Source organism: Equus caballus, chromosome 7, assembly GCF_041296265.1.
Source record: "Equus caballus isolate H_3958 breed thoroughbred chromosome 7, TB-T2T, whole genome shotgun sequence".
Lineage (NCBI taxonomy): Eukaryota > Metazoa > Chordata > Mammalia > Perissodactyla > Equidae > Equus > Equus caballus.
In genome coordinates this window covers 5,260,163-5,372,353 of record NC_091690.1, presented here as the reverse complement: position 1 = coordinate 5,372,353, position 112,191 = coordinate 5,260,163, and the positions used below count along the sequence as shown (strand labels likewise).

General features: G+C 53.9%; 3 protein-coding genes and 1 pseudogene across 12 annotated transcripts; 1 reads left to right on the top strand and 3 right to left on the bottom strand.

The window, feature by feature from the left end:
• Window positions 1-877: 877 nt before the first annotated feature.
• On the bottom strand, window positions 878-6,517 carry SAXO5 (stabilizer of axonemal microtubules 5). Of its 2 annotated transcripts, none has more exons than XM_001496690.4 (9): window positions 6,379-6,517; window positions 4,516-5,107; window positions 3,477-3,583; window positions 3,291-3,391; window positions 2,940-3,052; window positions 2,749-2,858; window positions 2,215-2,416; window positions 1,610-1,695; window positions 878-1,122 (listed from the first exon to the last, which is right to left on the bottom strand). In XM_001496690.4, the coding sequence occupies exons 1-9, from the start codon at window positions 6,391-6,393 to the stop codon at window positions 895-897; spliced, it is 1,554 nt and encodes a 517-aa protein (XP_001496740.3). In that variant the 5' UTR covers window positions 6,394-6,517; the 3' UTR covers window positions 878-894. The 2 variants fall into 2 exon arrangements, with proteins under 2 accessions (XP_001496740.3, XP_070128699.1); XM_070272598.1 differs by having other exon boundaries at window positions 2,749-2,832; window positions 6,379-6,493.
• Window positions 6,518-7,362: 845 nt separating this feature from the next.
• Window positions 7,363-7,460, bottom strand: LOC111774501 (U6 spliceosomal RNA; annotated as a pseudogene).
• Window positions 7,461-9,037: 1,577 nt separating this feature from the next.
• PEX11G (peroxisomal biogenesis factor 11 gamma) lies at window positions 9,038-19,830 on the top strand. 2 transcript variants are annotated; one of them, XM_070272597.1, is made up of 8 exons: window positions 9,038-9,135; window positions 11,080-11,299; window positions 11,427-11,508; window positions 11,716-11,964; window positions 13,612-13,781; window positions 14,418-15,826; window positions 18,578-18,640; window positions 19,180-19,830. In XM_070272597.1, the coding sequence occupies exons 6-8, from the start codon at window positions 15,375-15,377 to the stop codon at window positions 19,409-19,411; spliced, it is 747 nt and encodes a 248-aa protein (XP_070128698.1). In that variant the 5' UTR covers window positions 9,038-9,135; window positions 11,080-11,299; window positions 11,427-11,508; window positions 11,716-11,964; window positions 13,612-13,781; window positions 14,418-15,374; the 3' UTR covers window positions 19,412-19,830. The 2 variants fall into 2 exon arrangements, with proteins under 2 accessions (XP_070128698.1, XP_001497087.1); XM_001497037.5 differs by having other exon boundaries at window positions 9,054-9,135; window positions 13,612-13,800; window positions 15,648-15,826.
• A 2,208-nt stretch (window positions 19,831-22,038) lies between these two features.
• On the bottom strand, window positions 22,039-111,810 carry ARHGEF18 (Rho/Rac guanine nucleotide exchange factor 18). 8 transcript variants are annotated; one of them, XM_070272594.1, is made up of 29 exons: window positions 111,753-111,810; window positions 96,245-96,369; window positions 89,102-89,361; window positions 88,170-88,320; window positions 87,344-87,458; window positions 86,599-86,656; window positions 86,266-86,310; window positions 85,446-85,523; window positions 84,329-84,431; window positions 84,066-84,207; window positions 44,372-44,510; window positions 43,401-43,513; window positions 43,101-43,241; window positions 41,008-41,258; window positions 39,884-40,009; window positions 38,262-38,379; window positions 37,109-37,357; window positions 35,220-35,296; window positions 33,606-33,784; window positions 32,649-32,740; window positions 29,654-29,833; window positions 28,361-28,498; window positions 27,830-27,954; window positions 27,172-27,228; window positions 27,033-27,080; window positions 26,449-26,919; window positions 25,417-25,747; window positions 24,229-24,351; window positions 22,039-24,147 (listed from the first exon to the last, which is right to left on the bottom strand). In XM_070272594.1, the coding sequence occupies exons 2-29, from the start codon at window positions 96,257-96,259 to the stop codon at window positions 23,987-23,989; spliced, it is 4,086 nt and encodes a 1,361-aa protein (XP_070128695.1). In that variant the 5' UTR covers window positions 96,260-96,369; window positions 111,753-111,810; the 3' UTR covers window positions 22,039-23,986. The 8 variants fall into 8 exon arrangements, with proteins under 8 accessions (XP_070128695.1, XP_023500382.1, XP_070128694.1 ...); XM_023644614.2 differs by lacking the exon at window positions 111,753-111,810 and adding an exon at window positions 109,499-109,865 and having other exon boundaries at window positions 88,170-88,323; XM_070272593.1 differs by lacking the exon at window positions 111,753-111,810 and adding an exon at window positions 109,499-109,865.
• Between the last annotated feature and the right edge of the window lie 381 nt (window positions 111,811-112,191).

Sequence of the window (112,191 nt, the reverse complement as noted above, 5' to 3'; positions counted from 1 at the left end):
CCAGAGCCGCAAGGTGGGGGCGCTGTCCAAGGTCCTGGTCCTTGACACGCCTGCTAAGCCCTGTCACCCACGGGTTTCAGGGTCCCACTCAATCTTCCTCCCTTTCCACTCTTTCTATTTTGTCCCCGGCTGGACACCTACCCCGTTGGACCTGATCATATCCTCATGGCTTTTATTGACTTGCCCGAGGACCCCGCTCTGACCTGCGGGCCAATTGCCCAGCCAGCCAGCGCACAGTTCAGCTTCCCGTGTCTGCCCACAAAGGAGGACATTGCTGGGCCATTCTCAGCAACCCCCCCCCCCCGCCCCCCTGCAAGCCCCACCCAGTCTCTCAATGATTGAAAGCTCCTTCCTACACCGTCGTCTTCCTCTCCCTTCCTCACCTTCATCCTCAGAAGAGAAGCTCTCTCCCCTCGTGACCTCCAGTCACACACGCTCACAAGTGTGCACATTTCCCATTTATAACATTCTAACGAGAGAGCTGCTATTTATCTCCATTTTACAGATGAGCAAGCTGAGGCTCAGAGAGGTTGAATGACTTGCCCAGGCTGACTATCCAGGACAGGGAGGAGCCAGGATTTGAACTCTGTCCATTCAGCCCCGGGAGCCTGTGCTCTCCACCTCTCGGCATGCTGCCTCTGTTCAACACGACGACTCCACCCTCTCCTCGTCGTTCACAGCTTGTGCCTGCACCTGGACATCTGACCCTGAGTCCGACCACCGGGCATTTGCACGAGCTGGGATGGCCTCCCTGCCCAGAGAAGGGTGACACACAGAAGTGTCTGTCCAGAGTCTTCTCGATGGAGTCATTGTCTCCTGTACAGCCCCACCGCCCCAAGCTTCCTCTTTTACGGCTGACTGATGGAGAGGTGTGGGATGTTGCCAAAATGCTGTTTATTGCTGGCTAGGGCACGGGTACATAGGAATCTGGGGGGCCTGAGGGTCTACCTTCTCACCCCAACAGCCCCATTGGCGAGGGGAGCCCAGTGGCACGTGACTCTCCTGGAAGTTGCCCCATCTCAGCACCGCGGGGCCCTGGTACTTGAAGGTAAACTCGTCTCCGTGTTGGGTTGAGAAGAAGCGCTGTCTACCCAGCGGGGGCTCCATGTGGCTATATTTGCACTGTGGAGTCACGCGGGCAGCCTGCACGTTGGCTGACCCCCTCGTGGTCCCCACCACCCACCCTGGGAGCATCAAAGGCTGGGGATTGGGCCCTGGGGAGGTGAGCAAAAGGAGCCCCTGTTTGGGATGACCCGGAAGCTGGATGAGAAGCAGGAGAGAAATGGGGTGGGGGTGAAGGTGGGGGCGCCTGGAATGACCTCAGGGCTGGGGTGACCATAGGCAACTCTGAGCTAACCCTCAGCTTGGGGTATAACCGTGGCTGCTGATACGGAGATGCCCCTGACATGACCCTGGGGGTGAGATAGGAATGACCTTGACGCTGAGATGACTTTAAGATGACCCTGAGCCTGGGGTGACCCTAGAGTGACCCCGAGCGGACTTGACACTAATTCTGAATCTGAGGTGACGGTATAATCATCCCGAGATAACTCGACACTGACCTGGGGGGGTTACCTAGTCAAGGAGGTGCCCCCTCCCTCTCTCTCACCCGCTGGAACATCTCCTCAGTCGGGGAGGCCGGAGCTGTCCGGTGCGGCTTCAGCATCTTCTGGTTCATGGTTAAAAAATCTAGTTCTGGAGAATTGGGTGGGGGTGGCCGAGCTGAGGGGCCGGGGGAGGAGAGGCGGGGCCAGGGGGTGGGGCCGGGCGAGACTTTGGGTGGGGTAAGGGTTTAGGGCGAAGCCCGGGTCAACGCTGAAGTTGCAGTGAAGGATGCATTAGGAGGCCTGGAGGAGGGTGGAGCTAGGGGGCCACAGGTGGGGCAAGTGCAGACGAGTCTTGGGGCAGGAAGGTAGGCTAGCTGGCCAGGGGGCGGAGCCAGAGCCTGACGTAGGAAGGTGAGGGCGGATATGGAAAGGGGGGGCTGTGGCCATATAGGGGGCGGTGCCATGGCGGAGGTGGGCGGGGGGAGTCATGACCACGAGCGGGCGAGGTCGTCCAGGGGCGGAGTTGGGATCTTGGTCCCTGGGGTTGGATCTGGCCATTCAGTAGGCGGAGCCAGAGTGGGGCAGTGGGCGGGGCGGGACTGACCGGGGGCGGGGCTAGAGCCGGGGCGGGGGCGGGGCTTTCCGGGGTGGGCGGGGCCGCGCTCACCGCCAGTGCCCTGGGGCAGGTTGCTCTGCTTCAAGTGCAGGTTGGGCGCTTTCTGCGGGTGCTGCATCCCAGGAGGGTAATAGTCCCTGCCCATGGAGGTCTGGAAGAACCGTCCCAGCAGCGAAGGCTCCCCTAGGGTCACGTGACTCTGCAATTTCTCGTGAGGCGGGTGGCGGCAGGGTGGCTTGGTGGCGGGAGGCGGCTGCAGGACCATACAGCATTTGGGAAGCTCCCGCGTGTCCAGCATGTCCCGAGGCCCGGTTGGAGGGAAGAGATGGGCGCTGTATGACCTGGGACAGCTCAAACGCCCTCTGGGCCCCATGTGCTGGCGCTAGGATTTGGTACTGTTACAGACAGCCGCGGAGGCTCACAGTGTTGAAACCACATACCCTAGGTCCTGCTAATAGATCCAGGAGATCGCCGCACCCATGTCAAGCTCACTTCCACCCCAGGGCCTTTGCACTTACTATTAGCTCTGCCTGGGAAGCCCTGTTCCCTAATGAGCCCCTCCGCCCTCTCCCTGTTCCTGCTGACCTGGCCGTAGAAGAAATGCATGGAGGTGGTGAGGCTGCCCGGGCCGGGGCACCAGTTTCCTTCCAGGATGTGCGACTCTGGAGTCTGGTTGTGGTGAAGAATGAAAGGCTCTGCCAGTGGCAGAGCAGGTGCTGAGCGACTCTGGGAGGCTGCCGTGGGAGCGAGGGGTAGGGCGGGCCGCAGGCTCTCACCTGGCTCCCGGGCATAGTAGTGTTCAGCCTGGGTGGTCCTGTCGTGGAAGAGGCCGTCTCCAGGACGAATATTCACATAGTGGATGTGGGCTGAGGCCTGGGCTTTGTCATACCTGCAGATAAGGGGGAGTCATGCCATCTGGACCCCTGAACCTCCCAGGAAAAGGGAGAGGGGCAGCTGGCTTCCCAGTGGCCAAGCTGTGGGCTGCTAACGATGAGAGGGCTGCCTTTGCCTGCGGGTGATGGAGACCTCAGAGGCACAGTACCGGCCCTGGAGCTTTAGGGGGCACACCCGTATGTCCCTGAGACCCCTTTGCCCCGTCTTGGTGGAAGGCCACTGTCCCTGTGTACCTATGTGAGGGCAGACCCTGGGGCCCGTAAGCTTGTTTCTGCTCCGAACACACGGGCCCAGAAGCGCTCTTGAAGTTGCCTAGCTCCACGCTGCTGGCCGCCTGTGGGTGGACAGGGGTGGGAAGGGCAAGACCACCCGGCCCCATCGCTGCCCTCCCCGGCAGCATCAGCCTCGCCTGCATTTACCCTCTTACACATCAAGGCAGGTGGGCCTGGCAGGGCCTGGAACTGTCTCTGGTAGGAGGTCCCATCGTTCTGTCTCCCGTGGTCCCACTTGAGGGGGTTGGGGCCCCCTGAGGATGGAGAAGAGGAGAGAATGGAATTCATGGCATGACTCCTTGCAGCCTCAGGACCAGCGGGATTCGATTTCTTCCCTGAGAAGGGGAGGTGGGCGGTCCCGACTAGCCTAGCTGGAGGGCTGTCTCGGAAACACCAAAAAGAATAAAAATCATGATAATATGAATGACTCCCAAATACTGAGCCAGGCAGCTAGGTTAAGCTTTGCATCTCATTTTGGGGCGCTGGTATTATTCGCCCCACTTGACAGCCTCCCTGAGGCTCAGACAGGCTAAACGACTTGCCAGAAATCACAGAAATTCCGAACCAGAACTGAGCCACATCCGGGTCTGAGAAGGCCTGAGCCCAGCTTGGAGGGACTTTGACTAGTGAGGTCCCCCCCAGGAAAGCCCCCTGGAAAATCACGCCAGTGACAGCTACTGTTTGTCCAGCGCTCCCTGGATGCCAGGCACATCGTGGGCTCCGGGATCCTTGGATGTCACTAGCTGCCATGAAGGGGGCTCTGGTATGGCACCCATTTTGCAGATGAGAAAGGCTTGGAGAGGTCCAGTTGCTCAGTCACACAACTGCTAGGTGGCAGGGCTGCGGTGGCGCGGGGGGGCACTCAGAAGATTTGTCTGACCCCCCCCCCCCCCAGCATTCACGACTTCTGCCCACCACACAGCCCCCTGGAGCTGTGCCCGTTATATGGATGCAGCAACTGAGGCTCGTTCCAGGGTTTCTCAGCCTGGATAATTCTTTATTGCGGGGGCTGTCCTGTGCATGGCAGGAAGTTTAGCAGCATCCCCGGCCCCCCTCTCTCCATCTTGACAACCTAAATGACCTCCAGACATTGCCAAATGTCCCCCGGGAGAGGCGCGGAGTCCGCGCCCACTTTGAGAACCACTGGGTTAAGCAAATCTCCCAGGGCGCCGGGGAGCGCGCTCACCGAGGTGGCGGCGGGGTGCGCAGGGCTGCGGGCGGGCGTCGTGAGGCGGGAAGAGCTCCTGGTACGTGGTGGGCGGGATGCGCAGCTTGGCTCGGTCGCCCGGCGGCATCGAGTCCCGGTCGAAGATGAGGCGCGCGCCGCGGATCTGCTCCCGGGCGCGCGCCGGCAGCTCGGGCCAGCGGAAGTCGGCGCGCGCGGTGGAGAGGCCCGTGCGGGCGCGCGCGTCCGCGTGCAAGACCAGGTGGCTGGCCTGCATGGCAAGGGTGCGATCCCGCGCCCGCTCCAGCTCCCTCTCCCCAGACCGCTCGGAGGGCGGCGGGGGCGTGAAGACGCAGTGCGCCTCCGACACGCGCTCCTCGCCAGCCCAGCGCGGGTCCTGCTGGAAGAGGGGCGCGCGGGGCGGCCGCTGGCTCGGCAGCGCGCGGGTGGCGCCCGGGTAGGCCGGGAAGTCCCGGTGCGTCGTGGAGTGCAGGGTGCCCACGTGCAGCCGCGGGTCTGGCCCCAGCGCGAAGTGCGAGGCCCTGAGGAAGTCCCTCAGGGACATCGGGCTTGGCAGCAGGGCGCCCGCGGCCACCGCGGGACGTGGAGCCACCTGCGAGGGGGCAGAGAGACGACTGAGCAAGTGCCCGCCCAGGACAAGGCTGCCTTTTCCTCCTTCCTGTGTGCCAGGCACTGGGCTCGGCTCTGGGGACACGGGAAGAAGCAGGTGCAGCCCCTGTGCCTTCCCCCAGGGAAAGCAGAGATAGAAATACGCACTCAGTTGGCGTTTACTGTGTGCCGGGCACTGTTCCAGGCCCTCAGAGGGGACACACCAGTTAACAGAACACGCCAAGAGCCCTGCCCTTGTGGCGATGATAATGGGATCGGGAGGTGAAAGACAGGGATGAATAAATATAATAACACAAGTTGCAGAGTAAGCGATAAGGTGGTGGATGCTGTGGGAAGTCATACAAGGTGGAAGGATGGGGTTTTGGGGTGGGAGGGTTGCAGTGTTAAATAGGGTTGTCAGAGAAGGTGTCACTGAGATGACAGCTGAGCAAAGACCTGAAAGAGAGGGGAGAGGGGCGTCTGGGTGTCTGAAGGAATGGCATCCCAGGCAGAAAGAACAGCAGGTGCAAAGGCCCTGAGGCTGGTGCAGAGTGATCCGAGGGGAGAGCTGCAGAATAAACAACTGCATTCTACAGTTTGTCTGATATTGAAACGCCTCTCTTCACCCTCAGTTGGTCATCACCGCCATGGCTCTCCTCTTCCTCATGGCTGGGAAATCACTTCCGTCTCTGCCCAATCCTGGCCGCTGTCACATCTTGGCCACACACCTCCTCGCTGATCGCCCTGCCCTCTGCCATTGTCCTGGGTCCTGGCTATTCTCCTGGATCCTTTCCTGTCTTCAGACTCTCTGAGGTTCACACAGCCCCGCCCCCCTCATTTCTCTCACCTTCAGCTCCAGGCTCCCAGCATCCCACTTAGCCGACTGCCACTTTCTGGCCTATGCTCAGAACAGAGGCGTCTCCCCCCTCCTCCCTGCCCCTCAGAGACCAGCCCCGGGTGCCACCAGCACGCCTGGCTGACGCTCACCTCCTGCAGGAAGCCCTCCCAGATCACTTCAGCTCACAACTACTTGCTCCTGTCGACTTCTTTAGAAAACACGCAGCACGGGTTTTGACAAAACCACAGTTTTTCAGTGGTGAAGCGTGCTTTTTTTTTTTGATCATTTTGCCACCAAAATAGTTCAGAGTGGAGAAGACCTCCAAGAGTTACTGGGAGAATCTGACAACTGAAATGACTAGCGGGTCACCTGGGGATAAGTAATTGGGCTTCTGTGAGCGTCAGTCTCTTCATCAAGGATGAGGGCAGGGTACCTACCTCGAGGGGTGACATGGGGGCTCCTTGGCCACCGGCCTGACTCTCGAGACTCGCTGTGTCCCCGGGTCTCCCAGAGGACGCTCACATGTTCCCTCCAAAGCTGCGTTCGCGTGTGGTCCAGCCCTGCCCATTGTGACCTAAAGAGCTTCCTGGACGACGCTGTCACAATGGTCCCCAGCACCTGTGGGGGGCAGCGGGGAGGAGAGTCAGGGGCTGGTACGCGCTTCAGGAAGCAGCAACGAGAATTGGCTGCAATGGGCTGCTGGTGTCCGTTGGCGTTTTCCTGAGTTTTCTTGCTAAAACACTCTCCACACAGGATGGGCCAACCTCTCTGATCTCTGCACCGCTTAATGTCCCTCCAGGACTCCGGGACCTCCAACCCTTTGAAGATGTCAGTCGCCCCCCAGCCCAAAGCCCATCAGGAACACAGCTGTGGTTGAACAAATGGGGGCTTGTTACTGTTGTGGCAAGAGGCAGCACAGTCCACTGGATGCTGTGCGGCATCCCATCTCAGGAGGGTGTCAGAAAGGCCTTCTCAGGGGCCAGCCTGGTGGCATAGGGGTTAAGTGTGGTGTGTTCTGCTTCAGCAGCCCGGGGTTCCCGGGTTCAGATAATGGGGTCTGGACTTACTCCACTCATCAGCCATGCTGTGGCGGCATCCCACATACAAAATAGAAGAAGACTAGCACAGATGTTAGCTCAGGGTGAATCTTCCTCAGCAAAAAAAATAAAATAAAATAAAATAAATAAAAAAAGAAAGGGCTTCTCAGACCCTCTCAGGCTTGTCTTAGGTGTCTCTTGGGAGGTTTAAGGAAGGATGGATCCTTTCACTGGCTGGAAATCTGACTTTCTTTTTTAGTTATTTTATTGAGGTCATATTGCTTTATAAGATTGTGTAAATTTCAGGTGTATGTTATTATGTTTCAGCTTCTGTATAGATTGCATCGTCCTCACCACGAAGAGTCTAGCTTTTATCTGTCACCCAAAAATATGGAATGCTTCTCAAATGTGCATGTCATCCTTGCACAGGGGCACGCTCTGTATTGTTCCAATTTTAGCATGTGTGCTGCCAAGGCGAGCACGTGACTTTCTTTCTTTCTTTTTTTTTTTTGAGGAAGATTGGCTCTGAGCTAACATCCATGCCCATCTTCCTCTACTTTATATGTGAGACGCCTACCACAGCATGGTGTGCCAAGCGGTGCCATGTCCGCACCTGGGATCCGAACCGGTGAACCCCAGGCCGCCGAAGCAGAACGTGCGAACTTAGCCGCTGCAGCCTGTGACTTTCTTTTTTGAGATGACCTGACAAATAAAAATAATATATGAAACATCGGGATGGGGGTAATCAGGAGTCAGTGTTTCATGGGGACAGAGTTTCAGTTTGGGAAGATGAGAAAGTTCTGGAGAGGGATGGTGGGGATGGTTGCACAAGAAGGTGAACATGCTTCATGCCACTGAACTGGACACTTAAAAATAGTTACAATGGTAAATATTGTCATGCACATTTTACCACAATAAAAAATTTTTTTAAAGGAAAAAGCAATTTCTTAAAAAGAAAAATAGATGAAATAAAGACACAAGGATGACGAAGCTGTCCCAGTTCATGATGCCTCCAATCACCTACCGAATGAGTCCCTTCTTTATTTCTTTTTTTTAATTGAGATTTTTTTTTTCTTTCTTTTTTTGGTGAGGAAGATGGGCCCTGAGCTACCATCTGTGCCAATCTCTTCCTCCTTTGTATATGGGACACCGCCACAGCATGGCTTAATGAGTGGTGTGTAGGTCCACGCCTGGCATCTGAACCTGTGAACCCCAAAGCAGAGTGCACGAACTTAACCACTACGCCCCGGGGCCGGTCCCGTAAAATTATGGAGGTATCATTGACATACAACATTGTGTGAGTTGAAGATGTACAACACATTGATTTGATACATTTATATGTTGCAATCTGATTGCCTTGGTGATGTTAGCTAACACCTCCGCTGTGTCACATAATTGTTGGGAGCAATTAAGATACAGTCTCTGAACAAGTCTGACGTTTATAACCCAGTTTCGTTGGCTGGAATCCCCGTACTGTGGGTCAGTCTCCAGGACTTATTGACGAGTGCATTCCTTTTCACTGATTACTAAATTCAAGCTGATCGTTTTGTCCACTGCGTTGAGGTCACCTGCTCCCCAGCCCTGAGCCCCGCAGAGGACTTGGTCCCGCCTGCTTGATGCAAATCCCCATTTCAGCCTAGTCCCCCCACCTCCTGGGAAAAAGAGGCCCCAAGAAGTGGACCGTGGATGCTAGCAGGAAGCAGAGGGGATGGAGGATCTGGATAATTTTTATCAAGAAGTCTCAGGAACGAGGCAAGAATACAGCCGGGATTGGTAAAGAAACAGCAGTGACACAGAGGAGCCAGGAAAAGCGGCTATCTGGCTGCTGTCGTGGTTTGGACAATGCTCATGTTTTGCTTGTGTTCAGACACGATTATGAAGCGGGCTTGTTTTGTCTCGTTGCACCAGGGTCACAGAGCGGCCTTGTCCCGTGTCGGCGTTCTGTGGAATTATTTATGTCCCGTGGGAGAACACCAGGGCCTGGCTGTGACTGCCGGGCCAGCTCCTAGCAACAGCGAGGCCAGCTGTGAACCCAGACCAGCTCCTGTCTCTTTCTCAAAGGTCAAGCTCAGCCCCAAGCGGACGCCGCCGGGGGATGCTGGGAGGCCTGGCCAGCGTCTGCAAAGCCCCCTGCTGTATCTGGGTGCCTGGAACAGAGTAGGTGCTCAGAGAAATGCACTGTGCTGTTACAAGGCTGGCGGGAGCAGCACAGGCTCAAGAGAAGGGATCCGGCTTCTCACGCAGTAGCAGCCTCTGAAGCCAGAGGCCCCCTGCCCTCTGCAGGCTTTCAGCTTCGCTGAGATTTTTTCTGCTGCAGAACAGTGTCCCCAGTTGGGGGGTGGGGGCACACAGACCCCTGCATCCAAGTCTAGAGCAAGAAGGGCTGTGGTCGGATGTGGGGCTTAAAGAGTCTCTTGGGATGCTGTGGGGAGGCAGGCCTGGGGCGGCCGGGGCTGGGGGTCCAGATGAGAGAGAGTGGGGGCTGCCCGTGGAGGGGGCTGGGATGGACTCGAGGGGCGTTTTGGTGACTGTTGGGAAGTGGAAGGGGGTGTGCGTGTGTGCAGGGGGCAAAGAGGTGAGCGCGATGTTCAGGTGTGTGGCTGGGTGGTTCTGTGATGGGCAGGGCAGCCCTGAGATGGAGACACAAGAGAGCCAAACGTTCCGGAATGGTGCCAAGGTCAGTCTGGGACTTCCTGAGTGTGAGGGGGCAGGTGGGACAAACGGGAAGTGTGCGGGGGGGGGGGGGGCGGGGGGCAGGGGGAGCTCGAGACTGGTCAGGATTGGAGAGGGGTGAGGGAGAGGCCAGCAAAGAGGTGGCTAGGGAAGTCGCGGGAGTGGATAAGGTCTCCCAGGACAGTGTGGATGGAGCACGAGCAGACAGCTTTGGACAGGGAGCTGAGGCCCGCAGGCGACGACACTTAGGGAGCGCCTATTCTGGGTCAGGCTGTGTGTATAGAGCTGCGACCAAGACAGATCAGAATTTCTGCCCTGGTGGAGTTCACGTTCGGTTGGGGAGAGACAAATAACCAGACAACTAGATAAAGAAGCAAATATACAGTTGTGTTAGATAGAGTTACAAGCTAAGGAGAAAAATAAGGCAGCAGGAAATGTGAGCAGAAGTGCCCAGGAGGCTGTGACAGGGAGGTCCCATGAGGAGATGCTATTCGAGTCAACATGAGGAAAAGGTGAGGAGGGAGCCACGCTGGTAACCAGAGAGAGAGCATTCGGGGCAGAGGGAACAGCAAGTGCAAAGGTCCTGAGGCAGAAGGTGATGCAACTTCAAGGAACAGGAGCAAGGCAATGGGGCTGGAACAGAGTGAGGCAGGAAGAGTAATAGGAGTCGAAATCAAGAGGAAATATTTTGCAAAACACCATTGGTCAACATCATTAGTCCTTAGGGAAAGGCAAAACAGAACGACAGTGAGATCCCAGTTCACACCCAGTAGGACGGCCACAATTTAAAAAAAAAAAAAAAGGAAAACAGCAAGTGTTGGCCAGAATATGGAGATGCTAGAACTCTTGTGCATTGCTACTAGGAACAAATATAAAATGGTGCAACTGTTGCGGAAAATAGTATGGGAGTTTCTCAAAAAGTCAAAGCAATTCCACTTGTGGGTATTTCCCTGAAAAAATTGAAAGTAGGGATTCCAACAAGTACCTGGACAGCACGGTCCTAGCAGAATTATGCACAATAGCCAAAAGGTGGAAACGACCCAAATGTCCATCAACGGATGAATAAACTAAAAATGTGGTCTGTGCGTGCTGTGGAAGATTCTTCAGGCATGAAAGGAATGAAGTTCTGACGCACGCTGCAACACGGATGACTTCAAAATCACGCTCAGTGAGAGCGCTAGATATAAATGATCCCATATTATACAATTTTACAGGAAATAGCCAGAATAGGTAAAGCCATAGAGACTGAAAGTGGATGGTGGTTGACAGGGGTTGGGGCACGGAGGAATAGAATGAGCGCTTAAAAGGGTGGCAGGTGTCCTTGGAAGGGCATAAAAATGTTTTGAAGCTAGACAGGGGTGATGTTTGTACAAGATGTGAATGTACTAAATGCCACTGAATGGTACATTTTATTTATTTTTTTTTGAGGAAGATTAGCCGAGCTAACATCTGCTGCCAATCCTCCTCTTTTTGCTGAGGAGGACTGGCCCTGAGCTCACATCCGTGCCCACCTTCTTCTACTTTACACGTGGGATGCCTACCACAGCATGGCTTGCCAAGGGGTGCCACGTCCACACCCGGGATCCAAACCGGCGATCCCCGGGCCACCGAGAAGTGGAACGTGCACGCTTAACCGCTGCGCTACCAGGTCGGCCCCTGAACGGTACATTTTAAAACGGTGAATTTTGTGCTGTGTGAATTTTACCTCAATTAAAAAAAAAAAGGAAACGGGTCATGTTAACGTTTTGAAAAATTTTATTTGACTTTTTGACCAGATAGGAAACGCATATTGCACAAAATTCGAAAGCTACGCAATTATATGAGAGGAGTTGATGGATGGCGACTAAACTTATTGAGGTAATCATTTCACAGCGTATGCAAGTCAAACCTTGATGCTGCACACTCGAAACTCATAGTGACGTATGTCAATTATATCTCAATATAACTGGAGAGGGGGGAAGCTACAAGATGGTACAAAGATGAACAATTTAATCTCTTCTTCCCAGCCACCCACTGCCTCTCTCGGGAGCAACTCCGTCACCGGATTTTTCTCTATTCTTCTAGAACGATTCTATCCGTGAGCTCGGAGGGGCATCGTCTGCAAGCCGTGCTCTCTCTGCAACAGACAAAGGGCTGGTTCAGGGACAAAGGGTCGCGGCCGCGCCTGCGCAGAACGGCCCAGAGGGGCGTGGCCTCGCGCCCCGCCCCCCGCGCGGCGCGCCGACGTCGCGGTGACGTCACGACGGAGTTGCCATGGCGGCGCTGAGCGGCCTGGCGTCGGCGCTGGAGTCGTACAGGGGTCGGGACCGCCTGGTGAGGCTGGGGCGGAGCGCGGCTGGAGGTCCGCGTTGGGCCAGAGCTCGGAGACGGGGAAACTGAGGCCCGAGAGGGGGCGGGGACGCTCAGGATCCCCGCCTCGCAGAGGCCGCGTCTGAGCTGGGCCCCAGCCCTGTCCCCTGGCGGTGGACATTCAGGTTATTCCTGCCCGCCCATCGTGGCTGGATGTTTACGTTACCAACCAAATCCTCACGTCTGGACCTTTGGGATCCGACCAGACCACTGCAGCTGGTCCCTGGGTTGTCCCAAACAATGTCATAGGAGGATTTAGGATGTTGCAGGGCTCCCCCCGTGGTTGGCCGTTTAAGTTCCGACCACATCCCCTATAGTTGGGCATTTAGGTTGTTTCGGCCAGTTCAGCCTGGCTGGACATTTACATGCCAACTAAATCCATGTTTGGACATTTAGGATCTGACTAGCCCGCTGCAGCTGGTCCCTGGGTTTTCCTGAACAATCTCATATGGGCATTTAGGATGTCGCAGGGCTTCCCCTATGGCTGGATGTTTAGGTTCTGACCACATCCCCTCTGGCTGGGCATTTAGGTTGTTCCATCCAGGCTTCTGAGGTCGGACTCTCGGCTTATCCCAATTAGTCTCTTATGCAGGCAGGCATTTAGGTTGTACAGAGAATGTACTGGTGGCTGGGCAATGAGGTTCCCACCAAATCCCCTACAACTGGGCACTTAGGTTTTGACAAACCCTCCCCCCCCAAGTTGGACATTTAAATTGCAGCGTTTTCCCATTACAAATGGGCTGAAAAGGAATGACAAGTGAAAGTAATATATAAAACAACAGGAAAAGGCAATTTCTGAAAAGCAGATAAAATAAAGATATAAGGGCGGTGAAGCTGACCCAGGTCACAGTGTCCCATATTACCTATGGAGTGGGTTCCTGGTCACTACAGTAATTCGGGGAAATTTGTCCTTTGTCACTGGGCTGAGGCCCGATCACCTCCCCACCCCTCAGCCCAGGCACGGACTTTGGCCCAGCCAGGTGGATGCAAATATACATTTCCGCCTGGTCCTCTTGCCAGCTGGGAAAAGGAGGATCCAGGAGGTGGGAAATGGTGGTTTCAGTTTCTTTTCTTTTCTTTTTTTTTTTTTGAGGAAGATTAGCCCTGAGCTAACATCTGCTGCCAATCCTCCTCTTTTTGCTCAGGAAGACTGGCCCTGAGCTGACATCAGTGCCCGTCTTCCTCTACTTTATATGTGGGACGCCTGCCCCAGAATGGCTTGCCAAGAGGTGCCATGTCCGCACCCGGGATCCGAACCGGTGAACCCAGGGTCTCTGAAGCCGAGCGTGCACACTTAACCACTGCGCCACCGGGCTGGCCCCTGGTTTCATTTTCTTGTCCCCATCATATCATATCTGCCTCCAAATACTGTGCCCCTCAGTGACATGAGCCAGCACTCCATTAAACCCTCCACAGTGCCTTTTGGATGATGACGTCAGGCTTCTCCGTTTGTCCCACCTCCAAGTTTCTTCTTAAACTCTCAGCTTTTAGTGGAAGTTTCCTGATGGACCGTCTTTGGCCTATTCAGTCCCTCGGGGCCCCCGGCCGGGTCAGGGGTGACCCAGCTCAGTCCAGGAGCGGGCGATGCTCACTGCTTCTGGTTTCCCACAGATCCGAACGCTGGGGTACTGCTGCCAGCTGGTCGGCGGGGTCCTGGTGCAACAATGTCGGGCCAGGTCAGAAGTGGGGACGCGCCTGCTGGCGCTGTCCTCCCAGCTCAGCCACTGCAGGACTGTCCTTCGACTCTTCGATGACGCGGCCATGTTTGTCTACACTAAACAGTACGGCCTGGGGGCAGAGGTAACGGGGTGCGTGGGGCTGTGGGGAGGGGGTGCAGACCCTGGCAAGCTGGCGTCTTGTGGACTTGTCTACAGGCAACTGTGTGGGGCAGTTTATTATTATTTTTTAAATTTTACTTTCTTTTTTTGAGATGATCGGATGTCATTTTAATTTTTTTTTGAAAGATGTGATTTTTCCTTTTTCTCTCGAAAGCCCCCCAGTACATAGTTGTATATTCTTAATTGTGGGTCCTTCTAGTTGTGGCATGTGGGATGCCGCCTCAGCGTGGCCTGATGAGCGGTGCCATGTCCGAGCCCAGGATCGGAACCAGCGAAACCCTGGGCCGCCAAAGCAGAGCGCACGAACTTAACCACTCGGCCACACGGCCAGCCCTCATTTTAATTTAAAATTAAAAAAATAGCTAATATATTTGCACATTCTAAAAGACTATATAATTAAAAGTCTCTCTCCTTCCTGATCCCCAGCCCCCTGTTTCCCTCCTCTGAGGCAGCCACTGTTGTCAGCTTCTTGGGTTTCCGCCTAAGATGTCCTGTACCCGCTCAGGCAAATACACATTGTTTACATAAATAGTTGCGTGCCGTTTACACCTTCGGCCTCTTGCTTTTTTCACTTAACAGTACAGCTTGGAGCTCCTTCCTTCTTTATGGCCACAGAGTTCTCTGCTGTATAGCCGGATGCTGATTTATTTAACTGATCCCCTCTTGGTGGACATGCAGATTATTTATAACGTTCTGCGGTTACAACAGTCCTGCGTTATTCCACGTGAATGCCGGTCGATCTGGAGCAGTGGTCCTCACCTGGGGGCGATCTTGGCCCTCCCCCAGAGGACATTTCCCAGGGGACAGTCTGAGAAGCCGCCCTGGGCCCACCAGGCTGAGTCATGCCCCGCCCTGGGCTGCCCTGCCCTTTCCCCCTGCCCTCCCAGGGGGCTCCTGTCTGAGCCACTCAATGCTCAGATACGCCCCCATTCCGCCCCCAGCACCCATGGCCTGATCATCCCAAATCTTGAGTGTTCCTCTAGTTTGACACCCATCTCGTCACCCTCCCCTTTGATTAGGGCCCACTTCCGCTGCATCTCCAGAAGACTCCCACCGCCAGCTGTCCTCTGCGAAGAATCCCGAGTCCCCAGGCAGGGGTGTGGCCTCTGGGGGGCGGGGCCTCTGGGGGCGGGGCCTCGAGTGGGCGGGGCCTGGAATGCAGCTCCGGGGACGCGGCTTCCGCGGCCTCAGCTGGCTCTGCCTGGCTGGGTGCAGCCGTGGTTCAGGACTCAGGGTTGGAAGGCATGGGTTCTGCAACTTGAGCGCCTGAGGCCCGTCCCTGTGTGAGCCCAGGCGGGTGGCCGCTGACCCCACGCGCCTCGTTTTGCCCGTTTGCGGTGATGGTGACCCACGAGCAGCGCAGCGCCGGCTCGCAGCCCGGTGTTCCTGCCCCACCCCGCTCTGCCTGCCCCGCGCCCCAGAGCCCTGCCTGGAGACCCGTGCACGGGAACTGGAAGCCTGCAGGGGAGGAAGGCTCAGACGCAGGGCGTCCCAAGTTGTCCTAAGCAGGAGTCATCTGGGAACTTAAAATCTGCAATGCAAAGGCCCTGGGGCTGGGGGCTGACCGTGAACCAAGCTCCTCCGGGAGTCCACCGTGCAGTTGAGTTGCGCCTGCTGCTCCACTGGGCAGCGATGCTTACACGGCTGAGAAGCAGAATCAGGCCTTTCTCCTGCCGGGGCCAGCCCTGGGCCAGCCTGCGGGCCTGGACGTTGCCCTGTGACTGCCACCCTGCACGGCCTGGGCCCCTAAGGTGGGCACTGGGTAGGTCTCATCCTAGGCCCATCCCGCTCTCCCTGCTGGTCCTGCAGGAGGAAGACATCTTTGTCCGCTGCGTGTCTGTCCTGGGCAACCTGGCCGACCAGCTCTACTACCCGTGCGAGCACGTCGCCTGGGCCGCCGACGCCAAGATCCTCCGCGTGGACTCTGCCCGGTGGTGGACACTGAGCACAGCCTTCTGGGGCCTCTCCCTGCTCCTGGGGATTGCCAGGTAGGTGGCGTCGCTGTCCGCCAGCAGGCTGGAAGCGGGCACCCGAGATCCCCGGGCGGATGGCAGACAGGCTAGACGAGTGGGCTCTTTGCCTCTTCTGCTTTTCCTCCTCTCGTCGCCACCCCTCTGTTTTTGTCCCTTGGCTGCTATAACAAATTGCCACACATTCGGTGGCTTTAAACAACACAAATGGATTATCTTACAGTTCCGGAGGTCAGAAGTCCAAAACGGGCCTCCCTGGGCTAAAACCAGGGCGTCTGCAGGGCTGTGGTCCTTCTGGAGGCTCTGGGAGAATCCGCTCCTGGCCTTTTCTGGCTTCCAGAGGCCCTGCATGCCTTGGCACGTGGGCCCCTCCTCCGGCTTCGGAGCAAGTCACTCCAGCCTCTACTTCCGTTGTCACATCTTCTATGACTCCGACCCTCCTGCCTCCCTCTTATGGGATGTGATGACATTGGGCCCACCTGAATAATCTCCTCTCTGTAGCTCCTTAACTTAACCCCATCTGCCGAGTCCTTTTTGCCACATAAAGGAACACACTCACAGGTCCTGGGGAAAGGACGTGGACATCTTTGGGGCTATATGGTACACAGCAGACCCCAGCAGAAGAAACTCCGGGGCCTGGACAGAGGTGGCTGGTATGGCTGCCTTTACCTGGGTCCCTGCATGCGCTGTGATGGGCAAACGTCCCCCAGATGAACCAGCCAGGAGTTTCCTGACTGGCTCCATGTTTCCGAAACCAGTAAGGTTTCCATAACTTTAAAATAATGGTTTCCTCCCAAACATTTCCGTCTCTGCACGTTTGCAGAGTGGGTTTGTTCAGAGGCCCTGCTCAGAAAGCACAGGCGTGTCTCCGTTTCACGGCGGCAAAGGTCTTTCGGATCCCTGAACTGATGGCAGGGCGGCCCCTGACCTGGGGAGTGGCGTGGCATGGGCAGTGCTCATGTCTGCTGTCACTTGTTGCCGGACACTGACATTCAGTAGGCCTTGTCCCCTCCCCGTCCCCCATTACAGATGCCCTAATTATACGCTTATGGTAGATGGTCTGGAAAATGAACAAACCCCAAAGTGGAAGATTCAAGTCACCCACAGTCTGACCCAGAGACCCCCACTCTCTAGACCGGCGATTATTCCCGGCCTTTGATGCTCCCTCGTCTCTGATCTTGTCTCACGGATGCAGCTCCTTCTTGATCTAAGCTCCCTCGAGGAGCTTCCCGTGTGCTCGGGGCTCCGGCCGACGCCTGGCTGGGCTGCGGCCTCTCCTCCGAGTGCCTTGTGACCATGGGGCGGCCTTGGTTCCATGAATCTTTTTTCAAATAGACTTTATTTTTTACAGCCATTTTAGGTTCGCAGCAAAATTGAGCTGGAAGTCAAGAGCGTTCCCATAATCCCCCACACAGGCACGGCCCCCGCATGATCAACATGGCACCAGAGTGGGAGCTTTGTTACCATCGATGAGCCAACATGGTCACATCATTGTCACCCCGAGTCCATAGTTGACGTGCGGGTTCACTCTGTGTGGCAGATTCCGTGGGTTTAGACAAATGTGTCATGACCTGGATCCACACTGCAGTGTCATCCACAGCAGTTCCACTGCCCTGGAGATCCTGCGTGCTCTATGCGTCCCTCATTGTTAGAGCAGGTGGCTTTTCCGTCATCTCTATATTTGGTGTGATTGGGGTGTGGGGGCTGGGGAGCGTTTGGTGTGTGCTCCCCATCATTGGGACACATGACCAGGTGTCCCGAAGACCCCAGGGTGCCGAGCATCACCTGGCAGGCTGCTGAAATGCAGGTGCCTGGGCCAGGCACCCAGAGGGTCCAGTTACCAGCGTCTGGGGGGCCAGGCATCATCATTTCGCCCTCATCCCCCAGGTGGCTCTGAGGCAAATCCACTTGCCTCACTCCAGGTGCTGCCCTGTGTCCCATCCTCCCTGGGGACGTGTCACCTGGATGGCTGCATGGTGGCTGCACAGATGTGACCAGGCCCTGGAGCTCCCAGCTGGGACGTCTGGCTGAGCTCAGCCCTCAAACGGGCTGGGCTGGGCACATTCCCACCCCGGCACGCCCCACGGCCGGGGCTGCAGGCTGCAAGGCCAGGTGGCGCAGCCTGGGTGGGCAGCACGCAGGGTTCCCGAGGACCACTAGAAGCTGCTCGCCTGGTGGCCGCTTCCTCAGTCTGCAGACACCAGAGGGTTGTCCAGTTTCACTTCAGGCAGGGCCGGCCAGCGTCCAGGGTGTGTGTGTGTGTTGAGGGGTGGGACAGACAGGGTGCCCATGCGGACCACATTCACCTGGCGAGCCAGCCAAAGCGCAGGTTGGGGAGCAGCTTCCTCAGGCCAGGCCAGCTGTGGGCCAGGCTCAGTGTCCTCATCTACGGAGGGGCGGCCTCCCGGCTAGGTCGTAAACACCCCACGTGGCGGATGTTTCTTTGGACGGTGGCCCTGGGCCAGTAGTTTGCAGAAGCGGGGCCAGAGCGTGGCTGGCCACGCCAGAGGTGCTAGATGCTCGTGAATCTGGTGCAGCCCCCCGGGGCAGGTGGGCATCTGTCATATGGATGAGTCTTCTGGAGCTTCTGAGGCCCGGCCCGGTCTGGAGCTCCGGGGAGCGCTCAGCCAACTTTACAGGGAGCCTGTGGCCGCGGTGGCAGGCGGCAGGGCTTCCCCTGGGGCTGGCGGTGGGGAGCTAAGCGCTGAGCGCCCCCCTGCTTCTCTCGCCCTCCGGCGGGGTGTCCTCCCATCCTCTCTGGTGTTGCAGGTCCCTGTGGATGGTCCTGAAGCTGAGACAGAGGCTGAGGGGCCCCACGGTGCCCTGCGCCAGGTACGACGCCCCTGCTGCAGTCTCGGGCCCCCGCGGTTCCCCAGCTGGGGGGTGCTCAGAGCGGCCACCAGTTATCAGCCCCACCCCGTGCGGGCCCCGTGCTGCCAGGTGGGTGGTGCAGACGGGGACACTGAGGCTTGCTTGAGGCCCTGTGGGCAGGGAGCGGCAGAGCCAGGACTCCAGGGCTGGCCTTCACGGCTGCGCCCCTGCAGGGGATGATGGGCGAGGGAGCCGGCTTCCTGAGGGCCATGGTCACTGTCACTGTCTCACGCTGGGAAAGAAGGCGAGGTGGAGCTGTGCTGGGACCCTGCCCCCGCCCAGCCCCACTCCAGGGTTCCAGACGACCGAGGTGTGGCTGGACACCCTCCACGCTGGTCTGTGCCCTCTGCACGCTGTGGGCTCCCTCTCTGGGGGGGGACAGGGGCTCAGTCCCTGTGAGTGTGCTCCCCACAAGCAGGGTCTGTGGTCACTCCTCACCTCCCGGTGTGGGTGGGTGTGGCACGCACGGGCCCACCCTGAGCGTCTCTTTGTCCCCACAGCCGGCTGCCCCAGAGCAAGCAGAGGGCCCTGGAGGCTCAGGTCCAGTCTGAGGTGCTGACTCTCCTGAGCAACCTGGCCGACCTGGCCAACGCCGTGCACTGGCTGCCCCCGGGCATCCTGTGGGCCGGCCGCTTCCCCCCGTGGCTGGTGGGCCTCCTGGGCACCGTCTCCTCCCTCCTCAGCGTGTACCAGGCAGTCCGGGCCAGTGGCCCGGCTGACACCACCCCCTGACACAGCCCGGGGAGCTCGTGGATGCAGCCGAACCCCGGTGGGGGCCCCTTTCCACAAAGCAGAAATCACCTGGGCAAGGGCTGGCTCTCTAATTGAGCAAATCAGGGCCAGGGGTGGAAGATGCGTCCCGGAGAAGGTACGGAGCAGCCGGGGCGAGGTCCCCCAGGCCCCGGGGGCCAGGCCCTTTTCTCCCAGGCCGGCCTCTGTGAGTGAGGCTTCTCTCAGGGCTGGAGCAGGACAGCCCGGGACTCCCATGCAGAGGAGAGGGCCACCTCGGGCCTCAGCAGAGCCTGGCTCCCGGGTCCATCGGCCGGTGTCCTGCATTCCAGTTAAAGCCGGCAGGGCGGCCAGGATCCCCTGCGCCAAGTGGGGCCTTAGGAAAGTGAGAATCAATTAAATACTGTGGTGCTGGTGCCGGGCCCAGGTGTGAGAAATTATTCCGAAACTCCGCGGCTCCCGGGCCCTCCCATCCATAGGCCCGCTCACGCACACGCCCTCTCCCCTGGCAGCGTCCCTGGGCCTATTTTAGGGAGGGTGTGCAGGTGCCACCTCTGGGCATGGCGGCGTGCCTGGGTTCAGCTTCTCGTGGGACGGAGCTGCAGTGGGACAGCACACCTTCCTGGCGGCCTGCCTTCTGGAACGTCCTTGGCCGAGCGGGTCCTCTGACTCTGCAGGTGCAGCCCGCTTCTGCTACGGGGGCAGCTCTTCCTCCTTTCACTCTTGGGCACAGGGGCCACCATGCTGACTGCCACTAGACCACACCATGTCACGTCCTCCTCCTGGGCACCTTGGGGTGCTTGTCGTGGCTGAACCACCTCACCCTCAGCCACAGCTTGAACCCAGGGCCCCCGTTGTCCATCTAGGGCCAGTCTGAGCATTTCGCCGGCTCCCAGCTGGGCCCGGGCCATGCACACTGGTCCTGAAGATGCTGGTGGCCCCGTCTCCCACCTCAAGGAGAACATGGCGGGATGCGACGTGTTTGTTTCTCAGTCTGATGTTTGAGAGGACGTGTGTGTGTGTGGCCTCGGGGAAGCGTCGGTAGATGGTGGCCGGCCCACGCTCGCCCCTTGCTCTTGATGTGTCCTCAGACCCTCCACCTCTGAGTGCCGGGGGAAGGCGGAGGGAGTCACGCTCTCCGTTCCGTCTCGCAGGCGCTGGGAAAACCGAGCACAGTGGGCGGCTGCAGTCCCTGGAGCCTCATGTGCTATCCGCCGCGTGTTCTTTTACAAGGAACGTCTGCGGCCGGAAGCAGCTGGAATGGAAGGCCGCTCGGGGCAACGCGGCATGCAGAGGAGACCCTGCGTGGCTCCTGGCCGGAGCGCCCTGGCTGGTCCATCTGTGGGGGCTCCCTCTGCCTGGGGCTCATGGGTGGGCCCTCCGGGCTAGGGGAGGGGCCAGGCTGGGTCAATCTCCATTTTCCCTCTTGCAAAGCCGGGGTGAACTTGCCTCAGCCCTTCACAGAGGCCCCAGTCCCAGTGCCCAGGGGCTCCAGCGACATTAGGCTGGGCTCAGCAGCAGCTGTCTGCCTGTCTGTAGCCTCAGTGAGTTAACACCTGGAAAGCACCTGGAGCAGCGCGTTTGTGGGGCAGTCATGTGGACACCTGGATGTGCAACACGTCAGGTCCCTGGTACCCCAACAGGCTGCGTCCCTGTGGGCCTGGGCACAGCCAGCTGCCAGCACTGGGGACACAGCTGCCCAACCCCAGGCCACCAAGGAGTGGGCCCTGCCTGCCGCGCGGCCACACCGCCTACCTGGTGCCCTTCCCTGGGCCGGCAGCTCAGCCTCTTCAGGATGGAGTGAAGCAGGCCAATTCCTGGGGACAGGGCCTAAACGGGTTTTCCAAGCCTTAAGCAGGACGCGCATCTGTGGCAAACCCGGCCGTCAGGGAGCAGGGAGGCTGATGGGTCCTGGGGACAGCCTAGAAGCTGGCAGGGCCTCACGGTGGGGCAACAGCTCCTTGTCGAGGAAGCTGACATCCCAGGACCACAGAGGGGACCCAGCCAGGCCAGGGGGGACTCGGTGGCATTCCCCGAACCTCAGCCTTGTCTGGTGGCTGCTTCTCCTGGGGGCCACTGCAGCCACTGGCACTGCCACTGCCTGGCTTGGAAGGTGACCATCAACTGGGGCTTCCTTAGTGGGAACGAGAGCAGAGTCCTCGGCCCGGGCCCCTCTGTGTGGTCTCCTCAGACCCGATCACTCACCACAGGCCTGGCGTGCAGGCAGCTGGTCCCAGCCAGGGTAGGGTGGGGGAACTGTCACTTGGCCGGGAGGTGTCCCCACCTCCCTGCTTCCCCACCCCAGCCACGGGGCAGGGGGAGCAGTGTGGTCACCCTCCCACAGGCCTGATGCCTGTACCCAGTAGGAGAGATGACAGCAGCTGTGGGGGTCCCTATGGCGACCTGGGCCCACCCTGGACGGACAGGATGGGACAGCCTGGTGTCAGGCAGGCCCTGGTCCCTCCCTGGCTCTCCTGGCTCCAGGCAGGCGCTGTCGAGGGGAGCTGGGGGGCCCTGGGCCTGGGCCTCCCCAAGGTCCCATTCCAGCAGAGGCTCCAAGGGGGCCCCACCAGAACCCACCACTCCAGCACCAAAGTTTGACAAAACCCCAGAGAACGGCCACTCGCAGCTCATCTGAGACACTTTTATTGCTAGAATCGGGTCTTAAGTTCTATCCCGCGGTGAGGAAATGCATCATTGTAAAAATAATTGTCGCGTGGACTAAGATCACGGTCACGATGGACGAAGACGTGCACAGATCCCACAGAGACCAGAACGTCTGCTGACCACCAACTTTACAAGTAAAATCGGGCTCCACCCGGGAGTGACCTCAGCATACTGGTGAGAGATGGACCAACGCCGCCACCCGGCTGAGACAGGCCCGGCCGCATGGCAAGGAGCACCGATCCCCACCGCGTGGGTGGGAACTCCTTGAACGTCTTATGGTCCCAGGAACCACGGCGGCGCAGAGGGTCAGACCAGAGCATGCGCACAGGGGCGCGCGGCGGTGACACCACCCAGTATGAGGGCCCGGGAACGTCGCCTTCACAACAGGACAGGAACCGGAGTCAACTTCTAAAGTGCTCCGCGGCTTCTCAGGACAAAACGCAAAACACTGATTCTAGACATGGCACAGGGGAGCTGAGGGGGTCACAGGACGAGGGAGGTGGCTTCTTGCTCCTCTCTGAGGCTGCAGGCCCCGTGGGCAGTCGACAGGGTGGGGGAGGGGAGCGAGAGGTGCTCGGGAGAGGTTCCCGACGGCTGCTTTCAGTTCCCTGTCACCGACTGGCTGTCACCTCAACCCCGTAGTGCCCCTGCTCCTGGTCAGCACAAGAGCCAGTCCTCCCGCCAACGCTTAGGGAGATGCTGGGTTCGGGCCCCGGGGGGGGCAGCAGAGAAAGGCTGAAATGTTCTCGCTTCCCCACCCCAGCACCCAGGCTTGAGTGGGGCCAGAGCTGGAATGTGGATCTGAAGCAGCTGCCACCTCTGGACTGCTCCTGGACATCCAACCCCACTGCCAACATCTACAGCCACGCGGCCTTCGCCCCCGGCCAGGGGAAGTTGACTATACGCTATGACAGCTCGCTGGACCTGAGGCGCCCGTGAGGTGGCCCTCTGCCCACTCAAGGCCCCCAGGCCATGGAGGACCCCTCCTGCGTTTCACCCTCATCCGCCTGGACATGCGGCCCCACTCCTCTGCTTCATGTCGCACCAGCCTCTGCCCATCAGTGAGGGACACCTGCCCTGGGGGCTTCCTCCCGGCAGCCCCAAGAACGCCAGCCCATCTCTCCGGGGCTGAGGACCCTCTGCTGGGGCCGGGACCCTCGTGATTCGACCTCCTGGACAGGCGGAGCCCTGGAGAACGGCTGGTGCCCTCGAGAAAGCATCGAGTTTGACAACGGCAGGTTTTAAAAACCTGCCAAGTTAAAATGAGTTGTGGTCAGCCCCTTTCAGGAGGCGCTTCCAAACCCACAGAACCCGCCTAGAGTGCGCCATCGGCCATCCTCTCCAGCCGCCCTGCCCCGTGGCCCTGTCCCAGCCTCGAGGTTCCCCGCGCACCCACGCAGTCTCTGCTTTGGAAGTTGATTCTGCCGACAGACACAGCGACACCCCCGGCCCCTTGGGTGCTCTCATGACACGCTCCAGCGTCTCCTCGTGGCCATGGAGCCCAGCCAGCACCTCATCTGACCAGAATCTGGCTTGTCATGAGTCTTCTTGCGGAACCACCACCGTTTGTCACTACCTTGGGAAAACAGCTGGGAGTCGACCTCTCCCTACCCCAATGGGGGGTATGACGTAAAACCGCTCCTGGGCTTAGCTCTGGTCAACCTTCGATTAAAAACTTGCCTTTCTGTATTAAAAAAACAGGTTTAGAAAAGTACCCAGGCACCAGTGCTAAACCTACGGAAAGAGCCTTGAGACCACAGGCTGCCGCTGGCCCTGCCCTGCCCTGCCCCCAGCTGGGCGGGGGGTGGCGGTGGCTTGCTCAGGATCGGGAGGGGGACAGCTGGGTGGTTCCCCAGAGAGCGCGGAGGGTGGGCAGGACAGGGAGGGGCCTGCACCTTGAGCCACAGCCCCCTAGAAGAAGATGACATCTTCCTTGCTGGCTTCTTCCTTGTCGAGTGGTGTGGTGGGCAGTGGCGACGGGGACGGGGGCACGGATGCCCCCCCAGCCTTGAAGGAGAAGCACTCGGTGGGGGCATTCGATGGGGCCGGGCTCGGGGTCGGGAAGCCAGGATCTGCAGAGAGAGGGGGTTGTGGTGGTCAGCAGCTGCTGGGCACTGGGCGCGCGGCCTGCTTCCCCGGGGGGCTGGGCTCACCTGGGGAGGGCACAGGGCTGTGGCTGCTGAGGACGGGACTGAGTGAGCGGCGGCTCCGAGACGCGCTCTCGTCCTTGCCCATGAGCTTGTTGAGAAGCGGCTGCTGCTTGAGATCGAATGAGCCTGAAGAGGGAAAAGGCGCAGTGTGGGGGCGCTCGGCCTCGCTCCAGGCACACAAGTGGCCCCACACCTCAGCCAGGGGCCTCCCCCACTCCTTGGTCCTTCCCACAGGCAGCCAGGAAAGGCCCCCAGCACCCCTTCTCAGGGACAGACCCCACTCGGGTATTGAGCCACAAATGCAAAAACAGAGCAGCTCCTACCCGACCACAGAGGGCTCCAGAGTAATTTGGCCTCTGGACGGGGGCTGAGACCCCAGAGCCCCAGAGGTCCTGGGACACAGGCCCTGCTTCTCAGGAACGCCCCTGGGAGGGCCCCCCGCCGGGGCCTGCAGGCTCGCAGGGCCTGAGGGAGCCCCGGGGTTTTGTGTACTGGGGGCCGCTTGCTGCAGGGGGCTCCGAGGCGAGGATCTCAGTGTCCCCGCCGTGGAACTAAGACATGGGGTAGAGTCCCCGGCACCAGGACCTGCCCCTGGCAGGGGCTCGGTGGGGAGGGTTAGCCTCGGTCACCACACTGTCCCTAACTGACCAGGGCTCTTGGACTTCTTATCTCTCGTGACCACATCCGAAAAGGTCTCCAAGGCCCCTTCTTTCTGAATTGCCAAGACGCTCCCTTGCCTGCGGCCCAGGGTGAGGACCGAGGTGGGTCTGTCATGTCAGTTTCGCTTCTTGCGATGAAAGACCTCTGTTTGTGTGTTGGCGGAGTTGTGGGGGGCGTGGCCTCAGCCACATAGCCAGCCGTGCCTTCTGGTTTCCTCCTGGCCCCCCATAGGAGGATGGCCCTGGGGTCCCATTTTTCTGTGCCCGCAAGGAGCCGCTTTGGTTTCACAAATAGCCCACAGCTGGACTCCCCCAATCTGAGAAGAGGGGTCGGGCAGGCAGCAGAGGTCACCCATCTCCTGTATTATGCGGAGAGGATAGGGGGAAGCCTGGCTCCAACCGGCTCGCCCAGCGAGCCAAGTCCCGGGCCCTGTCCCGCCCCCTCTTGGCCCCACCCTGCCCGCCCTTGGCCCCGCCCCCTCCCGGACCCCGCCCCGCCCCCTCATGGCACCGCCCCGCGCGCCTGGCTCACCTGAGCTCTCCCAGCGCTGGGAGCCCCTGCTCTTGCCGCCCTTGTCCTTGCTGCCCTTGGTGGAGGCGGCCAGCTTGGTGGGGATCTGCTGCTGCACGGCCGTCTGCCTCTGGATCTGGTTGGTGGCGCTGAGCAGCTGGATGGGCACGTCGCTCTTGGCCGGGCGGCTCTCGGTCGGGGCGCTGTCCCGGCGGGCCACCTCCGAGCGCTCGGGGTACTCGGGGCCGCCCGACAGCAGCACGCTCACCCGGGGCCCTGGCGCTTTGGACAGGCCCGCGGGCCCTTCCAGCCCTTCCCCGTCGAAGCTGGCAGAGTGGCTTGGCGGCTGGGCCTGCAAGAGAGACAAAAGACACATCCCAATGCCTTTGTTCCTGCTGCCAGCCCCCCGGGGAGCCTAGACAAGGAGCCGCCCCCTTCAGATTTGCACAGCACCCAGCCAGGCTCGCTGCCCTGCGCCCGGTTCTAGGCCTGCCAGAGCCGCCATTCATCGCCTGGCCCCCAAACACAGACAGACATACGTGCTTGCACAGCCCCACACATGTGCACACCCACGGGCACACTCTCACATGCCCACATTCTCATACATGTTTACACGAATATTGACATTCATATGCACACAACTCACACACACACACGTCCGTGCACATACACACACACCAGCACGCTCACACTCTTACACTAGTATGCTCACACTAGCCCACTCACACGCATACACTAGCAACACACGTTCATGCAATGCACTCATACACTATTGCACTCACACACATCCATGCATGTAACATACTCACACTTGCCCTTACATTAGCACACTCACGTCCATGCAATATGCACGCACTAGCCCCTCACACTTGCACATCCACGCATGTAACACACGCTTGCTCTTACACCAGCACGCTCATACTCATCCACACACATACAGGTGCACTCACACTAGCAAGCTCACATGTCCATGCAGTACACACGCACACACCCTAGCACGCTCACACTCTTGCTCTAGCCCACTCACACTCACTCTTGCACGCGCACACTCACCTCTGCCAGCGCCTCGGGCGGCAGCGCCCCGGGCACCGTGTGCTGCTTCTTGAGCCTCCGCAGCAGCTCCAGGCGCTCGCGCTCACGCTCCACGGCGCGCTGTGCCTCGCGGAGCCGCTCCAGGTCCTGCTGGTAGGCCTGCCGCTGGCGCTCCAGCTCGGCGCGCTCCTGGCCCAGCCGCTCCTGCAGCCTCTGCGCCTCGCCCTCGCGCTGCTGCAGCCGGGCTGAGGCCAGGTCCAGCTCCTGCCGCTGGCGCTCCCGCTGGCGCTCCCAGCGCTGCTGCTCCAGCCGCAGCTGGCCCTGCAGCTTCTGCACGCCCGCCAGCTCCTCCCGCTGCTTCTCGAAGTTGCGCTGCCTCTCCTGCTCCAGCAGCAGGTTCCCGCGCGTCGACTGCAGCCGCAACTGCTTCTCGCGCTCCTGGATGGTGGCCCTCTGCATCTCCACGTAGCTGTCCTGCTGGGCGATGACCGCCTGCGGGGAGGGACCGGTGAGGGCCGGGCTCCAGGCTGATTTCAGGAAGAGTGTGCCCTTCCCCAGGAAAAAGGCAGGTGCAGTGTGTCACTCTCTCCCAGAAGCCCCTGTACCTGGAGGCTGAGGAGCAGCTGGGACAGCGTCTGGATCCTCTGGACAAGCTGTGGAGACAGGGAGAGAGATGCTGGCTCTGCACCGAGCTGTATGAGTGTGCACACCGGCCCCGGGGAGATGCAGGAGCTAGGCACCTACCTCCGACTCCAGGACGGTGGGCACACGGGGGCTGGACTCTGGGCCTGGGGCCTCCACCTGCAGAGACAGCAGCACGAGGAGCTTCTCAGGGCCAATCCAACTCGAGCTGGACTCGCTTATTATTGACAAGAATGGGGCACAGGTGGCCCCAGCGAGGTGGAAGGGCGGCTGTCATGGGCCCACGGTGTGGGAGGCTTGGTTAGATGAGCCTGTCCAGAGCGCTCAGAGGTGAAGCTTGTGTGCCGGCCGGGGGGAGCCCAGGCCTCACAGCTGGCCAGAGGCAGCCAGCCTGAGACTCTGAGACCGCAGGCTGGCCCTGCTTCAGCGTCCGTGGGCGTGAGGACACCTGTGCGGACTGAAAGCTCGTGGTCCCCATACGGTTTTTCTCACCTGTTGAGGGGGCCATGGCTACTGCCCTGAGCCCGCCCACTTCCCTGCCTCCCGCCATTCCCGGGGCCGGGAGACGGCCCGCACGTTCACTGGGGCTGAGGTGTTACTATTATTCACTGAGAAGCAGAGCGGCACGTGTGGCTGTTCGCCATGAAGATGGCGACACCAGGCAAGCCAAACACAGGCTGTGCGCACCCGTGAACAATGATGAAAAGGACACGCGCCGCCTGTGTACCGAACTGAGCAACACCCCATGGAAGCAACGTACCGCCTGCGGGGCTTCCTCGGAGGCCCCCGGGGTGTCGCCGAGCTTCGAGTCCGGGTTGCTTACAGGGCCCTGCCAGTCTTGGAGGCTGGGGTCATTGCTGCAGACTTTCTTCCTAAAACTGCCACCTGAAAACCCCACACCAGGTGTGTTAGGATGCTGTGGGTCCCATGGGAGTCTGGAACCCGCGCCCCAGCCAGGGTAGGACATCGTGGCCGGGGTCCTGCCCTCGGACCTGTGCCGAAATGGCAGCATTTGTGGCACAGAGACCGGTGGGAACAGGAGGGCTGGTCTGGGTGCTGCTGTTAGGACACGACTGACAACACCTGGAAGGTTCCAGAACCCCAATCATGGAGAGTTTATAGACAGTTGAGGGGCAGCAGTAGCAGAGATGCCAAACAGCAAACGCCTGGGCTTTGCCAAGGATGCTGTGGGAGGGGAATGTTCCAGAAACTGCACAGCCTCCTGCGGCTGAAGACCTTCCCTGGGGCCCCGAGAAGCCCCAGCCCCAGGGTGACAAGTGCCACCACTCACTCTTGCCGGGGCTGCTCGTGCTGTCATAGCCCCCAAAGGTCTCTGCCCTGCGGGGCAGGGCCGTGGAGCTGCCTCCGTCTTCCGCCTGGCCGTTGGTGCTGCCCAGCTGCCTGCAGATCAGGCTCTGGATGTCCTCGACTGTGGAAGGAGACGAGAGGAGCTGAGTTCCCCTGTGGAACCAGGCTGTGGGCATCAGAGTGCAGGGGGCCGCGGGGACGTGGGGCCGAGGAGCTCACAGGGAGTTTGTCACCCCCTCTCCATCGCTGGATGCGATTCTGTGCACCCCAATTTTAGGTACTGCCACTGGGATGTGCCAGTCGGTGTCTAAAGGAGAGGCCGGGCCACGGGGCAGCCACGTGGGAGAGGCGCTCCGGGGGCCTGGGCATCCTGGGTCAGGGATGCTCTAGGCCTTCGAGGGAACTCGATGTGGCCACTGCTTTTGTGACAACGGTTACACAAAAGGTCAGGGGCCGGACTGGCCACACAAAGTACTCCAGGACAAGCAAGCTTTGGCCAGGTGAGGAGGTGGGGAGAACATTCCAGACCAAGGTACAGGATACGAGAGGGTCCTCAGGGGGCCGAGAATAACAGCCTCTGGAGAAATGGGAGGAAGGAGAAGACCGGCACGGCCGGAGGGACCAAGACTGAACAGGAGGAGAGTCTACGCAGGACCCCACTCTGGTCTCTGTTCTCTTCACTCTGAAGGAAAGTTCTGGAGGGCAGGGGCTGTGTCTGTCTTTTTGCTCTTGAAAGAGCAGACTGAATAAGCACTGGCCGCCTTGCCTACCACGTGCCCTGGCCAGCGTGGGCTCAGCAGCTCGTTGGAAGCTGCCAGGGGCTCCAGCAAGGACCCTGACTGCTCTGCGACGCCAGCCGGTGGCAGGGCGCACGCGGAGAGGGCAGGCTGCTTAGGGGCCAGCGCCCTCCGGTGGCTGCTGCTGCTCAGAAGCCTCTTCCTGCTAGACGTGGGGTTCCGGGCCCAGGAGCCCTCTGAAATGACCCACCACATGGGCACGTGTGCGTTTTCTGAGGATATCATCAGTGACCCACTTATCAGAAACAGGAGGGACCTCTTGAGTGTGGGGACCTCATCTCAGTCAACTTCAGATCCCCAGGGCCCAGCACGGTGCGTCACACGTAGCAGGCACCCAGGAGTGTCTGCTGGCCGTGAGAGAAGGTGTTTTAAGCCTGCACCTGATGGTGTCTAAGGACCTTCTGGCTCTAGCAGGTGCTGGTGGGGTCAGCGCTGCTCCTGGGCACACGGCTGCCCAGCAGAGCCCTGCGGCTACTTACTCTCGCTCACGGCCGACTTGAGAATCAGCTCCCCCTGCAGGTTCTCGGCGGGGTCCCCTCCTCGGAAGAGTCGCGAGTGGGCCAAGTCGTCGAGTCCACTCAGCTCGGCCATCTCCAGGTAGATCTGCCGCTTCTCGCTGAGGCTCTGGGCGATCTGCTGGTCCTTCTGGTTCAGTCGCTCTGCAAAGTGACGTGGAGGTGGTGGCCCGCCTTCTCTGGGACAGCTTCCCCAGGAGCCGTGGAAAGGTGCCTTGCAGGGGACCCTCCCTGCCCCACACCCTATCCCGAGGGCGTGGCCCCGTCTTCTGCTCATTGCCCCAGTCGGAAAAAGCAAACACAGCAGGGTGTGTGTGAGGACCATGACAGGCTGATTTATTAGTTTGGGACAAACTGAGAGCCTGATAAAACATCTCAAAATCTTCCTCCACGCATTTGGGTCAAAGTTTTCTTCCTTTAAATCCTTCTTACAAGTCTCCAGCTTTTATACCATTTTTTTGCTACTGTGACCGCAACTTAATTTATTAGACTTTCTCATTGGTAGTTGCCACTATATATACATCACGTTCACCTAAATTATTGAGCTCTTACCACTTCCAATCATTTCCCAGTTGATTCTACTGGACTTTACAGGCAAATAATCATGTCACATGTAAAAAATCATTCTGTCACCTCCTTTCCTATCAGGATATCTTACTTCTGTTTCCTGCCTCATTACCCTGGCTGGAACTTCCAGGATGAAGATAATTATGGTGACAGTGGGTGGCTCTGCCTGGCTCCTGACTGTGATGAGAGTGGCCCTGACTTCCAGTGTTAAGGGGGTGATTGGCTTTTGATCCAAGATAGGAAAGAATATCTTTTTTTTTTTTAAAGATTTTATTTTTCCTGTTTCTTCCCAAAGTCCCCTGGGACATAGTTGTATGTTTTTAGTTGTGGGTCCTTCTAGTTGTGGCATGTGGGATGCCCCCCTCAGCATGGCCTGATGAGCAGTGCCATGTCTGCGCCCAGGATTTGAACCGGCAAAACCCTGGGCCACCAAAGCAGAGCACGCGGACTTAACCACTCGGCCACGGGGCCAGCCCCCTGGGAAGAATATCTTGATAAAGAAAATATCTTTGAATTTCTAACTCACTAAGAATCTTGTCAGGAATGAGTGATGGATAGATATTATTGTATGACTCTGTGGCATCCATGGAGATGCGTCTATGCAAGGCATATATTTTATTACTATTCAGCAAAAATAAAGCTTTAGAGGGGCCAGCCCAGTGGCGCAGCAGCTAAGTTCACACATTCTGCTTTGGCAGCCTTGGGTTCGCCAGTTCGGATCCAGGACGTGGACCTACACACCACGTATCAAGCTGTGCTGTGGTAGGGGTCCCACATATAAAGTAGAGGAAGATGGGCACAGATGTTAGCTCAGGGCCAGGCTTCCTCAGCAAAAAGAGGAGGATTGGTGGCAGAAGTTAGCTCAGGGCTAATCTTCCTCGAAAACCAAAAAAACCCAAAAAACAAAAACAAACAAAAAGACTTAGAATGGGATGAAATGAAAATTATGTTAGGATTAGGTTTCTAAGGCCCAAAGGGATTTCCTCCCCCCTTTTTTGGACACTTTTTATTAATACCCTGAAATATATACTTCTCCCCACAAAGAGATAAAGTATATACTACCTAATTTTACGTAGTTCTTGCTTAGATGTTACCTAAGTTAAAAATAAATATTGCAGTGAGTGAGAGGGAAAAAGGGAAGTTGATTGAGACCACAAAGCAGTAGGCCTCGTTCTTGGCAATGACCTCACTGAAATCTTACAGGAATCTGTTAAAACTGGGGAGGGCACTGCATAAGCACAATGTGGTCCATCCATGCAAAGGAGCGGTGTTCAGCGTAAAAAGGAAGGGGATTCTGACACACGCTACAGCATGAATGAACCTTGAAAACATCATGCTCAGTGAAATAAGCCCGACACAGAAGAACAAATATTGCATGACTCCATTGATACGAAGCATCTAGAACAGGCAAACTCATAGAGACAGACAGGAGATTAGAGGTTACCAGGGGCTACGGGGAGGAAGGAACGGGAATGACTGCTAAGGGGGATGGGGTTTCTTCTTCTTTTTTTTTTTTTTGGTGAGGAAGATTGGCCCTGAGCTAACATCTGTTGCCAATCTTGCTCTTTTTGCTTGAGGAAGATTGTCCCTACCTAACATCTGTGCCAACCTTCCTCTATTTTGTATGTGGGACACTGCCACAGCATGGCTTGATGAGCAGTGTGTAGGTCCACACCCAGGATCTGAACCTCTGAACCCCAGCGTGCTGAAGCAGAGTGCACAAACTTAACCACGATGCCACCCAGGCTGGCCCCTGAGGTTTCTTTTTGGAGTGATGAAAATGGCCTAAAGTTGACTGTGGTGACAGCTGCACTACCTTGTGACATATACTAAAAGCCACTGCAGGGTACACTTAAATGCATAAATTGTATGGTATGTGAATTATATCTGAAGAATGTAGTTAAAAAAAATTAAAACAGGGTGGAGGGAGCTGATGGCCCTGGTCACAAAGCCAGGGCTGGTCTGGATGTGCCTGGCTCTAGGAGGAGGCTGCAGGAGCCCAGTGCTACTGCAGTAGGTCTCCCGTGGGGTTCTTTTGTACGTGACCTGGGACACCCACGGCAAGCTCCTCTCTGAACGAGAACCGAGGGAGGAGCCAGCGTGTGAGGCAAAACAATCATGTGTGGAAGGGGCTCAGGGGTCCTGAGCGCCCCCTCTTTCCCACACGCCCTCCGGAAGATCACTACCCCATGACAAAGCCGTGTCGCAAACAGCCAGCAAGACACAGACAGTCCAACCAAAACTTGTGCTTGCTTGGGCGGTGACTCGCTCCATGGCCAATCCCGAGGGGGCAGAAGAGAAATGCCGCTGGTGGGCCCAGGGCCTGCTGCCTAAGGAGGGCCCTGCCGGGTCACGTCACCACATGGGGACATGTCTGTGGACTCCCTCTTACCTTGGAAGTCCCTCAGCCTCATAGCTCGGGCCTCCATCATCTTTCTCTCCTCTTCGGCCTCGCTGAAGGGCCCCTCCTCCTCGTCCGGACAGCTGCAGGGAGAGGGGACAGATGGACGAGCATGCCTCACCGGCTGGCCGGCTTCTGAAACGGGCGCTGAGGCTCATCTGCAGAAGTGGCCGCTAAGCGCATCTCTGAGTTTGTGAGCGATTTAGCTTGTTAATGGTGTGAGGAAAAAAAAAGGGGGGAAAAGATAGCCGTGGCTTTTATCCAGTCTCAAAGTGTTGGGACGTAACTGGGCACAAGTTTTAAACGCCTGGCCATGACGAGGTGGAGAAGACTGGGGCCAGCTCCTTTCCTGGGGACCTGCCAGGTGAGGGAGGCTGCAAGCCCGTCAGAGCCGAAGCTGAGCATCAAGGGAGCTCTGAGGAGGCTAAGGCTTCGGGAAGCTTCCAGGCATCAAGAGAGGGAGAGCTGGCTGGCTGGACGTGGGGAGTGGGTCACTTCCCCTGTTTACTGTGGGGACCAGCAGCCAGGCATTGCATAGGGGCACAAGGCTGGGGTCCTGAGGGGTCCCTCGGCCCGAGGAGGAAGGACACGATGTCACGACCTGCTCCAACAGGTCTGGCCGCAGACTGGGGGCGGGGGAGAGCCCAGCATGTCAGGTGAGTGTCCCAGCAATATGGAGGGTTAGAGCTGCCTGGCCCCAAATCCTCCAGCCAGAAACTCCTGGGCCTTTCTAGGCGTTGTGGAAGGAGCCGGAATGGTGCCTCTGTCCCTTTTAGATGGGGAGATGGAGACAGCCACAGGTGGAATGAGGAAGACGAAAACAGGTCTCCTGTCTGCCCACGACCTGTGGCCCTCTCTCCGGCACTTCAAAGTCACAGCTGATTTGCCAGCCATCAAAGCCAAGGGCAGAGCCGTCGGCGGAGGGAACACAGAGGAGCCCCGTCTCACCTCTCCACAGCCCTTCGGATGTGGGCCATCCAGGCGTTCCTCTCCTCCTTGGAGCTGGTGTAAATCTCATACATCTCGGGCCCTCGCAGGGAGGCGCTGATCAGAAACATGGCCTTCTCCTCGTTGGCCACTTCCCTCACAATGAGTTTTTGTAGTGAGATGACAGGGCGCTTCGAGTCCTGCGTGGGCGGAAGGCGGTGGGGGTCACCTTTTACCCTACGGAACCCGACGACATCCGTGGAATCGCCACTCCGAGGGGAGGGGGGCGAGGAGGAAAGCCACGTACCCCACTTATTATCAAACAATTAAAGGCAGAAATATTTTGCCATCTGGGGAAAAAAGACACTATGGCAACAATATCCTCGTATCTTTTTAAAGTGTCTGTTTAACATGCTTAAAAAATCTCTTTTAGGGGCCAGCCCAGTGGCACAGTGGTTAAGTTTGCACGTCCCGCTTTGGAGGCCCGGGGTTCACCGGTTCGGGTCCCAGGTGTGGACCTAGGTACCACTTAGCAAGCCACACTGTGGCAGGTGTCCTACACATAAAGTAGAGGAAGATGGGCACGGATGTTAGCTCAGGGCCAGTCTTCCTCAGCAAAAAGAGGAGGATTGGTGACAGATGTTAGCTCAGGGCCAGTCTGCCTCAAAAAAAAAGTGTTTTGTAATCAGTCACTCGTGGTCTCTGTGCAAAATTCAAAGGATACAAACGTAGGTAGTATAAACGACAAACAAACCTTCCTCCGATCCTGGGCCCCAAAGACGCAGAGCCAACCAGTATGCCCAGTCTGCTGTGTATCCCACAAGAGCTTATGCTCTGATAGGGCAGTAAAATGCACATTTTTCACTGGTGGTTATGGGATGATTTGTGTCCCCCCTAATCTGTATGTTGAAACTCTAAACCGTCGCACCTCAGAATGTGAGTGTATCCGGAGAGGGGGCCTTTAAAGAGGTGATTAAGGTAAAATGAGGTCATTAGGGTGGGCCCTAATCCAGTGTGACTCGTGTCCCTATGAGACTAGGACAGAGACGCACCCAGAAGGGGGACCATGTGAGGAAACAGGGAGGAGACAGCCGTCTACACCCGGAGGAGAGAGGCCTCAGGAGAAACCGACCCTGCCAACGGCAGGCTTAGCTCCCATGACAAGGCTGTGCTGGGACCAGCGTGCTGTGGGGTCAACAGGGACACAGCTCACAGAGCAGTGGCTGCTTGAGTTCGGGTCCTAATAATGAGCCAGTCGGAAGGAGGGAAGGTGGGGTTCCCCTGGCAAGGATGCGGGGGCCCTTGAGAACCTGAGCGCTGGGAGAGGAAGAGCCACGGAAATGCAGAGAGAGGCGGAAACTGGAGGGCATGTGAGCACGAGCCCCTGGGACCTTGTCAGGCAACGAGGCAGGACCCCATTCTTGGAAAATTCTACCCCTGCCTTGCTGGAACCTTCCGGCCCCTGGGAGGGCCCAGGACAATGGGGTGATTTAGGGACGTGCTTTTCTGGCCACCTGGCTCTGTGCTCCTCCCCTGTCCTGTCACTGAGGTAGCCCCCCGGCTGCCCCCTCCACTCGGCCGCCTTCTGCAAGGGCCACTGCAGAGCCACACTTTCTGTGAAGACAGGATACACACCACAGACGCAAAGACGTATTTCTGATCCTTCTCTTGTAGCAGCAGAAGCACGTCAGTCAACAGGACGGCCAGGACATCTAAAGAGAGAGCACAGAAGGAAATGTCATAGAGGGCGACACGGCCATGTGGTCCTGCCGGGCAGACATGGACCCCAAGGTGGCTTCCACGCCATGGGAAGGAGCCCCGGTCACTGTCAGCTGGGCGTCACGACGAGTCTGCAGGAGCCTGAGGGTTTCCTTCCACCTCACCCTTCCCGTGGCCGGAGTCTCGTCTTAAAGGTCCCTTTGGCACCTCCCGCTCCGCTGCCAGGCCCCTGGGCCCCGACCCTCCCCTGTTGTCACTGCGCCTGCTGGGTCTGGTCGTTGACATTCTCTCGCTGTGATTTCTCAAACGTGAACTCACCCCTCTGTGCTCCCCACTGCCAGGTCACCCAGGACCTGAGCCACCGGAAGCTGGCACCCTACCTCCTACTGAGGCGACACACTCCCGTCCCCTCGTGCCCCTGAGCTTCCTGGTGGCAGCAGGTGGGTGCCTGGACCCTGTAGGAACATCTCCAGGCCACCCGCACGGCAGAGCTTTTGCAGGTGCAGATCCTGAACAGCGTATCCCAGAGGAGCACTCGTGTCGCAACAACCTTCTTGGCAGCTTCTTCAGACACCCCTGTGTCAACCGGACAGGCCACCTTTGTGTAATGCCCTCTCATGGCGGCCTGCTGGCTTCCTCTAAAGCACTGACTGTGCTTTTCACTATTTTTCTGTGTGCTTGTTTCCCTCTCTCTGTCCGCTGACTGCAGCCCCACAAGGGTAGGGGCCTCCCACCACCCACTTCCGGGCCCGGCACACGGAGGATGCTAAACTGCATCTGCCGGATGCTCGCCGCTCTAATGACTAACAAACGCATCCTGTCGTTGGGCTACCTCAAGCAGTCCCCTCAAGGTCTTTAAAGACTCTGATGCCTCTGGACAGGTTAGGATTTTTCCAGAGCTCATGAAATGGACAGGAAGCGTGGATCTGGGAAGTGGGGCTTGGAGGACACCTGAGCAGTGAGTGGGATGCCTGGGGACACGGAGGTAGCAGTCCAGGTGGTGTTTTCTACCCACACTGGGGGCTTCAGCGGTTGGCCCACTGCAGGCGGGCCCATTACCGCCTGCCTGGAACCCTGGGAGCTCAGCCAAATCTGGGGTGTCATGATGCCTTGGGTTTCTGTTCAGAAGTCAACGACTCAGTGTGCCCTCTTCATCTAGCAGCCTTCCTGGTGTGTTCTACCCCATCTCAAAGATCGAGACAGAGGGTGCTGGGGCCACTACCTCATTCTTGTACACTCCTGGCTGCCTGTGATCAGGCTGACTCAGTATGTCACCTCCCTTCAGCCACGAAGCAGCCAGGCTGCAGTAGCTCTGCGTCAGTGGGCAGCCACCAATCCAAGAGGTACTCACCCCTCCAAGATGGCGGCCACCAATCCAAGAGGTACTCACCCCTCCAAGGTGGCGGCCACCAATCCAAGAGGTACTCACCCCTCCAAGATGGCGGCCACCAATCCAAGAGGTACTCACCCCTCCAAGATGGCGGCCACCAATCCAAGAGGTACTCACCCCTCCAAGACGGCGGCCACCAGCCCAAGAGGTACTCACCCCTCCAAGATGGCAGCCACCAATCCAAGAGGTACTCACCCCTCCAAGATGGCGGTCACCAGTCCAAGAGGTACTTACCCATCCAAGATGGCGGTCACCAATCCAAGATGGCATCCCACTCCAAGGTGGCACCACCAATTCAAGATGGCACCACCAACACAAGATGGTACCCACCACTCCAAGATAGTGCCACCAATCCAATATGATGCTATCAATCCAATATGGCGCCCACCAGAGGTAGCCTGGGGCAGAGCTTTACCTTTCAAGCGCCCCGATGTGGTCTTCCAGCACAGCATGCCCTCCAGATGGAGCTGCCGCTGCAGCATGTCCTCCTTGCGGAAGGTCAGCCCATTCTTGAGCTTGCTGGAGGACTTCAGGTCCATCTTCCCTGCGATCTCCCTGAGGCGCTGGCCTTTCTCGCACTCACTGACCTTGGCATCCACTTGTGAGATGATGTCTTTGATGAGGTTCAGAGCCTGAGTCAGGTCTTCATAGTCCTCGGTGCCAGCTGCCACACAGAGCAGAGTTCATGCTTTCCTTTGTTCACGCGCACGAATGCCACACAAGGGGCCATGCTACTGGGTCTCTGAGGCACATGCCTGAGGCCACTGCTCAGAGGACCCTCAAGAATCACCTTCCTGAGATGTAAATGCTTCCCTAAAATAAATACATCAGCCCAGCATTTGGTTTTACCAAGACAGAGCTTCTGGTGAATGCAGACCTAGGGTACAACTCAAGTGACAAAATCAGCCTGGCGTAGCTCCGCCGGCCACTCCTTAATAAACAGACTCCCTTGTGCTCTCCAGCTCGTCATACAAGACCCCCTCCTCCTCCTGCTATTACCAAGAGCTGGCCTCTCGATCCGAGGAAGAGGCTCTCGTGGTGCGAGAACTCTGCTTGTTCTCCCACGGCCCAAATGCCCTGGAGATGCGCTCGGCATCGCCCTGGCCTCGGAGAACTCCTGGCCGGGCTGCATGCCCTTTCTCCTCTGCCCCCCATGGTTCCAGGCATGCCCCTCTCGTGGCCCTGGTCATGTGACATGGAGGTCATCTCTGTGCCTGTCTGGATCACCCAGGAATGACCTTAACAAGGGCACTATCATCACCCATTCACCCACTCCCCAGATGCAGACCAAGGGCGTGCGTGCTGTGACCCAGCCTCTGCCAGGGGCCGGGGGTAACGGTGGGCAAAGGAGGTCTGGCCCCCCATCTTTCTCGAGTTGGAAACCCCAGCATCCAGCACAGTGGATTCCGCATGAAGGCAGCTCAGTGAATGATCGCTGAGCCCAGCTGAATCCACAGAACCAGGGACAGACCACAGAGGGGTGTGGGTCCAACCCATTGCTACAACAGGGGCAGGGAGCCCACCCTGCTAAGCACCGATGGGCAAGGCGGTGAGGAGAGCCGGTGTACCTTCCGTGTTCTGAATGATGCGCTCCACCAGCACCGGGTACTTGGTGATACGCTGAGTGACCAGAAGAATACACTCCTGCACACCAAGCCGCCTGACGATGGCAAAGTTGCCGATTTTCTAGGAAACGGAAAACAAAAGCACGCCGGGCTGACACCTGATCTTCTGCCAAATGAGTTCACGGCCTTCCTTTTTTGGGTTCCCAGAGACCTTTGCTGCTTTGCCAGACACTTGAAAGCAAGGATCACTTGCTGTAGACGGAAAGGCCACCAAAGCAGGGGCAGCCTCACCCACTGTAAATGAAGGTCCCTGCAAAACCCATCACGAGCCCGAAACTAGCCAGGGGAGCAGTTATGGGAACCACTTGGAAAGCTGTACAACACACACACATACGCACAAAGCCCTAAGCCTGAACTGACAGTTGTCGGAACCTTCCAGAGCTAGAGTGGGGCTGTGCCTTCTGATCTGGCTCCCTAGTGGCTTCTGATGCACGGTTCTGGCTAAGAACCCAAGAAGCAGTCATCTGAAGCCATTTCTTGATGGGGCCCGAGAGCGGCTTCCGGTGCTCTCCAGAGCATGCCACACATTCTGCCTTTCGGCTCCCACTGTTCTCAGCGGCGTTTCAGGAATGCCAGCAATCGCGGAGAGCCACTTCTTGAGAGGACCAGAAGTGTCACTGTGGGATTTGCGAGATTCCAGGGACCAGGTTCTGTCTCTGTTTCCTTCAGCCTCACTGAACCCCTCCCAGGTTCTAGGTGTTTCTGGCTCATGATGTCCAGTGGCCTGTCCCATTGCTTATCAGCAGATGAATTTAGGCCCCCAAATGACTCTCTCCCTTTCACATCTATCCTTTGCAATGATAATGGAGCAAAATTTAAAAACACATCCTTCTGGACTCTAGACCATCAGTTGTCGGATGTCACTTCAGAATAAGTCATTGCAGTGCGGGCGACAGGTGATGGAGCTCTTTTGAAATCAAGCGTGTTGGGGCTGCTGCAGAGTGTATGCAGATGGAGCCAAGTGGCCTTAACCTGGGCACACTTTCCAGAACACGGGAGGTGGGGCCTTGCCGGACCCGGCTGACTCAGGCTGGGCAAAGTGCTCTTGGCTTTGATCTCTGACTGCCTGCACACTGAGAGGGAGAAGACAGGTGTGGACCATTCCACAGGCCACGGGGACAAATGGGGACCAGAGAGGGGAGGAGGCGAGGGAGGGACAAAGGTTTAGAGTAAGCCCTTGCACCTGAAGGCAGAACGGGTGACTCTGGAGGGGTGGTTCCCAGGACAGGGGGCCCTTGACATGACATTAGTGTCACCTCAACAGTCTGAGGAATGATGGTCAGCGGGCTGCACGCTGGGGCCTGGGGGGCACCTCAGGGGCCACCCTGATGTGGAGAGGACAAAGCCCTAGGTCTTCTTGGCTTTGCTTTGTTTTACAAGTGGAATTCTCCAGAAGATTTCACTGACCTGTCCTGAATGAGTTTGCAGTTAAAAGTGAAACAAAAACTTGAAAATCCCTGGTTTCTAACAGGTTACCTTCATCTCAAGATTTCCAAACACTTTTGTGGGAAAAAACCCTACAGCACAGAGAATACGATTCTAATTTAAAAATAATATTTTTTTACCTTGATCAAGTTCTGAAATTTCTTGTTTTGCTGCAGAAGCAACTTGTAATGACTGACTGCTTCGTTGTGGCCGCTACAAAAAACACCGTATTTTTCTTTCATTCTTTCCGCATTTTCACCTGAAAACTGAAGAGAATGGAGATGCTACTGAAAGGAGACACGCAAGCCGCCAGGGGATGTTCTCCTGTGGTTCCCCTGACTTTCTAGAACCTGGCCTGAATTTACTTGAGAATTCACTGTCTTCTCTAACACGTATGCAGACGGAGAAATGCTTCAGCACAGTGTGTCCCAAGGGACAATCAGGGTAAAAGGAGAAAATTTTCTGCTAACGGGCTTTACTGCATCTCAGGTGCTGGGACAACTTCCTAAGGCCCGAGAAGGAGAAATAAATTTAAGCTGAAGAATGTTAGAAAAATTAAAAAGCAAAAGGGGTATTCTAATTAAATTTTTTTTTTTTTGAGGAAGGTTAGCCCTGAGCTAACTGCTGCCAATCCTCCTCTTTTTTACTGAGGAAGACCGGCCCTGAGCTAACATCCACGCCCACCTTCCTCTACTTTATACGTGGGACACCTGCCACAGCATGGCTTGCCAAGGGGTGCCATGTCCACACCCGGGATCCGAACTGGCGAACCCCGGGCTGCTGAAGCAGAATGTGTGCACTTAACCGCTGCGCCACCAGGCTGGCCCCTGTAATTAATTTTAATTAGCTGATGCAGGATGCTTGGAGCGCTCTGAGGTCAGACGAGGGGTTACGCGTCCCCTCTGTTGATCTTGGCTCAGAAGCCGAATCAGAAGTCACACCCTTACCACAGATGCTGTTGGGCCACACACACGCGTCTAACAGCCAAAAACACAGCGGTCAAAACCAAAAATATCAAACCCAGCCAACCAACCAAACAGAAGCCCAGAACACGACACTGGACAGTGTTTGCACAAGCGCATTTGGTGTTTAGGCCTTGGTACTGCTAGACTATTAGCTGCAGGCAGGACTGTAAGGGCCCAGGACCCCGTCCTCTGGAGCAGCAGGGTCTCACTAAACGGGGGCTGTCCTCTTTTTATTATTGGGAGGAACAGAGACGGGGCGCGGGCTCATCCAGGCCCTGTGCCCATCGCGGTGTGCCCACCTGCTGTACCAGGAGGTCCCCGATTTTCTGGATGATGTAATTGCGGTCGCTGCCCTCCTCCAGGGCCTCCTGGCGGCGCTCCTTCAGCCGCGAGAGGAAGTGGCCGTGCATCTCCAGCAGGTCGTCGGCGCACGGGAAGAGGCGGCCGACGGCCTTGCTCGTGAACTGCAGCTCCTCCCGCAGGCACCTGGCGTACACCTTCAGCATGATCTTGAGCGTGCGCACGTGGTGCACCTCCGTCTGCATCAGCTCTGCGGGCACACGGACCACAGGACTCACCCACGCCGGGGGCCCCGGCTTCCTTCCTCCCGTGTCCCCCAGTGGCACTGTGCGTACCGCCTGCCCACCATGGGCCAGGCTGCTTCTCACACTCCTCCACTGAGGGCCTTGCCCTGGTGGTCGTACTGCCCGGGGGCCAGGCCTCCCGTCCTCCCCAGCCCAGGGCTGTAGGGGTCCCAGCTTAGGGGAGCAGCGAGGGGCGGTGTGACACAAGGAAAGGGGAGGACCCAGGATGTGCGCTGGGACCTCAAATTCACGGGAGGGTTTCCTGCCTAAATCAACGGAAGATGTTTCGAGGCGGTTTTAAGCAAGAAGATTGTTCTGACGAACGCTACTCCTTGGGAGGGAAACTCATTCATCTGGACACGTTGGTGACCAGACCTAGATTAGAACTGATGAGAAAGCAGTTGGAGCGAGAATTTTAATTCACTGTTAAAGGCAAAGAAAGGTCAGATTTGTGTGCTGGGGTTTCTCTGTCAGTCAAGTCAAGGCCTTGAAGCTGTTAGAGACGAAACAGGTGAAGAGCGCCAGGCCCAGGGCCGCCAGCCACGGGGCTGGAAGCACTCTGTGCCTATCTAGCAGGTGGACAATGTGGTAAAGGGCTCCCCGGATGGAATCACCCAGACTGGTGCTCTCTGCCCCTCTTGGCAGGATCTCTTGCCTGGCTCTGGGGCCCTGAGGGGAAGCATCCATCCGGTTCTCCTCCCCACCCACAGCCCGACCTACGCTGGCCTGGGCAGGGAGCTCAGTGTGTGAAACGTGGAAGGAAGTGGGTGCCAGTGGACACCCCCAACTAGTAGGGTGAAAAGTGAACATACTTCTATGCCAGAATCTCCCCATGAAAGGCCGACGAGGACGGGAAAGCATCTTGGGAGACACAATGCTGGCAGTCTTGGGGACGATTCCCATGGAGGGAGTCATAAGAAGAATAAGGGAGGGCTTTGGGGAGAGAAAGGCCACAGGTTCCAGGACTGTTGTCTTGGGTCTTCGTCACTCCGCTTGTGGGGGTCCAGAGGCCTGGAGAGACCTATGTGGGGGCACCCAGCACGGCACCTGTCCCAGGGGCCGGCTCTGTGTCTGGGAGCTATGGTTTTCATAGTGACCTACGACAGCCCAGCTCAGCTCAGGACAGTGGGTCCCCTTACCAGGTTCTCCGAAAGCCAGTGGGAAGGGTGCCCACCAGGGAGCCAGTGCTCCAGTCGATTCGGAGAGAGGTGCATGCCTCCCCAGCCCCAATCACAGCCACATCTGGGCTGATCCAGTGGTCACCAGGACGGCTGGGAGGAGCCAGGCGGTTTTTCTCTCAGAGTCACCAACACAGTAAGGATGAGTCAGGCCTGGGCATTGGGCCATACTCGTCCACGGGGACCGGTTCTCACAAAGATGTCCCCGGCCACCTCTTCCCTGGCCCGGAAGGCAGGAGAGCAGGCAGAGTGGGCGACAGGATTTCGAGTTGGCAGTGGAGCCCAGACTCCCAGGTGGAATTTTTTTTCCACACTTTTTTTTTTTTTGAGGAAGATTAGCCCTGAGCTAACATCTGCCACCAATCCTCCTCTTTTTGTTGAGGAAGACTGGCCCTGAGCTCACATCCATGCCCATCTTCCTCTCCTTTACATGTGGGACGCCTACCACAGCATGGCTTGATAAGCGGTGCCATGTCCGCACCCAGGATCCAAACCAGCGAACCCCGGGCCACTGAAGTGGAACATGCGCACTTAACAACTGCACCACCGGGCTGGCCCTGGAATTAATTTTTAAAAGAAAGAAGGAAAAGAAGTGAGTGGAGGGTGGTGTGGCGGCACAGGATTTCTTACCGTAAAGCACATCCTGCCTCTTGACCACCTCCTTCTTTTGTTTCTTTGCATACGCCGGGTCCACGGCGAGGCTCCAGGATTCAGCCTCAAACTCGTGGGCGTCCGATTCGATCTCACCCCTCAGCGAGGCAGTGTAGGGGTCTGGGGGGAGAACAAGAGGCTGCTGCTCGGGGGCCTGCAGCCTGGCCGGCTCTCGGCTGCCCCAGCCTGCATCCTGGGGACACACGGATGGGGGACCCAGCACTCCCCAGGGAGCATGGAGACCACGTGACATCCGTGAAAGAATCGGGGTGACTGTACCTTCTACAAAAATGGCTTCGGCATTCGAAGACGTAAGCAAAAGGGAGTCATCAGCTGCCTGCTTAAATTTCAAAAACCCAGCGTCGGCTTCATCCATCTCTCCTGTGACCGGTCTAAATAAAAAACACAAACACAATTATTTCACAAAATTGAATTAAACACACACACACACACATACCTCATTGTACGAAGGCAAATCAGATTGTTACTTAATCTGATTAGATACTGAGAACTTTCCAGATTTCAACGTAAGTCTTAACTTTGCCACAGATCATTTTTAAAAATTAGGAGACTGTCAACGTAACATCAGGACTTCTGTCATAAGTCACTTTAATTTAGTGTCGAGGTCCATTCTGAGGCTGGTTAATTGTACGCTTCCTTTAGAGGCCACGGGAGCCCACCGGAGCCCCTGGAATTCTTTCTAGCAAGAGTCAGTGGACACAGCCTCACTCACAGTTGAGGGCAGAGAGAGAATCCTCAGGGGAAAAAGGATCAGCTGCTTTCCCCACAAATTCACATAAAGATCATCGCAATGACATTTTTTTTCAGTATGAGATTTTCTCCCTGGACCCTGCGGAATGCCAGACTGAGGGAACCACTTCAGGGTTCCTGGAAAACCGGGGTAAGGCATAAATAATGGGGCACAACCTCCAGGGCAACCTCAGTGGGCTTCCAGCACCATCTTGAGTACAGCAAGGAGCCCTGTCCGAGGGTCCTTCTAGAGCACGAAGCCAGCTGCCTCCCAACGGCCGAGGACATCCAGAACACGTCTTTGAAAGAGGAAAAGGGCTGAATCTCCGAAGCAAGAGTTAAAGGGAATGTCACCGCTTGCTTGGGGGCCGATGAGCAGATACTCACAGCCCTGGAGGGGTCTCCTTTCGGAGAGGCTGTGTGCAGGGTCCCCGTGGTCGGCCACACACCCGGGTCCCTCCCTTCATCTGCCTGAGGGCAGAGCGAGGACCCTGGCTTACCCAAGTCGTGTCCCCGTTCCCGCCGGGCTGGGTGCTGGCTGTGGACCCCCCTTCTGCGGGACCGTCATGCCGACATTCCTGGGCAGGGCCGGGCTGCCATCAGACAAGAGGGTGGCCCTCGGGTGCTCCTTCAGGGACGCTGCGACAGAGGCAAAGACAGAGTTGGTGCTGAGAAAGTGGGTAGGGTAGTGGAGGTGGCCCGGCCGGACACCCCGCTCTGACTGTGGCCGCAGCACGGACAGGATCTTGGAGGTCAGCAGCTCGTTATCGAGAAAGACATTCTCGCTCCATTTTCTAGGAAAGGGGCGGCTGTAGAAAGCCAGCTCAGGGTGGCCGTGGAGCGCGCCGTCTCTGTCACTGCCTTTGGAATTCGCGTTCCCCATGTTCACAGTCAGGGCTCCCAGACCCGGCGCGCTGCGAGGCCGGGCTGCACCGTTTTTATACCTCCGACTGATCCTTCTAGAAATGGAAAGCTGCGTCTTCTCTTACTGTATTGGCTGCAGCAGCGAGTCCAGAGGGCAGGAAATGGGTCCCCACTGTGACCGCTTGGTGTGGAAACTGCAGTGTTTTCTCCTTTGATAAAATAACAGTAAGAAAAATCCTGACACTTCTGTCTTCGCAGAGGCTACAAAGCGGAAAACGGTCTACGTTCACTGTAAAAAATCTACAATCAGGAAACAGGGAGCTCTGGGCTTGGCGTGGCTCGAGCCGACATCACACGCGATTGTAAGCAATCTGGGATCGGATGTCGGGAAGATCCTAAGCCTGGAGACCACAGGGCACGCATGATGTTCCGCTCCACGGGCCACTGTTCGTAAGCGCTCTGACAATCTCACCACTGAAGGGGACGAGAGGCTCTGATCCTACTTTATAGGTGACTGTAACACACACAACAGGGGGTCCGAAGCGTTGTTCGCGCTCCCCTGCTTGTTAATTTGAGCCGAGATATTAGAACGTGTTGTGCCCACCCACTACTTTTCCCATTGACCGGAAGACGCGACTCTTCGAAAGTCAGGCTACCGTTAATTAGGCTCATGTCCCTGCTCCTATTAGACAAGCCAATCACTCAAGTCAAGCCTGGCTGAGACGGGCCACTTGGCTAATTTATTCTCAGGGTGAAAGCCACATGTGAAAGCTTTGCTCCAAGACAAACAGCAGCAAAGAAGAAATCTGTTTGGTGACCTTCCCAACCCGGCTCCTGGGTCCCCCGTGCGCCCACCCACCAGTTTCTCTACATTCTATGAAGAAAGTAGTGGGGATTCTGGTTCTCAGTAGCATGGAGCCTGTGACCCTTGGGAGTGGTGGGCACAGGGCCAGCCCTAGGGTATAATATACTTCTCTCGGGAGCTTTTCTGGGAAGGCAGATTCAGCACACTGAGGTTTTTTTTTTTTGAGGAAGATTAGCCCTGAGCTAATTGCTGCCAATCCTTCTCTTTTTGCTGAGGAAGTCTGGCCCTGAGCTAACATCCGTGCCCATCTTCCTCTACTTTATCTGTGGGATGCCTACCACAGCACGGCCTGCCACGCGGTGCCCTGTCCACACCCGGGATCTGAACCGGCGAACCCTGGGCCGCCGAAACGGAATGTGCGCACTTAACCGCTGCACCACCGGGCCGGCCCCATGAGTGAGTTTTAATTTAGGGTGGCTGCGAATGTGCAGGTGTGTATGTGTCAGAGAGAAAACTTCTGGAAGGGGAGTAACGAAGAAAGCTTGTAAATTGAGACTTAACCAAGTGGTGAGATGCCATATGACACGTAGAACACATATCATCCACAGCCATTCATTCTTCCCCTCAGCTCAGCATGGTGAGGATGCCATCTGGGCCGCGACCTGAACCATCCCGATGTCATGCTCATAAATGGCTAACAATTACTATTATTATAGTAGACAAAGGTGATGAGGATATTACTCAGGTACCAACAGCCATGGACAAAGGTGACAAATCAGAAATTGAGGCCTCCACGGTCCAGGGCAGGCACTCCCTGCCATTCCCACACCATGTTAAACGCCACCCAGGCATTATGACTGGACGTGCAAATAGGGAACAAATCCTGAAATGCGTCCTTTGCCCAGCATCCTGGCGAGGCTGACAGATTGCTCCTGTGAGCCGAGGGCCTGTCTGAAGTCGGATGGATCTGCTTTCATCAAACAGCCCATAGAAGAAAAAGTCACAGAAACACGTTCCAACAATCACTGGTTGCACAGGATTTTAGTAAATCATCGGGAATGCTAAAGCTATGGTAAACGGGCTTAAATCCTCCTTGGATCATTGCAAAGATACTTTGAGGTTTTCATGTCTAAGGGCCATGTGTAGGGGTCCCAGGTGCCACTGGACTCAAAAGTCAACAAGAGAGAGAATTTCAGCTTAAAGAAGGATGAGCCGGCCCCTCTAACATACAATATAATTTACTTATTTACTTTGATCAGCTGTCTCCCCAACAGAATAGAGGACAGCGCCCCGCACAAAATGGGTGTCAATAAGTCATCGTTTCATGGAATTTTATTCAGCCACAAAAAGGAGGAAATTCTAATATCTGCTACAACGTGGGTGAAACTTCAGGACATTCTGCTCAGTGAAAGAAGCCAGACGCAAAGGGGTGAATACTCTATGATGCCACTTTAGGAGGTCCCGAGAGGAGTCAGAAGTGTGGAGACAGAAAGAATGGGGGCTCCCAGGGGATGGAGGGGAGGGCGTGGGGACTTCTGTTTAATGCGGACAGAGTTTCCGTTTGGAAAGACGAAAGAGCTCCAGAGATGGATGGTTCAATGGCCCCATTTCATGTCATGTATCTTTTTGCCATGATTTTCCCAAATAAGAAATCATTGTTGCTTTGGGGTGACGGAACGGTTCTGCATCTTAACTGTGGTGTTGGTGACGCAAATCTATGCACAGGATAAAACTTCATTGAACCATTTACCGCTCTTTCGCCACAACTGGCAAAATCCGAACAGGGTCTGTCTCCGAGTTAATATCGTGTCACTGTCAGCATCCTGGCTGTGACCATGGACTGTGGTTACGTCAGATATAAGTGGGGGATGCTTGGTGAAGGGTACGCAGGAACTCTGTACCACTCCTGCAACTTCTTGTGAGTCTTTATTTCAAAATAAAAAGGGACAGTCGATTCTCATTATTCCTGGTGGCAACGTTCTATAAAGCCCCAGTGAACACTGAATTAGTGAATACGGAGCTGCTGTTCCCAGGGGAAATACAGGGCTAGGTTCCTGGAAGCTTCTGGTTACATTTTTGTCAACCAGTCAATCCATAAGCTTGGGTTATGCGTGTTTCTACTGGGCGACACTCTTCGTAATGTACATTGTTAATCCGGTACCACCGAACTCACGGCCAACAGGGCTATAACTCAGGCCTGAAGGAAGCATATCTATCACACGTATTTTGTCCGTTAGGCGAGTCACAGCCTTGCGCTTATGGACACCAGACAGCACTTCAGCGCTATGCTCGGGGGCTGTTTTAAACAGCCAAATCACCAACAAAGAGTACAAAAATGTGAAAAGCAGGGCATTAAATACCCCACAAGAAAGGGCACTTGTTTACAGAATGAGCTGAAACAAGAAGGCAGAGTGTCACCTTATTCAATCGTAGCTGGAAAGGTGCGCATTGAGCGACTCAAATTTTTTACCATTCTATACACCTCTGTGAATGGCCCTGAAAGCCCCTCGAGTATTGATTTGGGGGTTATAAACATGTATAGTAAGTGCATTTGCAAATACAGAATCCGTGAATAATGAGGATTGACTACGTAAAAACACTGTTGAATGAGAATTCATCGGATTTTAGAAGAACACCCTTGTTTGCTCTCAAATACAAGCCGTATTTCCTCAGAGCACTGATATTCTTCATAGTTCTCTGTTTTTTCTTTTTGAGCAAGATTAGCCCTGAGCTAACATCTGCCAATCCTCCTCTTTTTCCTGAGGAAGACTGGCCCTGAGCACACATCCGTGCCCATCTTCCTTCACTTTATATGTGGGACGCCTGCCACAGCATGGCTTGCCAAGCGGTGTCACGTCTGTACCCGGGATCTGAACCGACGAGCCTGGGGCCACAGAAGCAGAACATGCACACTTAACCACTGCACCACTGGGCCGGCCCCCTTCATAGTTCTTTATAACTTATTATACGCATACTTCCAAAAAGCACCTGAGATGGTGTTCTATTTTGGGAGGGGGACTTTTTACAGAAAAGATTAATGATGTGCATTTGGCAGTATAACCTACTGAGATAAATGTAACCTACTGAGATAAATTATTCTTTTTCCTCTGGAACAGTCTAACCACCACTTCCTCTCAAGCTACTTAAGACTTTTTTTTTTTTGGTGAGGAAGATTGGCCCTGAGCTAACATCTGTTGCCAATCTTTCTCTTTTTTTTTCTTTTTTTTCCCCTAAAGCCCCAGTACGTAGTTGTATATCCAGGTTGTATGTCTTGTAGTTCTTCTATGTGGGACGCCGCCTCAGCATGGCTCAACGAGCGGTGTGCAGGACCCAAACCGGTGAACCCAACCCCTATGTCACTGGGCCAGCCCTGAGGTACCTAAGACTTTTAAAATAGGAGGTGGACAGTCATTAACTGAGTCTTTCCGTAACATGTGCCGCTATGGAAATAACTGATGGATCAAGACCTGAGTCAGTGGCTCTGCCACAGACCAGCTGCATTAAGCATGTCTTTTATTCTGTATTTTTGATGCTGTGACACCCTGGGCCCTGCTGACCCTGGAACGCCTGCCCCTCCCAGGGCTAGCAGATTCCTGGAGATAGTAACGGACTCATCTACAAGAGCGCCTTTCACGTGCAAACCAACCAGTGCAGAGCCCACACGGCACCCGCTCCTCTCTGGGGCTCTCACACTCAGGGCCACCCTCCCATACCCGATTGCCCCAGGGCCAGGTGCCAGACAACTAGGGACAGAGTCTACACCCCAGAGCCACTGGGATTGTTCAGACTAGCCCATCCCAACCCTGCTTACTCTGCCTCACCCTTTCCTCCCCTGGAAACCACAACAAGGGTTCTTGCCTGTGTTTCCCTCTCTCCCGCTGCCTCCTGACTGACCTGGTGCTTCCCCGTGTGGCCCTGCGTGGCGTGCCCTGCCTCCTGCTTCTAGGGGACTGAGTATAAATTTCTTCCTTCACGGCAGTCGTTTCTGTGACTGTGTGTCTTACCATCCCTGGTTAAAACAAATCCCAGTTACACTTAAAACACCAGCTGCCCAGGGGCCCGGAGGTCTGCCTGCCAGTGTGGGGACAGCCTCAGACATCTTGTCACAGTTTTCTTAGATCTAGATGGAGAGGATCACTGTGCAAAATGTCAGGCTGCTGGTGGGCATGAAAACTGGTGTAGTGTTTTGGAATACAGTCTGGCAGTTCCTCAGAACGGCTGAACAGAGAGTTCCCATAGGATCCAGTGATTCTGCTCCTGGGTATACGGCCGAAAGAAGTGATAATACACGTCCACACAAATACCTCTACGTGAATGTTCACAGAGCGGCAATATTCACAACGGCCAAAAGTGGAAATGACCCAAATGTCCACCAGCTGATGAGGGGATAAACCCAATGTGGTTCATCTGTACAAGGGAATATTATGCAGCCATAAAAAGGAACAAAGTCTCGTTACGTGCTGTACTGCAGATGGACCTGGAAAACACGACACCGAGTGAAAGAGGTCAGGGACAAAGGCCCACATATTGCGGGATCCCATCTATAGAAGATGTGCGGATCAGGCGAATCAACAGAGCCAGAAGGTAGATTAATAGGTGCCTAGGGCTTGGGGAGATTGGAGGCTGACAACGAACAGGTCCGGGCTTTCTTTCTGTGACTACACCACAAGCCACTGGATTGGACACTAAATGGGTGAATAGTATGGGATGTGAATTCTACCTCAGGAAAGCTGATAGATAAATAAATGAACTCCTAGGAGGCAGAGCCATCTTTCCGTGGGTGAACACACAGGATGCGTTCGTCATCCTGCCCTCGGCTCGGAGAGACAGAGGAACACATATTCATCCAGCCACCGTGTTTTCTGAAACCAGACAGCCATGGTGGGACAGACAGGCAGTGTGTGGTGCTGGGAGCTGCGCCTCGGAGCAGACTTCAGCAGAGGGCTGCCTAGCACTGTCTGCATGGCCAGAAGAGCCGTCTCGGAGCCTAATTAGCACCGTCTGCTCACTGCCGAGAGGTGCCATCGATTGGCAGGCACCTGGCCCACTGCGGTGACCGTATATCACCGAGCTGTTTCTCCAAGGGGACCCAGAGAAGAGGCAGTGATGAAAATAAGAAGTGAACAGTGAAAATGGAAAAAGTTCTTGGCCTGCAGGAAAAATGCACACCCTGTTCTGAGCAGCAAACACAGACAGCAGCCTGATCTCATGGTGATTTTTGAGGGTTCTTTTTGGTGAGGAAGATTGGCCCTGAGCTAACATCTGTGCCAATCTCCCTCCACTTTGTATGTGGGATGCCACCACAGCATGGCCTGACAAGTGGTATGTAGGTCCACACCCAGGATTTGGACCTGTGAACCCCAGGCCACCGAGGCTGGTCTGCTGCAAAGTCCTTTACGTCACAGACCTTTTCCTCTGATACTCAAGAACAACCCCATTCTGGTAGGAAGGAAATTCTATTAACAAGACTTAATAGCCATGAATGTGTTGAAAGTCAGTTTTTCGAGGAAGCCCAATCTGACAATTCAAGTCACTATCTGAGTTTTAAACTGTCCTTTACAATCTACAAGCACACTGGCTTCTAGAAATATCAACTTTCAAGCAAGAATTTTATACTCTAAATGACAGATTCCTCCTGTTGCTCAATGGAAAGTAACTAGAAACATCTTCGGAAGGCAGCTGGGCCCTGACACAGAGTTCCTGCAGTTTTCTGCAAAAGGCCACTCACACGGACCAGACAAGGAGACAAGTTAGGAGGGGCGGCCTCCCCCAGCTGCACAGCGGTTCCAAAGGCTCGAAATAACGGCTCCTTTTCTCCTACTTAGTGAGGTTCAGTGTTGTTCCCCCTCCCTGCCCCCCACTCTTTGTCTCAGCGAAGACTTTTCTTTCAGGAGGAGACCGCCGCCTGTCTCTGGAGAGTTCTAGCAAGTGCGAGCTGCAGGCGAGGGTCTGAGAGGCAATTAAGAAAATCTGATACAAAGTGAAGCTTTCAGTTCACAGTTCCTGGCTTGTCGGCCACCTGAGAATAGATGAAATCGATGACGAGACAACCCATTGATTTCTCTGCCCCGCTTCATTTGGATGCTACACCAGCATGATGGCATTAAAAAAAGAGTCAAAATATAGTGGAAAAAACCCTCCCCAAATCTTAACCCTGTGTCTCAGAAGACAAAGAAAAAAGGTATCTCGTGGCTTAAAAGATAGTGTGAGCCAGAAAGAATACTCTTCCTAAACCTGATACTATCCAATAAAAAAAAAACACAAGAGCCCCCTACTCCCAAATTACGATAAAACTAACATGATTAAAAGAAAAATTGTGGGGCCGGCTCATGGCCGTGTGGTTAAGGTTGCGCACTCTGCTTCAGCGGCCCAGGGTTCGCCAGTTCGGATCCTGGGCGTGGACATGGCACTGCTCATCAAGCCATGTTGAGGCGGCGTCCCACATGCCACCAACGAGAAGGACCCACAACTAAAAATACACAACTATGCACTGGGGGGCTTTGGGAGAAAAAGGAAAAATAAAATCTTAAAAAAAAAAATTGTGGTATCTTCTTGACTATGTGTTTAGAAAACTTAAAAATCTCAAAAAGGTATAAAACTAGAAAGAATCCAGAAAACCACAATCCAGACTTAACTGCTACTGTCGTAAACAGTTTTATAAGTTGAGAAATAATGTTTAATAATGAGTGATCCTGAGATCTGTGTTAGAAAATCCCTCACCGATAGCGAAAGGATAATATTAACAGCAAAATGTGTATTTTTTGGCATAAATATCATTCAGGACATGTGGGTTATGCCACTGAGTGATAGACTTGCGAATCATGATACTACGAAATCAGATTTTGCGTTACTCTGTGGATAATTCCGGAAGTTAAAATAGAAAGAACAACGATGCCCAGAGCCGCAGGCCTAAAAATGAACCTCAGAATGGACCACAGATTTAAATGTAAAATGTAAAACTATAAAACTTTTCACAGATAATATAGGAGAAAATCTTCTCGGGCTTGGAAAGTGAAGAGTTCTTTGACATGACACCAAAAGCTTGATCCATAAAAGAAAAAATTATCTCTGCATTCCCTTTGTCATAATTAAAAACTTCTGCTCGTGGAGGACTCTGTTAAAAGGATGAGGGGCCGGCCTGGAGGCACAGTGGTTAAGTTCGTGCACTCCACTTTGGCAGCATGGGGTTCACGGGTTTGGATCCTGGGTGCAGACCTAGCACTGCTCATCAAGCCATGCTGTGGTGGCGTCCCACCCAGAAGAACCAGAAGGATGTACAACTAGGATTTGCAACTATGTAGTGGGGCTTTGGGGAGAACAAAAAGAGGAAGATTGGCAACAGAGGTTAGCTCAGGGCCAATCTTCCTCACCAAAAAACAAACAAACAAAAAAGCACCAAGCATACCTTTAAAAAAAAAAACTAATTAAAAAAAAAGAGGGTGAAAAGATAAGCGACAGAGCAAGAGAAAATATTTGCCAACTGCCCATCTGACAAAAGACTGGTATTTAGAAAATTAATGAGCTCTCAAAACTCAACAGTAAAAAGACAAACAATTGATTTAGAAAATGAGCTAAAGAGAAGAAGATACGTTTGCTGAAGATATACAGATGGTAAAAAAGCACATGAAGATGTTCCACATCATTAGCCATTACAGAAATGCAAATTAAAACCCCCATGAGCTATCGCCATTAAAATGGCTAAAATAAAAAATAATGATGGCTCCCAATGCTGGCGAAGATGTGGACAAAGTGGATCACTCATCCGTTGCTGGTGGGAATGTAAAATGGAACAGACTCTGGAAAAAAGTTGGGTAGTTTGTGAAGAAACGATTGTAAACAATTGCACGCCTGGGTATTTATCTCAGGGAAATGCAACACTTATGTCAAGGCAAAAAGCTATACCTGACCATTTGTAGCAGCTTTATTTGTAACAGCCCCAAACCGGAAACCAACCACCTGTCCATCAGCGGGTAAATGGTTACACAAACCGTGGTCCATCCATTTCACGGAATACTACTCAGCAAGGAAAAGGAACCATTGATAACATGCAACAACCTGGACAGATCTCATTGGCATTGTGCTGAGAGAAAAAAGCCAACCTCAAGAGGTCACTGGATGATTCCATTCATACCATTCTTGAAATGACAAAATTAAATGATAGAGCTGGAGAACAGATTGGTGGCCGCTGGAGTTATCGACGGAGGGGGCAGGGCAGGGGGCGTGATCCTAGAGTGGAAGTTCAGGGGTGATCTTTGTGGTGATGGAATAGCCCTGGATCTTGGAGGCGGCGGTAGTTACGGAAATCTGCATATGTGATTAAACGGCACAGAACTAAACTCATATATTGTCCCGATGACGGTTTCCTGGTTTTGAGATCCTATTCTAGTTACCCGAGAAGAAACCAGTGGGTGAAGGGTACACCTGCCCTCTCGGGACCATCTCTGCAATTTACTGAGTCTATGAGGATTTCAAAAGGAAAAGTTCGAAATAAACCAAAGCACCACCCACAAAAAAAAACAAAGGGCGCTCATGCCCAGAGTCTTGACTCAGCTCGGGCCACCGTAACAAAATACCACAGACCCGGGGTGGGGGGCGGGGGTGGGGCTTAAACAACAGAAATGTCTTACAGTTTTGGAGGCTGGAAGGTCCAAGATCAGGGCCAGCTGATCTTGATTTGGTTCCTGGTGAGGACTTGTTTCCTGGACTGTAGACGGCTACCTCTCTCTGTGTCCTCACGTGGCAGAGAGAGAGACAGTGAACCCTCAGGTGTCTCTCCTTATAAGGGCACTGATCCCATGATGAGTGCCCCACCCTCATGACATCATCTAACCCTCACCAACTGCCAAAGGCCCCACCTCCAAATACCATCACACTGGGGGCCGGGACTTCAAAATGGGAATTTGGGGGAACACGGTTCAGCCCCTAGCACTCAACATTGACTAAAAACCAACAGTGATAAAACTACACTTCCTGAGAACTCATTGAAAATCCAGAACTTCTCAACAGGAAGCGGGGCCGCTCCACTGAGAGCTGGCCGACAGCAAGACTTTCTCCTGGGTGGAAACCAGGAGACCTGGTGGCACAGCCTCCCCAGGGGCTGCTGGGGAGCACAGAAATGGGCAAAGGTGTGGCTCTTAAGCAATGACCCCTGGCTGGGTGAGCTACCAGTTGGCCCTGGGCTCAGTTCAGCAGGCTCAAAACCAAGGGCGATGGGTCCCAGCTGCACCCTCGTGTCCCCGATCGCGTGGGAGAATTTGCCTTCGTGAGTAACTCCTCCACATCACCCCAAGGCATAGAAAAATTTACTGTGTTATTAGCCCAAATATTCAATAACTTATTTGCCTGTGTCTAGACAAAAGAAACGATGTGATCTTTTACGTGTGTCTATCTGGCCCCAACATAACCAGGATATAAGACTTATTTGCAAGCCCAGGTCGGACATTCATTTTGCTGGATACAGCTGACATTTTGTTAATGTCACATCGTTGAATGGGGCTGGCATCTCAGGAAGCATTGTGCCTTAAAATGCAAACCAAAAACCCAAACAATAACAAAAATAAATGGCCAAGGATCTTTCTGTCCCTGAAGCAGGTTGGTTGGCAGAAAACTCTGAGGTTCCCCACCTAAATGGAGTTTTCCTTTTCTCCAATGACATCCACTGATACTTTGGTACCTAAATGGTACCAGCCACGGGGCTGGCCCCTGCAGTGATATTTTACAATGAGTAGATGCTTGCCTGTTATTAGAGATGATCACTCCTTTGTTTTGTTTCAATTAAACGTGCTTTCCTTTTTAAAAAAATTACTTTTGAGAGGAAGAGGAAGAGCTCAGAGAAGAGGTTTATTTCAAAGCTCTAATATCAAGAAGAAAGGGGAAGGCAGGGTCTTAAATATCAGAAAATGATTTAGTAAAGAATCATGGTGGGGCCAACCTGTGAGGTAGTGGTTAAGTTTGCGCATTCTGCTTCAGCAGCCCGGGGTTCACAGGTTCCGATGCCAGGTGTGGACCTACACACTGCTCATCAAGCCATGCTGTGGCAGCGTCCCACATACAAAATGGAGGAAGATTGGCACAGATGTTAGCTCAGGGACAATGTTTCTCACCAAAAAAAAAAAAAAGAATCATGAGGAATGAGGAAAGGAGCAGAATCTAAAAGATGAGGGAGGGGCCGGCCCAGTGGCGCAGCAGTTAAGTATGCTCGTTCCACTTCTCGGCAGCCTGGGGTTCACCGGTTCGGATCCCAGGTGCGGACATGGCCCGCTTGGCAAGCCACACTGTGGCAGGCGTCCCACAAATAAAATAGAGGAAGATGGGCATGGATGTGAGCTCAGGGCCAGTCTTCCTCAGCAAAAAGAGGAGGATTGGCAGTAGCTAGCTCAGGGCTAATCTTCCTCAAAAAAATAAAATAAAAAGATGAGAGAGAGGGGCTGCCACAGGAAGACCACCGAGTTCAGATCTTCAAAAGCTGGTTATCAGAACCGGACAACGACACACGTGAAAATGATGATAATGGTAGGAACGTATCTCAAGACTGAAAACTGCACTTTAATCAAACAATACAAAAATAAACACGAACCACGTGCATATATTCTTCAGGAAACAACATATTGGATTTTAACATGATTTTAAAAAAAAGTTACATCTCCTAAGTGCATTGTGGGATCCTGAGCTGGATTCTACAATGGAAACTGGTGAAATCTGAATAAAGCATGGAGTTTAATCAAGTCACGTGGACATCAGGGGAAGTTACCTGTGGGCTATACAGAAGCTCAGAGTCTCTTTGTAACTTTTCTCTAAATGGAAAATTATTCACAAAAGAAAGTTCACGTTTTAAAAAAAGTTCAGGATGAACTGAGGCTTGTTACAGACAAAAGAATAATTTTTAAAAGGCAGGCATGTGTGGGTGCTCTGAATTATGAGGAAGAAGACCAAGAATGGGCCAGGTCCCTTTGGGGGCAGAGGGAGTAAGAGAAAGCACTTGGGGACACTCACGTCCATGGCAGCAGGATTCATGACAGCCAGAGGCAGCCGCAGCCCAGGTGTCCATCGACGGATGAATGGAGAAACACAGTGTGGGCCATCCAGACAACGGAATGTTATTCAGCCTCGAAAAGGAAGGAAATTCTGACACACGCTATGACAGGGACAAACCTTGAGGACATTATGCCAAGTGAAAGAAGCCAGACACAAATAGACATACATGATTCCATTTATATGAGGTCCCTAGAGGGGTCAAACTCATAGAGACAGGAAGTAGGATGGTGGCTGCCCGGGGCTCAGGGAGCGGGATGGGGAGTCAGTGTTTCCTGGGGACAGAGTTTCGGTTTAGGAAGATGAGAAAGTTCTAGAGACGGATGGTGGGGATGAGTGTACAACAACATGAGTGTACTTAATGTCACGGAACTGTGCACTTAACAATGGATAAGATGACAAATTTTATGTATATTTTACCACAATTAAAAAAAAAAAAGAAGATCGGGGCCGGCCCAGTGGTGCAGCGGTTAAGTTTGCACGTTCCGCTTTGGCGGGCCGGGGTTCACCGCTTCAGATCCCAGGTGTGGACAGGGCACCACTTGGCAAGCCATGCTGTGGTAGGTGTCCCATGTATAAAGTAGAGGAAGATGGGCACAGATGTTAGCTCAGGGCCAGCCTTCCTCAGCAAAAAAAGAGGAGGATTGGCAGCAGTTAGCTCAGGGCTAACCTTCCTCAAAAAAAAAAAAGAAGATCAACCATTTAGGGACCCAGAATGTACCCACATAATAAATACCACATGATGGGGAAGAAACGAGACTCCTTAACTGTTTACTTCTGTCTCCGCTGTGGTGAGATGGGCCTTCAACAGGGAAGGGGCAGAGAAAATGTGCTTAGAAGGACGTCGAAGCTCCAGGCTGGAAGAGGGACCCGTCGCCAACCTGCTTCTCAGTGCCCAGACCACAACAGCTGCTCAACACAGACTGTACCAACTAATGTCACCAGATCGGATGAAATTCCAACTTCAGACACAAAGACAATTCGAGGGGGGACTGGCTGAGCCTCTGGGTGGCCCCTTTGGGGACCTGGGGAGGAGAGAAGCGACAGAAGACGGCAACGGGACAAACCAATCCTGACTCGCAAAAGGAGGAAGGAAGTTAATCTTACAAACTCGATGTTAATCTGGGGTGAAAAACGGCTTATGGGCTGTAAGTGTGAGAAAGAGGCCGTGGGTCCTGGGTTTCCCATTTCCTTCAACAAATAAAGACTAAACTCTGAGAGGAGACTTGCTTTGCAGCCCTGGAGTGGAGCAGACAGAGAGAAGGCGTTTACAGTCACTATAGCGAATGGGTGGCTGGTTTTCAGTGGCTCTGGGCAGAGTGGGGAGATGGAGAAGATACCCGCCCGCCCCTGGGGTACCAGAATCCCACATGATATCCTTGTAAATTTGAGGGAGAAATAAGGACTGGATGAGTGCAGGTCGGGTAACTTTAAAACTTACTGACCATTCATACCCAAGCTCGGTAACGCACCCACCTCAAGTAGAAAGAGGGTGTCTAGCTCTGTCCTCAGTGTCACCTTGGATGACATTCTGGATGAGAACACAGGAGCTGGCTTGCCACATTTTCAGATGACATGAAGCAGAGGAGCTGCTTCAAGTTATGTTTGGAAATAAAGACAGAGAGATGAGTTAACACAAAGCTCTCTTGACGGGCTACAATGAAGGAAACGTCAAGAGATTCAGCAAAGATGGGTGCGGCGGGGGGCCTCCACTTGGAGCCGGAGCACAGGGGAAAAAACCAAGGCGGTTGGTAGGGGTCTGACGGCAGGCCCAGTAAATGACCAGCCTGGGGCATGCAGGGATGGGTCCCCTAAGGTCGCATCAATATCAGTGTGACGACAAGAATCAGGAGGGCTAAGCTGCTGGCCAGAGGTGGCACTCTGAAAGCTGTATTCTGACAAGGACCATGGAGGGTGGGATGGAGGTGGGCTGGGGACCCCATAGGGCCAAATCAGGCCAACTGGGGGACATCCAGTGTTGACAGAACAACAGATCCAGCCAGGACTGGAGAGGAAGGATGGAAGAAAGGGGATGTTGTCGGAGAAAGGGAAGCCAAGGACAGTCCTGGTGAAGGGCTGGCCGCTGGTGGGCATGGAAGGCTCCCCGGCACACGGGGTGACACCAGCGCGGACAGGAATTTCTGATTTTAGGTAATTATTAAATAGCAAGCACCCAGTATTTCACAAACCAGAAAGAACCACTACTGCTCCTATTTTTAGCACATTCTTTTCCATTCTTATTTCTATTAACTTCAATTAGGTCCCACCGTTGCTGCTAATCGACCATTTCCGACCGAAAATGACTGTTTCACACGGTCCGACCTAATACATGGGTGAGCTCCTGCTGAATACACAATTTGCATCCTGCCTTTCTGCTTAAGATGACGTCATAAACGTTTTGCCTACGGTAAATAAATTTCAGAAAGCTTTTACAATTGCTTTCCTACAGAAATGTTTTGCAACAGCTGTGAAACCATCTATTAAACAGGAACATTTCTCCAACGTCACGTTCCTGGGTGCTTCCAACGTTTCACGTAGTCATAAATAAAACTGGGACGGACATCTGCGAGAAACACTCCGTCGGCAGTGGATACTTTCTCGGGATAAATTCTTTATTAGAATCGGTCTCCCTGCCCCATGCTTACACAGCCCAACTTCGCCGCATCACAGCACACACTGTCTCTGTTCTCCACCGCCTGGAAGCTTCCTGAGAGCAGGTCTGTGTCTGTCCGGTTGAGCGCTGCAACCCCAGCTGCTTGAGAGCGTACTGGGTGGCACTGTGCAAGTGGGGTTGAGGGCCCGGATTTTCAGATCTTTTGGCATCCTTTCAACAGATCTCTACCGAGCACTAGATTCTCTCCCCATTTCCACCATGGCCACTCTCCATGCTGTTCTGGAACCTTCCCCAATCAGTGGAGGGCCCTCCCTCCATGCCAGCGGCACAAGTCCCAGATGTGGGTGCCTGCAGGATGCTGCATTATTCTGCATCCCAGGTCCAATGAGCACCAGCTCTGCCTCCGGCCTGCCTCCCTAATGGGCCTGTCCCCTGGTCATTCAGCTCAGCCCACAATCTCCCTGGGTGGCCGCCCATCCAGGCTTGCCACTCCCATCCCTCCCCACCCGCTGCCTAAGTGTCACACCGTGCACCTGCTCAGTGCTTTAGTATAAATCCTGACTCTCTGGCCTGGTGGTGCCAGCCTCTCTGGGGTTCAGGCCCCTCCCAGGCCTCACCTCTTGAAGCCGCTGGCACCCTGCACCCCAACCATGCCAACCCACAGCCCTGGGGAGCCTCAAAGCCAGCTGTGGGGCCAGGCCAGAGTCCTTCCAGGCCACCTTCCTGCGAGATGGCTTTTATGGCACCGCCTCATCGAACCTTGACCTCCGTGAGGGCAATGGTCAGGTGTCATTCATCTCTGGGTGCCCGCATTGCTTCCCATCTACGTGCTTGGTCAGCCGCTCACAGCATGGGCACACAGCCCTGGTCCCTGCTAGGAAGGATGCAGGCAGGAAGGGCGGGGGGCAGACGGAGGAGCCGGATCGGGCAGGGCACCCAGAGGTGAGGTCTTCAGGGGCTGGGGCAAGCCCGCTCTTGGCTATTTCACTTTAAAGACAACTTGCCATCTTTCTGCTTAAAAAAAAAAGTCTCCACATAACAGGCCAGAACCTGTTGGGAGGTAGGGGAAAGACACGATGGGGAAGTGAGTGACTGTCAACCCTCACGGCTCATGTCTTAATGAACTCCGCCTCCCCAGAACTTTACGCACTTCTTCACCCCCAGATATGCTGGTCCAGCTCCCGCCCTGACAGACCCTGCCCCGTCCGTCTTGGGCACACCGAGAGCTGACCTCTGCCAGGCCACTCTTCTCCTTGGGTCTCTGTGGGACTCGCCACCCTGGCCGACTTCACAAGCACAGCCCTCCTCCGTAGTAGGTGCCCACGGACATCCTCATCCTCAGGAGCTGGGCAGACACGCCTGCCCTCAGCCCCAGCGGGTGGGTTTTCCTGGCAGGTTTCAATGTTCTGTGTCCACAAGGCAGCCAGACGGAGCCACATTACTTGCCCAGACTCGGGGTTATGGGCCTTGCTGCCTGTGTCAGGGGAAAAATGAGGGCGGGCCGGTGGTGTTCTCATCTCTAACCCCAAAGGGCAGGACCTGACCTCCCTCAGGCTCCTCCAGCCGCAGAATCCTCTTGGCTCCCTTTTGTTGAGATCTAGAAGGTTCTTCAGAAGCTTTCAACGCTGCTAGGTGACGTATCATAAAAAACCAGTTTTGATAGCATACTAAGAAAAAAACCTGGCATCCGTGGTGAGAAACCACAAGTCTCCAGGAAGACTATTGGGAGCTGCTTTTTCTTCTGGAACATTTCAGAGTCAGGGACGCTTCGTGGTACAAAACACACGTGTTGCTAACTGGAAATACAACGTAAGAATTTATCCTGGCAGGAGCGGCCCATTCTGTCCCCATGTTCTCTGAGGCAGTCCTGCAGCATTCCTGTGACCTGAGGTGTCGAAAAACATTACCCTGGCTTCGTGTAAGGGGGAAACTGAGGTTGAGATGGGAGGACCAGGCAGAGAGCTGGGTTTTAGTGTCCAAAGGACTAGACGTCGATTAACTATCTGGTAAACTGCCCAGAAGCCAATTCTTATTGTTGTTAATAAAACTTAATGTCAAAGGGTTTTTTGGGGAGAATAGGGGGCTGCTGGCTTAATTATTCCATTGATAAATACGGCATTTGTCTAAATTAATGTCCATACTAAGATGGAGTTTCTCTACACTATTCTTGTTTAATAAAGATAACTAACTAAGGCAAACTGTGACAGGTGAGTCATCTCAGGGAAAAAAACAAACCATGACAACAAAGCAGAACATTCTTGGGCATAAATCCAGCTGGCTGCATGTTATGGTCCGAAAGTACAAATGTGGTACAAACGCTTCACCTGCGAAGATTCCTGGCTGATAAGAAATGGCCCTTGGGAAACCCTGATAAGGGTGCATGGAAAAATGTCACCTATGTCACTGTTGCCTGATCCCTCTGAATTAAGAGTACAAGAGGGAACTGGAAATTTTTCAAAAGGAAAAACTAAAATGAACCATTCTTCCTACGACTGACAAACGTCTTTGTGGCCCATCTTGCCTGCATGGGTGTATGTGTTTACGTTATACTTACAGTGAATACACAAACATTTCACATTTTTCAAGTTGCTATGGTCTTTGCAAGTATCGCTTTAAATATTTCCCGGTTGTCAGACATTCGATGCATTCCAATTTCAGACACAAGTCTCCAAGAGACACAATTATGGAGGCAAAGGTTAGAAACGCTTTATGGTTTTAGAGATACACCACCAAGCTGCATTTGCACAGGACTGCACCAACGAGTACAACCTTGCAGGCAAATACGTATAAAGAAAGAAAATTCTGGAAGGTGACACCACAAAATGATAACTAACCGTAGGTGCACGGGATTGTGGGTGTTTTCCCTCATTTTTCTATTTTCCAAATTTCCTGCAATGGTTGTGCGACTTTTCTAATTAAAAAAAAAAAGTCGATTAGAAAACTTAAAACACATCTCTGTGTGGGAATAATGGTGTCTCGGGGAGACCGAGCCCTAGCCCGGAGGAGGCCAGGTGCCCAAGGAGGTGGCGTGTCAGCAAATAATTATGGGATTTCCAGCAGTGGGAGTTGGGAGTATCCCAAGGAGGAAGGCAAGTTATTCTGCCTGGGGGGGGAGGTCATGGGTCATCTGCCCTGGGTCTTGAAGGGTGAGTAGGAGGTCGTCCTTGGCCAAAAGCAGGCTCCAATTAAGGGCAGGCCGTGAAGGCGTGCTCTCGAGACCCTCTGGGGACGAGGAGTTCCCCTTACAGCAGGAGGGGGCTTCCCCAGGCTGTGGTGAAGGGCTGTGGGTGCCCTAGAGTACAGGGACACACAGGGGTTGGAGACAAGACACATCTGTAGTTCAGAGGGGAAGGAGGAGGGGTGCCAGGAGGTCCCTCCATTCACTGGCACAAGGAAAGACCCCCAGGAAAAAATTATTGGCGGAAGTTCAAATAATTGAACTTCCCCCCTCTCCTCCCTCTCTCTCCCTTGAACCCAAAGGATCAGATGGTCCCTCCCTCTTCCTGGCATTTCTAGATCCATTTCAGTCCTCCCTTTACTTACAGGCCAAGGCACTGTTAGGAATACAGACATTGGAGGCAGGCCCCTTAGGTTCAAACCCCAGACCATGAGACCCTGAGCCAGTGACCTAACTGCTCCTTGCCTCTGTTCTCCCATCTCTGGAATGGGATAATAGCAGCACCCTCTTCAGACGGTGGCTGCGACGGATGGAGAACATTCTAGAACAGTGTCTGGCACGTGGTAAACACTAGTGGGGGCTCTTTGTACTACTGCTCACTTCCTCCCCAGCTGCCAGATGACCCCATTAACACCCAAGCCAGGTAGATTCCACCCCCAACTCGAAGCCCCCAGGGTGCCCATCTCCCTGAGGAGCCCCTGCTTTCCTGTGGCCTACAACAGGGGTCAGCAAACTCCGGCCCCGGGGCCAAATCTGGAACCTGTTTCTGTACAGTCCACGAGCTGAGAATGGGTTTTAGATTTTCAGAAGGTTGTAAAAAAAAAAAAAAAAAGCAAGAAAATGAATATGCGACACAGACCCTGAGTGGCCCACGGAGCCTAACACGTTTACTATGAGCCCTTTACAGACAGTCCGCCACCTCTACCCACAAGGCCCTCCGCCCTCTCCCTGCTGTCACCTCTCCCCACTCTTGGCTCCAGCCCCCTGGCCTCCTCCATGTCCCTCAATGACGCCACTGCCCCTCCAGGACCCCCGTGGTCGCCGCTCCTTCTGCCTGTCCCCACCTCCTTTGGGTCTCCTTCTCAGGGAGGCCCTGGGAGCACCCTGCTTCAAATATCACCCAGCCCACCCCCCCCCCCCCACACACACATACACTCTCTTCCTGGTTTGATTTCTCCTCCTAGCACTCATCACCACCTCAGACACTACACACAATCGGCGCTCATTATTCGCTATAGTTACGTCTATAAAGTCGCTGCGAACAATGAATTAGCGAATATTGAACCATCGCTTCTAGGGGAAATCTGGGGCTAGCTTCCTCAGGCCTCTGGTCATGTTTTAGTCAACCCATCAATACATAGCCTTGTGTTACGTGTGCATCTGTGGAAAGATGCCTTATTTCATATATATACTGTTAGTTCATTAATATTGAACTTACGGCCAACAGCGCTGTCACTCATCCTGAACGAAGCTTGTCTGACACACGTTTCTTCCCTCAGGCGCCTCCCAGCCTCCCTGCGCTTGGGGGACCATTTTCAACAGTGGACTCGCCAACAAACAGCACAAAAATGCAAAAAATGTGGCCCTAAATACGCGCAGAAAGGACACTTGTTTACAGTATGAGCTGAAACAAGAAGACAGAGCGTGGTCTTGTTCGACCTCAGCTGGGACCGTGCGCGTTGGCGACTCAAACATTCGCCCACTCTGTGCGTGTCATTGAATAACCGAGAACGCACTGTGAGTGTTGATTTGGGGGTTACAGAGACAGTCTGTCTAGCAGGTGAATTTGTAAATATGGGGTCCACAGATCATGAGGATCGACCATATTGATGTTTATATGGAGTGCGCACGTGGGTGGAGATTCCCGTGTTGTTCATTGCTGGCACAGGGCGGATGTCCCCAAACATCTGCTGGAGGAAGGGACAGAGGGAGGGAGGGGACGTCTGGAGGTGCCTGGTTTGGGGTGTGACAGAGGACAAACGAGGAGAAATGAAGCTGCCCAAGGGGCAGGGGGGAGGAAATCCCTTGGCCATGAAGGCTCCATCATGGGCCTTGGTGGCCTTTGAAATTTACACTTCATCCTTGAAACTGAAGCCACAGAACGATTTCTGCATAGGGTGTTGGATCCGATTTGCCTCTGGAAGCAGTGGCTGCAGCTGGGGAACACAGTGGAAGGGGCTATGGGTGGATGTGGGGACAGCCGAGGAGGGCCTGGGTGGAAGGTGCCGGGACCTGACATGGGTGACCCAGGCAGGGCAGACTGGGGGCCAGGAGAGGGGAGAGGTGGGCGAGTTTCACTTTGGATTGGAGTCGCCTAAGCTGCCCACGGGGATGCAAGGTGACGGCAGGCGGCCGCTTGAGCGGACACAGGAGTGTGGCGCTCACGAACGAGGCCCAGAAGCGGGATGGAAATTGGGGCCTAAGGTGGAACCTGGAGTCAGGGTGCGGAGGAGATCCCAGGGCTGGGAGATTGCTGTCTAGACTGCCCGAGAATGAACAGGATAAGACATGGAATTAACTGTCCGCAGGGCCTGCTTTGTGGCACGAGGTACCAGAACAGCCTAATTCCACCCATTTTTTGGGGAGTGGGAGAGGATGGGAGAAGTGGGGAAGACTCCTGTATCACGACGACGGGCTTAAACTCTTATTATTCTCATCAACTGAACTCTCTAAGCTGTTTTCTCATAGGCTGTCATTTGGCCCTAATTCCCCATCCTATATTTACATAGTTGCTTATTTAGACCAGCAGTTCTCATCTGGAAGCGTCTGTGCCCCAGAGGACACTGGACAAAGTCTGGAAACATTTTTGATTGTTACAATGGGGCAGGTGCTCCTGGCATCGAGTGGCTCACTGCTGGGGATGCTGCTCAACACCCTACAACCATAGGGCGGCCCCCACCACAGAGAATTACCCGGCCCCAAATATCCACAGGGCCCAGGCTGGGAAACGCTGATCCAGACTCAGGCTCGGGAATCAAAACATTCATGGTACTGAGGCCCCCCTCGCTGGCTTCAGCCGACTGTTTAAGTCGTGGAGATTTTTGGGTCCTGGCTCTGTGACACTGAGATGAAGGCCACCCCTCTGGTTGTCACCTCCAGCTTTGATAAGCAAACCTTCCACATCTCTGTCTTTCTAAATTACACACTAAGCCACCAGTCAGGACGGAGCAGAGGATGGCAGCCGGCGGTCTCCCTCTGAATTGACACTGGTGCACTAATGAACGCCCTTCGGGAACTTTTTCATCCAACTAGTTGTGAGCTGGCTAAATGATAAGTGGCTCAGAATTATCTTAACGTCTCTGTGTGCTGCTCATCCTGCTCCCCAGAATATAGGGCGGGACCTAATTCAATGCTTCCCACTTCCACACGTTCCACTTCCTGGTCTACAGGACCAGACATTTCTCTGCCAGGAGAGGAAATGAGGTTGATGTGACATGGTTTCTTCCTTGTGATTCATGCTGGCTTTAGGGCTCATGACTGCAGCTGTCTCTTTACTAATGCCACTCTTCAGGGTGACAGGGGCATGACGGTGAGTCGGCTGGTCTCCGATCGGGGAATTCTCCAGAAGCCAATTCTTCTGCTTCCTTCCCAGGCCTGGGACCACACTCATCAGATGCCAGCCTTCTGGTGGTGTGCCTGGAGATGGTCCGTGTGGATCTCTGAGATTTGCATTTCAGTTTTTGCAACATCCCACAGTGCCAGCAACTAGAGTAGAGAACTCTTACGACTCAAAAATTCAAAAACAAAAAATTCACTTCAAAAATGGGCAAAGGACTTGAATAAGACATTTCTCCAAAGAAGACATACAAACGACCAGCGAGCACGTGACAAGATGCTCAGCCTCACTAATCCTCAGGGAAATGCAAATCAAAACCACAATGAGACATCACTTCACACCCACTAGCATGGCTGCTATCAACAAAATGCAAAACGACAAGCGAGGAGGATGTGGAGAAACTGGAATCCTCATATAGCCCTGGTGGGAATGTAAAATGGTGCAGCTGCTGTGGAAAAGCTTGGCAGGTCCTCAAAAAGCCAAATATAGAATTAGTATATGGTCAGCAATTCCACTTCTGGGTAGACACCCAAAAGAACTGAAAGCAGGGCCTCAGAGTTATACACTCATGTTCATAGCAGCAGGCTTCACAGTAGCCAAAAGGTGGAAACAACCAAAGAATCCATCAATGGATAAGTGGACAAATAAAATGCGGTATATCCATACAATGGAATATTATTCAGCCTTGAAAAGGAAGGAAATTCTGACACATGCTACAACATGCATGAACCTTGAGGACATCATGCTCAGTGAAATAAGCCAGACACAAAAAGACAAATCCTGTGTGATCCCACTCATAGGAGTTCCCTGGAGGAGTCACACCCATAGAGACAGGAAGTAGGATAGTGGGGGCCAGGGGCTGGGGGAGGGGGATGGGGAGTCAGTTTCATGGGGACAGAGCTTCTGTTCGGGACGATGAGCAAATTCTGGAGGTGGATGGTGGGGACGGTTGCACAACAATGTGAGCGTACTTAACGTGCTGAATTGTGCACTGAGAAGGGGTTAAAAAAAATTTTTTTAAATGTGTAACTAGTGCTGTAGGAGACTTGAACCTCAGAGCAGCTGCCCCTCAACCATCATGGATTTAGACCTACTCCCATGAACCTGACATTCCCCACGTTCCGATTCTTGGCAGTCTGGGGTTTGCTGGTTCGGATCCCGGGTGTGGACATGGCACTGCTTGGCAGGCCACGCTGTGGCAGGCATCCCACATATAAAGTAGAGGAAGATAGGCACGGATGTTACCTCAGGGCCAGTCTTCCTCAGCAAAAAGGGGAGGATTGGCAGCAGATGTTAGCTCAGGGCTAATCTTCCTCAAGAAAAAAAAAAAAAACAAACTTCTTTCTGCTTCTCTACTGACAGCTGTCCATCAAGAGACTGGTTCCACACATCCCTCCTTGGGCTCTCCAAGTGGCTTGCCTTTTACTGCCCATTCCTCAAGGCTCCCTTAGCAATCACCCAGGATGGCTGATGGAAATAAGGGAACGATATCTGCTCCATTTGGTGTTTTGAGTCATTCTGATGAACAGGTTTAACCACAACACAAGGGGCCAGGCGGAGCTGTCCCTGGAATGTTTCACCAAGGGTGAACGTGTAAGAATCATTCCTAAACAATGATACCAACCACCCATGGAGATGGCCTTTCGACATGAGACTGAAGGGCAGTAAATCCGCTCCAGAGGACAGAGGTGTGACCTCAAGACCGGAAGGGGACTGCTAAAAATGAGAAGCATGGTGTTCCACTTCATTATTAACATAGCTGAGCAAGACCAACGATCCGGTGGAGGTGGTCCCCCTCTGCCCAGGTTTCTCCTAGACATGACCAGCTCCCCTTTGCCCGATTTCACACTGTTTTCTGGTGTCAGGGAGCAGGCACCTTCAACATCAGCCACAGCTAGTTTGAAAGACCCTGAAAAAGCATATGCCTTGTGAACGAGTATTTCTCATGACTCTGGGTACAAGGTGAGAAGCTGAATTGTAGGGGCCCCAGCAAAACGCTTCCACCCCCGGAGGCCTTGCCAGGAAGGGCAGCCAGCTTCCCTCTTTGGCACGTTTTAAACAGTTATATTCATCCAATTGACCGTACAGAAATGAAAATGACGTGGCTGAAAAACATTTTAATGAAAACAAACGACTGTGAAAAGATGAATTCAGGTGTAGCTACGACACACCTGGCATCTTCTAGAAAAACCTGACTGTCCTTATTATCACTTTTTAAAAAAATCTTTGATGCGGGAAATAAAGAACAAATGCTATCAGAGGTGACCGAAGGAGGGCAGAGGAAATCAAACACTTGAGAGAGGCCAGCGGGTTTCTCTTGCAGCAGATCAAAAGCATTCTGTTAAAGGTGGAAGGCAGGAAAGAAAAACAGGCCTAGACAATGCCAGAAAAAACCTGTTTGCTTTCAGTGGCCTGGGAAATTATTCAAGGGCACTGCGTTTCTGTAAAGACAATCGAAATGATGTCAGGGTTCAGGAGGCTGAGAAAGACTCTCCATAGGGCAGTTTCCACTGAAAACTCACATCTGCGAGGAACTCCTGTCCCCTTGACGTGCCCCTCACCAAATTTACGAGATCAGAGAAGCGGCTTAGAAAAAGAATGGTAAAAATCAGGAGTCCACCGCAGAGGGTGGCAAACCATGGCCCGGGGGCCAGCCACCTGTTTTTGTAAATAAAGTTTTATTGGAAGTCAGTCAGGCCCACTTGTTTCTGGGTTGTGAGTTGTCTTGCTTTCGAGAGCAGAGTAGCTGTGACAGAGGCTATGTGATCAGCAAAGCCTAAAATATTGACTGTCTGGCTCTTTACAGAAACAGACTGCTGATCCCTGGTCTACCACATCTAATTGGTTTGTTCTGGAAGGGGGGCCTATTCCCAACCATCAAAATGCAGCCGGCAGGGTTCCTGTAGCCTGGGAAGCTCCCATTTTTAATCCCCGTCTGCTGGTAGTAAACAGGCATGAGGCTGCTTGCTGAGCATCTCGAGCTCCCCACAATCCTCAGAATGCCTGCTGGAACTATTAATGCAAGTCGGCAAGCAGCGCCTACATTAGGAACATTCCAGAACCTCGCAAAGAGCTTCATTAGTATTCCTTGTAAAACTGCAATGGTGTGAGCTTGAATATATTTTAATCTATTTCACGTCTCAAGGTCAGGAAGGAAGCAGTTTCATGGATTATGTAAGCTAGGTGCAGGTGCCGACAGAACATTTTTTTTTCCTCTCTAAACCTCCAAAACTTTTGCATTTGGTGAAAGAGGTATTTTAACGCATGGGGAAGGAATAGATTGTATAAGATGAGTCTAGGTGAACAGCCAAACATTTGACAGATTGTAATAATAGGCATCTATTTATACTTTATAGCAAATTATATTCACAGAGGATTCAGACTGACAAGATTTTCAAGCAAGAAAGTACTGGTCCTTAAGAACCTCCATTTCCTTTCTTCACTTACCAGGTTCCCAAGAGCGAGACCAAGTTCAACACTTACTTTAACTTTAAAATATGTGAAAATAACTATATGTTGTAAAGAATCTAGGAAACGAGTACTAATAACTTGTAAACTTGTTGGCATTCACTAGAAATAGAAGGTTCCTGTGGTGGACTGAACGGAACTCATTCATTCATGTCCATCCAGAACTCAGAATGCGGCCTCATCCGGAAACAGGGTCTTTGCAGATGGACACAGGGGGAGACACACAGACGCAGAAGGGACAAACGCACACACAGAGGAGAAGGGCAAGTGAGTACGAAGGCAGAGACTGGACGATTGCAGCCACAAGCCAAGGAACGCCACCTTCTAGAAGCTGGAAGAGGCAAGCAAGGATTTTCCCCTAGAGCCTTCTGAGGGAGCACGGTCCTGCAGAACCCTGATCTCCCACGTCTAGCCCCAGAACTGTGAGCGAGTAAACTTCTCTTATTTTAAACCACCGAGTTTGGACGATTTTTGTTACAGCAAATTACTATACGGTCATGGTCAAAACAAAACACACTCAGCTAAGGGACCGTGCTACAATGACATCCCAGAAGCCCCCATCATCGTTGGGCCCGTCTATAAGGTGAACATTCCAGACCAGCGGAAAGCTACCCCAGTTTTGAAAATCTCTAGGGACAGAGATGCTCAGGGTTTGGTTAGTTTCACCCTCCAGAAGGCCTTCCGATTTCAACTCTGTTTCTCTTACCTTACTGTACATCAGTGGTGCAATTTGCCACGTATTCACGAGACAGCGTGGGTAGGACCCAGAGGTGGAGGCAGTGGCCGAGAAGCCCCTCAAGCACGGGGCCAATCAGCTCACCGGAGACAGGACAGGACACTAGTCAACACCCATCAGAGGACACTCAGTCAGCTCAACCGAGTGAGACAGGACACTGCCCCCAGGGCAGCCCGAGCACACCTCTGGTGTGACCCGCATCACTGCTTAATGCTCACGTTGCTACAGATAAAAACAGCTAGATTCAGGCCACAACATGGATGAATCTCGAAAAAACGCTATGCTAAGTAAAAGAAGCCAGACACGAAAGGCGACATATTGTAGGATTCCACTTGTATGAAATGTCCAGAATAGGCAAATCTACAGAGATAGGAAGTAAATTAGTGTTTGCCAGAGGCATGGGGATGGGGAAATGGGGAGTGCCTGCTAATGGGTTCTCGATTTCCTTTTGGGATGACGAGAATGTTCTGGAATTAGACAGTGGTGATGGTTGCACAACACAGTGAACATACTAGAAAGCACTGAATCATATACTTTACTAGGGTGGATGTTATGGTATGTGAATTATACTGTCTAAATTTCAAAGGGCAGCAGAATGGCCAACCCTGTGGACCCAGGAAGGAGGGAAGCTGGAGGGCCTTCCCCTTTGACTGGAGTTTTCGGAACATTCTAGAAGAGGGAGAAACACCAAAAGGAAGGTTTTAGCTTCCTGACAATAAGCCAGGTGGGGCTAATGACAAATTTAAAAGCACTAATTTATCAGACGTGACTTATAATTGCTCCTCAAATTTCTGGAGCACACCACCGTGGTTTCACTTCATTTTTTAAAAATTGACTTTTACTTATAGATACGTTTGCAGTTCATTAATGAAGTTATATTTTTAAAATCAAAAAAGAGCTAGGTTGTGTTCACTGTTGCAAGCCAGTACCTGGTATACAGCAGGTGCCTGATAATTGTCTGTTGAATAAAGGAATGAATGAATGAACGAATGAACACACCCAAACACTGCTGAGTACTCCACAAGCAAGAACAAGCCTATGAAACGGGAGCGTTGGTAGGCTTCTAATTCTCTAGACAGGAAACGGAAGATGAGAGAGTTTAAGTAGCATGTCCAATACCACAAAAGACGACCAGAGCTCCCAGCCACCTGTTCAGGGGGCTCACGTGCGTGTGTGTGTGTGTGTGTGTAGAGGGCCACGGATCAGGTCAGAGAAGAGGGAACGACAGTGGCCTGCTGGAGGCAGGTGGAATCCTGAGTAAAGCCCGGAATGTCAGAAGCTGCCACGGTAGAAGGAAGGGCTCAAATGCAAGGGCAGGTGGGACAGGTGGGGAGCGGAGGGGCTCCCAAGTCAAATGAGAAGTCTGAGCTTTCAAGCAATGGAGACGGAACCCGGGTGACTGAGCTTCCTATGGCTGCTGTGACGAATGACCACAAACAGTGGCTGACGACAACACAAATTTACTCCCTTACGGTTCTGGAGGTCGAGAGTCTAAAATGGGTGGGCAGGGCTGCGATCCTTTGCGAGGTTCTAGGGAAGAATGTGTTTCTTTGCCTTTTCCAGCTACTAGAGGCCGCCTGCATTCTTTGGTTCACGGCCCCTTCCTCCATCTTCAGAGCCAGCAGTGTAGAATCTTCTGACTTCTCTCTCTGACATCTGCTTCCATCATCACACGTCGTTCTCTGACCTGGAGCCTCCTGCCTCCCTCTTGTCAGGACTCTTGTGATGACATTGGGCCCACCATAATCCAGGATCATCTCCTCATCTCCACATCCTTAATCACACCTGCAAAGTCCCCTTTGCCATGTAAGGTCACATACTCGCAGTTCCTGGGGGTTAGGTCGTGGGTATATCTTGGCGGGCGGGTGGCGTGCACAGCATTGTTCTGCCTACCACTCCAGTTAAGATGTGTGCACAAGATCACTGCGGTGGGAGAAGCCAGCTATAAATTACAGAGCAGGGGAGAGACGCAGCTGCCCCTCGAGTCACCGAAGCCACGACCCTCCACACGTAACGTGCTTGGGGGTGGGGTGGGGGGCAGTGAGAGTGGCTCAGAGCTGCTGGGAATGGACCGAAAAGCCCCAGAGCTGCCATGCGGACGTGGAAGCGGCTGGGCTCCCGGGAGTCAGTTACATAAGCGCGTTAACCAGATGGATGCTCGGCTGTCAGATGTCCTTGGTTTCCATCTCTGATGGATTTTGCATCCCTCAGCGGCCTGGTGCTCCACCGCTCCTGTTCCTCCCTCCACCGCCAACCTCTAGCAGGCAGAAACTGCCTTCTAAACACTTCCTTAGCCTTCTGCCCTGTCCCCACTCCACCATCGAGTGCCACAACCTCAGGGTCCCTGGGAGTCTGCAAAGGGCTGCTCCTCACGGTTCTTGAACCCTGAAAGATCTCGGTATGGGGTGGAGGTGGGAGGGAACAGACCCCCGATCTGAGGACAGGAATACTCCAATGCAGTATATAAACCTGAGAGGGGTCCAAACTGGTCATGCCAACGCATGTCGGCATCTGCTAGCTGCCTGGTGCCCATCTGCGTAAGGAAGAGCTCTACTGGCTGATGACGGTGCCACTATCTACCCAGTCACCTACCCCACACTCTCTCCCACACTGTCACCTGAGCCCCGACACATCCACCTTTGAATAGACCTGAAGTCTGTCCTCTTTCTACGCTGTCCTCGTTAAGGTCCCCTTCATCTCCCAGTGGGCCTCTCTCTTTCCAGCCTCCACCCTTTCAAAGCCACCCTCCACCCACAGATGGGCACAGCCATAAAGTCCTCTACGGTAACACCCCAGCCTATAAATTGCCCGTTTCAGCTCTACCAGATTCACGGGATGTTGTTTCCTGTCTCTGAGCCTTTGCACATGCTGTTCCCCTTCTGCCAACAGCTGCTGAGGCTTGGCCCAACCACCACCCCTCAGGAGAGAGAGGGCTTTCACACCCGTGCCTGGCCTACATCCACGGGGAAACTGTGACCCCATACCTCTGCCTGAACCCCTGTCACGATGGATGGCACAGACGACTTTGTGACCATCTCCTGTGTGGCAGGGACCTAAGTCTGTAATCAACTTTAGGAGAATAAGAAGCTATTAGTGTCAATAATCCAGCCCTGGGGCCGGCCTGGTGGCACAGTGGTTAAGTTCACATGTTCCGCTTCGGTGGCCTGGGGTTCGCTGGTTTGGATCCCGGGTGTGGACCTACACACCGCTCATCAAGCCATGCTATGGCAGGCGTCCCACATATAAAGCAGAGAAAGATGGGCACAGATGTTAGCTCAGGGCCAGTCTTCCCCAGCAAAAAGAGGAGGATTGGCAGCAGATGTTAGCTCAGGGCTAATCTTCCTCAAAAACAAATCAAAACAAAAAACAGGGGGGGAAAAAAACAAAAAAAATAATCCAGCCCTGTGCCATTTATGCTGGTGAGCTGTTCCCTTTTTCTTCAGGGTTCTCTCATCTTTACCCATCAGCCTTCCCAGTCTCAAACCATTTCCTACAATTCTGCCCCATGCCCGTAATCATTTCCACTCTCCTTCCAGTTCTCATTTCCTCTCTCTTTTATTTAACAGTTTTATTGAGGTGGAATTCACATACTATACAATTCACCCTTTTAAAATAGACAATTTGATGGCTTTTAGTATATTTAGAATCATGCGTCAATTATCACAACCAATTTGAGTTTTCATTACCCCAAAAAGAAACCCTGCACCCCTTAGCTGTCACTCCCCACGTCCCCCTCCATCCAGCCCCAGCTACCACTAATCCACTTTCTTTCTCTCTGGATTTGCCTGTTCCGGATACTTCACACAAACGGAATCAGAGAGTACGTGGTCTTTCGGGACCGGCTTCTTTCACTCAGCAGAATGTTTTCAAGGCTCATCCACGTTGCAGCACGTGCTGGTGCTCCATTCCTTTTTGTGGATGAATTCTATTCCGTTGTACAGGTGGACCACATTTGACTTTTCCATTCGTCAGCGGATGGACCCTTTTTGGCTACTGTGAATGATGCTGCTGTGAACATGGGGGTACCAGTTTTTGTGTGGACGTACGTCTTCATTTCTCTTGGGCACATACCTAGGAGCGGAATTGCTGGGGTCTCTGGTAATTCTGTGTTTAACTTCGAGGAGCTGCTGACCTGTCTTCCATGGCAGCCGCACTCGCCTACATTCCCATCGGCAGTGTATGAGGGCCTCGATTCTTCCATCTTCCCATCACTCCTTAAATTCTTTGATTCGAAGCCCCCAGGTGAACAGTGCAAAGGGTCACAAGGACCTGCCATCAGTCCCCACATCCTGACATTATGAGCACCACAAAGCTCACTCCCTCACTGCTTTGGATGCCCAAGGATGCTTAGTTCTTTGCTCTACACTGTGTCTGGCCCATTTCACTCTCGTGATGAGACTTCTGACTGAGTACGCTGATCCCTACTGTGGATGACTTGGTGATTTATTATTCTTTTTTTCTTTTCTTTTTTTTGCTGAGGAAGATTGTCGCTGAGCTAACATTTGTGCCCATCTTCCTCTATTTTATATGTGGGATGCTGCCTCAGCATGGCTTGGACAAGCGGTGCTTAGGTCCGTGCCTGGGATCCAAACCCATGAACCCTGGGCCACTGAAGCAGAGTGCATGAACTTAATCACCATGCCACCAGGCCGGCCCCTATTATTCCTTTTAAGTTAAATTTCACTCTGCAAATTAATCTCAGCAAATCAGAGCTATGCATAAATAGCACATAACCGTCCTTATGTGCAGTATCACGCTGGATTCCCACCACGTAATTTGCTGTGGTCCTTCAATTCCTCCATGCCATGCTACAATGGAGGGGGCACCTGCTTAGACCCACCTCCCTCTCTTGCCTTTCTCTCCTCCTGAAACCCAGCCATAAGAATGACCAGCTCGGGGCCGGCCCAGCGGCGCAGCGGTTAAGTGTGCACGTTCCGCTTTGGCAGCCCAGGGTTCGCCGGTTTGGATCCTGGGTGCGGACATGGCACCACTTGGCAAGCCATGCTGTGGTAGGCGTCCCACGTATAAAGTAGAGGAAGATGGGCACAGATGTGAGCTCAGGGCCAGTCTTCCTCAGCGAAAAGAGGAGGATTGGTGGCAGATGTTAGCTCAGGGCTAATCTTCCTCAAAAAAAAAAAAAAATGACAGCTGATAATATGTCCTGCACTTAGACAGTGGTGACAGTTGCATAACTCTGTGAACCTGCTAAATAGCACTGAATGGCACATTTTAAAAGGGTGAATTTTATGGTATGTGAATTATATCTCAATAAAGTTGTTATAATTTAAAAAAGAGTGGCATGAGTCTAAAATGTAACCACTCACAATGTGCTAAGTGTATACTTAACTAAACCTTCAGAATATTTTGTTTCAAGATATAATCGTAATCAGTGCGTGGAGTCATGCAGTGCGTGGAGTCATGCGCCGGTTAACGACGGAGACAGGTTCCGAGAAATGCGTCGTTAAGAGAGTGTGTCGTTGTGCGAACATCAGAGAGCGCACTTACACAAACCTAGATGGTACAGCCTACTACACAAGGGCCCACCCTTGCATATGAGGTCAGTCATTGACCAAAATTTGCTACTTTGAACATAACCAACTGCAACTTTGTACTCAGTTGAAACGATAAATCTATCTAGGAACAGAAGCGGGGGAAGCAAGCCAGCTGAATTTAATTTACACCCAACGGCAATTTTATCACCACCAACAACAAAATGAGCACACTGCGGGGGTCCTTTCACCCAGACCTCCTGGAGGACATTATTTTAATCAGTTTGCCCCCTCCCCCATCAGCCACATTCCTCCTCCAAAAAATTCCCACAGGCAGCCCCAGAGCTGTGACTGGAACGGCTTTGCACCTGGAGAGACAGTTTTCAAAACACAGCAGCTCTTCACGACTTTCAGGGGAAAAGCAAAGTTTATCTAACAAATAACAAAGAAACAAAGATGGGTGGGACTTCATAAAGGTCTCTGGGCTTTCAGTTACTTAAGAGAGCTCAGATGAAAATGTTTTAAAAGTCATAGATGGAATTTGGAAAAATGGAAACAGGACTCAGGATGAATGAGAAAGAATGAAGCAGACCTTGATATAAGGAGCAGAAATATGCTAAACATGTGGTAGGTAAACACCCAGGGAGGCTCAGCTGGTGACCACAGCCGGAGTCCCAGGGGCTGGTGACAAGGACAACCGCCCTGCAGCCAGCTGTAATTGCTAGCTAGTGTGACAAGAATGAAAATTATACCAAAGCTTATGCCAGAAAAAACATATGTGCCGCTTCCACTTTCAAAGTGGGGGCATTCTCGAGTCAACTTAAGAAAAAGAAAAAAGAGAAAAGAATCGCCGTATGGCTTTTCCATTTCTCTAGTGTATGCCATTTAAAAGTGAAATTAGCTATACAAAACCAACACAAATTACGTTTACAAGAATTACATTTATTCTGCCTTCCGGCTGTATGCTCTTCCTCGCTTTAGAACAACTTTTTTCTCCAAAGGGCCTGAACCACAGAAATAATAAATTACTGATAAAACGTAAACTCTGACTTAGTCAGAACAACAACTCAGATGCTGATTTTCCAGACTCTTTATTACTTGGAATGTCAACCTGAGAATACAGGCCTCGGGGCACGCACACATGCATAGAACATACAACACTTATCGAACATTCGCCATAAGCCAGGCACTCCACTATGCACCTTACACATATTATGTCATCAAACCCCCAACCAACCGTTATTCCCAGTTTAAAGAGGGGAAGACAGAGGCCTATCGAGGTTTCACGGCTAATATATGGTGGACACTGGGACCAGAACCCAGATCTGACTTGTCACTCACGCCTGCGCTCTTGACACTTCTCCATACAGTTCCAGGATTAATCATTCACCGAGATGCCTGCAAATCATCCCAAATCGCCCTCGGCCATAGGCTGTGTACACTGCCCTGAACTCTCTCTAGTCAACAAGAAGAGAAGAGCCTTTTAAAAAGATCCTGGCTGGAGTTCCGCTCTCCCTGAATGAGCCAAAGCGAGGCAAGTAGCGTCTTCCACTTCCTTGGTAAAACTTCAAGAAACTTTTTACCCTCTGGGCGGGGTATCTCTTCTGCGGCTTCGATCTCAACAGAGCAACAGGTTAGAAAGACAGGAGGAAGACAGCAAACCAACCGTGCAAGGACCACGGGCCTCTCCTCCCCGCCTGCAATGCACCATCTAAATTCTTCCACGAGAAAGAAACTGGAGAGAGGGGTAAGGAAAACCCGAAGCACACACCCCCTTGGTGTGCTTTCCTTGCCCCAACGTCCACTGGCAGGAAGGACGTTTGCCCCAGGGCGTGAGAGCTCCCCGGAGGCCTGATGGACGCCAGTGCTGGTTACTGGGATGGTTACAGCTGCATCCCTGGTCCTGCCCCCAGCGCCCCTGCACCTAGAGCCCGGTGACCTTTCTCTCCCGAACGAGGCGAAGTTGCACCGCCCGAGGGGTGGGGCTCGGATGGGGCCGGCAGGCATCGTCTGCATCCCTGCATTCGCCAAACGGACCCCACCTGCACCGAAAGGGCCGCCTGCGCTGCAGGACCCGCCGCCAGCCTGGAGGAGTCCACGGGGGCCCGGCCTGAGGCCGACGCCACCCCGGGGGTCCCGCGCCCGAGACCGCCCCCGGGGCCCGACGGCGCCTTCCCGGGGCCCGAGGCCTCCCTCCCGAGCCCCGTGCTCCTCGGGGCCGCCCCGCCGTCCTCACCTCGGCCGGGTCCCCCGAAGCCCGATCGCCGCCGCCACCGCCGCCGCCGCGGCCGCTGCAGCCCAGCCTCCCCGGATCCACAGCCGCCCCCAGTACCGAGCCGGAAGCGGGAAGCCGCGCCGCCGAGTTGCGCATGCGCGGCCCCTCCCTCGAGGGCGGGTCAGAGGGTGTGGGCCCGGAAGGGGGCGGGGCCTCCCGCGCCAGAGGGTCCCCGGGACCGCGGACTTTGCCTCGGGCTGAGCTTGGGGCGGCGGGCGGGGGACGTCCGGCTGGGCTTGTAGGGGCGCGCGGAGGGAAGGGGGAGGGTACCTGCGATGAAGGTGAGGGCGATCCTTGAGGGGCGGGCCAGCGGGGCTGGGGGCGCCTGGAGGGGGTGCTGAGGGGAGATCCGCGGGGTTGGGTGGCGTTTTGTTGGGTCAGCGGGGGCTGGGTGATTAGCGGGGCCCCGGGGGGCTTCAGGGGTGATCTTGAGGGGAGATCGCCAGGCTAGGGGGAGCCTAGGGGGGTCCTTAGGGGAGATCGGCAGGGCTGGGGCCGTTTTGTGGGGTCAACGTGATTAGGGGGGCCTGGGTGATTAGTGGGGCTTCTGGGGGAGGACAGCAGGTCTGGGGAGCATCAGGGGTGGCTGAAGAGGGGAGCCAGCGGGCACCTGGGGATATCTAAGGGGGGCAAGTCTGGGAGCGAGAAGTCTGAGAGGGGTATACAAGAAATGGAGAGAACAGGTCTCACGTGTGAGGAAGGGGCAGCGTAGTTTGCAGGAAGCGTAGATCATAGGAAGGTAGACTACAAGTCTGGGAATAATACATCATATGCTTCTCTGGTGGTCCCAGACACTCCAACATAGGTACCACCAGATACCCCAAATGCATACCAGACATCCAGGCAGTGCCATCAGATACTCAAACATGCTTCCAGGTACCCAAATATAGGTCAGACACCCCACCTAGGTCTGTTAGACATCCTGAAACTATTCAGAAGCTGAAAATCATGCCACTAGCTCAAAAGTACCAGACACCTTCACCCAGGAGCCATCAAATACCCCCAAATACGCCTTTAGACATCCAGAAACATATCAGAGACCCTACATGGGAACTTTTAGGTACGCCCCAAAACATACCAGATATCCCCAATACAGATGCTATCAGATACCCCCAAACAGGTGTTCAGAGTCTGAAACACATGCCAGACACCTACACGCAGGTGTGTGTAGACACCTGTAGATAATACCAGATACCTCCCCCAGTGCCAGCACCCACTCAGGTGCTATCAGGCATCCCAGCCCTGAGACCGCTTGTCCGATCCAGGTCCCCCACAGGTGGAGCAGTCGGGCGGTAACCAGGAGAGGAGCCAGCCCCTCTCACTCAAGGTCCAAGCTGCTCAAGCGGGTCAAGATCTCCCCAAACGCAACTCACTTCAAAACACCCACAATCTGTGGTCAAGAGCCCTCAGTTCAGAAGTGGGTGGCAGAGTCCTGCCTTCAGTTTAACTGCAGTTTGTGGTCAAGAGAGGAAGTGTGCCCACAGAACTGGAGGTTCCAGAAGTACAAGGACATGCTTCATCAGATAAGCCATCCCAATTGAGTTCAGAAGCCCAGACACAGGTCTTTTTGAGGTCTCAATGGATTGGTAAATGTTTACTCTCTGAATTCCTATGACTTTTGAACTGTATTCCAAAGGCAATGGGGAGCCATTGAAGATTTTAAGCAGGAAGAGTGGCATGATCCTTATTTCTCTAGCCACCTTGGTTATAGAAACCTTCAGGTTGACACAGTTTTCCCCTAAATGTAGAAACCGACTTTCTCAAGGAGCCTGGCAGGAAGGAGAGGTGTCTCTCATCTTTCTTTTATCCGTCCAACCATTCTGCGTTTATCGAGTCCTTATCATGGGCCAGGGATTCTGCTGGGAGCTAAGGAGACACAGGGATCTTAAATCTACAGCAGAGTTTCTGTTTCGGCGCTATCGACAATTGGTGCTGGCTAATTCTCTGTGGGAGGCCTGTCCTGAGCACTGGAGGATGTTGACCAGCATCCCTGGTTCTACCCACGAGATGCCAGTAGTAGTACCCCCATTCCTGACAACCAAAAATATCTCCAGACATTGCCAAATGTCCCCTGGGGAGCAAAATGACCCATCAGCTGACAGCAACCAGCCCAAAAGGAACTCAGACACTTACTGACACAGTCACCCAGTGCAGGCTTCCTGGGGGGAGGTGGACCTGCTCTTTGTCTTAATGGATGAGTAAGAGTTAGGTGGCGGAGGGAGTTCCAGAACAGCACTGCATGAGCAAGGCTCAGGTGATATGCATGGGCAGCCGCGAGACTTCAGGGTGGCTGGGCCGTGATGTGTGGGTGGCATAGCAGTGGGAGAGAAGGGCGGAGGAGTAGGCGGGGTCAGACCACGAAGGGCCTCAAAGGTCAAGGCCAGGAACAGGACGTCTGGAATGGTGTTCTGTAGTGGAGCTGGTCTCTGGGAAAGCATCTCAGTTTTACCCTGGAGACCCACCTTCCATAATTACCTGCAGGGTGATTCACAGACCAGAAAGACTGGGGAGAGAGGCTGGTTAAAGATAATGTAGTATCCTGAATTGGATCCTGAAACAGAAAGAGAACCTAACAACAACAAAAAGCTGGTGAAATCTGAATAAAATCTGTAGTTTGGTTAATAATACGGTACCAACGTTGGTTCCTAAGTTGTGACAAATGTGCTGTGGTCATATAAGATGTTAACAAGAGGGGAAGCAGGTGACAGGTACAAGGGAATTCTCTCTTCTCTCTTTGTACTTTTCTGTAAATCTCAAATTAAAAGTTTAGAGAAGAAAAAGGGTCCCCCGCCCCCAGAGAGGCAGGAGAAGTTCGTTTCTTGTGCCAAGATGGTGCCAAGACTCCTCAGACAGGTATAATCTAAGTTAAGATACAATGGCAAAATGTAGCAAAATATTCCAGCTACAAGTTACCCGTTTGGTCATTTTGAAGTTTGACCTTTTGGTTTGCTAGAATGTTAAACTCTCTAAGTAGGTGTTAGTTTTTCTAGCGCATATTTTCAGTGTTGACTTTTCCTGTAACAAAACAAAACGTTAAGCTATCACTCCTGCCTGTCTTGCATTGTACTCTAGACTCGATTCCTCACTGGTTTATACCAGCCGCAGAAAGCAATCAATAACAGGTTCGTGGTTATACCAAGAAATCCAGTGTGATCCTTAGTATCTGGTATTTCGCCACAAAGTCCACTGATAAGAGATTACTGGAAGCCAGTCTCAGAATTTGAAAATAAACTCTAGTCTCTCAGTAGCTATTTTAGGCTTTTCTAGAAGCCAAGGACACATTGCAAAACATTTTTGCAAATATGAATGCTTATATTCAATCCAAGAACAATACATTTTCGCCTGGTTTAGGATTACTAGTAGCTTATTTGAAAGCAAAGGAAAAACAACTAAGCACGAGTTCGCTGTCTTTAGAACAGTTGCAAAAATCGGGCAGAAACGGGTTTTCATTTTCCTGTTATTTTAAATATTATTGTACAGAGCTACTATTAATGCCATTTTGGGGGAAAACCCTAAAAATGGCCCCAAATATTGACAATAAGCGCATCAAACAACAAAGCATCTTTGGTATCTTAAACTTATGTTCTTCAGGTAGCTGTCATTTAATTTTCTTTTGAAATAGAAAATTTTGCCTTTGGTACACCTAAAAAATAATTAAAAGTTTATTTTTTACAAAAAGCAAGTGGCGGGCTGGCCCCATGGCTGAGTGGTTGAGTTCACGCGCTCCGCTGCAGGCAGCCCCAGTGTTTTGTCGGTTCGAATCCTGGGCGCGGACATGGCACTGCGCATCAAGCCACGCTGAGGCAGCATCCCACATGCCACAGCTAGAAGGACCCACAACTAAAATACACAACTATGTACTGGGGGGCTTTGGGGAGAAAAAAGGAAAAAAATAAGAAAAAAACTAATAATAATAATAAAAAAAAGAGCAAGTGGCATAGTGTGGTAGGGGAGTGGTAATCAGGGCCTCAGACTAGGAGTCCCAATCCTGACTCTGGGACCTTGGGCAAGAACTTAACTCCTTTGAGCCTCAGTTTCCTCATCTGTAAAAGGGGAAGTGACAACACCTATCTTATAGAGATGTTCTGAGACTTAATGAGGAAATCCACTTAAAGCACATGGGTGTTTGCGATCAGTACAGTAATGTTACCTATCATTCTTATTCTTTGCGCAAAATCTTATGTGACTGCGGAGTGACATTCAGGAAATTAGTCCGGGTTGGAACTCTGGTCTTTCAAGGTCCTATTTGTAAAGGGTTTATTGATCTAGCAGTGGCCTATGGTAAGTCACTTTGCTGGGTCTTCCTTGTCCCCAGGTAAGCTGGCTCAGGGATCGACAAACTTTCTGTAAAGAATCACGCGGTAAATAGTTTGAGCTTTGCGGATCATGTTGCAAAGTAGTCCACTCTGCCGGTGTAGCGTGAAAGCAGCCTTCGTTTATGACTGTCTGTGGCTCGGTTCTGGATCCTTCCCTCGGCCAACCTCCCACCTGCCCCTTGAAACTGATGGCCGAGATGGGGCTCTGAAGGCTTGATCCTGGCCCTCCAGGGAGGCCCCCCGTATCCAACAGACCTCAGTCCCCCAAGAAGAGAACAGGAAGTCAGCAGAAACAGGAAGTCACCTGCTGCTTAAAACGACTTCAAGATGCTGAGGTCGGCGGTACATTGAAGACTTTGCAAAGCCCACGCCAGCCTCGGCTGAAGAAAGCTCATGTGTCAGAAAGCAGGTAGGAGGTCATCTGACGGAGGGAAAGCTCAAAACAGGACAGCCCTGACAGCAGCAGCCGCCAGCAGGACAGCCACAGCCCCACAGCCAGCCAGACGGCGCTCCAGAAAGAGGGAGGAACGAGGAAAAAGGAAAAGGCTCACGTGTGGGGCCAGCAAAGCCAAGAAATACAAAACCTGCCGCTCAGGCTCAGGTCACCTGAAGGCACCTGCCCCATGGGTGGAGGTGTGGCTTTCCCTGCACGGCCCACCCTGAGGCCTGTTCTCCATCTCACTAGCCCACTGATTCTCACCCAGGACAATTCTGCCCCGCAGGGGACATTTCGCCACATCTGGAGACATTTTTGCTTGTCAGGACTCCCGGGAGGGATGCTACTGGCATCTAGTGGGCGGAAACCAGGGACGCCGCTCAACATCCTACAATGCACAGGACAGCCCCCACAACAGAGAATGACATGGCCCCAAATATCAATAGTGCCACTGTCTTGACGAACCCAACACTAGAGTGATTCCCACAAGACACAGTCTACCGTCTGAATTCTCGCTGCCAGCTGCACGCTCATCTTTTCTAACACACAGTTGCCAACGCCTTGTCTCCATTCCCTACAAAGTGGGGCTCGTTTTTCACAAAGGCAGAGTTCTAAATCCCAGAAAAGACCGGAGCCATCTCCCTTTAGGGTCTTTGGTACCCAATACTCTTTCGTGAGCAAAGACCCTCACTCTTATTCCCTGGAGAGCCCTGGGAGGCAGGATGCTGCCTGTTATGGGGTGAATTGTGCCCTTCCTGCCCAAACTCATATGTTGCTGTCTCTCGGAGGGTGGTCTGAGTTGGAAACAGGGTCATTGCCGATATAATTAGTTCAGATGAGGTCATACTGCAGTAGGGTGGGCCCCGAATGCAATAAGCCTGGTGTCCTTATAAAAAGGGAAAAGTGGAACACAGACGTACAAACACACACACACACACACACACACACACACACACAGGGAGAATGTCACATGAAGACCAGAGTTCTGCTGCCACAGGCCAAAGGAGAGAGGCCTGGAATGGACCCTCCCTGGCACTGTCAGAGGGAGCCTGGCCCTGCCGACCCCTTGATCTTAGACTTCTCCCGAACTCTGAGACCTGTTGAAGCCACCCAGATTGTGATACTTTGTTACGCAGCCCTAGCTAACTAAGACACTGCCTGAGTCTGGTTTTTTGCAAGAGGATTTTTGCAACGACAAAAGCTGAGGCTTAAAGGTACTTTTCGGGCCCTGAGCTCATCAAATGGTCCCTGCCCTTGGGGACCAATCCCTTGTGCTCTGCAGGGAGCCGAAGTCAGCCCTCCCCTGGCAAGGGCGAAATGGGGACGAGGATGCAAAGAGCAAAGGAGGCCGCCAGAAGGATTTCAAGGAAGTGAAGGAGAGAAAGTGGCTGCCATCCAGCGGGACAGGCTAGGCCACTGGACTTACCAGAGCTCAGAAAGGGCTGGCCGCACAGGGGGCAGCTGGAGTGGCCCGAGAAGTTTCCGTGTGCCAGCTGGTGCCCATTGACACACTCCTTCCTCTCTTGAGCATCCTGACCCTTGTCCTTGAGAGGCAGCGGGCTCTTCCCCTGTGGGGGATGGAGGTGGGCCTTAGAATGCCCTGGGTACGCAGACCCACCTTGAATCACAGGGCTCTGGGGCCAGGGTCACCCTCACAAGCTGCGGAAGGCGGAGGGGGTCTCCCCTCACCTTCTCCTTCTGCCTGGTGACTCGACTGCGGAGCGAGCTCAGTCTACGCTTCACCCCGGTGCTCCTGTCGCTCCGCTCGATCTTGCTGGCTCCATCTTCACTCCTAAGGAGTGGGGAGATTGATGAGGACTGGGCAGCACACCCAGAGGGCCATTCTGAGTCAGTCCTGTGGGTCACTCCTGCGATCCACCTGGAATCTGTCTCGCTGTGGCCTCCTTTTCTAGCGGTTTCATCCCTTCCGTGGAGCCTAACTCTGTCACTCACTTATTCATTCAACAAACATTCACAAATGTTTGTGAAATTTCAGGAACCTCAGGGACTGGGTTTGCAGATGGGAGTGTGATATGGTCTCAAGCTTGAGGTCCTTTGATGGGCCCGGGCTGGAAACCTTGGCTCTGTCCATCTCTGCCTCCTCCCTCTGATTCATCCTCCCCTCCCGATCTGATCAGCCTATAAATTCTGCCCACTCTTCCTCTGGGGTATCTCCCAAATCCTGCTCCCTTTCTTCCCCGACACTCCAGCCTCAGATCACGATCATGCCTCTCCCGGATTACAGACTCACACACCCTCACTTAATAAATCCTTATTAAGTCAGTCAAAATACAGACAAATCCAGCTCTGGCGGAATCTATTCCCCGGAGGGAGATCCCACACCTCCAGTGTGCGCCCCGTGCCCACCCCCAAGCCCTGTCCATGCTCACCACCATCAGTCACCAGAGAGCTGGGCTCCTCAGCTTCACAGAGCTGATCTAGCCTCTGCTGACTTCCCCCACCCTCCCTCCTCTCAGCCCCACCCTGACACCACTCACAGGGCTTTGCAGCTCCCCTGCAAGCCACCTTTTGCTTTGCCCCATCCTTATCTCCATATATTGGCGAACTCCTACTCTTCCATCAGAACCCAGCTCAAGCTGTCATCTCCTCCAGGAAGTCTTCCTCTGCCCTCCCAGGGTGTATGAGGAGACCCTGCCACCCCCCACTGCTGCCCTGGTGGTTCCAGTGAGAGGATGGGGGCCCCAGCTCCTGCCCCCAGCACAGGGCCAGGCACAGAGGCCCGGAAACACTTGTGTGTGTGAATCCAGCGCTGTCCCCGCCCACAAGGGGAGCTCTGCGCACTTACTCAGACAGGAACTCAAACCAGGTGAGGTTTGAGGGGGCTCCTCCAGGGCTGACGGACAGGCGAGCTCTCTGCCGGGTCCTGCAGGATCAGAGAGGGCAGACACCAGGGTCAGCAGCTCCTCCTCCCCCAGCTGCTCCCTTTCCTGTCTCTCTCTCAGGGCTTCTGCGGACAGGTGTGCACCCGGTGCCACCTCCGAGAGCCCACCATTCCTGCAGACGTGGGCTTGTGCACGTGGGCACTGTGGCAGGCTTTCCAGCAGGGGGCGCTGACACCTCTTGGTTGAACCAAGTCAGCGTGTCAGGAAGACTTTCTAACAGAGGCGGTGTCTCGGGACAGAGGCACTTTTTCTCATTTGTACAAAGGGACCCCACCGGCTACTGGTAGCTTGATCCGCAGCTCATGTCCCTTGTCCTTCCCACACCAGTCCCTCCTCCCACCTCTCCAGCATCCGTTTTTTCCCCATTTCCTCGTGTCTTCTCCACACTTGTCCCCCATACCTGTCCACCTCTACACCTGTCCACTCCCACACCTGTCCACTCCCCCACACCTGTCCACTCCCACACCTGTCCACCTCTACACCTGTCCACTCCCCCACACCTGTCCACTCCAACACCTGTCCACTCCCACACCTGTCCACTTTCACACCTGTCCACTCCCACGCCTGTCCACTCCTGTAACTGTCTCTCATATTTGTCCCTCTACATCTGTCCCACCATGCCTGTTCCCCCAAACTTGTGTTCCCCACCCTTCTCCACTACCTGTCTCCACTTCTGTCCTCTCCCACACTTGTGCCCTCACACCTGTCCCCCTTCCCACTCACCCATGGTACTGTCGAAGTTCCTGAAGCACCTGCTGGACGATCAGCCTGGGTGGGGGATAAAAACAGCCCATGGTCCCCAGATTACAGGCATATTCCCCAAGACGAGTTGCGATGGCCTGACCAGGCCCAGGGTCCTGATGCAGACCCTACCCCGAAGCCCAACCCTCTCTGGATGCTATGTCCAGGACCTTTCTGAGGGGCCTGGGTCCCTCCCCTGGGAGAAGGATGGTGTGGGAGAGAAGACAGAGGTTATGGGGGGACTGAGATGAACCCCAGCCTTGACCCCTTGGCTGTCCACTGGGACCCCTCGCCCTCCCCAGGGCGGACACTCACACACGATCCGGCTCCACGTGGTCCTTTTCCATGCACTCCAGCACCGGCGGCTCCAGGCCTGGAAGCAGTCCCCACCCCAGGAGGCACAGGCATGATGAGGGGGCTCTGGGGTGGGACCAGCCCTGCCCGGGCACCCCCTGACCCACCCCTGCAGAACTGGAGACCGTCCAGATGGGGCCTGCCACTCTCGGGGAGGAAAGGCGCGAAGAGGGCACACAGCCAGGGACGGAGGTGTCCTAAGTGTCTTACAAGAGCTTATGATGCGCTAAGCACTTTGCACATGGGCACTCAGGGAACCCTCCAGGTGGCACTAGGGACATACACTGATGGTCCCATTTTATAGAGAAAGCTGCCGAGGCTCTGAGACTTGCTAGAAAGTGAGAGATTTGGGTTTAGATTGCAGTCTGTCTAACACCAGAGAGACACAAGCTCTTAGGATTCAGAGACAAGGAGCGAGATAAAGATAGAAAGAGAAAGAAGAGAGGCCCCTCGGGGGGCAAGGTCATTGCAATGGTGCAGTCTACCTGGCTCGAGGTCCTGGGGAGGGGGAGGGCAGATACTGGAGGCTGCTTCCCTTCTCTGCCCACCCTTCCCCAGGACCCCCAGCATTCAGCCCAGGGGACCCTAAGCCCCCTTCGCTCCTTTCCTTTCTCTGGGGTCCAGCTGGGGCCCCATCCGGGGCACCCTCCAGCAGAAACCCCCTGCCCTACTTGTTTGGAATGAGGGAACCCCCAGGCCTGGCTACCTTCGACAGCTGGAGTGGGCACCTCCAAAACTGGAGAGAGTCCCAGGAAGCTGATCTCATCGAAGGACACAGGAACTGACCGTGACCTCACTTTTTTCTCGGGGCTGTCACATTCCTGCAGGGAATAAGCATCTTGCTAAGCCAGGGGAGGGAGGCAGCCCCAGGCTGCAGGCAGACTCCCCAGATGGAGGGTCCCCAGCCACAGCCAGGGCCCCAGCCTCCCGTCAGCGCAGGTAAGGGCTCCCCCCAGCCACAGGGCAGAAGCACGGGGCTCAGTCTCCATAGCAACCCCGGGCTGCAGCCATCCCCTCCGCAGTCATGGATGGCAGTCCTGGCCAAGGACATTCCCCCTAGCTGTGAGCTGGGGCCTGAAACTCTGAGCCACACATTCCAGCTGTGGTCAGGGATTTCCCCCCAGGTCATGGTCCCCTGGCACAGGCCACAGCCCAGAGCATGCATTCCCCAGCTATGGGCTGCAATCCAGACCCAAGACAAGCCCCACCCAGTTGCAGACCCAAGTCACAGACATTGCTTCCTTCCAGCTGCAGATATGTGGAGACGTCCCCTTGCCCCCCAACCCATGGGTTGCACTTGTGGTCAAGGATCCCATGCTGTGGCCCCGGCCCCAGTGAAGCCCCTCAGGCCTGGGCTGTAATGTCAGGACTCAGCGCTCCCCAGTCAGGGGCTACACCATGGACAACCCCGCCATGATTCGTAAGTCCTGCTAGCTATGGGAGACATGCTCCTTTCTTGCCGCAGCACCAGCTCCTGGGCCCAAGGGTGTGTTATTGTGGGGGGGGGGGGGGCGGCTGCGGGCTGCACCCACCTTGCCAGAGTGTTCTGCTGGGGTCCCGCCCCCAGGCAGACACTCCTGGGTCCAGGCCTGCAGACCCTCTCCCGGCTGGTTGAGAGCAAGGCTAGCCAGCGTCCGAGGGAGACAGGGCCCGTCATTCACAGCTGAGGTGTCGGCGCTGAACCTGCTGGGGGAAAGGAGAGAGTCAGGGCTTTGCTGGGTCTGTTCCATCTGGCGGCTGCCCCATCCCTGGCCTGCCACACATCCAGGAGCTTGGGGGAACCTGGGGTGATCCTTCCGGGGCAGGGCACAGAGAGGCATCCAGATCTTGCTACATCGGAGGGGTCATCAGGGGAACCCTGTGGGGGGCGGTCTGCTGATGCTCCATTTGTGTCGCAGGCCCACCCTGTTTACACAGACTAGACTAGATTTATTTGGGGTGACTTGGGGGGGTTGAGGGAGATGGGTGGGGGTGGCTAAAGCACCCCCTTCCACTGTACAGGGCCACCACTATGGCGTGTGTGGAGCTGAGCACACAGCTGTGTTTTGATCACAAGCACATCTGTGGCTTTGTGCATACATGTGCAACCGGTGTGCAAAAAGTCACACACTTAGCCTTCTATGCATGAGTGTGCAAGCTTGCAGGTTGAGCGTGGGCGTGGACACCCAGTGTGTGCGGGCAAGTGTGCACATCTGGGTTTGTGGGTGCCTGCGGAGCGCTGGCACAGTCTTCACTTGGTGCTTGTGCACGCTCCTTTGGCGTATGCGTGCTTGTCTGTGCACCCGGATTCGTGTGCCCACACAGGCTCTGGGTGCGTCATGCATGTGCGTCTTGGAGAGAGGGCCTTTTGGGCTGCCTCTGACAGTGCAGACACCCACAGTGGCCCTCGAGCTAGAGGCAGGGGGCAGCGTTTCCGGGCCGCCCTGGGGGTGGGTCATGGAAGCAGCGGCGGTGGGGGGCTGACCTCTGCCAGCTGTCGGGGCAGCTCCGTGCCCTCTCCCAGCTGCGCGTCCGTGGCTGGTCCGGGGCCTGTGCGGAGCTGGAGAAGGGCGAATCTCCTCCAGCTTCTTCACCAGGGGATCCACTGCCCCTGGCCTCCCTGGACTCGCCATGGGAAAGGGCCCCAAAGCCCAGGTCCTGAAGATACTCGCTGCCCTGGAGCGCCCCCAGGTCCAGGCTGAGGTCCTCCGCGCTCTCGCTGAGCCGCCCTGGAACACCATCCTCCTGCAGGCGGGTGGGGAGAAGAGGATATTAACCCAGAGCAGCAGGAGTCCCAGGACCCAAACCCTGCCCATCCCCCTCCCGTCCAACCTGGGCGCAGCACCCTTTGCGCGGCGGGAGGGGAGGAATGGCTCTTAGACTGCCTGGACGTTCACGGCCTTGTCCCCCAAAAGGGATGGAAAGCCTGGGCTTCCAGACCTGATTCCACGTCTGTGCTTGAGTTTCGTCTGATCTGCTGGTGAAACCGACATGATGACCTCTGCCCCGCCCGCTGCGCCCACGGAACGTCATGTCCGCGAACGCAATTCGTGTAAGCGCTGCGCACAGGCAGGTTATCCTTGACGCTAAGGGCAGATGGTTCCAGGCCGTGTTGGGGCTTCCAGGCTTCTCTCTGGGCTGCTTGGGGCGTCCCCTCACCCACCCTAAGTATCCCTTCCAGATCGGGACAAGGGTGAGACAGGTGAGGCGCTGGCCTCAGGCACAAAATTGAAGGGGATGCCCCAAAACTCGGAGATCAAGACAAATTTCATTTTAATGCAATATGTATATATATAGTTTTTAAAGATTGGCACCGAGCTAATATCTGTTGCCAATCTTTTTTCCTTCTCCCGGAAGCCCCCTGGTACATAGTTGTATATTCTAATTGTGGATCCTTCTAGTTGTGGCATGTGGGACGCCCCCTCAGCATGACCTGATGAGCGGTGCCATGTCCGCGTCCAGGATCTGAACCAGCAAACCCTGGGCTGCTGAAGCGGAGCGCGCAAACTTAACCACTTGGTCACGGGGCGGACCCTAATGCAATATTTTTAGAAAGCCTCAAAAATAATGCAAGGAGATCCACAGTGAACAACTGATCAAAAGGTTACGAAATGACGGTCTGGGCCCCTCACTTGTCCGGCTCACCTCGCTGGCCTCCCCCTCTTCCCGGCCCTGCTCCCTCCTACCAGAGGGGGGTCTGGAACATCTGAGCTCCGTTCTGCCAAGAGGCAGAAGCCCAGCCTCCTCAGCACAGTGCAAAAGGCTCCAGGGTCAGCCGCCTCCTGCTTCTGCCCCTCTGCAGCCTCCTGTCCCCACCCACCCACCACTCTGGCAGCAGAGTGCCAGGCGCTGTTGACACCAGAGATACACAGGGGTGGACAATGATGCACGTCTGCCAGAGCACCAGGAACCAAGCGTGCATTGTGCCTAAGCCCACAGCAATTCCACCAGGGGGCATTGTTCTTCCACTTTCCGGATCAGGAGACTGAGGCTCGGGGAGGAAAAAAAGACTCAACTGGGGCCGCTGTCTGGATCCAAGCTCCATGCTCTTTCTTATTCTGCCTCCTCTTCTCTCTATTTTTTTTTTCAGGAGGAAGATTGGCTCTGAGCTAACATCTGTTGCCAATTTTCTTTTTCTTTTTTCTCCCTAAAGCCCCAGTACATAGTTGTAGATCATTCTAGTTCTTCTATGTGGGATGCTGCCACAGCGTGGCTAGATGAGTGGTGTGTAGGTCCTCGCCCAGGATCTGAACCCGTGGACCCTGGACTGCTGAAGCAGAGCACGTGAACTTAACCACTCAGCCACGGGGCAGGCCCCCTCCTCTCTATTTCTTTTTCCTCTGCTTCCTATGCCCTTCTCCTCCCTCTCTGTCTCAGTCATTCTATTTGCCAATTTTTCTAGCCTGGGTACCTGCCTTTTCCTTTCCTTGGAGATCCTCTTCTCCCAGCCCAACCAGAGTTTGCCCAGCGAACTCCTATTCATCCTTTAAAACCCAGATTGGGCATGCCCTCCAGGCTGTCTTCCTGACTCCTCAAGGCTAGGCAAGGTGTTCCTCCTCTGGGCTATCCGGATCTGCAGGACAAGGACTGTCCCTTTCCAGGCCTTTGTTAGGACTGTCCTCAGACAGGGTTTGGTGGGCAGGTGGGTGGGTGGGTGGGACTCTTCCTTTGCTCCATACAAAGCCAACGCTGAGATGTGGCCTCAGGCATCTATATGATCTCAGGCAGCCCTTGATGGACTGTCCCAATTGGTGGCCTGAAGGGGGTCACTGAGGGGACCTGGCCCCCTTCATGAACTCTACAGGAGGACCCTAGGGTAGGAATGCCAGATAAAATACAGGACACCCCGTTAAATTTGAATTTCAGATAAACAACAAATATTGTTTGTAGTATAAGTATATCCCAAACATTGCAATATTTGGCCTTCAAATCTAACTCGGGGTCCTGCGATTGTACTTGCTCAGTTTTGCGATCCTGGGGCTGGACCACTAGATCGGGCAGGGCCAGCCCTTACTAGGTGAAAGAGAACAGGGAGATCGCTGGGAAAGCTTGATGTGGGGAATTTTCAGAGATGCTTCCAATTTAAAACAGAAAATACCTGCCAACCAAAAGCCAGGCCCTTGGTCAGCTGTGGATCTTGGCTGGCAGGAGGCAGGTGGCAGCGTCCACACCTGCCTTGGAAGGAGGAAGAGGAGCTCCGTAGGGGCTGGCCTCTTTTCCCTGACCTCACCCACTTGGAGCTCTCTATGGCTTTGACCCCTCCCTTCTTTTTATTTTGGTAAAATATACATAACATAAACTTTACCATTTTAACCGTTTTTGAGTGTCCAATTCAGTGGCATTAAGCACATTCACGTGGTTGTGCCATCATCCTCATCATCCGTCTCTGGAACTTTTTTCACCCTCCCGAACGGAAGCTCTGTCCCCATTAAACACTCACTCCCCCTCTCGCCTCCTCCAGCCGCTGGGAACCTCTAATTTACTGTCCGTCTCTCCGAATTTGCCTATCCCAGGGACCTCATCTGAGTGGAATCGCACATGTGTCCTCTTACGTCTGGTTTATTTCACTTAGCAGCGCGTTTTCGGGATTCATCCGTATTCTAGCGTGTCTCAGAATTTCCTTCCTTTTTAAGGCCGAATAACATCCCATTGTATGGATGGACCACACTGTATAGATATAAACAAAACCACATTGTGTTTATCCATTCATCCGCCGATGGGCACTTGAGTCGCTTCCACCCTTTAGCCACTGTGAATCACGCTGCTATGAATGTGGGCGCGAGACTCTCTGAGTCCCTGCTTTGGATAGAGATCCACAAGTGGGATTGCTGTCTCCTATGGGTATTTGGTGTTTGACTTTTTGAGGACCCGCCATCCTGTTTTCCACGACCTCCCTTCTTCTGGAATCTCTGCTTTGTGCCCACTGATCTTTTTTTCTTTTTGAGGAAGATTAGTTCTGAGCTAACTTCTGCTGCCAATCCTCCTCTTTTTTGCTGAGGAAGACTGGCCCTGAGCTAACATCCGTGCCCATCTTCCTCTACTTTATATGTGGGATGCCTGCCACAGCATGGCGTGCCAAGCGGTGCCATGTGTGCACCCGGGATCTGAACTGGCGAACCCTGGGCCACCGAAGTGGAACGTGCGCCCTCAACTGCTGGGCCACCGGGCCGGCCACCTACTTTTTCTTAATATACAACAAGATAAATAACCACATTTTTAAAAAAACGTTTATCCGTGTAATACCTAAATCTGCACACAGTAAGCCTTCTTTCAGAGTGGGGATTACTGAGACATCTCTGGGTCTGAGCGGGGGACCCCATCGCCTAAGGCTCTCCAGGGTCCAGGGAGCCTGAATTTCTTGCATCCTCTGTGGGGCGTCAGCGTACAATGTTTAGTCAGATGTCCAGAAAGGCCCCCTTTGGCCGGCTCCCATCTTTCCTCACGCAGGAAATGTTGGAGGAAAGGTACAAGGTCCCCGGCAAAGGATGAGGCCCCCTCCTGCTCCCTCCCTGAGTTGACCTGCTGGCAGGGAGCTCGGATGGCCCTTGCACCAGCTGTTCCCCACCGCGCCACCCCCAGCCCTGGCCCAGCTCCCACTTCTGCCTCCGCTGAGGGAGCCCAGATGCGGGAGAGGGAGGGCGGCCCGGTCCACGCCAAGAGGCTGTCCTGACGTGTTTATATTTACGGGAGGATGAAAACCAGAGATACAAGGCAACTTTTCGGGCAGTGGAAGAAGAGATGGGAGTCAGGTTGTCCAGACACCAGGGACCGGATTGGAATGACTTGGGGGGAAAGGAGTGAGCCGAAAGGAGACTGCCTTCGAAGTCACAGGAGGGGTGGGTGCACCCGGGTCAGCCGGGGCCAAGGGCGTGGGTATTTAGACAGAGACTGAAGAAATGGGACCCCAGTATTCAAAGGACAGAGGGAGGAAGAGGAGGCGGAGAAGGGGCACCCAGGGAGGTGGGAGGGAAATAAGATCAATGGGCTCGTGGGGCCGGCCTGGTGGTGCAGCGGTTGAGTGTGCACGTTCCGCTTCTCCTTGGCCCGGGGTTCACTGGTTCGGATCCCCGGTGCGGACGTGGCACCACTTGGCAAGAAAAAAGAAAAAGAAATCAAGAGGGCTTCCTGGAGGAAGTGACAGCGAGTGAAGCCCTGAGGAAGGAGTAGGAGTTGGCTGGGCAGAGGCTGCGGGTGAGGGCGTTCTGGGCGTCAGAAGAACAGGATGTTCAGACGGTTGTCGGTTTCTAACAACCGACAAGAGTTCCTTACGGCTGGACGTTAGGAGGGTGGGGCAGGGAGGGCCGGTCAGCGGGCCTGGTGGGTCAAGGAAGGACTTAATCGCTGAATTCCAGACAATGGTGGTGGAAGGCTGGAAGATTATACAAGATGCAGAGCTGAGATGGGTCTGGATGGGGCACGATGAAGGCTCGCGGAGCAGGAGGACACCCGTCCCAGCCACCTGGGCGACGGATAATGGTGGCCTCCGCCAGGGCAGTGGAGAACGAGGGAGAGTCGTGGACAGAGCTGAGGACTGTGCAGGCACAGTGGTCACAGGGCTTGGGGACAGAGTGGGGAGGGAGGGGGAAGGACAATGCCCTCCACTTCCTCCAGCTCTGCTGACCAGGTGGATGACGGTGACAGGGATGCGGGTGGAGGGGCTTATTTCTTGGTGGTGAGGTAGAGCCTGGCTGCGTGCTCCCAGGGCTCCCGTCTTCCCCAGGCGCTCTGTTCCTCCGTAACCATCTCATCTGCCTGTGGTTCCTAGGGGTCCAGAGCCCTGGACGGGCCCATCACTGAACTTGAGTCCTAGTCCTATCTCTGTTCACCCTGAATCCTCTCTGACACTTGGGCCAATTAATTCTCTGCTTGCACCCCAGTGCCGTCTTCTGTAAAATGACAGGGGGGCATACGCAGAATGCCCTGTATGGTTTAACCGTAACAGACCCTCCTTCTGGAGTGTGGTGGGTGGTGTAAAATGCCACCCAGACCCCCTTCAGTGAGGACATGTTGCCCCAGATGCTGGCGGGCAGTGGGGAGCTGTCAATAGATGGCTGCCAGCTATCAGCTCCCTTCTGGGAAGACACAGAGGTTCCTGGGCAGTCCCCAGGCCGAGACAGATTGATGTGGGAGCAGAATGGCTTGGGCATTTCAGCCAGACTTTGGACCACTCCACAGGGCTGCTGTGGCTCAGAGCTCTCTGTGGGAGAAAGCCTTTTCTTCCCTTTTCATCCCTCCATCTACCCACCCATCCATCTAACCACCCTTCTGTCCATTCATCCATGCCATCTCATCCCTCCTTTCTTTCTTTTTGTTTTTCAGGAGGATTAGCCCTGAGCTAACTACTGCCAATCCTCCTCTTTTTGCTGAGGAAGACTGGCCCTGAGCTCACATCCGTGCCCATCTTCCTCTACTTTATATGTGGGATGCTTGCCACAGCATGGCTTTTGCCAAGCGGTGCCGTGTCCACATCCAGGATCTGAACCAGCAAACACCGGGCCGCCAAGAAGCGGAACGTGTGAACTTAACCGCTGCGCCACTGGGCCGACCCCTCCTTTCTTTCTTTCTTCTTTCCTTCCTTCCATCCACCCACCCATATAACCATCTATCCACCCATTCATCCACTCTTCCATCCACCCACCCGTCTATCCATCTACTCACCCACTCAAAAACCCACCCATCTAATCACCCTTCCATCCATCTATCCTTCCTTCCTTTCTTCTTCCCTTTCATCCATCCATCCATTCATCTCTTCCGTCCATCTACCCACCCAACCATTCATCTAACTACCCTTCCATCCATGACATCCCATCCTTCTTTCCTTCTATCCATTCATTCATCCACCCTTCTAACCATCCATCCATCCATCTTTCCATCCACCCATTCGCTCTTTCATCCACCCACCCTTCCATCCATCTACCCACCCACCCACCCATCTAACCACCTTTCTCTCCATGCCAGCCCTTCCTTCCTACCTTCCTTCCCTCCTTCTTTCCTTCCATCCATCCATTCATCCACCCATCTAACCATCCATCCATTCGTCTATCCATCCACTCATTCAATGTTTCATCTACCCACCCTTACATCCCTCTATCCTTCCTTTCTTTCTTCTTCCCTTTCATCCATCCATCCATTCATCTCTTCCATCCATCTACCCACCCAACCACCCATCTAACCACCCTTCCATCCATGCCATCCCTTCCTTCCTTCTATCCATCCATTCATCCACCTATCTAACCATCCATCCATCCATCTATCCATCCACCCATTCGCTGTTTCATCTACCCACCTTTCCATCCATCTACCCACCTACCCACCCATCTAGTCTTCCCTCCTCCCTCCCTTCCTTCCTTCCTTCATTCTATCCATCCATCCCTTCTGTCCATCCTTCCTTCCTTCCATCCATTCATCCCCTTTCCCTTCTACTCATCCCTCCCTCCCTCTTCTTGTTCCAGAAAGGATTCCAGTTCCCTCCCCTATAAAACAGGATAATAGCTACTTGGCCAAGTTTTAATGAGCTTCCCCTGAAATAATGCACACCAAGTGCCTGGTAAAATGCAGGTGATAACAACGTGTACTTGCTGCCCCCGTTGTCATCAGCTGCTGCCCATCTCAGCAGTCAGACACTTGCCTGCTCATCCTCCATGGCAGAGAAGAAGTCTGGGTGCTCAGGCCCCCAGGGTCCACTGCTGCTCTTGGTGGCCGAGGCTGCAGCTCCAGAGTCAAAAGGCTGGACACATGACTTGGGCTCAGAGCCTGAGGAGAAAGAAGGGACAAGGTGTCAGGGCTAAGCTGGGAGGCCTGAGGAGTCCTGAGCTCTGCATCTGCCACTGCTGTCCCTGGGCCTCAGTTTTCCCATCTATAGGATGGGGTGGTGGGGGAGGATGGTCTCAGTGATCTTTAGGGCAACATACATGCCGCTGCTTCCTCATCCTGAGGCTGTGGCAGACATTTCTAATCAATCACAACTGATCCATTTGTCCCCTCGGAAGTCTTCCCAGCACACCGTTTTCGGCAGCTGTCTCCAGTTGATCCTAATTGGCTCATGAGATGAAATTGGTTGGTCATGCCTCCTCTAGCAAAAGTAGAGCGTTTGATAGAACGGGTCCCTAAGATCAAATGCAAGTGCCCAGTGCCCACATTTGGAGGGTGTGTACTGGTTGAACTTCAAGCTGTCTCTTGTCCCTATATTGTACTTTGAGTTCCAGAGACCGCTGGGTGGCATGGTATAGAGGAGAAAACAAGAACTTTGGGGTCAACCAGACTGTGTCCTTTCCTGGACCTGCTATTCATGGTTGCACACCCTTGGGGAAGGCACCTGCCTGAGCTTCAGTTTCCTCACCTGCAGGGTGGGTGTGATGATGCCCAGCTTTCAGGGCTTGGTGAAGATGCCAGGTCCCAGCATGTGTCAAGCATTATCCCATGGTACTTGGCCAGTCTTGGCCATTTTCCTTGCCTTCCAAGTCAGGAGGGTGCCCTGGCTTGATCTTGGGTCTTAGACTGAGCCCCTCTCTGTGGGAGGAGCGGGCATCCCCGTCCCCCTGCCCCTGTCTGCTACAGCACGTCACCCCTGCCTATATGAATTCCCGGGGAGGCTCCCTACCACCTGCAGGATCTCTTGGCCCAGCCACTGATGTCCACCAGGATCTTCCTTCTGTGCCTTATCCTCGCCCCTGCAGGACCTGCTGCCTGAGACCCTCTCCCCCTAGTTCCTGCCCGAAGGCTGCCTGCATGAAGACCTCCCCCACCCCCTCCGGAAATCCCCACCCACCCCCCACCTACAGTGTCTCTCTCATGTGCATTTCATTTCATTGCATTGCCTTGACGTCTGGACTCCTTTCACTCCTCCATCCTTTCTGCAAAGACATTCTGGGCTCTGCTTAAACTAGGGAGGTGAGGGGAGAGTGGCTGCAGGTGAGGCTTGAGGAGGTGGGTGAAGGTGGAGGAGAGCAGACCAGTGGGGGGATGTGTGGAGGGACGTTCGCAGTGAGAGCAACAGCTGGGGCAGTGATGGGGGTGGGGAGTGGGATGGCAGATGCCTTTGGAGTTAGGTCCCTGTTCACTCCATAGCTTGGGTCCCCTATGGCTGGGTGACTCCATGTCCCGATGTGCTGGGGACAGTACTAGTTAATGCTCCTGAGTCAAGGTAATTATTAGCAGTACCTCTTTCTCTGTCCAAAGGATGTGGGTTGGGTGGTACATTTTGTGGTCACCCTGTGTATAACCATAAGACAGGGGTGATGATGTCTGTCTATCTTGACGCTGGGTGAGCAGAGTGAGGGGGACGGCATGAGGCTGTCTGTGCCCGTTCATGTTCCCTCTCCTCTCAGCTGCGTCCCTACAAACACTGCCCCAAGTTTTGGGGGCCTGAAGCTCATACACTTCGGAGGATCCTTCTTTAAGAAAAAGAATACGTGGGGCCGGCCCGGTGGCGCAGCGGTTAAGTTCGCACGTTCCGCTTCTCGGCGGCCCGGGGTTCGCTGGTTCGGATCCCGGGTGCGGACATGGCACTGCTTGGCAGCCATGCTGTGGTAGGCGTCCCACGTATAAACTAGAGGAAGATGGGCATGGATGTTAGCTCAGAGCCAGGCTTCCTCAGCAAAAAGAGGAGGACCGGCAGTAGTTAGCTGAGGGCTAATCTTCCTCCAAAAAAAAAAGAAAAAGAAAAAGAATACGAAATTATTGCTGGGGCCTCTGGGCGGTAGCAAGAATGGCAGAAATTAGCCAAGACGGAAATGAACCCACTTCATGAATAGGTGAATGAAAAGGGGTTACATACATGCATGCGTGTGTGCAGAAAACCAAGGAGGTTGGAAAACAGTGTGGCAGTTCTTCGGAAAAAACCCAAAGAGTTACCATCTGACCCAGCCATTCCACTCCTGGGTCTATACCCATGAGAAATGAAAACATACGTCCATCTAAAGACTTGTCCCTGATTGCTCATGGTAGCATTATTCAGAATAGCTAAAAAGTGGGAACAACCCAAATGTCCCTCCACTGGTGAATAGTTACCCAAAATGCGGTGCAACCATACAATGGAATAGTATTCAGCCATGAAAAAGAAGTGAAGTTCTGACATATGCTACAATGTGGACGAAACTTGAAAACATAAGCAAAGAAGCGAGTCAACAAAGACCATAAGCTATGTGATTCCATTTATATAAAACGTCCGGAATAGTGAATCTATAGAGACAGAACAGAGATTAGTGGTTGCCTAAGGCTGGGGGAAGGGTGTGTGGAAGTGGGGCATTATGGGGTGATAACTAAAGGATATGAGTTTCTATTGGGAGTGATGAAAATGTTCTAAAATTGATCGTGGTGATGGTTGCACAATGCTGTGAATATACTAAAAATCATTGAGTTGTACATATTAAATGGGTGACTCGTATGGTGTGCAAATTATATCTCAATAAAGTTGTCACCAAAAAAATTGCTGGGGCCCCTTGCAAAGCTTTGATGGGGTAGGTGCACATGGGGGTTCCAGCTCCATTCCCTTCAAGGTAAATGAGCCTTTGATGCCTTTGGCCTTCCACATGGCCTGACAATGTCATGGTTTCCTCCATCACTGCTTTCTCAGCTACCTGTCCAGGCTGGTCAAGGGACTCTGTTCTGCTGCCCTCATCGTCTTTCATTTCTCACCTTCCTCACCCTGAAGCTGAGGCAGCATCTATGACTCAGGGAAACGTCGGAACAAAACAAGCAGGCTGCGAAGGAGGAGAAAAGCCAGATGTGGGGTGGGTCCTGGAGGCTGAAGGGAGCTTGAGAGGGGAGGGGGATCCTCCCAGAGGGGCAGGCCCATCCCTCCGCCAAGTCCCCCAGGGGCACCAGGAGAGCCTGCAGGGTCTGCCTCCTTCACTGGGCAGGGACTTTATGGAGTACTGAGGCCTCCCACTTTACAGAAGTGGAAACTGAGGCTTGGAGAGATGTATTGACTTGCTCAAGGTCACACCAGGCTGGTGAGAGGCAGAAGTGGGATGTGAACCCAGGTATTTTTGACTCCAAAGCAAGGGCTCATCACCACCAGACTGTCCTGTGGTGAGCTGATGACTCGATAGATGGATGGATGGGTAGAAGGTTGGCTGGATGAATGGATTGTTAGATGGATGGATGGACAGTTGGATGGATGGGTGGTTAGATGGATGGATGGATGGTTAGATGGATGGATGGGTGGATGGATGGATGGATGGATGGATGGATGGATGGATGGATGAGTGGTTAGATGGATGGATGGATGGTTGGATGGATGAGTGGTTAGATGGATGGATGGATGGTTAGATGGATGGATGGGTGGATGGATGGATGGATGGATGGATGGATGGATGGATGAGTGGTTAGATGGATGGATGGATGGTTGGATGGATGAGTGGTTAGATGGATGGATGGATGGTTAGATGGATGGATGGGTGGATGGATGGATGGATGGATGGATGGATGGATGGATGAGTGGTTAGATGGATGGATGGATGGTTGGATGGATGAGTGGTTAGATGGATGGATGGATGGATGGGTGGTTAGATGGATGGATGGATGGATGGATGGATGGATGGATGGATGAATGTTTGGATGGATGAGTGGTTAGATGGATGGATGGATGGTTGGATGGATGAGTGGTTAGATGGATGGATGGATGGATGGATGGTTGGGTGGATAGGCGATGCGGTAGTACTCAAAGGCAGTGATCATTACATTCAGAGGTTGGCATTCTGAGGGGAGGAGATGGAGAGAGATGGAGATGGAAGGGGGGCAGAATTGTGGCAGAGAAACCAGGCAAGAAAGAAACCAAGGTGAGACACAGCATGCACACATTATATACACACTTATCGTATTTTGGGGAATGAATGAAAAAGAATGGCCAGAATGGGTCACTGGAGCAACTGAGGGGAAGGGGCAGTGGGGGGCCCTGCCCCAGGGAACCTCCCTGGACATCCTAACCTCCCTCTTCCGGTTGTGTCTGCCTCCCCCAATCCAACCCCACCATTTTCCCAGGAAGCCCCATCAGGCACCCAGACAGCCAGTTACAAAGCTTAAGAGGGGCACAAAAAGGCCCTTTGCCTTATGCCCCCCAGGGCTGAAGACTGGAAGGACCCTGTCAGGGAGTCACTCTCGACCCCCCACCCCTGTTTTTCTCACTTGTCTGGAAGGAGCCATCCATCAGCCTAGATTCAGGTCTAAAGAAGCCTCTTCCACCCACAGCCCCCACAGCACCAGCCACAAAAGTGTGTAAGAGTCACTCCTGGTCCCACAGCTCACTGCCCCTGCCCAGGCACGATGACAGGGTGGGCCAGGCGGCCAGGAGCAGGTAGACCCCTTCCTTAGGACCTGGTTCACAGGCAGGCAGCTTGGTGATCTGCGGCTAATGCACTAATTCTCTAGCATTGCCATCCACTGGTGGATTTAAGAACCCTCCCTGGGCCCGCTGGCTGCCCACACTGGTGGCTTTGTCCACTGGGCAGAGCACATCGCACAGGTGGCCTTAGAACAGAACTGGTTTTAAATCTGACTCCTCCAGGGTGTACTTGCTGTGTGACCTTGAGCAAGTCACTCAACCTCTCTGAGCCCAACTTCATGAGGGCTCAACAACTAGCAGCAACGTTCATCATTAAGACTGCTCTTCTATTGCATCCCTGTCCCCAGGCCACCCTCTTTCTCCCCAACCCCAGCCACCACGTCCCCGATCTTCCCCTCTCCTCCAGCGCAGCACCCCGCACACAGTAGGCTCTCAAGGACAGCCTGTGGAATGAACAAGTTAATGAATCTTCTCACCAGCCCCCCTCCTGCACAGACACTCACTGCCACCCTTAACAGGCACTCGGCTCATGCTGCCAATGCTGGCCAGGACTTGAGGCTGAGCAGAGGGGCTGGCCTGACAGGGAGGGGTTCACATAGGTGTGGAGGGCACAGGGGACTCTTGTCACTCTGTCCCCTACCCCCTGTCTGGTTATCTTCAAGGACTAGATGCCTCCTGAGATTTAAGGGGAAGTGTCTTTTTGCAACAGCAATTCACCCAGGCCTTGGAGGGTACAAGACAAGGGACTTTCCAGTCCCCACAGAGGTAAACTGAGGCCCTGGGCCCGAGAGGGGTCCCCCAGCCAATGTGTGTGTGTGTGTTTGAGGGGGTTGTCTCTCAGAACCCCTGCGGTCTCTAAGTCCTGCCTTTGCTGCCTCCCTGAGCCTCTGCTCTGCAGCCACCCAGCGGCGCACAGCAGCCGGAACCCCCAGGAAGCCGCTGGGCTGCCCTAGGGAATTCTGAGCTGTTCTGGGGAAGACTCTCCTTCTGCAAATTTGCCTCGTGAGACGAGTTCCTGGGGAGACTTTTCCTCTGAGAAAAGAGGGACCCCACGAGTGTGTGATGTTCTGAGGGACCCCGGGGCAGCCAGGGGTCATGGAATCTGGGGCTGGCTTGGGCACAGTCCATGCCCTGGGGCCGAGGAAAGGCTCGAGGCGGGATGGGGGGCAGGCTGACTAGGGCGCCCTGCCGCCTTACCTCTCTTGAAGGCCCACCGCTTCAGCCACAGCTTGGAGAGGGCTGGCCAGGAGTGGTTGAGCCCCGAGTTAGCCATGGGGGCCACGCACCGCTGCCTCGGAGAATGTGCGTTAGGAGTAAGGGATGAAGCAGGAGCTGGGCAGGGACTCCCTGCCAGGATGGGGCTGCCAGCAAGAGAGGCGGAGACTGCCGCCAGGCGCTGCCAGACGCATCAGCTGATGCGAGCCTGGGGCTGGGCAGGGGGGCTGCTGGTTCTGGCTGGGGAGGGGGGTGGTGGTGCCTGGGACTTCAGCCTGGGGGGAGGCCAAGCCCTTATCTCCATCCCCACCCCCTAGTCTTACAAGCCTCTATCCTGGCTTGACAAGACATTCCTAGGAGGAGCCGAAGGATGCTGTGCGAAGGATGGTGACATTGGGGGTCCTCAGGCAACACAGCCCGGGTCCTGAGGTGCGCCTAGGTGTGCATGAATGTCTGAGTGTAACGTTATCCAGTTGATTTTTAAATCTCTGCAATCTTCTCTGTGTGTCTGGATGCCCATCAGTATCTCTGTGTGTGTGCCCCATTGGGTCTTTTTTTTTTTTTTGAGGAAGATTAGCCCTGAGCTAACTACTGCCAATCCTCCTCTTTTTGCTGAGGAAGACTGGCCCTGAGCCAACACATCCGTGCCCATCTTCCTCTACTTTATATGTGGGACGCCTACCACAGCATGGCGTGCCAAGCGGTGCCATGTCCACACCCGGGATCCGAACCGGCGAACCCTGGGCTGCCGAGAAGCGGAACGTGCAAACTTAACCACTGCGCCACCAGGCCGGCCCCTGTGCCTATGTTTTTGATGGTGCATTTTTGCATCAACATCTAGAGTGTGTGTTTTTGGATCTGTGAGTCTTGAGTGTCGACTTGTCTATGTGGGGTGTCTATGACCATTTAAGGGATTTCCCCCCCTAATTTGATGGCAATATAATTGACCTACAGCCCTGTATAAGTTTGAAGTGTGCAGTGTAATGACTTGACTTCCCTGTATTGTGAAACAATTGCCACAGTAAGTTTAGTTATTGTGACATCCATCATCTCATATAGATACAAAAAGAGAAAGAAATTTTCTTTTTGTCATAGTGAAAGCAACTTTCAAATAGACCACACAGCAGGGTTACCTATAGTCACATGCTGTGCATTGCCACCCCGGGACTTATTTATCATATAACTGGCAGTTTGTCCCACCCCTGGTCGCCACGAATCTGATCTCATTTTCTGAGGTTTTTTTTTAGATTTCACGTATAAGTGAGATCATACGGTATTTATCTTTCTGTGACAGACTTAGTTCCCTTAGCACGATGCCCTCGAAGTGCGTGCATGCTGTCGCAGATGCCAGGATTCTCTTCTTTTTTATGGCTGAACGATATTATGCAGTCAATTTGTCAAATCTCTGCAATCCTACGCGTGTGGGTGTCTGGATACCCGTCAGTATCTGTGAGGTTGGATCTGCACGACTTATCTGGGGCTGGGGGAGATCTTCTGATATCTGTGAAGGCGTTTTGGCGTCTGCCTGGGTTTTTGTGTGTCTAGGCGTTTGCGTCTTTATCTCTGAACATATCCGTGGGGTGTGTGTCTGCGGGTGCTCCAGCCAGCACGCCAGCCAGAGCACGCCCTTGCAAGCGCTGCCCCCTGGAGGTGGACCCTCCTGACTTGCATTGTCACTCGTGTCTGCAAAATTCCCAGCTGTCACTTCTCTCTTCAGGGAGCTCTCATTCTCCTCCCCTCTTCTCAGAGAGTTATCCACACTCCTGTCTTTACCTGCACACACCTACTCGGCTCCAAGGCCCACTGCAGTCTTATTTCCATCTCCTCCAGTCTTCTAGCTGTCTCTCAGGCTAAATTCAACGGGCACTTATAAGTCTCACCTTTACTGGACACCTCTGACCACTCCCTTCCTGAAATCCAACGTTCCCACAATGCTACATACCCCACCTTCCTCTGTGTGCCCCTTCTCGGTCTCCCATCCTGACTTGGCTCGTCTTCCTTTCTCTTCTTGACCTTGAAACTCTGTGTTCCCAAGGCTCTCTGATTGGCCACTTCGTGCTCTCCCCGCTGGCTCTGGTGACCCCCTCTGTACCTCCCTCATGACTTCAGCCATCACATTGTGAGTAGGTGACCGCTGAGTCTTTCACTCACAGAAAGACATAAAAACACTCTATACACCAACACCCAACACACTCTCCAGCACACGTAGACAATGGCAGACACACACACACATAATCAGACATACGTTCACACAGACACACACAGATATGCACAAACAGCCAGACGTATACACAGAAATCCAGAGGACAGCTCCTCTGCTGTGCTCTGGGTTTTAATTCCTCATCTCCCCTCACACGTCTTTCCCTGGACCTCTCTTAGGTCTCCCAGACCTCTAGATGGGGAGGAGGTAGGAAAAGTTCAGGGAAATATAGGGCAATGAGAAGCCAGGAGGGACCTCCATCAACCCGATGGTACCAGAGGCAAGGATCCAGGAGTCCAGAATCAGAGAAACACAGAATCTAGAGCAGAGTTAGCAAAGGGGGCTTGCTAAAAATCTTCCTGTAAAAGGGATATCTACTTCTATCAATGGCAGGCTAGCTTATTGTAGATTTACCCTCCTACCAAGAACAGCTAGAAAAGCTGGACAAAATTGGAAGGGAAAAAAACCACACTCAATTTGAAGGCTTTGGCAGCCAGACTTGGAGGAGGTCAAGATTCTGGAAGGAAGAGAAACCCTAGAGATGAAGTAGACATAAGGCACTGCTTTTTTTCTCAGGAATGAGTTGTTGATATGGATGCAGTGCTTACATGACTGTGGAGCAGACCAGAAAGAGGCTAAGAAGCTGAGTGTAGCTTCTGGCAACCTTCTAGGGCTGGAGAAACAGACATTGGAATTCAGAGCCCATAAAGAGGAGAGAGTTGGGACCCCCAGAAGACTGCATGCTATGAGCAAGGGGGGACCAGAAATAGACCAACCCTCACCAAGACCAAAATCCAGCTTCAAGTCAGTTAATTGACTAAAGTGATCTGGCCTTACTCTCCCCGCCCGGCAGGAGAAAAAGTAAATCCTCTCTGGAGGAAAATAACACCATGAAGAGCCACCAATGGTATCTAAGGATTTTCATAAATGATAGCTAGCATTCAATCGAAAATTACCACACACACCAGGAGATAGAACCTCACAACCTAAAACCAGGAAGAAAAACAGACAACAGCAACAGATCCACAGAAGATACAGATGCTGGATTTAAAAGTCCAGCATAATGAGACATGGGGATGGGTTGGTCTCGTGTAAAAGGTCAGGGGGAAGGGATATTTCCAGGTATACCCTCCATGCACAGGATCAAATGTACCCACCTAATGGAGAGTTTTGATATAGATTTGGGAGATGACTTCTACCATGGTTCCACTGCCCAATTTTTCTTATTTCATTAGGGCCAGAATTGACCACAGTGTTGCTAGAGTACTGGATTGGGAACATGTGGTTCCTACCTTGAGCTGTTGGGCTGATTGTGAAGTTGTGGGGAGGAGGCTGGGTGGCATTGCATGGGTGGGAGTAATTGGAGGCAGAGGGCCAAGTGACTTTAGTGTCTCAAGTTTAAATGCCCTGGTTTTATCGTATGTATGTACCAGAAGGAGACCCGGATGACATTTACCACTTGGATTGTCTCCCCTGAGCCTGATGCTAGTTATCATAAGTAGTAAATAGCCCCTTGTCCTTCCAAAAGGTGATCTTCTTGTCCTGGGTGTTACTAGATTGTAGAAAAGAACAGGTGAAGAGACTGGATGGGGATGCAGGGTATAGAATGTATTCCATCTTGATAAAGGCATCCACCATCTTGGTGGAGATAGCCACCATGTTGGTGAGGGCATCCACCATCTTGGTAAGGTCATCTGCCGTGTTGGTCAGGGCATCACTGTCTTAATGAGAATGAGAGTCTGCCGTGTTAATGAGGTCTTTCACCATCTTGTTGATGGTGACTGTCATCTTCTTAAGGGTACTGTCTTTTCACATAGTGGTGTCCTGGCCCCTCGAAAGAGGAGATTCTAGAAAAGACTTCATGACAGGGTCCCATGAATCCATTAGTGAACCCAGCAGAGAATGGCTGAATTGGTCCAGGCCAGAAAAGCCACTCAGTTGACCCAACAAATTGTGAGCTAAATAAGTGACTATCATTTTAAGCTACAAAATTTTGGGGTTCAGTACAGGGCAATTCAGGGTGCTCTGGTTATCTATTGCTGCATAACAAGTCACTCCCAAACCTAGTGGATTAAAACAACAACAATCATTTATTATTTCTCAAGATTTCTACGGGACAGGAATTCAGGAGTGGCTTGACTGGGTGGTTTTGGCTTGGGGTCTCTTGTGAGATTCTAAGTCAGACATGGGCTGGGGCGGGACCATCTGGATGGCATCTTTGCTCACATGGTTGGGAAGACTTACACAGCTGGGGCTCCTTGGGCATCTCTTTTGATCTCTATGTGGTCTTTTCTCATGGTCTCTCCTGCACGGTATCCTCAGGGAAGCCGGACTTCCCACTTGGAGACTCAGGATTCCAAAGAACCACATCCCGAGAGAGACAGAAAGAGAGCCAGCCAGGCAGAAGCTACCTTATTATGACCCAGCATCACTTCTGCTGGATCTTATTAGTTGGGGGAATCAGGAAAGACTGCCCAGGCCCAGGGGGAGGAGATTCCACCTTGACTCCTCTTCTTGATGAGGAAAGGCAAGATTCTGGGGGAGCGTGTGGCCCTGAAGTCCAGGTGGGCAGGTGCGGGTACAGGTAAGACCCTGGTCAACGGGAGGGGATGTCAAGGAGGGGGTTGGGTGTGTGGGTCATGCCACCCTTCACCAGGGGTGATGCAACAGCAACGCAACCTAACATTTAACAAGAGCTGAGCTTATGTTGTGCCGGGTACTGGTCTAAGTGTTTTACGCCAATAGGCTCATCTAGTCCTCACAACCACCCTATTGTGGGGTGATGGCGGAGGTGCTTCCACTGCTCCCATTCTACAGATGAGGAAACTGAGACACAAGGAGGTTAAGTAACAAACATCTCAAACACAGCTTCTCTCAACTCAACCAACACCCCCCACCGCCATCCCATCATTCAAGCTGAAAGCAGCACCTTGTCCTGGACTCCTTTTGGACCTGAACCCCCTCTAGAGCCACCAAATGGTCCCCAAGTCCTGTCCCCAGTCCTCTTCCTCCCTCTGCGTCCTCCTTGCCCTGATCTGGTCCAGCCTCCGTCGCCTCCTGAGAGCATCTCCCTGCTCCTTGTCTCTCCCCTTCACTCCTGTTCCTCCTCCATGGGGGGCTCCCAAGGGACCTTCTCAAAAGAACCCCATTGCTGTGCTCTGCCCCTTTGGTGGCTGATACTCAGCCTCAAGCAGAGTCCAAGGAGGTGGTTGCCATCTCTGTTTAGCCTCCTTTCAGGAGCCCACCTTGCGTACTCGGTAGAGGTTAGTCCACCATTCAGCCCTCTTTTTGAGCGCGGCACAGGAAGTTTCTAAGGATGCACACACGGCGCATGGATGAGACCACTCAGGGAAGCAAAGCCTCAGGGCAGGGACAGCGTATGAGGGAATGGGCAAGGCTGACAATGTTTCCTGAGCTCCAACCACATGCCGGCCAGCCCTGGTGGTCTAGTGCTTAAGATCTGGCACTTTCACTGCCACAGTCTAGGCTCATTTCCTCATCAGGGAACCACATCACCTGGCTGTGGTTGTCATCCTGCGGGGGCTGTGTGTTATTGTGATGCTGAAAGCGGTGCCACTGGGATTTCAAATACCAGCAGGGTCACCCAGTGGGGACAGGCTTCAGCAGAGCTTCCAGACTAAGACAGACAAGGAAAAAGGGCCTGGCTGCCCACTTTCAAAAAAGTCGGCCATGAAAGCCCATTGGATAACAGCAGGGCGTTGTCTGATAGAGCGTCCGACGGTGAGCGGGTGGCGCAGAAAGGCCGGGCAGAGTTCTGCTCCGCGGTCCACAGAGTCGCTGGGAGTCAGAATCTACTTGACAGCACTAACAAAAAAAACCGTGCTAAGATTTTGCACACAAGGCCTACCACAATCCTTTTATAGGGGAGCAAAAGGAAGGCCAGAGTGGTGAAGCCAGTTGCCCACGGCCACACAGAGACGGGGGACAGGGATCTGAACGCGCAACGGGCCGCCACAGACATCCTAGCGCCTTCAACAGCAGTACTGAGAGCTGGCATGTGTCCAGCCCTGTGTCAGGAGCTGGAGGACCAGGAGGGCACATGAAGAATGGTCCAGACCAGACACACTGATGGGTTTGCAATTGACATCCTACTGGTGTTTGAAGGAGCAGTAGAAAGCCTACCTGTGCCAGGAAGCTCTCTCAGAGGGGCTCTCGAGGGGGGCCGAGAGTGGGGGCAGTGCTCCCTTGGCTGTGCTCGCTGGTCAAGCCCTGTTCCTCAGAACCACAGGTGACCGGGCCAGCGGAGCGCCGTGAAGAATCAGCCCCCTGAGCATGGCATTCAAGGCCTTCCCCGAGGTGTCCCCCAGCCTAACTCACCAGCTCCATCCTTCCTGGCCCCAGCTGTCCGCTCCAAATTCACCTCCTCCCGGCTGCTCCTGGGCCACCTTCCCCGACCCAGGGCACGTGAAGCCCTCACATAGGTCGTGTGACACGGGGGCCGAGAGGAAGCAGCCGGCTTGGGTGTGCCTTGCACAAACCACAGCCTTCCTCCTGCCGTCTCACCCCACCCCAAGCAGCCGGGGGTGTGCTGCGGCTCCCCGAGGTGGGCCACGGTGGGAGCCAGGGGGCACCTCCCCGGGGGGGGGCCCCCAATGTGGAGGGCTGCCCAGAGGAAGATCCTCCTCTTTGGATGACCTCGGGAGACCGGGGCAAGGCCATTCTCGGGGCTGGCTCTCCGACAGCAGCCTTAAACGGGAGCTTGTTTTGAAAGTCACTCTCCTCAGCTCCACCCTTTGAATTCTGCTTCAGGGAGGTCTGTGGTCCCCCACCCCCCAGAATCTCCAGTTTAAGAAGCAAAACGTGCCTGGTGACCCTGCCACAGGGAGCCTAAGCCCCGCGTTCACCCCCTGTCCCTTGTCCCCCATGCAGACTTTGGCTACAAGGGGCTTCATCCTCCTGACTTACTTGGTTGCCCATCATGGACCCAGCCCCCTGAGGTGGCCTTTTAGGACCACAGATCTCTGCAGAGCAAACACGGGAGCCAAACAGCCTCCCCCACCCACTCAGGAAGTGGGCTGACTATAAGATGGAGAGACACCGTGGATGGTCTGTCTGTCCGCGGCTCCTCAGGCCCCCACGGGCCCCCTGTGCTCGGTCTGTGTTGGTCCGTCTGTCCCTCACCGCCCCTCCACCCCCGTCCCCACGCAATAATCGTCACTCACCAGATGGAGCCTTGTCCTCACTGCTGCAGGTACCCAGCCTGGCTACCAGCTGCTGCAGCCCCCAAGACCCATGGCTAGGGCTCCAGCCGGCCCAAGGGGTGCATCAGCGGGCCAGATCCCGGGGTAACCACAGGGTGACCCAACTCTGCCCTGACTTCCTCTTCCTCAACCGCCCTCCCGCCTGCCCGGCACCTCCCTCCCCGGCCGCGGGCTGCGGGAGGGTCTGAGCAGAGCACAGCACTGGGGTCTAGATGCGGGAGCCCCCCTCGCCGCTCAGCCCTGTGCATGCAGGCGTCCTAACGAGGCGGGTGGCGAGCAGGGCAGCCTCAGCACCCTCACCCCCACCCCGACAGCTTCCTCCGGAACTAACTGCCAAGAAAGAATGGGGCGCCGTGGCCTCCCCCGGGCACACGGGTTCACAGACAGAGACTCACAGGGATGCCCATGAACACACACTGGCTTGTGGGTACGCACGGGGAGACGGAGGCACACACGGTCACGCGGGGCACATGGAGTCACCTGGGTCCCCGTGGCGTGCTGGTAAATGTTTAACAACCACCCCTCTGACCAAAAAAAGAAGTCCTGCTGTGTAGCATTTGCCAATTCCTGTGGTGTGGAGACTCCGATCACGGCTGATCTCAACTGCCACCCTGATGTCACTGAGCGTGGAATTAGGAAGAACCACTCAGACCTGGCTCTGGCTCGTGGCTGGAGTGGGTAGTCAGGCACCCGGGTTCACGCAGAGAGACTGGGCCCCGGGAGAGAGGCTGTGGGTCCAGAGAGACATGGGGTGTGCAGACACAGTGGCATGCACAGAGCCCCCTGGGTGCACACGGGGCACACTCAGCCTCCTCTATGCTCAGAGGCAGGTGGATACACAGGCATGCACAGCATTAGGAACGGAGCCACGTGAAGTCACACGCAGGCACACTGGAGCACACACCCGGACTCCGAGGCCAGAAGGAGCCCGCGAAGAGACACAAAGACAGGTAGAGCCAGCTCCTCCTGTTAAATGTTCACGGATTTTGCAAACTGGATGTAAAATGCAGCCATCATCAAAAATGCCATTATAGGAGCTGGCCCGTGGCGTAGCGGTCAAATTCACATGCTCCACTTTGGCAGCCTGGGTTCGCAGGTTCGGACCCCAGGCACAGACCTACACCATTTATCAGCCACACTGTGATGGCATCCTACATATAAAGTGGGGGAAGATTGGCACAGATGTTAGCTCAGGGCCAATCTTCCTCAACAAAAAAAAGAGGAAGATTGGCAACAGATGTGAACTCAGGGCTAATCTTAGCAAAAAAAAAAAAAAAGTAATTATATAAATTTACTGTTCAATAAATTATGTTAAGAACACAGGTAATGTCCACTCGAATCTGTCACCATGTACTTAATGCCACTGAACCATATGCTTACCAACAGTTAAAGTGGTAAATTTTATGTCATGTATGTTTCACTATCATAAAATAAAAAGCAGTTCACTCCTGAATTATTTTGCTACGTTTTTTTTCTTTTCCATACTTTTGGTGGAAATACTATATAACGGGGTGCAGCTGCAAATCTCCTTCCAACTCTGGGTTTGGTGACATCATTGGTACTTAGAAATTGGCCGTGGTGAAAGGATTTACACCATGGGAATTGGCAAACCAGAGAGAGCCGGTTGTTAACCATTTACCAGCACACCACTGCATGCAGGTGCACACACATGCATCTGTGACACCACGTATGGTCACACACCTGGACCCAGGAGCCCGCAGAGGCACCCACAGGACACTAGAGACACAAGCATGCACAACAGGTATGAATCCACAGGGACACACCCAGAGAGGAGCATGCAAGGAGACACACAATCACAGAAAGGTGTGCTCATGGACACACGGTTACCCATGAGCACACACCATCCTATGGACACACCGAATGGACATGAAGACACACACACAATGAATACCCCTGGACACACATTTGGCCACATAATGACTGAAACACGTACACACATATACACACATGGAGACACACACTGGTCGCCCCCCTGAAAACCACAAACACACAGACCCAGAGATCCCTCGACACAAACCCTTGCTGACTCCACACTTGTCCTCAGGGACGCACAGAGGACTGTCCACAGAAACGCACAAACACAAGCACACACGGGACACAAGGAGACACAGAAAGACACAGATTCACGTGCACAACACATTCTGTAACCAGATGATTCTTTGTACAATGCAACACACATTTATTAAGCACCTACTCTATGCCGGGCACTTCTGTAGACGTGGGACGTTGGTGAAGACAGACACCACACCCTGTTCTGGGGGAGCTCATGCTCCAGTGAGCTCCTGTGAACCAGGAAACAGACCCACAGGTGATGTCAGATGGTGTTAACTGTGACAGGAAGTAAACATCACGATGTGACAGAGACCGGGTGGGGGTGGCGGCTGCCTTAGCCGGGGAGTCAGGGGTCGGGGAAGGCCACTGCAGCTGAGACCTCAGGAAAGGCCATTGGAGCTGGTACCTGAATGCCCAGAAGGAGTCAGGCGTGCAAATGAAGATCTGGGGGAAGCTCATTCTGGGTGGCAGGCAGCCCAAGGGCAAAGAGGAGGAGGCAGGACTGAGCTGGGGGTGTTGGAGGAAGAGGAGGAGGCCAGCGTGGATGGAGCGAGGCTGGAGAGGCTGGAGGGGGACAGTCA

Bases quoted from the DNA above. Each gene is read 5' to 3' on its own strand.
- SAXO5 (XM_001496690.4), bottom strand. The intron at 3,392-3,476 runs GTAAATGCAGGC...GTCCACCCACAG, and splicing joins CTGCCTTGATGTGTAAGAGG to GCGGCCAGCAGCGTGGAGCT. The intron at 2,859-2,939 runs GTGAGAGCCTGC...TGCCACTGGCAG, and splicing joins CTACTATGCCCGGGAGCCAG to AGCCTTTCATTCTTCACCAC.
- PEX11G (XM_070272597.1), top strand. From the start codon at position 15,375: ATGCAAAGGCCCTGGGGCTGGGGGCTGACCGTGAACCAAGCTCCTCCG. The intron at 15,827-18,577 runs GTAGGTGGCGTC...CTGGTGTTGCAG, and splicing joins CTGCTCCTGGGGATTGCCAG to GTCCCTGTGGATGGTCCTGA. The intron at 18,641-19,179 runs GTACGACGCCCC...TTGTCCCCACAG, and splicing joins CCCACGGTGCCCTGCGCCAG to CCGGCTGCCCCAGAGCAAGC.
- ARHGEF18 (XM_023644614.2), bottom strand. The intron at 87,459-88,169 runs GTGGGTGCAGCC...TATTCCCTGCAG, and splicing joins CAGCAGAACACTCTGGCAAG to GAATGTGACAGCCCCGAGAA. The intron at 86,311-86,598 runs GTGAGTGTCCGC...TCCCCCACCCAG, and splicing joins CACGTGGAGCCGGATCGTGT to GCTGATCGTCCAGCAGGTGC.